This window comes from Hyalella azteca, unplaced genomic scaffold (assembly GCF_000764305.2).
Source record: "Hyalella azteca isolate HAZT.00-mixed unplaced genomic scaffold, Hazt_2.0.2 contig1382, whole genome shotgun sequence".
NCBI classification, from domain to species: domain Eukaryota; kingdom Metazoa; phylum Arthropoda; class Malacostraca; order Amphipoda; family Hyalellidae; genus Hyalella; species Hyalella azteca.
Window position 1 is genome coordinate 174,604 of NW_025931701.1, and position 130,856 is coordinate 305,459.

General features: G+C 38.7%; 3 protein-coding genes across 6 annotated transcripts; 2 read left to right on the forward strand and 1 right to left on the reverse strand.

The window, feature by feature from the left end:
- The first annotated feature begins 21,032 nt into the window (after positions 1 to 21,032).
- LOC108670911 (orphan steroid hormone receptor 2) lies at positions 21,033 to 101,003 on the forward strand. Of its 4 annotated transcripts, none has more exons than XM_018158407.2 (12): positions 21,033 to 21,359; positions 31,112 to 31,161; positions 81,809 to 82,517; positions 85,819 to 86,114; positions 87,047 to 87,256; positions 89,110 to 89,175; positions 91,573 to 91,881; positions 93,670 to 93,815; positions 94,324 to 94,826; positions 95,256 to 95,424; positions 95,863 to 96,150; positions 96,457 to 101,003. In XM_018158407.2, the coding sequence occupies exons 2-12, from the start codon at positions 31,152 to 31,154 to the stop codon at positions 96,547 to 96,549; spliced, it is 2,799 nt and encodes a 932-aa protein (XP_018013896.1). In that variant the 5' UTR covers positions 21,033 to 21,359; positions 31,112 to 31,151; the 3' UTR covers positions 96,550 to 101,003. The 4 variants fall into 4 exon arrangements, with proteins under 4 accessions (XP_018013896.1, XP_018013897.1, XP_018013898.1 ...); XM_018158408.2 differs by having other exon boundaries at positions 87,047 to 87,226; XM_018158409.2 differs by lacking the exon at positions 89,110 to 89,175 and having other exon boundaries at positions 87,047 to 87,226.
- A 1,417-nt stretch (positions 101,004 to 102,420) lies between these two features.
- Positions 102,421 to 113,221, forward strand: LOC108670913 (translocation protein SEC62). Its single transcript, XM_018158410.2, has 8 exons — positions 102,421 to 102,753; positions 105,191 to 105,317; positions 105,594 to 105,690; positions 107,466 to 107,727; positions 108,721 to 108,854; positions 110,024 to 110,210; positions 110,844 to 111,010; positions 111,884 to 113,221. Exons 1-8 carry the CDS (start codon positions 102,721 to 102,723, stop codon positions 112,071 to 112,073), a joined length of 1,197 nt encoding a protein of 398 aa, XP_018013899.1. The 5' UTR covers positions 102,421 to 102,720; the 3' UTR covers positions 112,074 to 113,221.
- Positions 113,222 to 114,334: 1,113 nt separating this feature from the next.
- Positions 114,335 to 120,408, reverse strand: LOC108670914 (ras-related protein Rab-9A-like). Its single transcript, XM_018158411.2, has 5 exons — positions 120,107 to 120,408; positions 119,321 to 119,470; positions 117,364 to 117,555; positions 116,669 to 116,827; positions 114,335 to 115,654 (listed from the first exon to the last, which is right to left on the reverse strand). The coding sequence occupies exons 1-5, from the start codon at positions 120,155 to 120,157 to the stop codon at positions 115,571 to 115,573; spliced, it is 636 nt and encodes a 211-aa protein (XP_018013900.1). The 5' UTR covers positions 120,158 to 120,408; the 3' UTR covers positions 114,335 to 115,570.
- Between the last annotated feature and the right edge of the window lie 10,448 nt (positions 120,409 to 130,856).

Consider the following 130,856-nt stretch of genomic DNA (forward strand, 5'->3'; position numbering starts at 1 on the left):
CAGCTAGAAAAATGCTTGTTAGTTTCCTTACAAGCATTTAGTAGGAAGAGGTTTGAGGCTTGACAAATTGACAAAGCTTGACAAATATCAGCGTAGAGGCTTGACAAATGAACAACTGATATTCGAAACCTTTTACTTTATAGTTTCAATGAGAAAGAAGTGAATCATGTCCTTGGCATACATCTTCTCAAATAATTTGAATGCAAGGACAATAAATAATCTAGCAAAAAGAAGTCTATCAGAAATTAAGGACTGCTTTCAAACATCTAACAAGGGCGCCGCAGAAAATCATTTAATTAGTTTTTCATTAACCAACTATTCAATTAAACTCAGCTCAAAACAACCAGTACTTGATCCCCGGAAACCGACTTGTTGTTACGTGCTTTATAAGCAAACTCAAGAACGAGGCACCGCCGCCGAGCAAGCAGCGCATATGAGTCACTCAAGCACATATAAGGCAGCTCTGTTTGGATCAGAGGGCACCAACGTACGAGTTGGTTCACCCAAGGGGAGACTCAAAAATGTTGACAAACATAACAAGGTACCTGCTGGCAGGTTTCAAGGGAGAACAAGCTTAAAAGGCTAAGTTTACACGAAGCTTGCCTGACAGTCTGATTGATGAATGAAATTGTAGCTGCATTGAAAAACAACTGCTCCCGTGACATGATGCAGTCACATGAGCGTTCTCTAGAAACCAGACGAAGGCCTTTCATGCTTCTCCTTAAAGCAAAACCTCCAGCAAATTGGATGCAATGGATAATGATATACAGTATTTGACCTGGACTCGTACAATTTCTCTTCGAAAAATTCAACTAAGATTGGTACCTATGTTTGTACATTATTCTTTTATTCTCCCCACGACACATGCAACTGATTGAATGAAGAATCGATTTTACTAGATTGATTGAAAAATTTTTACTCGGTTAAACGTGAGAACATAGGGCTGTTATAACAAAGCCAGTTGACTGGCTTTTTGACTCATAGCAATTTAGTATATGAGCTCTTATTAACAAAGGACATTATTAAAGCAATATCCTTACTTTCAACGAGTATGCTTTTAAATTTTGTGTTGATTTTTTTTTTTTTGTAATGATTTTAAATTGTTTCAAAAATATTCCCGAAATTTAAGATCTTCTTTAGAGATGAAGTTCACGAAGTCAAAAGTCTTATTAAAATCATACACAAAATGGGATCTGTTCGGCTTAATCATCCACGCTTAATGTTCAGAAGTGCCTTCAATATTTAGATTTTACCTGTTGCGGAGTTTTCTGGGAACTAAATCCCCTAAATAGGCGAGCTGAAATAAAATTTTTGTGCTGGAAATTTTCGTTTATAATTATTTCGAAACATTGGTCTATTGATTCGTTTATAATTTTTTCGAAACAAATAAATATATTATGTGATAATCTACGTACTCATGCTAATTACGGTCACTTAGCAGCCTGGAAAATGAACGAATACGTGTTAATTAATGTGTGCAAATTAATGGCTAAGTAAAATTTTACCGGGCCCAAATTGCATGTCGGTGGAAATGTTGTAAAGGATCATTTTCTAATTACGTTTATACATTACGCCAACATTACACATTTCTGCTTCAAAATTGTTCAGAATATGTCTGCACTAGTGAATTTAGAATTCTCTGCTCTGATTAAGTAACGAAAAGCAATTGTTGGAGCAAAAATGGAAATTCCTGTGCTATACACACAATGTCGTCCATAGACTAATATGACTCCCTATACCACCGCCCACCACATGTTCGATGGATTTTGCATGGGTTTTAATTTATTGCTTTATTGACATGCAAGTTTCATGCTCAATTGAAGTCCATTGTTAGAGGCGTGATGTATGAACTGGAATGGTAATAATTTATTGCTCCAAGCCGCAAGTCTCGTCTTGTCAACACAAGGTCACGCAGCTCGTCAGCCATCAAAATACCATGCAAAAACTGTGTCCAAGTCGATATTTCCTGCGGCTGTAGAGACAATCTTCACGGAGACAATCGGATGTAAGAGATCGAGAAAATAAATCGTTGTTCAGAATATATTTTATGTCGGACATATTTTTCCAATTTTGATGGCATCAGATACTCGGTTGATTGTTTTGTGCTTGATCAGTCAGCAGACGAAGCAAGCTTGTGGTAGCCACGAGCCCGAATTTGCACTCTGGTTATTTGTAAAATGCACAGAGTCGAGCTTAATTCATTTCAAACTCACTTCAATGAAACTCTGAAGTTGCATCTCCATTTTCTTCTCTACATCATTCGGAATTTAAAGTTAGTCAAAACATGAATATTTTTCAATGAAATAAGATGTGCTTGATTCTACTATTGATTCTTCTACTCGCATACTAATCCAAGTCTCCAGGAAAAGTTTAAATTGCTAATGCGTAAGAAGCAGTTCTAATAGACCTAGAAGATTATAATGCCGTTCTTTTCCTTTTATGAACATTAGTGCAACCTAGTCTTCCACAGTCTTCCCGTTAAGAGTTGAAGTGATGATGTGCATGTATGAGTCCACCTTGACAATCAGAACGCATATATTTCCTTGGTATTTTCCCTCTGTACTGTCCACCATGCTTTCTAGAACGCCTATAACTGAAGGCCCGTCCTTCCCACGTGGCTCACGTTGCTCTCATCACCGAGCGCTCTTCTCATTCGAAATTACGAGCACGTAGTCGGCGGCCACCCAATGAAGAACTGACGATTATTTTCAATAATTCAGGACACATCGTCCATGGCTTGCAAGTAAACCTCGGAAGAACCTTAGTGAAACTTAAGGTTATATAAAAATGGTTTACCTCTTTCTATAAACTCTAAATTTCCTAAGAGATTTGATTTTCAGGATCTTATACTTTCTTCAATTATCCAATTTAAATTGCTTCTGAACGCCGCAAGAAATAAGGGATCTTCGCTTAGATTACTTGCACGAAGTATTATTTGGCCTATAGCAATAAACCTTATAGTCCCATAGCTGCGTTCCTATATATCAAAACCTACTATTCATTTTAATACCCCCAAAAAGTACTCTATCTTTACTTAAAACGGGTTTGAATTAAATAGAATTCAATAATCATCTGTGATTTTTTCAAATGTTATTAAAAGTAATTTTAAACGCATTTGCATGACTAGCGCTGCCTCCAGTGCAAGGCCCGAATGCGGCGGTACCGTCAGTCCGTCACTGCTCAACATATAACGAGTACATATCATGTCAAGTACATGAGCGTTGGGCTCACAGGACGTAAGTTACAAACAAGAAACTCCTTACAATGAGTCGGTAATCATACGCATCTTCCTTTACAATAACAAAGAGATTGGGTGGCCTCCAGCCATTGAAGGTTCCTGCGTTTTGAAGAGCAAGTGATAGCTGTCGCAGCACAATACGCGAGTTGGCTTCAGTTCGCGACACTAGAGTCTGTCCGCTTCCGCTAGCCTGCTCACCATATTGCTTTCATTATTAGACTCTCTTTTTCCGTGCATTAATTTTGAGTAGAACTTCAACTCGATCAAAATGATTTGATTCTTCTGAATAAATAAACTTTTATTATCAAGCAAGTCAATTTGGACCATCGTTCATTTACTCAAAAAAAAAACATACAAAAACATACTCAGATTGGTGTTAAACAACTATGAAATGCCCAGCACTTAAACTCGTAGTTTGAAGTATGCAGTCTTAATAATTACTAGAATTCAAGAAATGCATTGGCACACTTAAGAATGAAAAGTATTCCAAATATGCAGTCATAATTTCAGACAAGTCGGAGATTCGGTGACCTTTGCTCACAAATGTTGGAGCCATGATCCGGAAGTAATCTTTATGGTTGGAGAGTCGGACTCTTGTTGGGTCTGGTTTCTAAACAATCCTACAAACAACCAGAGTGTTGTTTCCTTTCCTTCCCAGTGCAACGTGAGAAATGCCGTAGAATTAGTCTGCCTGAATTGACAAGCCCACGTATCGTGGATGATTTATTTGCAATTAGTTCAGCCGTAATTTCAAATTTTTATTTGAAACGAGTTCTATCAGTGGCAAGAGTTGCTATTTAAGACCTTAGTGCGGGTGTGCACCACCAACCGTCGTGTCGGCGGCATAAAAGACTTCGTTGTTGACGGCCGAACATTGAAAAAAGAAGCCCGGACGAAACGAAGACTCGAGAGCACAAAAACTAGAGAAGCTCGAACTCACGACCGATAACATGCCACGTCACGGTCATCCTCAGCCGCCGGGGTCACAAGACATTGCTGCACTTAAAGCTCTTTCTTCAGGAACAAGAATCAGCGATCAGATTTAAAATGAATTCATCGAGATTTTGGACACTGAACTACCTCTATTGTAATGGAATCTACGTTTCAGGAACGATCACATTTAAAATGAATTCATGGAGATTTTGGACACTGAACTACCTCTATTGTAATGGAATCTACTTTTGAATGTAAGAATATATACATTTTTAAAATAGATGGTTAACTATGATATTGAAAAAATACAGACGTAAACCTTACTTTCTGTACAATCAAGTAGAACACATTTTTCGATTATTTGAATTTATTTTATTGTCTCAACCACATTATATTTTATTATGTTTCAACCACATTACTTTGACAAAATACTAGCTTACCGAGACCGGCAGAACTGGCGCGTGAGGCGAACGAGGATCAGGAAGGACAGGCACGCCTGTGGACCGGCAACCTTGGCCAGTGCTCCTTCAGGGGGTTATTGTAGGGACAGAAAAACTCTTAACGTCGTGCTGTTTTCTGTTAACAAGCATTACTAATATTAAAAAAATGTATTTTATTTGTTAATCCACAACAGAGATTTGTTAACTAGGCGATGACAATAATCTAACAAAGTGGACCCACATATACTGTATACTTACACGTCTTGTTCCGAGTTGAAGACCGAATTATCGGAACACTTATACGTTATACTTGTTCAACAAATGCCTCTGGGGTTGCTAGATCAAAACTTAATTTTGGGTGCGAAGATCAAATGTGTGCAAAGAAAAAATCTTCACTCAAACGTTGAATGTATCCTGAAACATTTCAATTTCTTAAAGTTTGCTCTCTTTATTAGATGGTATCAGTCATGGTTTGCAGTGAACTAAATTGAGCGCTGGAAATTTGAGGTATTAGATCGATTTCCATTGCCTGAAATGTAACCTTAGTTTTTAATGATAGCAGTGGACTCGAATCCGCGTAATTTAAGCAAAGAAGTAACTATTAGTAGCCGAGTTAGTGAAAGTCAATTGTTTTGTAGAGACGACATCAAATTGTTAAGGAGAATTTGGTGACAACATCTGCACGTAGAATAGGCCCATGATATGCGTTCGAATTGCTGTGTAGTACTAACTGCATGCAGCGGTCAGAGGGCCGGTGAGTGAAGGGTAAGAATTTTATGTACTTGATGTTTGCAATTCAGTTGCTTGCCATGCATATAGCAGTATTAATAATAAATATTTGTATTAACATGTACGTCCCATATCAACTAACTCAAATCTAGTGTCAACAGGATTCTAATGTAGTACGTTTAGTGATAATGTTAAGTGTCTCAGGAACATGAATTATAATTTACAACAATGTCAACGTAACTATATTAACAATGAAACCGCTTATTTGTACAAAGAGCACTTGAATCTTGCATTTTAACTTAGAATTATGCGTTTCATATATGATGTTATTTAAGATTTCGTGCCCTTTAAGTGTTAAACATCAGTCTAGCACTAATGAATTGCACTGCAATTGTGCATTTTCAGTGCTAATAATCCGTTTATCGTGCATAATATTCAATTTCTAGAATTAACTAACTCAAATTCATTCAAAACCATTAAATAAAACTTTCAAGACCAACTTTCCTTGATTTCGAGCCAAAATTTTCATACTAAAAACAGTCTTTTAGATATTTGTTTTTACATTATATTACATCTATTCTTTTTTCTTACCCTTCGCCTGGTTTCTTTCACAATTTAAACAAATGTACTACTCTGTCTCCATCTAAAATGAAATTCTTCACCTCCCGTATCCAAGCTTTCACTACTGTGAAAACCTACCACACAAGTGCATCACAATCTGTCTTAACTCATCATCCTTCTCTAAACTGCTCTTTTTCCCTATATGCTATAATCCTCTCCCTCACCCACCCTGCCTCACCGTGCTACCCTCGCTCACTGGGCTACCCTCACTGCGGCGTGTTTTAGAAGCGCCGCCGCGCTGAGGTCGTCTTCCCTCTATTTTTAGCTATACTCGTGACCCCAACGAAGCCATACCCTCTCATGAGCGTGCTCAAGGTTCGCTGTAAAAAAATATTATATTTCAAGAATAAATGAAATAGTTTCTGCGCCGCATTCGCTATTCAATTATTATAAGATACGAGGTTTCATAATTGCATCGACGCGAGTGATGAATAAATGCATTGAGAAATTGTCGATTGTATTAATAACTCGATAAGACTATTCACTATTCAGCTCTTAATTTCGTCTAATACGCGATCTGATTTCTATTTATCTCCGAGATCGTTAAGCTCCTATGTTATAACGATAAATTGTTACTTTAAATTATATTGAAGAAAGTATATTGTCTCTTGTTGGAAACAGAACAAATTTTCATTTTTGGAAATTGATAGTTTTGTCGAATACGTTACATCTACTTTGAATTCGATCCCCAATTTAATTGGTGGTATAGAAATTAAATACTGGCGACAGATCTTTACCCATGATTCAAAGCTAAATTCGCACGCCGTTAAATTAGTCCAAAATTTGTCATATTACTTTTGAATGCATATACTCTTTTCAATGTTCTTAGTGTCAAGGCTTTTTCTATCTGAACATGCTTGTGGTAACGCCTACATAGCAATTTAACAAAAAACGATGTCAATTTTTTCCTTAAAGTTTGTCATTGAGAAGTTTAGGAGGGTTGGTTCACTTCACTATATATACAATACATGGAGCGCATACAGGAACTTTTATTATTAGTTTGCTTTGATAACAAATAAATGAGGCTAAGAGAGTTTTTCGAAAAATTTTTGAAAAACACTCGTATTTTTTTAACCAAAAGCTCTTTTATCAGATGAAGAATTTCAGTACTGCCAGTTTGAATAGTACGGACAAATTTACACGGAAGAAATTAAAACTAAATGCAAAAAAAAACCGGCGGAGGAAGGTGAAAAGCTATCGATTACTAATCTCAAGGGAATGAAAAATAAGAAAAAAATTAGACAATACTTCACTGGGTAGGCTACTAGTAAATTTCATCGTTCTACTACTAATTACACTTATATTCATGAAGTTTCTGAAATGATGATGGAGGCTATTTTCCGAAAGATTAATTATCAATGACAATTGGATGAATTTGTTGGTGCACTCCTTACTTTTAAATTCTAGATTAATCTTGTCATTATTTTTAAATACTGGTATTCAAGATCCAGAAAGCGAACAAGAGTTTTCGGTTGGGTGAGGTGCGGGCGGTAGAGGAGAACATTGAAGGTTATTTCCGGCACCTCAAATGGCGTCTGCAACCCTAGCCTTTATCTGACCTTTCCTCGAACAACATCGCGCAATCGTTTAAGTTTTTGCTCTCTCCGCTCAACTTTAAAGTGGCAACCTCTGTTTAGTATCTCGTATGGATTTCCCTCTTCAACCAACTTTTTGAATCAATTACTTCTTTTTGATTGCGTTACTTCGTTCATCATTACTTCATACACCATAACTTCACACACCATTACTTCATCCACCGTTACTTCATACACCATTGCTTCATACACCATTACTTCATACACCATTACTTCATACACCATTACTTCATACACCATTACTTCATACACCATTACTTCATCCACCATTAACTCATCAACCATTACTTCATCCATCATTACTTCATACACCATTAACTCATCAACCATTGCATCCTCTATACACATTCTGGCTCTGAATCGCATAAACGAATCTCTTCCATAATATTCTATTACATGTATACAGTTGAGTATGGAAAATGAGCTCGAGAACACTTGCTTACTTTCTTCGATGGATGGATGCTCCATGAGTTAATTCAGATTATTGATTTCTTTTGATTTTATAACGCAGGATAGCCTTCAATGACCGAGGAGCTATATAATGAACCGGCTTCGAACAGACGGGTTTGCAAGTGTTTCAAGTTTATCCGAACCGATGTAAAAATATATTCACATGGTTATTGTAAATGATGGACTCAATTTAATAAACTCGTATCTATTTATGTATAAATTCAAAAGAGATAATTTACACACCAACGGAAAGAGATAAATTCATCGTTTTTTGTATTTATTAATGTTTATTATGTCCCCATTGTGCTGCACGGCAAACATCTAAACGGTAGCAAAACTTATCCCACACACGAGAAAGCATATCTTCTGTTACTGAGTGCACCGTAGCAGTGATACGGTTCTTCAGATCAACCTGAGTGGAAGTGACTGATTTCTGCCACCGCCGCCGCCACCACCAATTCCGTTTTTGAATAGGTTAAAAAATTGAACATTATTGTATAAATTACATTATCATTACTCTTTACATTATTGTATAATTATATAAATAATTCATTTTGAATTTATACATAAATAAATAAGAATTTATTAAATTGGGTTCATCATTTAGAATAACCCTCTATTTTCCAGCTTAACCAGCTTAACCCATTTTTCAGAGCTCGCGTTCAATTTAGTTTAATCTGTTCAAATTTATCCTATAGCTTTCGAAGATAAAATCTTTAGTACTCATTCTAACTATAAATGGCGCTATCCTAATATGGGGGAATTTGGCTAAGAATATAATGTTATATGTGGCAGTAGAAGGCCAAACATTTACCCGCTTCTCTGCTGAGAATACAAGTAGCAAGGTTTTGCCCTCTGCCCTCGATTTTTTTATGAATGTGCGTGAGTGCGCACAGCGACAACTCTAAAATAGAACGCGCCGTGTCTCGCCCAGTTCAACTGGTGCCGTATTATACCTATGCAGACTACTCGTTCGTACGGGCAAGGACCCTATGTTTCTTACTATTATTCGATATTATTAAACACTGATCAAATATAGTCGGGAATCGTTGAGAGTAATATTAATCAAGGCCAAGATATACTACCATAGAATAGTCTGTAACATTATGTTGCTGCGAAGAAAATGCAACGAACTTTAATATTCTTTACTCGTACAAGTGTGTGAACACGTGAAATCGGGTGAATATATTTCATTCAACATAAACATTTAAAATCTATAGATATGTATTATAATTATTGAAAATTAATTAAACGTAATTGTATTTACCCTAATTAAGTTCCTCTGAAAAACTCTAGCAATTGTAATAGTAGATTTTTTAACGTAAGATTTTAATAAGGATTTATCTCTAAGGGTTGATTTTCCATCTAAAACGCGGTAATGAATATAAATAATATGGAGTGATAAACTTTTTAGGGAGTGCAATATTCTCAATTGAAATGCCGTTAAGAATCATCAGAATTGTACATAGTTGATGATGATTAATCATTTAAAATTCTGATTTGGAATGATGGATCACCAGGATTTATTCATCATTTGAATTGGTTTGCTATTTAGAAAAATGTATCATTAGGTATGTTGGGCACTTTACATGGGATTTCGTTGGATTTAACCGATAGGTCTTTTAATAATTGAGCCTATATAAACCGAGCTGTCATCTCAGAATTGTCGGGCGGCTGCGCAGCAGCTATAGGCAGCGTCACGAGTTAGAAGGTCAGCTGCTGCTGCTGCTGTAGCAGCCTTTATGCAGCTGTTAATTCTGCCACTTCATAGAGCTGCAAATTGCTGACCTCTGCACTTGTATGAAGCCGGCTCAAATTGCTGCATATTATTGCAATACGAAGTTGTTTATTGCTGCTCTATGCGGATTTATAGGCTAAGATATAGCTATGTACCGCAGGGCATCGCTGTACGTGCGTGGCAATTGATTTTTCAACGAATAGTACGACTAATAAATCCAAGTATAGTGGAGCAAATTTACTGAGAACAAAAATTCATTTATAGAGCTGCAATGAAGTGCATCATAACTATAGTAAGATCGAGAACGGAAACTCTAATACCAAAACTTATTAGCAAATATGATCATCTAATTGATCACAGAGATGGTTTGTTACCAAATGTTCTTAAACTTATTATTTATTTTCTAGTGCATTTCTCAAAATATTTCAAATCGTAAAATTTATTTATAAATGATGAAATTATGCAAGAAATTTTGAAATGGGAGAGTAGTTTATTTCATATTTATAGATGTATTTCTTCAACAAGCCCACAATAATGTTCAATTTTTGCTGCTTGAAAGAACTTTTTTTCAGGAGGATGTTTGACCATCAGTCCAGCGTGACGGAGAGCTGTGAAGTGTGTTTAATCAGTAAAAGTTTACTATTATGAAAAAGTTACTTATAAGGCGATAATTCCTGGATAATCATAATTATTGTTCCTCGAGCAATTTTCGATCAAAGTTGAGTGTTCAATGAAAATTTACTATATATTGTGCAAAATAATAATTAAATTTTCTTGCTAGCATTTCCTTATATATATCTCGTTCTCTATGACCTCTTCAAGTAAGTTCTCATTCCTTTTACGAATGTTTTCTTTTCTCGTGAACTCCGAAGTCACTCCAAGCAGCAGCGCACGAAGCCTTCCTCCATAGGAGGTCCACAGAGCTAAGTTTAGCCGCCGGTACGTACGTGTGCGTAGGAAGCGTCAACTCGCCACTCTTACGCCACTAAAAAATCCCTGTAGCTCTGTCAACGCTCACGGTCAATTCGCAAGCGGCGAATATTATTCTGAACTTTAGGCCATTTGCAATTGATATTTTTCGCTTATTTAGTTCGTCAGGTCGTTATATTATAAAATCTCAACCCTTTTTTTAAATTTTTATGTAATGATGATGGCAGCCTGAATGAAGCAGCATATTTTTGCGAATTTTTGCGCTGTGAAATACCTGATAATTTATTGACACCGATTGCATTTCACTTTGTTTTCGGAATCGTTTGCATTTATTTTAGATAATGAGGGCACAACATTTTCGGATCACGCCTTACATAGCTTCTCAATTCCTCCCTCCATTTATGTTAATTTGCAAGAGTACATAGTAATCGACTAATTACAGTGCATCTTCCTTCATCAAACAATAAAAACCTTATATGAGTTTTGAAAGTGGAAGGTATATTTTTTTCTTATATACACACGTCTATCATACAAAGTCACTCTTTTAAAGGAGTCGGTGAGTACAATGGTACCTATATCTAATTGCCTGTTATTATTTTCGCCAGGTTTATTTTCAATTACAGTCATCTGAATCTATCTTACCCTACTCGATAAAATATCTATGATCTCACACGCTCATAATAATATTATTTAGGAAATAAAACTGGCTTCTAGTCGAGAAAATTCTTGGTTCCTAACGTTCTTAACCCTTTACCGCCTGAGATGAGTAACCGGAGCAATATTGTCACAAGCCTACCCAAAAAGGATACGTTCTAGTGAGCGAAAAATGACTTGCACTGATGGTTGACGCCACGTACGACAACTTTAAAGTGTTCTCTGTTGCGTACAAACTTCCTCAGGTTGCTAAACTCAATAGTTTACGTTTAATTTAAGTTGAAAGTTATTTTCCCGGAGAGTGACATACGGCGGTAGAGGGTTAACTGATTCATCATTCATGACGCTTGAACATTTAATGTAACGTCTGCATATTCATTCAACAGTATTCACTAATCATCAAATGACGTATACGCACCCACCGCGTGAGTGGAAAGCAAGGCAGGTCACAGCACAGCGCCAGTAGAGCGCAGCTCGAGCATCTCTCTAAGGAGTCCTGAAGCCATGTTCGAGCTGATGTTTTCTGCGTGTTTTTCTTCGGGGGATCGCTTCTTGTTTCAACGTTAATGTGTTTCCCTCGTCGAGAGCAAGACTTCCCCTCACACTGTGCCGCTGCTCTACCTTAGTCCCCGGCCAGTTTTTACCGACATTCTCCAACCTTATCTGGCTTACGTCCCCTCACTCGCTGCCTCCTCTCAACCGGGCATCCATACACCTTACGATACTCGTGTATCAAACTTCAAATCTGTAGTTCAAATACTTTTTACTGAAGATTTTTAATCCAATAGTTGAATAAATTGGTTGTTTACAAGATATCAATGCACAAGGCTATTATTTTTCTCCCAAAATTAGCGAATAAATATAAATTTAATTTCTCTCACTGTCTTAGAGAGCACTTTGTCGTTTACTTGTTAAGTAGACTGAATTGATGGAGACTAATAGTATAACGAAAATTTTAAATTACAGTGTATTCCAGAGATTTTGAAGAGAATGCGTTCATTCCACCATTAGGTCTAATTATCAAAACTCTTAGCTGTTTGTGGGAAATTAGTTTCCTAGAAAAAATGTTATTTAAGAAGGTTGAGAGAGATAAATCCTGAGAGAATAGTTTAAGAACTACACGTTGAAGTGCTTCATTTGTAATTGACTCACAAGGCGTGACTCGGAGGAGGTCACACTGCGTACCCTCAATGCCCTCCCGAGCGTCTACAGTTACCCTCTTGACGGCACATGACACAGAGGGCTCTACGCCACACAGCCTGCTCTACGCCACACAGCCTGCTCTACGCCACACAGCCTGCTCTACGCCACACAGCCTGCTCTACGCCACACAGCCTGCTCTACACTACGCCACACAGCCCTCTCTACGCCCCTCAGCCTGCTCTACGCCACACAGCCTGCTCTACGCCACACAGCCCGCTCGACGCCACACAGCCTGCTCTACGCCACACAGCCTGCTCTACGCCACACAGCCTGCTCTACGCCCCTCAGCCTGCTCTACGCCACACAGCCTGCTCTGCGCCATACAGCCTGCACTACGCCACACAGCCTGCACTACGCCACACAGCCTGCTCTACGCCACACAGCCTGCTCTACGCCATACAGCCTGCACTACGCCACACAGCCTGCACTACGCCACACAGCCTGCTCTATGCCACACAGCCTGCTCTACGCCACACAGCCTGCTCTACGCCATACAGCCTGCACTACGCCACACAGCCTGCACTACGCCACACAGCCTGCTCTACGCCACACAGCCCGCTCGACGCCACACAGCCTGCTCTATGCCACACAGCCTGCTCTACGCCACACAGCCTGCTATACGCCATACAGCCTGCACTACGCCACACAGCCTGCACTACGCCACACAGCCCTCTCTATGCCCCTCAGTCTGCTCTACGCCACACAGCCTGCTCTACGCCACACAGCCTGCTCTAACACACAGCCCTCTCTACACCACTCAGCCTGCTCTACGCCACACAGCCTGCTCTACGCCACTCAGCCTGCTCTACGCCACACGTACAGCCTGCTCTACGCCACACGTACAGCCTGCTCTACGCCACACAGCCTGCTCTATGCCACTCAGCCTGCACTACGCCACACAGCCTACACTACGCCACACAGCCTGCTCTACGCCACACAGCCTGCTCTACGCCACACAGCCTGCTCTACGCCACACAGCCTACACTACGCCACAAACGCCGAGTTGTTGCCTGAGCTTCCCTCATCCTGTGTGCCGTTGATGCTCAGTCGCAGCTCAAGTCGGGATTACATCTCTACAATCTGATCAGCTGATCTCCGCAAAAAAGGTGGAACATTTCTTGACTTTAAAGCAAATGATTTGTCTGCACCTCTTGCCTACCTTCTTGTACCTGATTGCGGTCGTTGATAGTTCGCTTGCTAGCCAAAAGTTGCTCTAGGTTTATATAGACTCTAGCTCGGTTTATATAGACTCAATAAAATTTACAGGCGGAGTTCGTTATTTTGTATTCACTTCGAGCTTCACTCAAAAAATATTTTTTCGCCTATTTTTTTAGAATCTGAAATCAGGTTTGATTACTGATCTTACATGAATGATAGGATTAACTCGCTATAGCAATCAGTAAAACGTTGGAAATTAGTTCATTAATTTGCACAATGATAAATAACAATGATAAAAAGTTTATTCCTATTAATGCGCTGGCATTAATTCACATCACAACTGATATAATTAACAGAAATTAGGCATTTTGAAGCATAAAAATTCCTGTCCTCGCCTGGAACTTCTTACGTCACGGGAAGAGCAGCGGCATCATCGTTGCCTATTAATTCGAACGGCCTCAACTAAGCTTCCTCCATAAGCAATGAGGTTTAATTTATAAATAATATAAATGATCGTGAATGCTGCCATAGGAACGCTGCGTGACTGACAGAAATGCTAACTCTCACTTTCTATAAAGTGAACAAAGTAAAGGTAAAAATGTTGAAGCTTTTCATTTACGGTTATTTTTGACACTTACGATGTATTTTACAATTTTATAAAAATCTTTCATTTAAATAAAAATCTCTTAAATTTACAATCATTAAATGGTCGTGTGGGAAAAATTTCTACTTTCAATCGCCAAATTGGTTCGGAAAATGACTAAGGTGGCAACTGGATTAAAATATTTAGCCCACTTGAAAACTTTTTGATGTCCTTAGGCCCGGTCAACTGAGTTTCTGAACCCTTTTACGTTTTAATTTTGAATTCCAAAGAGAATTACGTTGACTGTGTGTCAATATCAACAATCCCTTACTTACTTATTCATTTATGCGACATTCCACCCATTCCTGAATTCCCAAACACTCACAACTCAAAGTAACTCCATCATTCGAGTGGAAGCATCTGTCCGTGTATTGCATAGAATCCGCCCAGCCTGCATGCCTCTGCCAATGCACTATTCCAGGTCAACACAAATGCCCATCCCATCCCTAGAATTCCCGCATATTTTTCAACAAACTTTGCTATTTACTGCATAATTTGCAGCACCTCGCTTGGGTAGCGCTACAAAGAACACAGAGCCTCTGGGTTACATCCCAACCCAACGACCTGCAAAGAAATTCCTGTCTTCATTATGAATAACAGAGAAGTTTGTAGCAGCTATAGTACATAAATCCAAATGTCTTTTCAACGATGATATCCTATTTTAAATTGTTTACACTTTGATTTTATTTTTCTAGGTGAATTTTTTGAAAATGAACACTTCGGATTAACGATGATATCCTATTTTTTTTAAATGAACACTTCGGATTAACGATAATATCCTATTTTAAATTGTTTACACATTGACTTGATCCTCCTATGTGATTTTTTTTTCTAAATAAACACTGTGGCTTGGTCCATGCCTGGCTGATATTTCTGAAGGCACTCCTCTCGTGTTGGTGCAGTCGCCAGCGGTGACCATTGAGTAACAGAGGCTGCAAGGGACATCTATTGCAAAAGATCGATGCGCATCTGCATGCATAATAAATGCTCGTGTGCAAATTACGCTAAACTCCTTTCTGTTTCACGAGAAAAGGCTACGGCAGTAAACATGCTAATTTCTGACCCTCTCCTTCATCGGCTCTCCGACTGCAGAATCGGCATTAAAGGTCGATAACACGAGGACGCTTTTCGAAGAATTTGTAGTTCAATTATTGATTGCATATGTATTAGCCTCTTTTAAAACTGCAGCCTACATGTGCGAAACATATGTGTTTTTTGAATTGTGAGGAAAATCCAAACCATTCATTATTCAACAGCATAAAATTTACTCACATTAAAATGAAATGCTTAGTTTGCTTTAAAATATTCTCAATTGCGAATAAAATATGTGTCTTAATTCCATCATCGCTTATTGGCCTTTTAGTTGAATACTATATATTCAATACGCCCAATACTTTCAATATGACCAACACAATTAAACATGCTTCACTAACACCGCTGTGGGAAAGCGAGTTGACGAAAAATAAGGATATTTATATTCTGTTATATGTATATATGCCTCAAGCAGGTATCTATAAAAGTGAATAATGGTAAAATTAAAATTCCTTCTTAACAATTCCCGGTTCTAAACTTTATTTTGTGACAGGCACAAGAAACTTGACCAGGTTCTTGCCCCGTAAAAATCATGCCAGAATTTTATTTCCCCAGTTGGTAACCATTTATGGGTGGAATTTTTCCGTCCACAAACTGAGGCAGGTTCAATTGCTGTAAAATCATGCAAGAATTTCCACTTTTGAATGCATGCCATCATTGTCCAGCACCCGAGCAATATGGCCAGATGAAAATTTCCCGAAGAGGGCAGCTCGTTTCCATACAAAAGGTTTTCCAGCGTCCGATGGTTCACCCATGACCGCAACTATTATAGAAGCTATTTAATCTGATCTATAAGCCTAGACAAACGTGATATTGGTGCTTCTTCACCTCATATATAAGACAGGCGAGCAATATTTAAAATGAAGGGAGGTTTGAAGCTGATTTTGAATCAACAACATTTGTAGGTCCTCGCAGTTCCTTCAAAAAACGTCCGGTGCATCACAGTTCCTTGCATAATTGCCGTTTGATGCAATTCAATGCGCCTGACACCATAGACATACAGAATCCTCTTCCTTCGCTCGGCGAGGGTATTACCGAATGGCAATTTTCATTCTAATATAACGGACTAAAATGACACATAACGAACTAAAATGTTGTTGTTAGTGTGTCGAATTAAATGATCATCGTTAAAGCAATTTTTACGATATTTTGCAAGAGATAACATTTGAGAGCGAATTATAATTTGGAAAAAAGACTGGTCAGATCACTGCTTAGAATATTATATGTATGCTGCCATATTCGTATGCTCAACAGCCATAATTTATCGGCAAATCATCTTTTCCTAAGAGATCTGTCAAGTATATCGCTGCAAACAGCATAAACTATGTAGACCAGATTCAGATTTGTTTGTCTGAAAACGCACCATTCATTCATTTTAGGATATAAAATTATACAGAAAAACGAATGTGCTTGAAACCGGTTCAAGATTTACGACTGACCAGAATATGTCCAGCAATAAGCGTTCAAGACCCTTTGAAATAAGTCCATTTCATCCCGTCAAATAAATTTCTTTAAAAAATTGTCAGTTAGAAGATCATTTTACAGATATTGTGACTACTTTTTTATATCGCATTAGCTTCGACTACCTTTACACCCGATCTGACCGTTAACAACGACATATCTAAGCCAAAACCAGGTTTTCATAATTTTTTCTGTGGTTAAATCTCACATCAACTCACATGGCCGGTGAACTTCAAAGCTCTAGCAATGCAATTGGGAAGAGGATCAAGCACGCTAGCGTCTTTGGTGTTTGACCAGTTCACCCATCCACCCCACAGCTGTCCTAGATGGCTGCATCCTACCTTCACACCGGTCACTTAACAATATTTTCGTTAACCTAGTTTGAAAAAATCTACATGCACGCACACTACGCGGCCGTTTCAATAAAAAGGTTTGAAAAACTCCCAAGCGCCCTGTTTTCTCCTGTGCATTGAGCAGCTTGCCTTTGAAAGAGAACGCTGCATATAGGCTCTTCGGCTCCTTTGATGCTAAGCTATGCAGTCTGGTCAGTTGGGCTATTGTGCAGTGGACGGTAGGCTCAACAATAAAGCATCTATGCTGGACCAACTACATAGCACCTATGCAAATTACATCTCCTCGTCGTCACTACAATATTTGCCCTAACGACTACGTTCGCCCCTCATTCTCGCTTCCACTATTTTTGGTCGCGAATTCCCATAGTACGTATAGCGCGTATGTGTACAATGTGATATCCCGTCGCGATGAGTGATGGCAAGGATTTCTGATTCCGCTCTCGCTCATAACCTACATCTATAAATAATTGACAGTTTCATTATCGTATAGCGGAATTGTATCAATTATCCTGCTATATCTAAGTTTCTGTTCAGAGAAAAAAATGCTTACAAACCATTCGTTTTTTCATTGCTGATCTTAGTGCGAAGTAATATTAATTTCCATTATTGCACACACACAAATTAATAAAATAATTTACCATCCTAGCATCGTTCGCTGATTTTACAAATTTATAATTATTTTTGCTCCAACATAGTACGAATATTTTTTATCAAATCATTCCAGACGTGACTTGATATTTCCTTAATTTCATCTAGTGCAGTGGGAAAGTTGATAAAAACGTTCGAAATTTTATAAAGGATCGACCAACTTTATCTTTATCGTAGATGTAGAATTACAGTGTATCAGGTTTATGTCTATTATTATATATTTGAAATATTTTTTTCTTATTTTCAACGTACAGAATCTATGTTCACAAGGTTGCAAAATAATTAAGGTTGCAAACGAAACGTAGGAATTTCTGAGAACAATACCCAACCCCTAACCGCAAATTATACTTCCCTAAATTTCTTCCTTCCGATTTGACGACTTAAATATTATGAAATAGAAATTACACAGAAACCATTCCAATTTCTTATCGATATCTGTAATTATTTACCTAATCAATCAAAAAATATAGTAAAAAAGTTTTTTAGGAAACCGGAAAACCGATTCGATTACATGTATATTTTTTCAAGTTTGAACTTTTATTTCTCAATCGGGTGATCCCCTCGCTGATCCTCCATAAAAGATATTGAAAACAAATATTTCTACCAGAACGATTCTTAAGTTGATGAATAAGACGCCGAGACCTACTTATTGAATGCCCACCAGCCGGCCAGCCTGCATTGCTGCACTTGGGCCAACCGAACCTAACCTAGCCAGCCGCCGAGGCTCACCTCCAGTTTTTTTGGCGGTCAGTTTTCCATTTTATGTCGAGACCCTCGTATTTATTTTTACAATTGGCCTTTTGGTTTCTCTCTCGAACGTACTTTATGCGAAAATTTTGAGCCAGTTTTAATGCAGCTGCGAGTTGCTCTGCTGGACAGCGCACAAAACAGGCAATATGTAGTTGAATGCATTTCGAGTTTTTTCGTTTTCAGTCGAGTTATAGCCAAGCATTAGCAAACGGTTCATATTATCTCATTGACATTACTGAGCACATATCTGTCAATGAATTCCATAAGCTCAATTTCACGATTCGCAAAGATTGAAACCTAATTGGAAATAATATCCTTCCAACGGTTGACACAACTTGCCATAAAACAAGAAACTTTGAAAGGCCTTCAGTGTATGTTGATAGGGACTGCAGTCATGACATGATTTACGACTGGAGAACCTTTTACAAGTAACACAAAATTTCACTAATCAGCATCACCAACGAATAACCGTTGTGTTTTCAATCACATGCAAGCGCTTTAATTTCAATCGTAGAAATTGTACCAGCAAAAAGGATTCAATGATTAGAGGCTTACGAGACACATGAATTTCCCCAATTACTTTGGACTGCATACTGCACACGATCTCGTGGAGTCATATATAAGAATGTATGACGAATAGTTTCATTGGTTCAATGTCAGAGGCTTAAAATATTCACGTTCATCAGTATTATAGCAGCTGCTGCTGGTGAATATTGGCGGGATGTGGGCAAGCATGTCTAGTCGCAGATATTGTGTTTACTTAGCTTTTATTAAAAACGGGAAATAATGACAAATTCACATAATTTCTGATTACATATTTATCACTTTTTTCAGTTACTTTAAACAAAATTACAATCATTGCTACTAAAATTAACAGGTTTCATGTAACTGTAAGAAACAATTTTTCATAACCTAGTTTCCCAGAATGTAAGAAAAATTCGAAGCGAATTTCTCCCAAGCTCAGCCATCTTGTACTGACCCGAACGGTCGGAGGCCCGGCTCCTCCTTGGTCAGGGCATGAAATTCTTTCGCCATCACAGGCCAGAATCCAGGAAATTCTTGTGTGCTCGACATTCCTACGCGCGCCAGTTGTGACAACGAATTGCCAAACTATATTTCCCTCCCAAAACTTATTCCTAACTTGTAAATTTACTTTTCTAGAGTAGTCATAGTTAGTGAATGAAGTCTTGCTGTAATTTTCTTTTGAGATGCGTTAGTATTTTTTTGACGCGTTTCATGTTTGCTCGCAATAACCACACAACGCGTGAACTCTGGACCAGCTCACGTGGGCTGGAGGGAGGGGCCGGTGATGAAAGCGGGAGGTGCATTTCTCTTGATAACATTCGATGAATCGCAACTGAATTAGGATTGAAATAAATAATTACATAATAGTTATAGATGGAAAAATGGACATCAGGAATAAAATGAAATTCGTACTAAAATCTTATTTATATCTTTACTCGAAAGTCGAAACAGAATCGTTATGATTGAAATACACGGAAGCAACGTATCTTGAACTTGATGCTGGACAATTCAATTTTACTTTTAAAAATTTATTCGGAACACTGAAGGAATAATACAATATATTTTAACTAAAGAAAATTTGACCCATATAATTTTTTGCGAAAAATAAAAAGATCTTATTTCATATGAGAGATATTATTTCATATGAGATTTCTACTTTATGCGTGCTTGTGAACCTCATTCATCAGCATAGATATGCTATGCGCAAAAATAATTGAGAAATTATTTTCCCGGGCACTGAGCAAAAGATAAGAAGGCAAGGAAAAGAGATATTACTAACATTACATGCATGATACTTCTCATCTGCTGAGTTTTGATACTAGTTGTGATGCAGTGTAGCAGCTGCGTCTAACTACAATTAGAAAAGCAGCTGCTTTTTTTTAGTTTTCCATCTCTGGTCAATCGGTGATCGGTTATTTTTTTCGGTTTTCCAGTGCGTCGCATGCAGCAGCAAACGCGATACGCGAAACATAAGTTATTGGCAAAAAAGTTATTTCGATTCCAAAGACATTTCATTTATCTATAATCTATATGGATCCGATGATCTCATTACATGCATTGAAAAATCTGAATATTTTTCATTGGAATTAGGAACTAATTAATTAGTCATTAATTTTTCATTGTTATAGGATATACGTGAGTGACCACTTATAATACTTGAAATGGATGACCTATTGCACATTTCCTTGCGTGAACTTGTTTGCGTCAGCGATAACGGTCGACAAACGTTGGTGCTGTGAACTGTAGCGTCTCTCTATTCGTGAGTGATGGGGAGGAGTAAAGTTAAGAGGCGGGGAGGGAGGAGTGCATGGGGAGGGTCAGGGTAAAGGTTGGCTCACTTGAACTGTGTAGGTTCAGTAATGCAACAGAGAGCGTAGTGATAGCGCACGTCTTACCTCTCTCCTGTGTTGTCAGTGCTCCAAATCCATTATTTTGTTACTTTCTTCGACTGAGTTATTCTTCGCCGTTGTGAAACTCTTTTACTTTTCTTCTACTTTGTGGAGCTTATTGAATCGGATTCCTTCGTGAGAAATGCAACTTAGAGAAGAATTCGTGTTTATTACTTTAAACTAAGCTCGGATTTGTCATCCTGAATAAGTTGTATTAGGTTAGAAGGAAAAGTGTAATTCGGGATTTACCTATCGGCAATTAGAATTCCGCTCGTGGTCAAGAGATCTACTCGCTAGGCCTTTGCTCAGGTAAGCCTTGTTGAGTTCAGTTGTGATATTTTAAGCGTGGTGAGTTGACTAACAAGTTGGGGCTTCTATCTCCATGGTCAGTAGAACCTAGAGGTGACTTACGTTGTACGTGCAGTGCTACCTACCTAAGTTTCAACTTCCACCTCCTAATTAATTTCTTGATTCCTTATTGTTATTCTATTCCGCTCAAATTATTGCGTTGTTTAGTGTTTAAAATATTGACTATTAGATTAAACTTATGATTGGCAGCATTGAAATAGTTGCTTTCGCTTCTTTTATAATTATATTATTTGTAATTTGTTGTACATTCATGATTGCCCATTCATGCTGCATTAATTGATGCATTCAGCATTATTCATTCATGCAGCATTACTCGTTCATAACATTGTGCCTGTGGTTAGGGGCTGAAAATACTGTTACGACTTCGATGGTAGACCTACCTATCTTTGCTGTGGTACCCGTACCACGACGTATAGGCTACCTAAATTGTTTTGCTGTGTGAGACAGTCAAGTGTGATTTTTAAATCTTTCACGTGGACGCGTATAGATTTGGAGATTTTTCTGACCGAGCGTTTATCCTAATTTCGATTTATTACATACAATAACTCAAGATATGTTGTAAAAGTCCGGTGTAAACTTCACTTTTTCGGAGGTTGCTTTTAATTGGTTAGAACGCAGCTATGTAAAACTTTATGATGCCTCTCCATTGTGCTTATTATTTGACAATGAAATTCTCTTCTAATGACCTTAAACTCGATAATGTCTGCACTATGCAGTCAATTCAGGCGTTTTTCTCCTGACCATTACATGATAACCTAAGTTGAACCTAACCTCTGCACGGTATGAAGTTACGTGAATGGCATTGGTCAGACGAATGCTGACATGTCGATTTCCTGAACACACACTGTTTACTCAAAGGTTCGCTAAGAAGCAGTAGGAAGTGCATGTACACGATGTTCAGTATACAAAGTTATGTACATTTATGGCATGGTTGTAGAAGATTCCTCTGATTAGAGTTATGTTAGAATTTCCCGTATTTAATTATCCTATTATTGGCATTTAGCATACATTTTCAAGGTAGAAGAGGCTATTCAGTTTTCGCTTTTCGCTTCAGAGAATCCAGTGACTAGCTATCTACGACACAAATTTTTCGAGGCATTTGTCAGGCAAACAAGAATTCGGTGCATGGTCTGGAACTTCAGAAGTGTTGATAATTAGACCATTGCAGTACGATGTCAATCAAGGTATTTTCCTCTCTTATATGTTTTTATTAACTATTCAGGGTAAGATGTAGAAAGTGGTTTACTTTTGGCTACATAACCACGGCACTCGCAAGTATAAATCTAATTTTTCTTTCTGTTTCTTTCAAGTAGTTTTGTCTGCTGCGAAATGAAACGAAGCTGTACAGAATTTTTAGGGTGTCTCTTTGCGATTAAATTCCAACGGAACCACTTGGGAATAACATGGACGGCGATGTTGTATTTAACTCATCGATTCCGGTAATTTTGTCTGGCTGCTTTCCCCGCATCTTTGAACCCAAACCACATTAGTCTCAACTTGAGATACCGCGAGAAAACTCCGATTTTCACGATATACACAACACGAGGTTCAAGTTTTACTTTATCCTCTCACAGGATGTTCTCTTGCAATTGATTGGAAGAACAAGTTATTTTATCATTTATAAAAGGTATTAATTCAATGTGTATTTCATGACAGCACCTGTGATTAGTATAAGTTCTCTACTAGAGTCAGTGTGGGAAAATTTCTAATTCCGACTTGTGATGAGAAAAGGCAAGGCGGCTGTGGCTGTGGTGTGTGGGTGCAGATGTGCGTGTGATGTGCCCTTCACGCTTACGTAGGACGCGTGTCCTTGAGGTCAGGTCACTGGGAAGGTCAGAACAGGTTGTGGTGTGAGCAGGGGAAGCGTAGGTGCAGGTCACGAACCTCACTCAATGCGAGGATTTTTTCCTGTATAAGGCGAGCTTCAATTGATTTTGCTCTGGTCATCCCCCCTCCACGCTTCTTTGCTTATCTCCGCTGCTTTTCGCGCAGCCTTTTCCTTTTTAGTGCATATGATGATAAGGATCTCGCCCCGTATTTTTTGTATAAATTATGTTAATTTCTTTAGTACCTCTTCAGTTTGGAAGTCAGGACGCTTAGCATCTGCTGCGTACTAATTAATGACTGCAAACTACTAGAAAATTAAAAGTGGCTACATACAAAGTAATGAAAATAGCTAGGACGTCTTTTCAGCCCACCTGTTGTTAACCGAGTTCTAAACATATAAACTTGATATGAAGGTATATTTTATTTGTTCTTGTAATTCGTGACCCCAGCTAGAGCATCACTGTATATCAAAGCAAACGTTTGGTCCAAATGGTGTCCAAAGGCGACGTTTCAAATACCCGTGTCAAACGGCGATTATCTATAACGACGCACCTCCTGGGTTTGAAAAGATGTACAGGATCTTCTGAGCATTTGGTTGTTCCAAGTACACAGGGTGATGAGACTGGTGCTCTCCGAGTCATTTAATGCTGAACCATTTCTCTGAAGAAACGTAATTTAATTTGTTACGTTAGTCAAATTTATCATAATAAAATTCCTTTTTGTGTCCGTAATTAATTAATTATCCACGGCTTTCGGTAAGTTGCACTCCGGTTCCACGCTAAATGGTTGAAATATTATCCTTTAGGTCGAACACGCGCGAAGGAAGATATGACTGGTTTTAACCGAGTTGAAAAGTGCGCCAACATCTCCGAAACCGTAGTCATCATCCTTCCGTTACTTGCTGCTTCGGTCCACTCAATGCTAACAGAAAATTTCTCTCAAGTTGTGCTGCGAAATGTATTTGGTTGTAGTCAATGACCTTATAAAAGTCAGTTACTTTGATTGCTACATTTTGCTCTATTTACTGTTTTATTGTGGCCTCTTTGAAGGCTGCGAATGGAAATAATCGTACCATAAACGTACTTGCTTTTTATGTGTGGCGTGCTGGCGCTGTAGACGGCAGCTGCAGCTGTTGCTGGCGGACGCTCTTGCAGCTGTTGCCCGCAGCCTTCGCTCGCTCGCCCCACAGATTCCTTCGCCGCGTGTCCTAACTTAGACGCCTTGAAAATTCTCATCCTGTGACCTTGTATCAAAAATTTGGCAAATCTGACCTCCTTGTCATTAAACTGACATCAAGATCTTGTTGATTTAGGTTTAACACATTTGTGTTTACTTAGATTTGACTTTTTCTCCCTACTCCGAGAAAGACACCTCGACTAGCCAAATAGATGGGCATTTGGTCAGGCATTTACGCTTTTCGAACCCGTGTCTCGTGACCCTGTCAACGCATTAAACAAGTTGCTTCTTTTTAGATCATCTTACCAACGCCTGCGTTAAATTTTTCGACGACCTCTCGCATCCACGACTCGTTCTGATAAATAGTGTAAATGAATAATTTCAAATATTCTCGGCATGAAAGTGTTTTTCCAGAGTGAATTAGCTTATGATTTTCAACTTCGTTACCGGTACTTAAATTTTCAAGCAGAAGTTTTATGGAAATATTTTATTTTTTATTTACATCGTTTTTATAAGATTTATAGCATTAATAAATCATGTACGAGCTTTTTAATTACCTCACGCTCGATACCTTGCACCAGTCCGCCCAGAGCTGGAGGTCTGGAGCGCTCCTCTGCAGCGTTGCTGGTACGAACTGCGCTGAGCAGCTGTGGTCCACCGCCGCCCCTGCACCGCCACCGCGCTGCTCCATATAGGGGCACATACGGGCTCCTTATTTCAGTTGTGCTCACAAAAACTGCCATACATAATAGGTTATTCTAAAGTATAAGGTGACGGATATATTTTAAATCCTGATAAATGAGTTTTGCAATTATCATTAACTATTTGCCTGTTCCGACAAGATGTATAGTTTGTGAAATTTATATCTTTTAATTATACTTAAATATTGTTACTTGAAAAAAATTGAGTGTTGTCTCGAGCGAAGTGATATGTGAAGTGTTTTTTACTTGATTAATAAACAGTTTACAATCAAATTTCCTCAAAGAACGTTCAATAAGGTAATGAATTTCAAAGTAGTAAGCATTTCCCATCTATCCATATTGTTCATTGTGTCCAGTCAAGCGCCCTGTCGCTGTTCCCAAGCTGCCATTGCAGTGCGGTAAATGTTATGCACGCAATACAATATGCGTCCCGCAGCTAGCCATTAAATTCGTTTCTCATGAGCTTTGAAATTATGTTCGCGATTCACAATTGACAAGTTTTGTCGTGGTCGATTCCCGGAGTTAGAAACCAAGGGGGTTCCAGTGACCAGTGTTGCTTAGAACTACTAACCTGCCTGCATTTCTAGAAGGTCCAGCGAAATAGGGATAGCCAACTATGGGGTATTATGAGTAGCCAGCAATTATCTGCATTTGCTGCCGGCGCCAAATTTAGTTGTGCTCACCGAAGGTTACCAAACATCAGCCTGCTGCTATCTCAACGGAACTCTTCATTGAGATGCTCGGTAAACGCTGCAATCCGTCAACCACGTAGCGAATCTACTGAACTGAGTTGCTCAACTTTCATGCTAAATAAAACAACTACCTATCATAATTTTTTTAAAAGCCGTGCAGTTAATTTTCACAATTAAAATTGAATCATTCTTTTAATCACATCCCGTGATCAAACTTAGGTCAGGCTATCCTTGTTTTCTTGATCAGGTGATTCAACACAAAATAAGTTAATTCTGTTTATTACTGTTTTAATGTTTGACGTTTTGCTACCCGCTGTCTTCGATATATCTACGTACGAATTCTATTTATAGGTACCTAGATGGTAAAAGCCTATGGTTCCAAAGACATCGCCGGATAAATGGTGTCCGCCAAGTCTTTGGATGTCCGGAGGCAATAAATTGCGTCGTGCTGTTCAGAGTCGGTGGGTTTTGTTTCCATTTTAGTTTCCATTTAGCTTTATACTAATTTCGTTTGTATAAAAATGTGATCACTTATTTGCCACTTTTAAGTCGAGGTGTTCTCGACTGGATTGTGCGATACTGTCGGTACTGTTCGGTATAGGTCAGTTGTGCCATTTGACATGTCCTGGACACCTCTCGAAGATTGACGTTACGTACATCAGTAATAGGATGACCAAGCGTGAAATACGAGCTGCATGTCTTGAACAATTGAACATCTCCTTCTTATTTAATCGGTATTGTTTTTTCTCTGGCCTATTTCGGGAGATTAATCCGAATAAGAATGTCAGTGGTATCCTTGACACGTCTGATAAAAACACCGGCATACTTTGTTTCCCTTTTGTTACCTGTAAATTGTAATTATTTCATAGTCAATTTTTTTTGTTGTATCTCTCGAATAATGCGTAAAGTAAACCTGTTCTTAAATGCAGTATAAAAAAACACTACACTAAAGTAAATTTAAAATTATAAAGAAATATTACCTCATGGAAAATCGAATAATTTCCCGACTTGACTACTGCTTGACACTCGATAGCGCCGCGATGTAAACCCGAGTCCAAATTTGTCTCATGTTTACCAATGCAATATGTGAAAACATATTTCTTACCAACGTTTTGGGCCAAGTAATTAGCATTTCTGCCGTACTAGATAAATTCTTAATTATTTACGGGTCATAAATTTGTAAGGTGATTGCGGCTGGCGCCGCTGTGGAAAGCCAGGTAGCAAGCAAGTTTTTTTCGTTGACCCGTCATGTCTCCTTAGATGCCCGCATCTCATCAGTCACAACTGATAAATCGTGTGACTGAACATGGGCTCAAATTCTGATTCCTCCCAGGTCACTGGAAATTGTCTTATGTCGATGAAGAAGTTCAGTTTTGGTATGTGAGAAGGACGCGATGACCGACCATTGTAATACGAAAAACTGATAGACGCGTTTTTTCGTTTACATATTAAACGAGTTGACGAGGCATTTATTTTACACTCAATGCTAATTCAAAAGTAACCCTTTGCCCTTTATTAACTAACTATTAAAATGCTTAAGTTAGTCTGTTGTTACAAATATTCTTTCTGTATATATTTATAGTTCTTTTTTTTAGTGAAGGTTCAGGCAATTGTTTTCAATAAAGTTAATCGTGTTTAGATTTACATTGAGAAATGTTAATTCTTTAGCGTTTGTTTGGGTTGAGAGCGTCGTGGATCACTCTCTAATCTAGCACTCATGCTTGCATTAACGAATAAGACTAAGGCTAGATACATTTAGTCATGTTGATATTATAGCTTCTTCATTTTTGATTAGTTTTAAACCACGATTTAATTAAACATGCAAGCAAAATCCCTATCCTTGTGTTCTGATAGGCACGTGATACTGTCTTGCACCATATACCCACGCTAACGGACAGTACGGGAACCGGTTCGAGAGACATGTGCTGTCTAGAAAGCATGTGTGCTCTGGTTCGCCGATATCTCATTTTTAATAAGGCACACAGTTGTTCCGTACAATTGTATCCTGTAGCTAATAGCTTCCTGATCAATATTCTTCGTATGAGTTGTATCCCATTCGTTTTAGTTATAGGGTCGATCGACTATGATGTTCACCGATACAATCTTTTTTTTTTTTAATTTACTTTATTATACACATTTAAATCTTGGTGTCAGACTGAACTCAATATTCACGTTGCCTATTATCGGTAGGGTTCTTGAAGCCGTGAGCCGTGCGATGAATGAGGACGCATCATTTGACTTATCTGTGGTGCTTGTGTAGCGGCACGGGTGACTCAAGCTTTTATATAGTCGCCAGGTCAGACTTCTGTGCCTGATCCATGCAAAAAACTGTGGGCTCATAATGGCGCGCAGAGTTTGCGATCGCTTGCATACATTACCAAACGAAGCTCCGTGATGTGGTTCATTGTGCCTCTCAAGACAGCCTCTTGTTCCGGCACGCGACCAGGCCATACAATTCATATCTGTGAAGCCTAATGCGGTTTAACCTTTATACATGATTAGGAAATGTTATGTTATCTGTCGAAATTGCGTGAAACTTTACCACTAATGTTGTGGTTCTGTCCAAGGTAAATGTATTCTCTACATTCATAACAAATACGTAAAAAGCTCTTTGTGATATTGTTCTCTAAATTTTACTCTTCTTTTCTGAAGCTTAAATTTCGGTAATAGTGCTGCGTGTATGAAAAAATTATATCGTGAAAGCTTCATTACGGCTCCTCAGAATTCTATTTTAATACATTTATTTTAAGTAGGGGCATTAAACAGCCCTATCCCAGTTTATTTTATTTTGTTTTAACTTGTTTTGCTGAATTGAAAATTGAAAAACTATTCTCATGTATTCATATCAGCGTTTTGTACCAGCCGTCTTGCATTGTTACGATGTGTCTCGACATCGCTGTTCAGCGTGCGATGCTAAGCATTTCAGAACTCAGCTTTTTGTTATTTTGCTGACCTATTATCTTTCTTGTGTGCTGTATATATGTATACCTGTTGTCATCAGTTTAAATTGTCTAGTAACTCGTCTGCTGTCATTTTCGCATGCGTAATTGCAACATGTTCTGCAAATTGATAGAGCGCATTAAGCCCGCAAATATTGTGCAATTACTCAATTTAAGCGAGAATTTGCCCAACTATAGCAAAAAAAATTGTGAACGTAAAAGAGTGTATTTACTGCTGAACTTTGAACCCAGCACGACATGGGCTGGCTACCATACGGCTCCCTACTCGCTGCAACTCCTGCCATCGATCCAGTTCATCTGACCTTTGATTGCTTGAGCATCCAGAGGCGAATCTGAGGGCGACCCGGGCAGCCTGGTCTTTTATTGTAAACATCTCGCACAAAGAGATAAGCTCGGCTTTAATTATTGATTTGCGTGGTTTTTGTGAGTTGCTCTCGAGGGGATCTCAAACGAGCGCCGGAGCTTACCGTGTGACCCGTTTAGGTTTGTACTTTAGCTACGTGCTTGCGGAACTGGCTCGAGCTTCTAATGTTTATATAGATAATTTTACAATTATTATATATATCATAATAATTTTGAAATTCTTTCGAAGAATTTTAATTTCATTTAGCCTCAAAAAATTTGTTAAATTCATTTCTTTCATAGTTATACACATTTTCTGTCAGTATTGTTGAAATTGTCAATTTATTTGCAACATGAACAGTGCAATGTGTTAGCGAACATTAGTGCCATGTAGGCCTGCACGAAATGATGTGTCACTGCGGTAAACGTGGTAAAATTCATTCTTCATGGGATGTCCGTGGCCATATGGCGAGAATTTTTTTGGCTAGAATTTGCTCCGAGATTTTTAATCGTTTTTGAAGGGTCATGTTGTACGCATTATGTGTGACCCTCCGTTGGGCACGGACGCTACCAAGGGAAAGTTACCCTCGTTGGTCATGCGATCACATGTCTTTGTGCCCTAGGGCGTCACTATGAGAGGGGCGGGTCCGACACACCTCCCCTCTCTTGCCCTCATGTGGCGGGTAATCCCGTGGCGTGTATCTGACCATCAATGCAACGTGTCTTGGTAACATCACGCTTGCGTTCATTATCAATTAGGGACCAGAGTCCTAAATGATCAAATAATCGGACTGAAATTCATCAGTTGAAGCTTTCCTTGTTTGCGTATATGATATTTCTCTGTTTGCGTCTATTCCCGACAGGGGGCCAAGTTCAATGCGCGTGCTAGGGCTTTATCTTAATTTTTAGCAAATAATCCGAATCTACACTGTTTGTCCTACGCAAATTTCACATTTTTATAAAGGAATCGCACGTTTATGAGATTTAATGCGATGTTCAACCCAATCATTCGATTTTTTAAATTTCAAAATTTCTCGATAAGTTATGGATTTTTCTCTTGACGAATTTATATCCTGCGAGACGAATGATATTTCTTGAATTTTTAGTCTTAAGTCTCCATCATCCAGCAGATACAAGTGTCTAAACGGAAGCTTTTCTTGTCTTTACTTTAATTTTTGCAATTTATGTCATGTGTTGCTTGAAATCAGGCACATGAACTTTATCTTGATTGAAAGCTTTCTTCCATAAATGCTTCAAGGAGATTACTATAGAAATACGTGAATCGTTTATAATCACGCAGCACTAGGAATAAATTGGTAAGTTAATGAAGAAGAATGAAAAACATGTTATTATCATGAATTTTTTTTGTTCTGCCTAAACCCAATTCGAAAAAGCGACTTTAAATCCTGGGCCAAACTGCCTGGGATTACTGCGTTTTGTCAGGTTTTTTAATTTTTGTGAAACTGACTGATATGATCAGTGTATTTTTTAAGTGCCAATAAAACCGGGTTCTTTTTGACCTTACCTTTATATCACTAACCCTAAGTTTAAACCGTGAAAATTGTTGTGGTTTGTTCGAACTTTGCATTGGCTCCGCTCCGTGACCAGAGCTGAGCTTGCGGCTCTGACATGACCGCTGACAGCTCATGTGTGGTGAACACTCGGCGTTGGGTGTTTGTACTCATTTGGTAGAGCAATTTCAAACGTAATTTTTTCACTCTTTACTGCTGTACTCAATCGGAAAAGCATTTTCGAACATAATTTGTTTCATTCTTTACTGCTAAGTTTACGTTAACTTGAGTTAACTCGCTGAGTTAACATATCTCTTACTACTTAACTTGATATGTTTTCGCTAAAAGTCACAGATTTGCGTACAAAAACGAGTTGTTTCTTCCTTTTCGAACTGACTCTTCAAGTGTAATTTCTACTTTTCTAACTAACTTATGGATATCAGGTTTCTTCTCTACTAACTGCATGATTCTTCTCTTCTACAGGGAAGAAAATATTCTCCTGGATTCTCTATCATCATCTGGAATGAAATTAGGTAAGCTTCCTTCTTTAAAATTTGAATGATTTTGTTTATATTATAGAGTTCGGAATATTAAAATTTAAAATTGTGTGCTGTATATTGTTGACTCGGAATAATTTTGCAATTGTATAGAATATTTTTTACTTCCTTTTGGTTGATTGGTGTTTTTTGGTTCTTAAAATGTCCTCTATTTTGAATGATAATTTAGAGCAACGAGTCCGCTCTTTCTTTATTACGCTCATTTTGCTTAATAAAAAGTCTTGAATTGAAAGACAAATCTTTCGCTGAATATAATTTAACTGTTTAAAAAATTACATTAAACGTTACGTTCAGAATTTTTTCGCAGCTTGTCATTGTTTTCAATCATTGACGGGTGCAATGCGATGGTGCGTTTGACTGACCTATACGCGTACTAGAGAAACGAGTGACAGAACTGATATAAACTATTTTTGAAGTGGAAGAGATAGCATCTCAAAATTTTGGGAAATTTATGGTAATTTCTTTTCCTTGTCACTTTGGCCCTCGTAATGTCCGATCAATATACTTTCGTATTCGGCCACTTCAAGAGGGTGTTTACGTAGGTATTGTGAATAATCAATGTTGATGAAATTCATGCAGAACTTGTCAAGTTAAATTGTGTTGTACAGTGGTCAGTGTGCAATTCAAGAATTACTAGAAGTTTTTCGGAAGAAGTATTTCAACACATGTAGGTACGCCTGTATAATACCGTCAGTTGCCACAAATGTTGAGGATTCCAGACTCATTGAATTGGATGATCGCATATTCAAATTTGATTCTATCAAATTCAATGCAATTTCAGATGATTTTCACGAATGGTGTTCTGGTTGTATACCCAGAATGAGTTCACATATTTCTGTGGATCGAAGGGTAAGTTCGGTGGTCTGGGCAGAACACAGGCCTGTCTTTGTATGGCGTTCTCAGACCCCTTATGGATCACTAGAGCCACAGAAAGGCCACCCCGTGTCTCACTTTAAAAACACACGAGATAATGCCTGATAGCAAAATCGAACCTGGTTCCTTTTGTACCGGAGTTCTGCTTCAGTCCTGTGAGAACTTGGAACTTGGTCCTGTCCTAATGCACGCGCGGCTCCGCTAATTCACAGTGAACTGCTTCCTGAAAATATTACCGCTCATGTTGCTCCAATTAAAAGGCATGGAATGATCTGAAAAATTATTGGCCAAAATTTCGTGAAACATTCTCTTACATTATAAGATATTATCTGATGGAAATAATAAGTCTGGTTTTATTGGTCGGATGGATATTTTGATTCGCTGTCTTCCCACACAAACGCGACTGGAAACTGGGCCTGCCATAATTTTAGTATTTCGTTGCATTTTTTGTTTTATGAATGCAATAGACAATGATAAATATAATGCTAATTGAGATCCTGAGTTCTTGAACTGAGCACTACCACTTATGTGCACTTTTTATTACTTCTTATGTGCACTTCTTCGATTACTAAACTAGTAGAGATACATTCTCTACTAGTCAACACAACATTCTAGTTTGACGATGTAGTCAATTGTTTCTATACAAATTTCGTGCGATGTACACGGGAATTCCCGATTGTAAGTCGGTAAAGATTGACGTTCTTAAACAAGTATACAATTAATTAGTAATGTACACATTGTTCGATATATTGAAAAAACTAATAAGAAAATTGCGAATAAAACAAATTCTCTGGTCTTCAATGAAACCTGCTTGAAAAAATTAATTAGTAATGCACAATTTTTATTTGACATTTAGATTTTTCAAACTCTGCAATAAAGGTTAATTTCTTGCAGTTGAATAGGATTAATTCCTATCCTATCTATCAGAAGGGTTACCCGAGTTGGGCGCTTTATTTTCCCCACCGCGGTACATCTGGTCTCTTTTCTCTTCTCTTTCTATTTATTCGCACAAGTTTCCGAAAACCGTTGAAATTCCTGAGCCTTCACCTTTGTACGCGCTGCCTTTATGATTGACCCGGCCTCAATCGGAGGGAAATCGAAAAAAGATCTACGAACTCAAAGGTTGGCATCATTTTGATCGTTTATTACTTATATCGCCAGCGCTTGACGTAACATTCGCTATTTATTCGCGGTATTCGCGTTCAGGACATGCACGCTTCTGCAATGCTATCAAGCTATTGGTTTCCATGTGTGTTTCATCTTCGTTTGGTGTAGAGGAAGATATCCATGATGGTTGAAAAAAGTTAAGCCTCGAAGTCCCATCTTGACTTCATATTTTCCCTTTCATTGTTTAAGTGTGGTTTCAAATAGATTAGGCACCAGAAATTTTCTTTGCGCTTACAATTTTTGATTTTCATTTATTTTAGCTTGAATCTGTTCATTCCTTGTATAAAGATGAGAAGATAATAAACGCCGAGATAACTTTAAAATTGAACGTGTTTCAATATTTCATTTTCATGCAGACATTTATCATCTGAAATATGATTTTGTTTAAATCGATCGGACGCATCTTTGCTAACGTACAACATGCAAGCTTGTAGATAGGATAATTGTTTAGATCTGTCGAGTCTATTGTGGTATTGATGAATGCGAGCGACCGAGCGCGGCATTTGCCTTCACCGCGTGCGGTCATGTTCTTGATGAAGCTGGATGATTGCGGTGCTCGAATAGCCGGAATTAAAGCAGATGTAAAGCGAGTCACAGCCGTAGCCACTTAATGATTTGATCAACTAGAAACAAACAAAAACATTCGTTAGCGTATCATGATTCTGTAGACCATTGATATAACCAAACTTTGTCAGACAGATACTAAAGTAGGAACAATTAAGTGTGCAATGTGCTAACTAACGTCTTTTGATCAATCACTCGACGATTTTATTCAACTTTGAAAGATATCAGTTGTCCAGTTGTCCAGAAATGATCACTTTCAAGGGCATTCAATGCAATCTCCTTGAATAGGACGAAACTTAATACACAATGAATGCATTTCCTAATTAAAAAGTCGTTTTCGTGGTTACCGCCTGCAGCACTGAGCAAGATCATTTGCCAGTGTTTAATGTATCGAGTGCACGTGCATGTTAGGTCAGTTAGCTGTGTGCCCTGTAGTGAGGTCACCTAGTGTATAATTTCCTCTTCCTGGTTTGCTGTGCTCATGTAATATGCTGCAGCATGCGCCCTCCTTACGCCGCATGAGGCGCATCTTGCGAGCTCTTAACTATCATGTATCTCTTGTCAACTTTTTTTTTCTTCTTTCTTATGAACAATCGAGTTTATGAAGCAGATTTGACTGGATCGGCCTCCTTGCTTCCTCTTTTGCAATACACGGCGTGGAGTAACCATTTACAGAACATACGTGCTGAGTCCGCTTGTTAATCTCCGCAGCATGTTTGTAAATTTCATTAATTCTCTAGTGGCCTTACTAAAACTCTAACTATGCCTATATATCTATTTTGAACTTTTTTCCTTTACATAAAACGACATTACCATTTTTTACATCACAGAAGAGGTTATTCTTGAGTAACCTTGCAGCAAGTGACGAAAAATAACCTTTCCTTAATGGGTCGTTGAGCCCGATTGGCTTCGAGCGACCTGCCAGTAATTGGTTTCATTTATTGCATATCAGTATCATCTGTCCAACTGGACCTCGAAACATGATTGTCTTCTCTTGTCAAAATAATTTTCGTGTCCTGCAAGTCAAGTCTTGTATCCGTACACATCGTTTAGTTTAATGACGTTGGGTATTGTTAGTTTTCGTCATTCAGACGCGCTACTTTCCATCCTTTTTAGAAAGATTTTTCTCACGAGCATTCTTACAAATTTACTATCCACTTTCAAAAATTGTAATAAGTTACGAAAGAATCGTCGTTAGGTTACCGATTCTTTTCAAAGTCATCCATATTTTCCATTGACACTTTTACTAGACAAACGGTGTCCTACACAACGACCTGATATATATAACATCAAGCTTTCATATCAAAGGACTACAAAATATTCTCATTTTTATATCACTTTTAATCCATTCGTGTGGGTTTGCCAAGTTTGAAGTAGCATAACTTTAGTTGTTACAAAATAATTGGTATGAAACCCGAAAATTAAATTTGCGTGCACATTCAATAAAAGCAGACCTTAATAAAATATTTTGAGCCATATAGTTTTAGCTGATTGAAGCATAATATATCATCTGGCTGCTAGTGAACGCGAAAATTAATCTTGAAATTAGCGTCGTCCGACAAAAGAACAGGAGCTCCGCTTGAGCTTTCAAGGCTGCCGCTATCGCCACGCTTCCGATATTTAGGCGTCCCGCTCTGTCTTGTACATTAGCTCCTGCCTCGCATTGCATCTGTGCTCATAAATATGAGCCAAATAAGTAAACGTTTGTTTTCATGGTATCTCAGCCAATTTAATGGTACGGCTCTTTAAAATAATCATTTTAAATAATGAATGTCTTTGATTTCATTAATTTTTCTGCTGCTGAATATTCCACAAGCAAAACTTTAACATCTCCTGACCTCGTTCTTATTTATCATAATGCTTAGGTCTTACGTTTTAGGTCTATTGTCAAACATTTATGGTGTATAATTTGGTGACTTTGTTCACTATTTAGGAGGTTACTGTTAGGTAGGTGCAGTTCGAGGTCATTTTGAATATTTTTATTCAGCTTCCAATACTCGGCTGATCATTCTATTCAATGACGACTTCTGGTTCATTATTCGTTTTAAAAATGTGTGTATTCGTTTCATTTAATGTCTATTCCTATATCCCAACCTATATACAATAAAGCAAATTCAATCAACAGGCATTACCTTTCCATATTTGTGTTGCAATTGTACTCTTGTGACCATGTGTCTGTAAGAAGTGTTTTTACATCCATTTTTATCATAGGAATCTATTTAGTGCTGTCTTCTCATCTTTCGTCTGACTTGAAATAATTGCATCGGTTGCGCTTTAGATATAAAACTGAATGTCAGTTTGTGTCGTGGAAAGAATTGGAGCAAATTCCATGTACGTGGACAATGGTCAGTTGAAGAGATAGGAAGCTTCAAAAAATAGATATGGACAATGCGGCATCTGTCCGGAGTGAGATGTTCAAGGGGAACTTGGAAAGGGCCACTGGCGATGAAGAACACAATAGGTTGTGCTGTTCTCCCCATAATGCCGCTTATAATGGTCACAATAGGCATATTTGATCACTAACAATCATAAAAATGGCTGGTTGATGTTGTTAACGAAGCTGATCGTTGTTAGTCGAGGTGGTGAAGCAAAAAACACATAGGCCAGCGATTTTAGGTATGCTGTAAAGAGGCTCATAGCGGTCAGTCGGTTCGAACACGTTTGAAGAGCCTTTCCTATACCGAGTTTGTCCCGTTTGTTTGTTTGATGCTGAGCTACCAATTTTTTAGTTCATCTTTTTGTCGAGTCGAATTATGACAAAGGGGTTATTATTATTTTTTTGTACTTTGGACAGAACAGTTTTGGGTGCTGTAAATAGTATTTTCTTCATTCATTCCCAATATGCCTTTTTCGAAAAATGATACATGAGACACGGTTACATTTTCTTCAAATTTCAAAAAGCGATTAAGGCTTTGACCCATTCCTCTGTTATGAGCGATCAATTTAAGAGCATTACCAGATATTACAGTGATTTTGAGTTATTAGATTTATTTCTAATGCGTTTCGCAATCTACAATATGTATTCATGTCGTGCATCCTCGTGGGCTTGCCTGCTTAATGATAACATCTACCAACACTTCCTGGTGTACATCATTTCCTTGAATTGGGAGCGATTCTTTTACGTACTTGGTGATGCTCTCGATGTCAGCATCTTTTTGCTACTATGGGTGGACGGACAAGATCTGGTATTCACGACTCATTAACGGTGGTGCATTTCTACCTTGGCGATTATTTGATTAATTACAGTTTTCACTGATGAAAATATTTACTTTTTAAATTCGGTGATTCCAAGTGCTAGATTTTTAGATCATGTGTAGAAATATGAATAAGCGAAGAAACAAAAACGAAGAAAAAAAATAAGTTTTTAGCTTCACTCCTTAAAATTTTCCCGTAATCAAACTAATTTTTAGCGCTCGAGGTAAACTTTCTCAACGCTCTCATCTTTTTTATCCCCATCGACCTCGCTTACCCGTGCATGTTCTCTGAAAGCTCACTCTGTTCCCCCTGCTCTGCTTCGTCGAACCCTAAGCTCGGTTCTGTTGAAACTTGCGCCAGTCTTCCGTTTTGTTGCCCGCTCTCCCACTTGGCTCCCACCAGGACATTTTTAGCAGTGCCATGTGGCGCGACCGACGCACACATGCCGCATGCTATGGCTGCCCTGGCCGCAGGAAGTTCACTCTTAATCTCCATTTGCTTGCTCTCCATCATCGAACAACCTTCTTCTTGATTGATGCTGTTCAATGTTACTGAAACCTAAAACAACTTGTTGCAATAGTACCTGGATTCACTGACCGACGTGCAACGGCTTTGTATGCAACTATTCGCTATCTCTTAACATAGCATTTAGCAAAATAGAGCTTGTAGATAATAGTTGTAATTTTGCGCTCTGGCAGTGCCATTTTTACGGATGTAAATTGTCAATACGTACCAACGATCTAAGATATGCAGTTATGCTTCAAGTCCTGTACCTGGTGTTGAGAATAGGAAATCCTTCAAGCGCGGCGGTCATGATATAGGAACGCGTATTACTGCGTGATAGCGAACCGCATATCCGGTTTCGCGGTTCCAACCGTCCTTGAATGCAGAGTTGCTACTTGGTCCACGTCACAGACGATAGCATCAACCTGCCTGTACCTTTGCCCTTGCTTACTGCGACGTCAGCAGTCTGGGTCTGCAGTCTGTCCGTCAAAGCAAATATGCACGCAGTATTCCAGTCATAAATACTGCGCTGTGATCTTATTTCAAACTTATTTCTTGGCATTTATTCCTGAATAATTACTTCTCAATCAAGTGTAAAACGTTTGGTATGGTGAATTTATTGCGTAATTTGTAAATGACAATGGCAACGAATGTAATACAGAGTGATTCGCGGAAACTAACCTATTTGAAAGCTTCACAAAAAAGAATTTCATCACAATTTTAATTTTATTGAATAAGACATTGCCTGAATTTTTGTATCACTTTGTTTTGAAGATGACATCCGACAAATGAAGTCCTCCATGGTCAATGCAATCAGTTGGTCGATTTTTGAAGTTCCGTTCAAGTCGCTGAAGCATGTTGACGGGCTTGGTGATGTTTTAGCATATGTTGTTCATTAAATGAGGTAGGGTCTTTGAACAGTCATTGTAAACAATGATTTAAGATAAAAACATAACTCAAGCCAACTCGGGGATTGGGCCGGCTATTGAAAGTCATTTCTCAAGGAGTATAGGCGCTCTGCAAAATGTTATCTCAGACGGAGAAAACTGCAAAACGGCTATTAGGAAAGTACGCTTCGACAGCAAATGCACGCTGCTCACTTGTCCAATGCATAGTGGCAACTGATTAGGCGGGACACAAAACTTCATGACCTTGCTTTTCATTTGAAAAAATTCCCGCCCTTTTCTTACAACATTTGGCTGTTTGACGCTAAATACAGAACAGGAAGTTTACCTGAATCACACTGAATTACTGGTTGGCGACTGTTCTCTCGTCAATAACAGACTACTATTTCAAATTTTGATGAAACTATTAACCTGTATTGGGCACCGCAAGGTCTATCTTGTAGGTGGCGATTTGGTACAAAATCCTCTGAGATTTCGTACGGTTTACACGCGGCCTTTTAGGTGCGGTCGACTTCGCACAAGTCGTTCTCTTTGTGGCGCCTCTGCTTCTGCTGAGATCTCGTTGGGTGTGTCAGCAAATTATTTCTTGTGTGGTGACACCCGTCGACTCGGCGCTGGTCAAGATCGAAATACGCTGGTCAAGATCGCAGGCAAATTTATCAAATTAAAAGAGAATATTATAATTACAAGAGAATATTATAATATTTTTCTGAGGCTATCTGTCCTGAAAGGTACCTGCTCGACCATTCATACTCAGACGGATGTTTGAAACGGCCATAGCTTGTAAACAGAGGTAGCGTTGTACATCAGGGAACGCCGTGTCACAGTCCTCTTATTGTGTGTAGACTTGCCAAGCGCCCGCAGATTACACGAGTTCCTCTCTCATCCCCTCTCCACACTCTGTCCTCGGAGGTACTGTAACCCCTGCCAGATAGACTTATGTTGAGGTCACTTGGATAGGAAATGAGAAGCGCGTAGCTCCACTTGCTCTTCTGATAAGTGCGTTCGCCCGCTCCCAGTCTTCTCTCTACAAAATTTATTCCCATGTAACTTCATTTCTACGATACGTTTGATAGCTTCTTAGGACTTAATATAGAATTGAGTTCCGCATTGAGCCAAACTTCGTTTTATTAGAAAACAGGTTCGGAACCATATATCACCGTGACGAATACAATAACATTGACAGTCTCCTATCATGCATAAATCAATTTTCAATATGGAACTGCATATGAAAATTTACCTTCATTTTGTACTTAGACAACCCAATTCTCCAGGACACAAATTCGACTTTGTTTCTGGTGATGGATGATTAAATTATCATCATACTTATTACGTATTTGCTTCCTGATTTTTAAAATGAATTTTAGTAAGTAACTCGTGCTACGTGTGGCGAGGCCTAAACCTTGGGGTCGACTTCATCGGATGGTTGTCGGTTGCGATAAGGAGTGAAGTTTGCTGGTCGTCAGGTCGCGTTATCTGCGATAGCGACTAACAGCCCAGGTCACCAAGAGGTGGCTTTTCCAATGCTCGCACGACCCTGAGGACATGACTTCAAAGGTCAAATCCTCACAAATGAAAATTTGATGGTAAATATTTCTGATGAATAACACTCATTTCTGAAATGAATCAGGAAATGTGAGGCGTGAAATGCAACATCCGTGGTTCGGATAAATTTTTTAAATCAGGCCTATGTTCGCATGGTTGAACTATATAAGGTTGACCCACGAAAAGTTCCGTCTTTCAGTTCAGCTTTCTTGTTACGTCACGTAGATCGAGAAACGTAGACAAACCCGTCATTCCCAGTTGACTGGTTTGATCGCATTTTGGTGATTGGTTACTACCTGTGACGTCACTGAGATCAGTGACGTCACAGGCTAACAACGAACTTCTTTCGCAAAAATGGGCTTCTGATGGGTCAACCTTATACTAGTTCAACCATGTAAGTTCGTTTCCTCCCAGTTTGAAAGCATCAGCTGATGAGTGGATAGCTTTTATCAATCTTAATTTCAACTCAGTGTCGACTAATTTACATGTTAGCTGCAAATTATGTAGGGGTTATAATTTATATGAATGCTCTATTATATTATAAGATAGCTTATTGAATGCTCTATTATATAATAATGTATTTAGTAGGTGTACTGATTGCATTCAACTGAGGGCCAATGGCACCAAGAAGGCGGCATGTGACAAAAGTAGCAAATCTTAGAATGATTAGCTTCTGGTAGGCTACTAACATTTTGCTTTAGTAAAAATTAAATCTTAAAAATCGTCTATGATTGAAAAAAAGTGTTCACATGCCTATCGAAAGGACCGCGAATACAGTTTGAGAACTTATTTGTGAGTTCTTATAGCTTGTCTATTAGCTTTACCACTAATATTATATTTTCATCATTATTTAATGCAAAATTAGCTAGAAATTAAGCCTTTATAGCTTTAACAGTAATTGAAATAGCTGTTCTCGCATCTGAATTAGCAAAAAAGTATATATTTTATTATTCTCGTCAAGTTTGCAAACACTACTTTTAATTTTTTGTCACTCAACTAGCGGTTTCAGAACTGATTCTGCCTTGTAGTAAGTCCATAGTTCAATTCGATTCTTTGGTTGTTAACATTCTGGTCGTTATCGCTGTCATAAGCTGGTGTTTTAAGTACTTAAGAAATTTGATCTTCTGTTCAGCAAAGCGTCACTCATAAAATTTGGCGTAAACGTGAAACGTTCGATTATAGATGGATCGGTCCGCGTGCAATGATGCTTCCATGAAATAGACATCGTGCAGCTCTGTGTCGAGTTCCGTCACTCGTCAGGGTAATTGTAGGTCAGCTCTTGGTACAATCTTATCACTTCGTTGCTTTAGCGCGATAAGTTGGTGTACGAGCAGCAGGTACGTACTAGTCTGCGTTCTTAAATGGGTCAGGAAGACGAGCGAGTGATGCCCAATGGCCTTTCTTATAGCACTGGTCTGTAATTCAAAAGCTTCTACAGTCTACACGGCCTCGTTTGCCTAGTGACATTCGGTTGCATTTCACTTTCGCGATTACATGATAAAAATTGAATACGTTTTGTCCTTGACCACCTCTAGTACCTTCTATATTAGAAGCAATATTCCAGCAACTTGAAGATTCCTCGAAAAATTTCGTAGTGTTAGCCTCACGATCAAAATTGTCATTGAGTTAGTAACATAATAATTTAAATTTTCATCGCCTTGCGAAAGATTAAGAAATGTATCGCTCGCTAAGCCTGCAGTAATGTCCTACAAACGAAATGTTTTCGGTTTGAAATTCTATTTTAACATTAATTATTATAACATTTTACTATGATTTCGACTCTCATCGCATGATAGTGCTTTCAGATTTCTTGTTCGAATTATGTTTCGCATTAAGTTCTACTGACTATCGCATCTCATCGATATTTTATAACAGGCCGTATTGTTAGTTTTATCGCACTATATGCGCAATTGCGTATTTTGTGTGTGGTGTAGCAATTACTGTGCATTTCACTGTCGTGCCATCTACTAGCGTCGTGGTGTTTACTCTAACTAGTGCTGTGCATGGCGCTGCTGTGCATCCTACGTGCGTCGTGCTGTGTACGTAACTAGTGCTGTGCATCTCGCTGTCGAGCCACCTACATACGTCGTGCTGTGTACGTAACTAGTGCTATGCATCTCGCTGTCGAGCCACCTACATACGTCGTGCTGTGCATGGCGCTGCTGTGCGACCTACATACGTCGTGCTGTGTACGTAACTAGTGCTGTGCATCTCGCTGTCGAGCCACCTACATACGTCGTGCTGTGTACGTAACTAGGGCAGTGCATCTCGCTGTCGAGCCACCTACATACGTCGTGCTGTGCATGGCGCTGCTGTGCGACCTACGTACGTCGTGCTGTGTACCTAACTAGCGCTGTGCATGGCGCTGCTGTGCGACCTACGTACGCAGTGCTAATCGAGAGCCCAGGACAAAGGGCAGTGTTTGCGTCATCGTCAGGCTCCTCTGTGGTGGTTATTCTCAGTCGCTTGGCTTGCATCACCTCTCTTCTCCCCATCGCTCCCTCTTCCTCACTCCATCATTCTTCACTTCGCCCCAAAAGTTATATTACTCTCATATTATTGGAAAAATTTTGCCATTTATGTGTTAAACGTGGTAGTATACAATGGCAATAATTTTTCGAGCAGTTCAGTGTCGCATATTAGAAAATTTTCTCATCGTTAATAATAAACCGCTAATTATATTATTTATCTCTCAACATCATGGTCATCTACGGGTTTCTTACCAGAAACATGAAAAGGGTACTTTCCAAAAAAATCGCACCTTCTCTCCATATACTTGTGATAGCATTCCCAGCTGTTCTTCCGATGATCAACTTTCTGTTGCTTGAGTATAATTAGTGTAGTTTTTGCGTGGACCGCTTCTCCGTGGGTTGGGCGAGACAAGGCAACCTAATTACGCAGCTCAGACTGCTGTGGCTTCATTCATTCCAACTCTTGCCCGGCCGGGTAGTTCGTTAGCGTAGAGCTAAGGCCGTGCCAGGTCCCAACTAGCGGTTGACCGGCCAGCTTATTGGTTCCGTTTTATTTTACTTCGCTGATCCGTCTATGTGACCGTTTCGCTTGTGGTCAGCACGGAACTTGTGGTCACTGGTGCTAGCACTAACTTATGGTTATTTCTTACGAAGCTATTACTCAGAAAGCTTACTGAGTGTGGGCGGTGCCATAAATCGATTAGCGAAAAAACGATTGTGTGTTATTTGGAATACATGAAATTCAAAATTCATGTGGAAAGCTCGACACTAACTTCTAATCTGAGGTTCGTGCATGCTTATTTAGTCTACTCAATTCAAATTTGTTAATTTTTGGTGCCTTTTTTCCGGCATCACGCGTATGTCTAGACTCCAGATTCTAGAATGAGGAGTTACCAATACTTCCAAGGTAGACGCCCTGATCCGTCTTTCCCCACTTGAATGACAGGTTTTTATTGTCAATTTAGTTCTGGAATGGTGATGCTCATCCATGTGACTCCTACACTGCTGTTAGTTCTGCTTGGACATTCTTGCCAGCTTGGATCTGGGAAGGGTGGCAAGATGTGCAGCAGCTATGCTCTAAACGCGTACCTTTCGTTCTTTTCCGCTCTTGGGACCTTTCTTCTCCCCCTTCGTCGTCTTATGTTAGCTTGCTGTTCTTGGTTTACTTCTTCACATCGCTCCAGCTTGTGTCACATTGCATTTTTGCACTTCATTCTTAGACTTTTTATAGCTTACTTTATCCAAGCTTCCAACGCAGTTCTCACTGCCCTCTCTCCCTCGCCTCCTTTCCATTCATTGACCGATATGCTTTGGGCGAAAGTTACCGCTCGCTGCTGCTGCTGCCGCCGCTGCTTGCGTCTGTTGCTACAGTGCGCTGTTGAAAAGGGAAGAGGATCAAAGAAAGGCGGCCTAGGTAGGCCTATGCTGCCGTGGTCATGGGTGGGGCAGGGCTTGGGTACTGCGGGCAAAGTTACCAGCAACAGTCGTGCATTGTCATTGGAGACTCAGCCAGACGCTTCTTATAGAAATGCCTCCCTTGTTAGACTTCTTCTCCGACGTGCCTTCGCGACGTTGGTACTGTGGTGTGCGGTGCAAATCCTAGGATTAGTGAACCTCCTACCCATTTCGCTGCACACTATTTTCGGGAAATACTGACTTAATGGCTTGATTCTTGAGCGGAAATATTTTTGTAAAATATTTCTTGTGGGAAATTTCGATCCTCTGGCTTTGCCATTATCAGTTTATCTGAAGCAAATTGGTCTTTGTAATGACTTAGTAATTAGGTGAATACATGATGAACTTTGACATCCTCATTGCTGCACATAGTGCACACCTCTATTCTGTATTTTAGATGACGTATCAAAATTTCGTCTACGTGGTGTAAAAGGAACAAATATCTCACCAGAACAAAGTTCAATAATGAGGAGAAAAATAAAATTTACTTGTTTGTCTCATCGCACTAACTAACCCAATTCTGTTTGAAAAAACATTGTACAAAATTTATCGGCTACCTTTCGTTTGAATGATTAATTGCTCGATGTTTTTAAAGTTCCGGTTGTTCCTTGAACTATTATGCTTACATTGTTCAAGCGCAGTGTTCGCTTCGGTACGTGGGTGTTTTCATTCGTGTTTCGCTTCCTAAATGTGCGGAGCCTCCATTGCTAACACAAAGCTTGAGCCACCCATTGAAAGTTGCTCCACATCGGGGTGGAAGCTGACCTATTTTTAGCCGGCTTGCCTCAGGGCGTTGCCCAAAATTCGAAGTGCGCTGTCCGACCAAAAGTAAACTCTAGGTTCGCAAGTAGGATCTTTCTAATATTTTCGGTTCCAAACCTGGCGCACAGATTTTCCAGTCAATTTGCATGCCGTGTCAAAATATTATGTTGTTTTTTATTAATTTTTAGTCTACTGCGTGTTAGTCTATCAATAAATGCAATTCCCGGAAAATATTGTATTGATTTTTTAACTTCATTATTCTTGCTTGCTGCCTGTGTATGAGACAATTTTTGAATGAAATAGAACACAAAAAGAAAAAGTATATTTTGATGCATTTGTCGCATTGAAGTTGTTTATGACCTTAGATGGGATGCACAAAATAGTACACCGTCTGTAAGGAAGAAGATAATGAGGTTTCAACCTTTAAATTCAAAGGCGTGTGACTACCGGAATCTAGCGATATATATGAAAACAACTTTAGTTGTCTCGTACAAGATTTTTATTCTGTTGGAAACTTTATTAATGGCGTATTCAGCGGTGATTATTTATTAGAGTACGTTTGTAACTTTTTTGTCGCCTGAAATATTTCTTTCAGTTATCTGGACAATCTAAGTGAGTCTCTAGTCACTTTTTTTCTCTACTTCTGCCGTACACTGAATTATTATATAGTTGCCTCAGCCTCTTTCGTCCGTGGAACTTTCGTATCCAACTATCCGCATCCACCGATCATAAATCTCCACGTGAAGATCACTGCGTCTTTAAAAGAAAGTTGACGCATCGGCAAACTATTCCCAGAATTACTTTCAGAATTCTATTTTATAGTGATTTAATTCTCATATTTCGTGCTTTAGTAAACTGGTTATCAAGTTAGCGTAAAGAGAGCACCTATTTAATACCAATACCAAGCGACCACCTAGAGCAGCTAGGTATTTTTTAATGCAACTTGTTGGTGCCAAAGTGAACGAGCTTATCATTTACCTGCCTTGAAGCAAAATCTTTCAGCGTGATTCCCAGCCCATGCAATGATGCAGGGGAAGGGAAAGCCTGCTCTGTTGTCTTTTAATAATTCACACAAGACCTGCAAGCTTTACTGACATGACGCCATAATTTAAAAAAAAGTTAAGAGATCTTGAGTTCATCAGCCAATCATTGACAGCCTTTCAAGCGAAATCCACCAATCATAGACAAGAAAATAGAGCGTAAGTACTTACGTTCACTTAGCGAGTTTTGAAAGTATGGCCCCTTGCGCTGTTAGTGGAGTATTAATGTATATTGTATAACGTGCGAATAATATTTGTTGTAGCTCGGCGTCATCCGTCCCCTTGCATCCCCAGCTCCGCTGTATGTGGGTCGCTGAGGACTCCTCTGGAAGGAGGTGGAGGGAGCGTGGGACAACTTATTCCATTTCCAGCAAACATTTTTCACTTTTTAAACATACATACAAAAATATTATTAGAAATTGTGAGGGTCGAGTTCTAAAGAGGTAAAGTTCTGAGGTAATGAAAATTATCGGGGAGCGCATTTATTTTATATTATGTGTACACGTCTTACTTCATTAAATTATGTTTACCACTCGATCGCTCATTTTTTGAGGCCATGCGTTTTTTTTTGTTTTAATACGTGATTAAAAGCCTTGTATGCGTTGGAGTGTTCATTATATTTTGTTAAAATGAACGAGTACAGATTTCTACACGTAAATTAGGTATTGAATTTATTCATGACTTATTTTCCTCATAGTCTGCTGGGTCGTTAGTATTACGTGACACCAAGAGTTGTTATTTATTCATCAATATTTTTGCATCGCCTTGTAAGCCTCCCCTGCCCATCCCAACGCGCGTCGATCACCTTTACTGGGTTGCCATGACAACCTCTGCTGCTGCTGCTGCTCACGGCTACATGCAGCAGCAGTAGCTGCAGCTGAGCACTGCTTTACACTGCTGCTGCTCACGGCTACATGCAGCAGCAGCTGCAGCTAAGCACTGCTGCACACTGCTGCTGCTCACTGCTACTTACATCACTCACTCTGCCACTGCATATCTGCGTTGTTTTTATTGTGAGCATTCACAAAGTTTAGAATTTTCCTCGGTTTGCTATCTTTTCTGTGTGAATAAGAAAGTGTATCTCGTTTACATGTTGTATTCTGTTTCATGATTTGTTCTAAATTCTAATTTTATCTAAAGAATGGAATTGTATGGTTTTTGCTTTCATTTTGCATCGTCTTGCCTATAGTCGGTAAATGCGTAGTAGTTTAACAGTTGGTAGATATATGATCTTTAAGCGTTTGGTTGTAATTTTTCTGTAAGGATTTAAAATTGAGAAGTTAGTCAATATTATATCATAGCATATAGATAGTATATACTATATTATAGTATATATTTCGTTGAAAAAATTTCTAGCATAAAATAAGTTTCAGATTGATTGAAATGTGAATTTTACATGGCTAGGTTTGAATTTTTAAAATATACATTTCGTGCGCCAATCACGTTAGCTTTTTGAATTACAATCATTCATTTTCAATCTTGTATAAACATCTGCCAAGGCTTAATTTATATCTATACATCGTGTTGTTCTCATTTACCTCTGTGTTGAGATGACCTCTTACTTCACTGATGTTGTTCATTCGTATATGTTCACTGGTGTTGTTCATGCGTGTTGTTCATACGTATATGTTCACTGGTGCTGTTCATACGTATGTGTTCACTGGTATTATTCATATTTCATACGTATGGGTTCACTGGTGTTGTTCATACGTATGTGTTCACTAGAGTTGCTCACGCGTATTCCTCAGCGATTGCGTATCTGGGCCTCTCTCTCCCCGCTCGTGTCCCCGTCTCTACCCTCCCTCTCCTCCCCTGAGGTCATGTGAGGTCACTGGCCGGCTCAGCCGGCGCTTCTGCAAGTGCTAAGCTTCTTACATCTCCACTCATTCACGTTACTTTGGTCATCAATCTTGTACAATGCATCATTATTATTTTTTGTCGCCGTGGAGATGGTTCTCGAACGTTTTTCAAGTTAGATTGAATTTAATTATATTTATTTATTAATGTTACGTTTTACTTACGACCATCTGTGATTTTCAGCCTGATGCGCTTCGTTGTAACATGGAATAATTTTAATTTTATTTAAAACAATTTTATATTACTCATTAATCGATTCGAAGCGTATTGTGTTTTAAAACTGAAATAAGAATTCGATTAAACTTTATTGATCATGACAGGAGAGAATATATAATTTTATCGTAAATTATCCTCATCATCAGTATTTTCTCTCAATTCTCGGTAATTAACCTCGGCTTTGGAAATAAGCTAAGTAGCATTCACTTTCTTTTGAGCCTGCCGGCGCGAACTCAATATATTTTTGCGGCCTTGCTAACGTTGTGCTGAAATTGTTATTTACGTTGTTTTACCTTCTCAACTTTAGTTTTCTTCCACTGTCGGCATTAATTGCAGCCAAGAAGATGAAGCATGGATATATTTCTATCGTATAAAATTAGTTATGTCGTGTTTAATGTTGCAGTGACCAGGGATTTGCTATCATTCATCAAGATCGTTTCATCTCACAGGGATGTGCCAGAGGCAACATTTTGTTACTCATTACCATTTGATTTTTTTTCTGCATTGCTTTTGTGTCGAAAATGGACATTGAATTGTGAAACGATAGCATTAATCTGAAAAAGTGTTATTCTTCATTTGATTCAATGCTTTTTAGACGGTTACCTTCGAAATTTAGACGGTTACTATAGAGGTTACTGAAACGATTACTGAATGTGCTCTTCACTGCCTCTCCCGACATTTCGAGCGTTGCTGAAAGAGCGATTCACTGCCTCTCCTTCCATCGTGAGCGTGAGTGAAGGCGCAATTCACTGCCTCTCCTTCCATCGTGAGCGTGAGTGAAGGCGCAATTCACTGCCTCTCCTTCCATCTCGAGCGTGAGTGAAGGCGCAATTCACTGCCTCTTCTTCCATCGTGAGCGTGAGTGAAGGCGCAATTCACTGCCTTTTCTTCCATCGTGAGCGTGAGTGAAGGCGCAATTCACTGCCTCTCCTTCCATCTCGAGCGTTATACTGATCTCGACACTGAAGTGACTTTAGCTCGGTCTAACCTTTAGCGAGGCTGACCTTTCAACGTTGGCATTTGGCAAACTGGGCGTGTCTGATCTCAAGTTTTGAGCCATAGTGAACCACGCAGTTCTTTGGCCACAGTCTGTAAGCGAAGAATCGGTACAAGTCACGAAATCACAACTCTCGATTCTATGTTGTTATTTCTGATGACTTTTTAACTCTGGACTTGGACACAAAAATGAACACTCGTTCACCTTAACGCCAATGCACATCTTTTTATTGGTATCGTTCATCACATTTGTGGGGTAATAATTGTGGATACGTGAGAATGTTTTCATGAGGCAGCAAACACTTTTGATGTGTCACGTAGGTATGAGTTTTTTTTTTTTTTTGCACAGCTTGTCGATTATTATTTTTTAGAATGTAAATTCCCAGATCGGATTGTGTCTCCTTATTTTTGTTGTGGAGGTGAAGTCTCGAAGGAAGCGAGTCTCGTTTATTGATGGAAAAATTATTATTTAAAAAATAGGAAATTTATTTGGTTTGGTTTACTCCTTGCTCTTCTAAAATTACAAGTGCAGGTTGCTCGTGCTCTTAAAATTCTTATTACAATTATGCTCAGTGACTTCAGGGCCAGGCTGAACACTAATTACTTTAGGTGTGATTTTTTACACCTGGTAGGGAAAAATTAAACCACGTAACACACCATACGTAAAAAATTAACCTGATAATTTATATGAATATTCAACTTTCTAGCCCTTATTAAACCGTTCAGTAAAGAACGGTTTAATATTAAACCGTTCGGTAAATGATGTGTCAGTAAGTAAGTAAACCTATTAAACCTATTACTTTCAGTAAACCTATTAAACCGTTCAGTAAAGATTGCAAAATTGGCCGAATGAATATAAGCGCGCAAAGTCTGTTACATCACCATCGACGACCAACGCTTTAGATCTGTTGATCAATTGTATTTGTTGATCATTCAATGAAGCTTATTTTAAAGTTGTGCTCATTTTATTTGCATCCTGATTTTTTGACGAACAATGCTGAGGATCTTAACTAAAAAAATATCTTAGTATTATATCTTATATATTGCGCTTTTTTAAATCTTTGTGTGGCATGACCAAAAGGCGTGTTGTAAGCTCCCCCTGCCCGTGCATCGTTCATGGATGCAGCTGCTTCCCCCCAGCGAGGCATGCATTCCAGAGGCGCCTTTAAAGGGAGCAGTGCAGTGCCTTGGACGCCTAAGGGCTGCTGGAGTCTCAGCTCCACTTAACGCATGCCTACGTGCCTAATATTTATTATAGGTAACAGGAGTCAGGTCGCTTTTGTTTATCCAAGGAGCCTCCGACGTGGTGCTATTGTGTACTATATACCTATGTACTGTGCATTGTGTATGTGACGTAAGGTTGCAATTGAAATTAAACTCACCACCGAAACCTGGAAATTTCTACAGTATAGAGAGAGTTTTTCTTTAAGATCCGCCTTTTTTTCTATGCAATCAGCTGTAATTTTTTTACTGTGTATTTTTGTTTAGTTAATTATTCGTATAGTGTTTGAGCATGTACGCACATCATTAAATTACTGTTTGATATCCATTTCGTTACGGATTATATCTATTCGAGTATATAAAACTGTTCATGAAGTGAAGAATATTTTTCTGAGATCACATCGTGATAGAGACGTGGAGATCCAGAGCGCGCTGCGAGGCCTCTTGATGCACTCAATAAACCTTGTAAACGTTCAGCTTTATTCGCTCGTCGCTCTACTTACGTCGGGTGCTTTTATTGCGATAGTGCGACTGTGCACTGCAGTCTCATGGTGAGCTGGTGCGTTTTGTGACGCTGTTTTGTTGACATCTTCACTTACACTTGCGCCACCCATTGTCTTATTGAACCCAAGCTTGACCATCCAACCTCGTCTATCTGGCTCTCACTTCCAAAAACAGCTGCAATTCACAAGTCACCGAACCAAAAGTTGAAGTTTCACCCTGGTTGAGATGAGTTTGAACTAAAAATTGATGCTTGCTCATCTTCCTATAGCCTAAATTTCTTCATCAATCGCTTGTTTGTCGCTTATAACTGCAAAAGTAATATTTAGCAATAATTTGTACCAATCTCTTTATGGAAATATGCGATTTGAAATTTGCTTGCTTATATAGCGTAATTTTTTTCAAACTCAGTTGCATAACTTTGACGAGGGACCTGAAGGCACAATGCCCGCTGAAATATTCTTTAAAAACTTGGTGCTCACAAGCATTCAATAAGCATTTCTCACGCTCCTCCGATATTGCTTGGTTCTTATCCTCTGAGTATGTTTCAAGCTGGCACTACTCGAATGTTGTTTTTATTACGCAGACTATCGATCAGGATTTCTTTACTCACTATGTTCTTCGTGTCAATTGAAGTTCATTGACTGTATGCAGGACGTGCCTAATTCTGTTGGTCTTTCTCTAGCATATGGGCGTCTGAGAGCGTTGCTTTGGAACAAGGCATAGCTTAACACTACGTGAACCGTAATTCAACAAGGATGCCTACCTAAAGTTCTTTACTTCTTCTGAATAAGCTAAATAAACTCATCTTGAAGCATCGGGTTTCCTGCAATATTTAGAAGGCTTGGTTTTCGCGATGGTTTCTTCGAAAGGACGGTGATGGGAGGATCCACACGTTGTTGAAACTTTATATAGTATGCGCTGGCGTCATCTTTCGTGATTAGGCCTTTAGGTACGAACATCATTGAAAACGACTAATATATCCATATACAAAGAAACGTCGAAAACCGTTGGGAGGAATTTAGGAAATCAGTTGTTTGGAAGCCTAGAGGTGTTTTTGGAATTGAAAAATGTCGCCGTTCTGTATTTTGGATTTTTCACTGCCGGTCTTCACAAAAGTGTCTCTGCGAATCAGTTCCAATTACTGGGCACTCTTTACAGTACAAAACGTAAATTTCTCTTATCTGACTGATAATTAATTTCTGGAGTGCTAAAGCTCTTTAACTAGAAGCAAAGTTGGCATTTTGTACGTAGAAAAAGTGTTTCAGTATTACTGACAAAAGATTTTTTTAACCTAAACCTTTATTTAGATAGTAATTGCGAGGCCATCAAGTGTTTCGTTCCGTGATGTTTTTTGTGCACATCTTATTAAAGTTTTCGTAAATTTAATTTTAATCGAATTACGTGACTTAGCGTGAATTAAATTTTGAATCGACCTAATAACTAAAGTGTGTTGTTGAGAAAAGAACTTCCTTCCAAAGTTTTATCTGATTTTTCACTTTCGACAAACCGGAGCGACTGTCGAAGAACAGTCGCTGTTTACGCTGCAGCGCGTCTGTCTCAAGTTGCGGTGAAACCGCAGCGCGCGCTCTGAACTTTCCACTGTAGACGCCGCATGTCACGGGCACTGACCGCCCTGCCAGCCCCTCCAGTGATGCTTCGTCGCCTTCTCTCTAGTGCAGCTGCTGCAGCTACTGTTGCGTCTGTCGTGCTGGTAGTTGCTAAAGCGGTCACCGCCACTGCTGCAGACACTGTAACGTACACTGCCACAACTCTGGCAGCTGCTAAAGCGACCACCGCAACTGCTGCAGACACTGTAACGTACACTGCCACAACTCTGGCAGCTGCTAAAGCGGCCACCGCCACTGCTGCAGACACTGTAACGTACACTGCCACAACTCTGGCAGCTGCTAAAGCGACCACCGCAACTGCTGCAGACACTGTAACGTACACTGCCATAACTCTGGCAGCTGCTAGAGCGATCACCGCCAATGCTGCAGACACTAACGTACACTGCCACAACTCTGGCAGCTGCTAAAGCGACCACCGCCACTGCAGCAGCCACTGTATTGCCTACTGCCACAACTCCTTCATTTGCTGAAACGGCTACTACAGGCTCTGATGCAACTTGTGCGAAGACAGAAGGGCTCATTGAACAGCACTGTTAACAAATTTTAAATTAAATTTATTGCGTGCTACACAAATTGTTTGACCTATGTTTGACTGCAAGATTTGATGATAAGAAACAGATCACCAATGGACTCTGATAAACTGAAGGACTGTATTCTGATGAACCGATTGAGGACTCAACACACAGCGCCGTGACCCCTTAATCAGCTTTATCACTCATTTCTATGGATATTCATCAACATTAATATCAATATTCGAGAGCTCTGTGTTATTGTGCATTGTCAAGACCATAAGGTCACTTTCTCAAGCATACAAGTGCAGAAGAGAGAACATATGACTCCTTTAACAAGCCGCTATTCTCGATCAACGTTTGTACCGATCACTGGAAACGCGTCATCAATACCTGCTCTTGCTTTTGCTTCTTAGCATCACTGCTCTGGGTCATCTAGTGTTTGATATTTTTTCACGATTCGTATTGTTTTATGAAAATCTGGTTTAATAAAATAATTACCTCTCGCGATATGTTGTGACATTTTTGAGCTGGTAAGTGAAACTATGATGTATCTACATACTGCTATTCCGATTGAGTAGCTTATTGAACATAAGCGTTACTCTGCAAGGGCATGAATGGTCGTAGCCACGTATTTTGGCACGGTTGTAATTTTGGGACGGTTGTATTTTGGGACGGTTGTAAATGTAAGGAACGGATTGCGTGTTGCAGTTCACGGTGTAGCCACTCGCTGCCGCCTCACCTGTTGCTCGCTGATCGATGACCGTGTGAGCATCTCGGCCGGGGTTGAAACTAGCATAAGCAGCACGGTCATCTTCCGCCCCCGCAAAGATTATTCATCAGTTGCTTCTTGTATTTTACTATTTAACAATGTGTTCACTTCTAGGGTGGAACAGGTCAGATGTTTCTCTATTTAGAATTCATTTATAAGTTTTTACTTAAATCCTTATTACGCACACATTAATTAAAAAAGTGTCAATGATATGAGTTGAGTGTTATATCGCTCTCGTATTTAAAAGAAAATTGCCAATAATTATTTGTTTTGTAGTCCTGTCAATTTAATCGCACTGATTAATAATACTTATTTCTTACCTTTTATCGGAATATTACAACATTTATTACCGGACTGTTATGAAAAAGAAACTTGTAAGATCTAGTTATAATTTTCCATCGCGATATCCTCAGCTATACAAGCACTACTGCAAGGGATGTTTTCATGTTTAATTCAATTAATATCGAAAAGCTAATACGACGGTCCACTTTATTCGCTCGGTCTGGAACTCCCAGCGAGTAGCACGTCCCGATTACTCCTAGACATTTTTCCAGCGTCGGATCGAAGAGAAAGAAAGAGATGTGCGGACGTGAACTGTGCTGCTTTGTTGGCCGGTCTTGGTTGTTGATTTGGTCATGCATGTGCTTCCTGATGCCAGCGAACCTTGTCCTCCGCGCAAGGCCTCAACTGTTCATCTCATGATGAACTCTAGTATGGCACCGCTCGTCATCGTAGGCTAGACCGTTATCACTCACGTTTGTTTTCCATACATGTTTTCATATGTCGTGTAAACACGAACATGGAAGTTTATCATGTGTTCAATCGTCGTTGCGCGCGGCAACTCATGATGAACTTTCTGCACGCAGGTTGCTGGATTTATTACTTTTTTCCCACGTAACGGCGTTCCATTATTATTCAAAATAAAGCTTCTTTGATGGGCAACAGATTATAGAACTGACATAATTTAATGCAAGGCTACAGCTTTCAACGAAGAAAGAATGCGGTAGAAGAAGCAGCTTTTCGTATTGAATCGTGACCCCGCTGCATTAATGTGCAGTTGGGTTCGTTCTCTCAAATGCGATGAAACTTTTAAAAGCGCACATCCCTGTACCGCTGCTCTGCCATCTGTCACTTGCAGTTCCTGACTCCATGTGTCGGCGTTGATCCGACAGGTGGTCCTGTCGGTCGTCCGGTCACCTCATTGCCAGCTTCTTGTTTTCTTCCGTGCGTCCGCTACATGCAAGTCAACGGTCGCGGGCTCCAGTCATCCAAAAAGTTGAGATTTGCGCTATCAGTCACGAGCTCGTCTCGAGTTAATACGTCTTATTTCTTTATTCATTGTCTTAACCTTGTATACATGGAACACAAAAATGTATTTCTAAAATTTTGTTTTTCATTTCAATCGTTGTCTGCATAACAGGAGCATTTCATCGGAAATTTGTATTCCCGGACGGCACTAGACAATTAAAAGTACAATTAATTAAACATCACTTAATGCAATTCATGCTGCTTTCTAATGCAATTCATGCTGCTTTCACAATTTCTTTTACTTGCGTTTAATGGGATTATTACTTTGTAGTTCCTAATTTCGATTGAATTGCGCTTCAGAGGCTAATTCTTTCAATTACGAAGGTTAAAGTAATTCTAATCAGAATTGAAATCGTGAGCACATTTTCTATATAATCTAACTTAACTAGTACGCAATGAGCATATATGTATGCAAGGCTGCACTGGGGTCAATGGTGTGCTGTTTCAACTTCATGAATAAGTGAATCTGTATAACGCATCGAAATTCTGATTCGATCCGCGTTCGTGTTAAAAAGGCAGCTAATCTCAATATTTTTGCAGACAACGCAAATATATCATGAAATATTAAATCTTGCAATGTGGAGGCTGTCATGGGAGCTTCGTTAAGTATCTATTGGATTGCCATTTGTGTGCATTTAGATGAAGAATGATGAACTAGTAATGTCATGTGAATGCTGACAAAGCAAGTTAGGTTCGAAAGAGAGTGGAAGATCAGGTCAACTCTCAACGAAGAAAAGATAAAAGAGACAACTTTAAGTCCGGGCCGAGTTTAGCTCGAGCTTGGGCCTGGCGATATTTACCTCTTATTAGAGTTTTCTCATCATCAAATTAACAATTTTTGTCCGTTCCGCAGCCTCCTGATTGACGCGGTTATTGATTTTTTTTATTTTATTGTGGGAATTTTTCCCTTTGTCTACGAAGAAAACCATTGTTACCAGGCATATATACACGAAAAGCATTGACGACTGGTAATGAATTAGTCAACAAAGGGTCAAGACGAGCATTCACGGCCCCGTTGCGAAGTATTTCCATGTAAAAGGCACCTTTCTGCTCTTCAAGAGTGATACGTTAGTTCAATTTTGGGCTTCATTAAAAACACATATTTTATGGACAATGTCGTGCATAAATCTTCCAAAATTAAATTTTACATGTTTTTCGAACATAATCAAGGGATGGAGAAGAATTTAGTTGAAGGGCTGGGGGTTCGGGGTTGAGTGAATAGACGTAGGGAGGGGGTGAGCTCTAAGGAAGAGGAGGGCTTTTAGAGGTCACCACGAGGCCTCAACCGTGAACAGAAGCTGAACAAGCGGCGAGCAGCGCCTGCTGACACTCGCTGGACTGCTGCTCGACACTCGCTGGACTGCTGCTCGACACTCGCTGGACTGCTGCTCGACACTCGCTGGACTGCTGTGCTCGATAGATTTCTAGGACTGCAATTGTGTCGAGGCAATCGTGCGTTCTTGCTAATAGAGCGACGCTGATTTACTTAGAAACATTCAACAACATTTGTTTGTCATGTTCCTCCAATTAATTAATCTGCTCTAATAATGAATTATTTCCGATTCATTAAATTGTTATAATAATTGAATTATTTTCATTTCATGAAATTATGAATCGTGGGCAATTTGGTGAGCCGTTTGCTTCCGAATGTTTCATTTTGAATTCGTCTCTTCTTTTTGAAATACGCCGACAATTCAGTAGTTTTCACCAGTCCAAAACAGTCGAAGTATTTGTCAGATATATTCGTTGCAAACTGTATAATTTTGCATATACTTGGCTCGCTTTGCCTGATAATAGTCATCTAGTGATCAATTTACATCATTTAAGAAATTTTCCCCTCATGAAGATTGTTGCTGAAGCTACTCGTAAATTAACCGGTACTACTTAAATTTAATAATGAATAATATACATTCGAACTATTTTATAGAGGATTATCAAAGAAATGTTTCGCTGGTCGTTTTAAGCACACTTTTACATAGGTCATTGAGTTAGCTACATTGGGCCGTTATGAGTTGGTACGAAAGATGCGTTTCCGAAATCGTTGTTCCCGCAGTTATTTAACTTCGTAGTGTGAACTAGACGTTTACAAGCATAACCTCGCTTTATTAGACCATCAGGCTTTATGAATTGATGATCGTAATATTCTTCTAGTGTCAAATGTGTTAGAAAAACTGGTCTTGAAAACTTTATTCTGTGTAATTATATTTTTCTGAATGCATTTTATGGTTCAACATTAGATTATTCCCTGCAACATTAGATTTTTTCAAACCGTCATGCACAACGAGCGGAATATTCTGTTTGTGTAGTGTGTGAAAGCTACATTAATTGTATGGATGCTCAGTAAAACAAAAAGTAAGCGTAGTGTTTGTGCTCAAACCTGAGGTCAGCTAAGGAAGTTTTGTTGGGGAGGTGAGATACTATGTTTGCCGACCTACTTGTACTGGTCACTCGTCATCGTGGTTTACGGTTGACTGTTTACCCTTCTCGGGTTAACGACCTTGTGGCCTTACACCGTCAAATTTTCGTGCCAGGCATTTTTATAAGGTTGCAGTTACGTGCAGGAGTTGAGGGTTTCTCCGAGTAGTTACGTAATTATTTTTGATTAGTGTTCACGCTCACATTAATATCCATACTGATTGATGTTGCGAACTACTAATTTCTTCTGTTTCCGCCGATACGTGTTAGAATGACCGTGCTGTGGAGTGTACAGTCAATCGGTTGATTTCCGAGCTGATAAATTTCTTTCGTTTCTATTAGAAGAGAACTATTGAGGTATCAATTAAGCTCAACATGCTCCTTTCTGCATATATTTTGAAAATTATACTAAATTTGCAGTTCGATAATCACAGCATGGTAGAATTTATGTTCATGCTCTTGTATATCATTTAGCATATTGGCCCATCTAGCGAAGTGAATTAATTACCGGTTCCATCCACTACTCTCTCAAGTAGGCCCTTAACTCTTACCTATTTTTCCTATTTCATTTTTCTTAATGTTACTAATTCATTCTGAAAAGAGATAATTATTCTGTACCTTGCTCCCTACCGTGTTTAGCGATCGAATATCTAATCTCATTCTCGCAATTATGAAGTCGGTTGATTTCTGAAATCAAGTGTGTTGAGGTTCAAGGTCAGAGCTTAATGAATGACTTTATGCAGCAAGAAGTTGAAGCAAATGTAAAGCGCGTGCTGGTGTTGGTGTTACCGAAGTCACAGCTGTAATACCTGGTGTCCCAAGGTAATGTGATTTCGTCTGATGTGTCTGTGAATGTTGCACTGCTGTTTCCATCGCGAAACTACAGAGAACCTTAATTGCGCTGGATTAAGAAGAAATTGTTGCCTAACTTTTAGGTAGAAAGTAAATTTTGACTCTTCATGCGCGTATGAATATTCATCATCCTTATTCGTACCTGTGTTTTATTCAAATAAACTCGCGTGAGTTCCCTCAATTTGCATGCGCATTTGCATTAAGAGCAGAAGAATGTCTGTCCCGTAGACCAGAGGTTGCGTTACGCTCATGTCCGATGACATGCCGGCGTTGTGTATGGCGTCGCTGTAGCATTCATCGCATGAGAAAAATAGAGATGCGTAGCTTGATAGTTTCTCTCCCCGACACCATGCAGGTCGTCAGACACGTCCTGCTAATCGTTAATCGCCCTCACCTGTTGTCTTGAATGAGCATCGAGCCGCGTCACCGCTGACCCTCTTTAGACTCACCGCTAGTTGGCTACTTTCTTCTCGCCTGTCCGCAGTTCGTCTCTCGAGAGCTAAGGGGAAAATTTCTTTCATCTTATGATGCGTACTGTGAATGCACATCGTATGAAAAGTAACACTTTGAAGCTTGGCTTTACATCATCGAAAGAATAGTTTCCTTTCATCTGGCGCTACAATTAATTGTGTATTCATCGTCTTCACACACAGCACACTGAGTGCCGTCAATTCAAGAGCGCGCTTTAAATAAGTTCCAGAGTAGGATTTCGTTAGATTGAGAGTAGGATTTCACACGAAATGCTGTCAGTTGATCACTCTATGACTTTTTTCAAGAGTAGGCTGGCACATAATCACAAATTCAGTTTCTAAGACCCGTCATGTGTGACCCGGAAGCATGTGGACAATGGCTATGCTTGTGGTGGTCAGGTGTGACGCGCTGCTGACCTCTAACTAACGCCGGCTGAAGGCCAAACCTTTTGGTATTTTCTGACAGTGTCTGCACTTGCTGCTGGCTGAAATATGGTTGCCTGTGTTTGGTTCATGCATTAATATTTATATAAAAGGGTTTCATACGGGAATATGCTGCTTAGTTCAAGCCTTGTACAAAAAATTTTAGCCAAGTTGTTGTTGCTCATATTAATTTCATAAATTTCCTTGTGTCAATTGCTTCACATAATGGGATTTTATGGTAGATATTTTTATTTTCTCGTGAACAGCTGGATGTGTCATTTCTGTCTACTATCCAACTGCTTAATTATGAATTACACCAGCAACAAAGACTATTTTGCTACTCGATCGTTAAGGATAGAAGCTGAAAACTTCAATTAATCTCTGGACTCTAAATTTCGTAAATTTCCGAGTGACTCTTCACAACCGAGTGATTCCTCGATGTCGGAGATCCACGAGTTTCCTATCCTTTGCGAGTCACTTTACAAATATTAATCTTTCGACATCGTTTGCAATAAATTAGCACTTGCTTTCAGCTGATGCTAGCTTAGATAGCGAAAGAGTGATCGACACATAAAATTTTTGGCCGTGTTGAAACTGTGTTCAGACTTCTAAATATCAGCGTAAATAATAAACAACTAGTCTTTGTAACCCGTTGACATCGCATGCGGAGCATTTTGTGATAACAAAATGGAATTATATTGTTCTATTTTATATTCACTGGTTGACCGTTTGTAACGAACGCGAGTCTAGGAATGAACTCGAGGTTGATGAATCCAGTAAACTATTGTTGAAGGTAGGAAATTGAAGGTGGTATTGAGGGGTGGAAGATCTTGCCTAACTCATTGACAGGGACTACGTGCATCATGAGCTCCTTGTGAGGCAGCGTTCTTCCATGCTCTACTTCCTTGTGGTCTTGAATCAGCGTCGATTACGCGTGGGTCAATCACGAATTTTTCTGCTCTGCATAGGATGATTTCGAATCCCTTGTGGCTACGTTGACAAATTTTAGCACCATGTCCAACTTCCTTGGTAAATTGTGGAAATATTACTGAACAATAATTATTACTGGACAAATGAGAGGCAGCTAATCTTTATGGTTTATTCTGATTTATTCAACTAGTCAGTCTCATTCAATCAATTTACTCAAGTCATTTTTTCGAATTACGAGTAGATCTTTTTCGTATAAGGTACATTCATGTTTTAAACATGTATCTAAGCTTTTTCGTTCGGAAAAGTTGACGGAAAAATATATACTAGAAATAATTTGATGTTACTGACAAGTTTTCGATTAGATTAAGTAAGACAATTTTCAGTTAAATTGCACGTTCGTTTGCATTCCGAGCCTCCCAGCCCAGGCGAACTGTAATCAGTTTTAGCGCCTATTCGTTTTAGTGTCGACGACCTCCACTATATTATGTCGTCCTGCAATGGTATGGGTCAAATGGAACTTAGTGCTCCGTGGTCCCTGGGCGAAGAGCAGTTTCCTTGGCTGGTATGTAGGTTACCATCGTCGGCGGCTGTGCGACCGACTTGCTCCGGAGCTGCTGCTCGACTTGCCGCGAGGTAAAATTCTAAATTTCTACCGTTGCCGGACTGTTCAAGTTCTCGCGGTCTGACCTGTGTGTGGTCATGAAGACCTGTTCGCAACTATTCGCAAGAATTGGTTGTTATTTATTGTGGAACAAATTGAGTTAGTTTAAGAAGAAACATGGGCTAATTTTTTAAAATTCAGATGAGTAACTAAAGTAAAACTTCCTCAGTAAAAGCTAATAACGCTGATTTTCTGACAATACAACTGCATTACATTATTTGTTTGAACATTTGCATGAAATAAATTTTGGACAATCCCATAATGATAGTGCAAACGCCGAAACTCAAATTGATGTGTCCTTATCCTCCTTTTGTCTCCAACTTGCCAATGTTTTCGTTTCTCAGTATTCGTTCAGTAGCAGACTTACAAGTGTGGCCATGAATGAGGAGAGGCCCGCTTGTCCAAGGTGATGCTACTCCAGCTTCCGCGACACCGGGAGTCTTATTACGATGCGCTGCAAGAACTCCTTCTCCGGCTCAGCATTGTTTTCATCCAAGTACAATCCCAACTCCTCATCTGATAATACAAGGCTTTAACAATTAAACTTCTTATCGCACCGTGGCCTTTGGGAAGCATAATAGAACCCCGCTAGGTTCGTGCCGTGAGCTTCCGGTGTCGTCGAGGTGACTTCGGCTTGACGCCAATTCAATGTCTAAAGCCGAAGTGTCTAGAGGTTGTCTAAAATTCAATTTTCTACAACCAACTGCGCTCATATTGTCCTGTGCTATGTTGAGCTGACTGATTTGAGATTCAAAATAAACGCTTCGTATTGGATGGTTAGCTCGGTAGTATATTAATTGCTTTCCATCTGTTCATTGAGTGTTCTGTCTGTATTACTCGAGGTTAAAATTTGTGCATTTAGTGTGAGAGCTTTTCTGTCGTGTAGGACTGTAGCTAGTCGTTCCAGGCGAGCATGCGGCGTTCGGGTCAGCTGACTGCTAGAAATAATGACCGTTCTTATTATTACCTCTCCTTATTGCCGTGACCTTAATGCGCCTATGGCTGTGGCCGTATACTGACGATACTGCAACACAACTTTCAATTCATAGTTTGACTGCTGAAAATGTTCAAGCTATAGCAGTTTTTATCTGTGAAGTATATTCACTGTTGCGCTTATCCTATCATTATTTATTCTTGTACACGAATAATCATTGATTATACTGTTGACTTATCCTTCAATCTTTACTATGATAGTACGCGTGCTTATTCAAATGTTTGTTAATCAATTGAAAGGAATATAAAACAACTTTCATTTTGACTTCGGAGTTTGTAATATTTGTTGTTTTAAATAAAAATACACTATAGAGAAGAAGGCGAAAGTCCGACACTGGGGTCTTACAACCTCCTAATTTATTTTACATTGTTAGGTGGCATTATGAAGCCTTCTAGGTACAACACAGGTGTTTGAGTTGTGTTCATGTTTTCTCTCTGTGCAGTTGAGGCACATTAACGTTATTGCCGCTAGTTGCGTGTCTCATGACAGGAAATGAGTTGACCGTGAAGCCTTGAACGCGTATTTTTGAACGCCTCGCTAGTCTGCGGAGGGCGGACCCGTTCGTGGTCAGAGCGCCAAACTTCCCCTCAAGTTGAGACGCTTCTGGTGTGCGTTCAGATTTGGACGACATTGTGCGCTACGTATACCATTTGCAGGCCCCCATTTCCTGGTTGTGTTCGTACCTATTTTCCTTACTTTTTCGCTGTATTTTCGTAATTTATTTACTTCATTGTTACATGGTAATGTTCATGCAAATTTCATGCAACTTTACGCGAATAATCCTGCCTCCAGGGGTTATAGAATTCTTGAAACGGCTGACCTTCATAATAATAAGAATTTTTTTGTCATGCCTGTTTCAAACAGTAGTTGTATATCGTCGAAAACCTTGTTTTCTGTGTTCTTCGGTTTTTAAAGCCATAATTTCTGGTGTCGCACGAGCTGTGAGGATATCGTAACCTTGGTCGTCAAGGTTCTTAGAAGGGCTGGGTCGGAGGTTACCCCTGATTACCCACCTTTCTGGCTGCACATGCTGGCAGTGAGTCACAGTTCTGTGCGGCGAGTCATCACACGAGCGGGGCTGAATATGTACACACATGGCTAAAGATACGTGCGTCATACTCATTACTCATGGTCTTAGTTTCTTAAGTGAGCTTTACTTGGATAATGTATTTCAATCGCGTTTTTTTACGTTTCCTATTCTCATGGCGTATAAGTGTTGCAGAGGAACTGCTCTGCACTTAACTCGTCTTCGACATTTTTCAAGCCGTCGTTTCATTAAAGATAGGCTATATCCGCCGCTGCTCAAGTTATTCTGAACTATTAGTGTTCACCGCTATGTTTCATGTGCAATATCCTTAAAAATATATGTTTCAATGCATTATTGTAGCTGTATATAATCATAGAAGCGCTCAAGATTCGCTCGCTTGTCCGTGTCGCATGAAAATGACCTATGTAAGCCAAAAATCCCAAGTTGTGTGGTTGTTGCAGTGGAAGCGAAGTATATTTCAGGGACAGGATGTGGGGGTAGGGGAGGCCGCGACTCCTGCACAGTTGACCTCTGTTCTTCAGCGGGCAGGTGACCGCCGGAACTCAACCGACGGATGTTCCTCGAATTATCCGCCGGGTCGGGATCAAGGGATCACTTTTATGTTTATCGTATGTAACTTCAGAAAATAAATCAACTGAAAACACGTTTAATGTTCTACGAAACGTTCTATATGCCGCACTAGATTATTATTGTACTCGCTTTTACTCGTGCTTTTACTGAATTTAACACAGTTTTCATGCCTGTGCTGTACGGAAGTCACAATTGTTCATTTCATATGATTAATTCCTAATAATTTATTCTGATAAGCCGATTTAAAAATGGCATGAAACGAGCGGAATCCTCGAGAAGAATGGAAGTGATTTCAGCGCAGGTAAATTTGAATTTCAGCTTTGTATCCAGGTATATTATATTCATTATAATTACGACAAATTTCTATCGTGATTTCTTGAACGATAACGCATCTTATGTTTTCACGATTCTCATTACCAGTCAGTCTTATTGATGATGAGATATTACCTATACTCTTAGTCTGGAGAAAAACAGCAGCAGGGTAGGAAACGACGTGACGTGTTGCACGACACCGTGGGTAACAGGAAATGAGAGCTCGACCGCTACCGTCTCCGCCTCTTTCCTTGCCCGACACTCTGTCTCGCCGCAGCCCAAGTGCCCGTCCGCTGGCTCAAGAAAACGCTCTGGAGGAACCCTGTCCTGCATCGCTTGCACACTCGTCTAAGAATAGAACTCTCTGTGCATTTCTAAGACTTCGACTGGTTTCCTGATTTGATTTATCGCTAAATTAAACTTACTCCCCAGCTATATATGTAAATTGCACAAGTGGGACTTCAAATTGCTATACTGCTAACTAAGCGAAACTCGATAACTAGTAAGTATGAAAAATCTGACCCCAATAACATAAAATCAGGCTTCAATAGTTAGCATCTCTGATACAACAAATTCATGGCGCGTTAACTTAAGTAGGTAGTACGATGGTTTGAATATTAATAGACCCGTAAATATTTCTGAATTGAAATTGACTTTGAGCGACTTCACTTCTTCCGCGCCAGCAATAAAACAAGAATGTATTTCATACTATGCAACAATCTAAGGTACCCGTAATATCGTTGCCCTGTAAGGGATTGATGAGCACCTGCTATCACCTCCCGTCTTGTGTCTCTGTGGGAACCGGACGACTACGAGGCTTGCTCATGTAGCCCTGCAGGTGGCTGTAGAGAACCCTTTCCGTCTCACCTTCATGACCGGAGTTGAATTACAGTGGTTTCCAGCCTTGCCCCACCCCCTTCCAGCTGCAGATCTATATAACCTCTAGTGTAATTTACGCTCAAAGAGGAATATTGGTCGACTATTTAAGGACCATTAGACTCACGGTAGATTTAATTCTAAATTCCGATGAGTTGGTTTCTCGTTATTGTAGATCGAATGAAGCTTCCTTCAAAACATTCACATCTATGAATATAATTGGAATTACATGAAGTTCTATTTGATTTGTACCTTTTTAAAATACGAGTTGAAACTTGTGTTGATCATTGTAGAATAAAATAGAGAACGCGGGCAGATTTTATTCACCAATTAAATATACGTTAAATTAATATTTATTAAAATAATTAATTAAACGAGTTCTGTGAATTTTATTTGAAAATAATTTCTTTTCTTGAAGTATAATTAGAAAGAAACTTCTGGAGGTTCTTAGATGTGTCTGCTTGTGCCACTCTTTGAATAGCGTTTCCTGTACACGAAAGACCCTGGATGACAGCCATGCTTACTGGCAGTCAATCACTTCGTGGTGCGGTTATGGTAGTGCGCGGTCGTGTTTTGAATGGTTGAGAAATCACAATTTCAGACTTGAGGTTTGCACATTTTTGGCGAATATTTTTTTAATCCTTGCCTATCGCATCATTTTACGAATTGGAGAAATTACTAATTCTGTGTCCGATATTATTAATTTAATTTAAAATTGCCAACATTTACCTGTCAAACTAGGGAGAAACCTGAACTGAAAAATCGATGGAAGACTTTGGTTAAACATTATACTCAAGTAATTTTCAAAAATATACCTTTTTGCGATGTTGCTCATATTGCAATCCAATGAAGAGCATTTTGTAGCTACACCATCGGTACATCATAACTGTTCTTATGGCCGAGCTTTCGTTCTCCATCTTACATGTTCCGTTTTTTGACCCTCTTCTCATGAAGCTTCGTGGTGCAGTTTTTCGAGAGCAAAAACCTGCCGGTGCACCACAAGTTGAAAGGTCGAGAGCATCTTGAGGTGGGGCCGTGCATGCTTACGAGATTGCACTGCATCCAGGGCCGTTGGTGAAGGCGATGTACATGTAGTTGGCGCTGCTCCATTCATGTACATTATACAATTACATATTTACTCTGATTTCCACCTGATGTCTGAAATAAATCAAATTCGAGTGAAAATGCAAGGTTTCATCATTAAATACTGAGACGTTGTCGTCACCCCTTCAATCATTGGCAACAACATGTAATTTACTTCAGACGAAAAACAACGCTTCTTGATTTTGTCATTAAAATAAAAGTATGCTGGCAGAACTTACATTGATAACTTACGCGAGGCATCAAGCTCTACAAATTTTGATTGAGCAGCGCAGAAACTCGGAGCACTTCTTGAAATACTGTAAATATACTCTACCGGTTTAGGAGTTTAATCAATGTCTAATTAAGTTATTCGATGTTTTAACTTGAGGCGACTAATATTTAGATAGATTTCAGCACTTGTTGCGCTTTTAAATAACGACAATGTTCAGAGTGTGTGACACTGTGTGTGATATGAAGCACACACAGGTTCTGGCTCTATGGCTCATTGTTACAGAGGTCACGCTGCGACATGTTCTAGAGGTCACATCACTGATTCATTCAACCACCATCAGCTCGTGATCCTCTGGCGCCCTAGCCGGCGTATTGGTAATGACTTTATTTAGTTTTCTTGTTTGTAAAGACATCGTTTTAAGATTCATTTGATGGCATTTTAGTGATTCGTGTATGTTCATCACGTGAAATCAAATTTCTCTTGCCCTCCAAACTATTGATAAGGATAAGGATGACTTACTAATTTTATTTCGTTTTGTGATTCCGTATTCATTAGGCATTGTTGGATATAATGGTTCGTTACACACTGTAATTTTTTAGCTAAAACTTAGCCCAGGTCCATTGGTCTTGGTGACCTGTTATATCGCTTCGTGCTTAATGGGAATGAAGTACCGTACGCCTCCATCCTGCGCTTGCGTAACCATCTTTGATCGGTTGTGTTCGATCATCTGCATCACGCTGCGAACATTGAGACATGTCACTGGTGGCGTTTGCCAAGCGCTTATGAGGTGGCTGAACAAGACTGAACAACTCACAGATGACATGCGGAGTGTGAGGGCTCGCCTGTCTTGAGAGCTCGCCTGTCTTCAGGGCTCGCCTGTCTTCCACGTGACTTGACTGAAAACTATGCGAAAATATCTCAAGTACCCGTACACAGATGTCCTCGACGTTCGCTGAATGTTTGGAACTTTCTTGTTGTTGTTGTATTCGGTGCAGTTATTTTTATGTAAGTAACGGCAAGAACAGTATAGCACTCAAGTCCCATTTAAATCTGCACACAGATTTTACGTGAGCAATTATGTTGTTTATACTCAATTTTAAATAATTCGAATATGTCTTTGTTATTTCCCAGTAAATGGTGTAGCGTCAATTGTATGTCTGCGGGTGACGTTCCCTTGGATTCATTGACTAGATAAATATCCGATTCTGTAATCATATGTAATAACTTTACCTTGATCTTGATCATTTATGTGTATTATGATATCACTGAAATGGGACATTTTAGATTACGTTGGTAAATTTCTACATTAGGCATAACCGGAGGAAGTAAAATATTCAAGATTTACGTCATGCAATATTCACAACGCATTTATAATATACTCGTACCATTCTTTATGGTTCAATGTCATTCTTGTTTTCCAACAAATCACCTTCCTCTATAGGGCTATAGCGCGATGATATGGAGCTTGTTGACTTTCTCACCATCTTATCAACAATTAATTATTTAGTTCCGTGTTTCAGTTCACATGACAATGTTTCCAGATTTTCTCTACTGATAAACACGTTATTTGACTAAACTATAATGAAATTATGCTGCTACTACTTACTACTGATCGACTGATGCTAGTTGAAAGTTCGATGTAAACTTTCGTTTTTTTCTTGTTGCACTGAATGCTGCTTCAGTGAAAATTTAAATAGGTACAGCTTAGGATTAATCGAAATTGAGGTAAGATCAACTCTGAGTTTCTGTCCATGCGCTTGTTTAAGATTACTAGGGTTTCTGATGGTGCTCTAAAAACAGGTTACAATACCTTTGTTGAAGTGATGGTAGTAATGTATATATGAATGTGAAATTTGTGTTTTAACCTTCTTACTTTAGTTTGAATCAAATCTGTTTGTGCTGTTTTTCAAACTATTGTTGTTCATGCTGCCGAGCCGATGTTATATTGAAATAGTGTTACGTGGTTACCTTCTCCCGCTGTTGAACTGGTGTTGAACATTCCCGCTGTTGAACTGGTGTTTAACACCCCCGCTGTTGAACTGGTGTTGAACACCCCCGCTGTTGAACTGGTGTTACTGATACTGCTGCTCTAAGTTGGCTGGGGGCAGTTGGAGGGGGGGTGGGGCAAGTCAGACATTGAGGGGGGGAGGTTAGGGGAGGGGTTGCAGGGATGACCTCGAACTGACATGGCGTAGTTTCCTAGCAAGGAAGCCACGCCAGCCAGGCGTCGCGGCCAAGAGGGGACGCAAAAACCACTACGGCGGTTACAAGGACACAGCTAATTAACTAGCCTTCCTATATATTGTTCAGGTAGAGTGCGAATATTGTTCAGCTACAGTGCGAATATTGTTCAGCTAGAGTGCGAATATTGTTCAGCTAGAGTGCGAATATTGTTCAGGTAGAGTGCGAATATTGTTCAGCTAGAGTGCGAATATTCAGCTAGAGTGCGAATATTGTTCAGCTAGAGTGCGAAAAATGTTGTCTATTGTTTACAAGATGAATATTTCTTGTATTGTCGACAATGAAGTAAAGCGCGTTGCCCTTGTAATGATGGCGCAAGGTTGCTTTAACGTAATTTATTTATTTACGGTGAATCTTCGACTCTGTAATGCATTCTAATAATCTTTAAACATTTACAAAATTTGCAATATTTCTAATTTTACTTACGGCAATGTTAAAACATTTTAATCTATTTATTTTTATTAAATAATTACTTCACTTAATTAATTACTATGTGAACTGATTTATTGTATTTATTTTGCACCATATCCGAAATAATGTGCAAGTTAAATACCTGTGATATATATTTTTTTGCCATTTGATGTCCCTATAATAAATATTGATATGCAGGTTATGTTGACATTGTACATTATGAGTGGGTGTTAGAGTTTACATTGTATATTATGAGTTGGTGTTAGAGTTTACATTGTATATTATGAGTTTTTGTTAGAGTTGACATTGTATGTTATGAGTGGGTGTTAGAGTTGACATTGTATATTAATGAGATGGGTGTTAGACTAGACATTGTATGATGTGAGTCGGTGGGTGTTGACATTGTATATTATGAGTGTGTTGTAGGAGCGTGTGTGTGATGTGTGTATGTGTGGAGGAGTGTGTCCCGAGGGCGGTTGTGTACGCCGGTGACCCTGGCTTGAGAGGCCGGTAGCTGCCAGCGGGTCACCTTCAAATGGTCCAGTTTTTATTGGAGTGGTCACTCCTTTGCTTACATGACCAGCCAACTGACCACATTTACTTTACTCTCCGCAATTTATCGTAATTTAATTTGCTTCCTTATCAATAGTCTTCCGTATGCACGAAGCTTGTTCTTTACATCATTTTGTGATCTTGCTTTAGCTGGTTACGAATTGTTCATTTGGACCGGTGCTTGCTATTTCTCTTAAGGACATTGGCGGTGCCTGTGAGATTATTCTCAAATTCTAGAAGTGATGAAATATTATGAACCTAATAATTCTTAGGAAAAAAGTTCTTCGCATAATCCCTAATGTTCTTGCTATCGAAAACATTACGCTTCCTAAGTATGCCGGATTGAAATAAATTTGTGTTGTGCCAATTTCTACAACTTATGAGATTCCTAAGGATATTCAAGGTGTGGCTACTGCATTGGGCGTTCAAACTCGTTCGACTCGACGGATTTAGAGTTTCGTGGACCCCGAGCAGAGAATTGTAACATCTCATTTGTGTTTCCTATTTTAAGCTACTTTTTATTGATTAAGGGGTCTAGTTAATATGCATTTTTTGACATTGTAACAGATAAATGAACCAAAACTGAATACCAGCTTTATTGTTTCCTTGCATTTGAACTGCATTGCAATGAACCAATCTGACTAATCGAATGATTTTGATAATTCTTTTTTTTAGGTGCAGCTTCGACACATAAATATCTCGCTAAAGATTTCTGGATTTTTATATACTAATTGGCAATGAATGAAAGTAAATCTTTCAATCGTATTATTTCGTTCACATTTCATTTATTTCAATTTTCGTTCATACATACACGTATTACATGAAACTTGATAATATATTAGCTTCAGCTGACGTAAATAGTGTTAAGTTTTTTTTGTCAGAAATGCGTTGTCTAACTTGAGTTCGGCTTTAGAGCTCACTTCAAACACTTCCATACTGCTTGCCTGGGGCCATACTTTCAAAATTCGCTAAGTAAACGTTAGTACTTACACTCTATTTTCTTGTCTATGATGGTGGATTTTGCTTGAAAGGCCGTCAGTGATTGGCTGATGAACTTACGATCTTTTAATATTTTTTGAAAGTATGGGCCCTGCTCACGGCACGCGGCTAGATCAGCGCTCTTGCAAGGACCACTTGACTAATAAAAAATTCATGCGCGCGCGGTTGCGAGCTGCTGAACAGCGCTGCTCCTCCCTTAACGTCGTCCGGCCTTGCTTGGCCACGCACGGGCTATGCACGTGTTGGTCTTGCCACCTCTGTACACCTGCGCTCGACTGCCTTCTGTTCTGGTTGGGGACACGTATCTATTTTGTCAACTTCCTGTAAGATTTTTAATTACGTGCCACAAATTTGGGAAATGCCCAAAATCTTTCTGAAATAGTTTTAAAATTTAATTTAATTTTGAAACATCCATTTTAAAATAGAATACAAATATACAGTAGCTGTGTCGGACCATTAAACGATCATTTATTAGAAGTAACTATCTCATAAGTTTTCAAGTATTCAATGAAATGAACTTCACTTCTAAATTTACGTTTCAATTCCCCCATTTGAGGGCAAATGATCCTCAATAAACTTCCACATCTATCTTTTAATCATCTGTCATTTGTGTTGTAATTCTAGATCATATATGGCAGGACGCCGCCCTCGTCCCTTACAAGTGCTGCGGTGAGCAGCGAGTGAGCCTCCTATATTATTAATACATCGTTCTCAGTCTCCTTTATTTTCATGCCAAGTTTCCGCGCTCTCAAAAGTTGGTGCAACCTGAGAAATGACATTGTAGCTGGTGGCCATAGCCGCGTGCTGGGCAGTCTGATGTCGGGATATATGCTACGTCCGGGGCAGTCTAGTGTAAGATGAATTTGTCTCGTAGGCAATCTCTTGTGAGGTGCGTTCAACATGAATAAAAGGTCTAGTGGAGAGGTAATATAGACAGCACGATGAAAGCACTTCGTTTTGGAGTTAATTTGCACTAGACAATTTCGTGTTTTAGCCTTGGATATTCAGGTGAAATATTCGCCTTGGATATTCACCTGTATATTCGCCTTGGATATACAGGTGAAATTGTGCTCTTTTATGTTTTGCTTATGCATCATCTATGGCACGAATCATTCATTTAAGCGAATTCAGAAGTGACGAAAATAATTTTAATTCATCTTATCTTTTAACTCGATGCTCACGGATGCAATCACATAGTGGGTGTGCTACTGTTCTCGAGTGTCCATGTGACCAAAAGCCGGCCGCGTAAATTGCGCCGGACAATTTAGCATCATTTGCGTGCGCTGGCCCCAGGTCAGAGCGTGGCATGTGACGACCTAGTTTCCTCCTTCAATCCGCCTAATGCACCTATACCGAGTGAACCTATCCCTAAGTAGCTCTCCTACCACGATCGTTTACTATTCAACTGTACTTGAAGAAAATTACTTTTGAATAACGGAATTTATATAGCAAACTGTTCTGTTCCATGCATTGAACACATTTATACTCTATATGGGGCTTTCTCGAGTTGCGTAACTAACATTCATTTGTAAATATTATTTTCAATATTTATCGAGAAAACTAATTTTGTTCGTTATATTTCACTTCAGCCTGAGGGTTCAATCCTCCATTCCAACGCTTAGGTTAACCGTGCAATCGAACGATTAAATTCATTTTCCGTTGCCACCTATAACAATTTCAAATGAAATTCATTCATTTACAATCATGCTTTTTTGCTCCGTTAATATCATCACAAGAATTAAACCATAGCTGGCTTCATAGTGTGGTCACTGCGTTTCATGTTAACTCACGGAACGGCTGTCCTGTTAACATATTTTTCCCTGTAGGAGTTTTATCTGCCAGTTGACCACTTCACACCGTGATAACCTCTCTATGGTTCACCTGAACAGACGAGCCAGGGACTCACATGCACTATGCTATTACTGCGATCGTGATGTGAGGTAGCGTGCATCGTGCTCAGAGTCGTGTTGCTTTAAACGTGACGAGTGATTACGATTGTCATGTACCGAACTTGTTAATCATGAAAGTAAATTTCCTACTTCAATGTCGCTTTGAAAGTTTCTTGTTATTCTTCCTATTCAATAATTTGTATCTAGTTGTAATGTTCATTAGTTTTTATTTTTTCCTATCATACCTACTGAAATTTATCGAGAACCATTGATTTTTGTTTTCAGAATTAATGCAATTTTTTATCACTCTTTTGCTGTTTGGGCACGTTATTGCAATGGTTTCATTACTTAGTGTTTAATTGGTTTCAAATTTGTCGGCTTGTTTGATACGAAATGCTGTTACCGCTTCGCGATACATTAGAACATTTCTGGGCTGAAAATATTTTAATGGAGCTGTAATAAATATCATTGTCTCTCACGCGTGCAGTTATATGAAGCAGTTTGTTGTTCGAGTAATGCAGCGTCGAAGCTTAATGCGTGGTTCAATTTCTAAAGCAACTTTTTTTTTAGATGAGATTATCCATCATTGTCCAGGTTTTTCGTTTTAGTTGTGCTAACGTACCAAATTCGTAAAAACCACCATGCGTTCATTTGTTCTTCTATAGTTTTTGAATGCATAAATGATTCTTAGATTGAAATTTAAATGAACTGCAGAACTTTGTTCACTTACTAGTTAGTATTCCCTGTTCATCCGGCACTGTAGGTCGCTTCCAAGCATGAACCAAGAATGCATATGGTTCGGTCTGTAAATATAAGCTTGTGTGCTGTTACAACACTTATTAATCTCACGCACGTAACTCTCATACGAGGTATAACATAACGGATCTCACTATTCTTAGGTTCGTGCTGAGGTTATTCATCTTTAACGCAAGTTTGTACGTGCATTCGATCTTTATAATGACGTGCGTGCTCGAGAGCGGGAGAGCTGCGAGAGCAGTGTTGATCAGAGAGGCTGGTGACCTGAGCTGACCTTAGTTGACCTGTTTGAGTGTGACCCAGTCGATCAATACCTTCGCTCAAACCTCTTCCCGCACGCTATCATGTCATGATGCTCACACTCCTTAATGTCTTCCCTTGAACTTCTTTCAGTGTTTCTGGGCACGTTTGCCCAGAAGCACGGTAAATACTTCTGGGCGTGGCTTATGTAGTACACTCGGTAAATACTTCTGGGCGCAGCTTATGGAGTACACTCTGTAAATACTTCTGGGCGCAGCTAATGGAGTGCACTTGGTAAATACTTCTGGGCGCAGCTAATGGAGTGCACTAGGTAAATACTTCTGGGCGCAGCTAATGGAGTGCACTAGGTAAATACTTCTGGGCGCAGCTAATGGAGTGCACTAGGTAAATACTTCTGGGCGCAGCTAATGGAGTGCACTAGGTAAATACTTCTGGGCGCAGCTAATGGAGTGCACTAGGTAAATACTTCTGGGCGCAGGTAATGGAGTGCACTTGGTAAATACTTCTGGGCGCAGGTAATGGAGTGCACTAGGTAAATACTTCTGGGCGCAGCTAATGGAGTGCACTTGGTAAATACTTCTGGGCGCAGGTAATGGAGTACAGTAGGTTAATACTTCTGCGCTTTGCGTTCAGATTTCACTCTTTTGATTGTCTATGCGTGCGTAGTGCAATGAAATGTTTGTATTCCTTATTTAATTTCAAGGTGGACGGAAATCTTATTCTTAGTAGAAGTATTTACACTGATTTTGTAGTCTCACATTACACATATTAAACACATTTGCTTGTTAAAGTTGTTACAATTTTTGCTCATAGTTGCAACGATCTCCCTTATTGTATATTGCGGCATAGTTTTGTTATTCTTGCGCACATACCGTAACAACTACCAAGGCCCTCGTATATATTAAGTCCAACGCAACCAAAAAGACGCTTCCGTTTACGTATTTGCATCGTTTACTTTTCCATATTTATCCTATTTCAGTATAATTGTTATAATTTTCTTACCTATTATTGACTCGTATCTCAATCATCCGAATTTTTCCCCACTATCATGTTACTTATTTGTTTCTTCGAGTCTTGCCAATGTTCCGACAAGTAGTGTTTCCTCATCGATTTCTCCTCGCCTCCGAAAGTACGATTCCCATGTAGGCGTTTGAGGAACACGAAATGTTTTGATGCCGCTCAATAGGAGCCATGTAAAGACTCGATGTTACACAAGACTTAGTGTGTCAGTTCGCTACCGAGCAGCTTCCTCCCTCACAGCAACCCGGAAGCTGACAGACTTGGCGCTACTGGGGTCAGCGGTACCGCTTAAAGCTCTCTGCTATTGTGCTACCTTTTTACCCTATTTGGCAGCTCCCGGAAATCCTTACCTCGTACAAGTAAAATGTTCAATGGCTAGCTTGCAGCTCATTTAAATTTCGTGTATGATGCATTTAAAATACTGGATTTAAGTCGTGTTCATTGATATGAGCTGAAAGGTTTAGTGGCCGTGGCCAGATCTGCTTGTAATTAGGCCTACGTCATTCGTTTGCGACGTTCAACCTGCTTGTTGAAACAAGTACATACCTGAGAACCTACCGACGTTGTTTGATAGTTAACTATGTACAGTGTTCACTTTTCTCACTATCAAATCTTTCCTTAGCCAATAGCAATAGAGTATCCAATACTCTAATAGAGTATGAAATATTGATGATAATAATTGACAGGAATATTTTAGTTTATTAAATTTTATAGCCACCTAACTCGGACTTTCGGTCTTCTAGTGATGTAATATATTAAATAAGTACTACCTAATCAAAGCGTTACACTATTCCATGCCTATTTTTCCATCTAGGCAGTGCAAAGAGTGTTCTTTTAAAACTGACAATCTCAGCAAATTATCAATAAATGATTTTTTTAATTATAACTCACTTTGCCGGGCGTTAATGATTCTGCAATTTCATTACCTCGTGGTCTTCAGGATGAAGAAACCGTTACAAGTATGACTCGAGTGAAGTTGCTGTATGACTCGAGTGAAGTTACTGTATGACTCGAGTGAAGTTACTGTATGACTCGAGTGAAGTTACTGTATGACTCGAGTGAAGTTACTGTATGACTCGAGTGTAGTTACTGTATGACTCGAGTGTAGTTACTGTATGACTCGAGTGTAGTTACTGTATGACTCGAGTTAAGTTACAGTGTTGGCGGGGCAGCGGTTTTGGTGGCAGCGCAGAGCAGAAGTTGGGGTGTGCGCACTAAAGAGCAGCTCTGTATTAGTGGCTCCTCCGCCCCTGTGCCCTTGCTCCGGTATTTGGCATTCAGACCCCCTTATATGACCTTTCAACTGGTCTCGTGGTGGGGACGGCCAAACCCCTGAACCCCTCCCGCAGTAACCCCCTCCACTTCAGGGGCAAGTTGTTGTCCCCCGCTCTACACCGACGAACTCGTTCGTTCATGCCAAACCCGCCTCTGCGCGGAGATGGTGAAGGCTCTTACATGTTAGCTGAATGACGAGGATCTGAACGATTGGCATCATTTTGTTGAGGGTGTGAGGAATACAATTTTTCAACGTTCAAAATAATTTAGGATGGATCACTATGAATTTGCTTAAAATTACCCGTAGGTAGCTCACGCTTCATTATTTGCCTGTTTTACGATGGATATGGCAAATGATAGGAACAACATCTCGTGAAAAAGTGGCTCATGTAAAATTATAAAGCAAATAGACGGTTATATGATTCAAAGATGACATGCTTATTCTAGTGCATTAACATCCAATTTTCTTATATTAGTAGCTATTGTTGTGGTCAGAATACACGGAGCTTATACGTAGATGCCGTCACCTGATCACCGCGTCTGTTGCAATAACTTTGAGCGCTTGACGTTGCCATCTTGCAGTAGTGGAGCTCACTTTCTGCTTAACTTGTTGAGTAGTTGACCCCTTGTGGTCACTTGGTGTGCGTGGCAAGGCTTGTCGAGCCTCCTAAATGATTAGCCTCGAGCATCCTCAATGTTGCGACGCCTCGCCGTTGGGGCGTGCGATGTTTAACCGCCCGTGCGGAAATAGGCGTTCGCAGCAAGCAGGTGTGCTTGCGTCTTCTGCGCTGGCCGCATGCGAGCAGGTACGTATTTATGATCCCGATGTGTAATTAGCCCTCACCCTGTGCTAAAATTACTCACTTATTTTCGTTTACAAGATCGGGATTTTTTAAATTATTGACATTATTGTTCAAGCCTTGCTCCTTTCATTTAATATAAATATAGTTCATGCAGGATATTTTTAAGGTCATTTTCAATTACCTTGGGTAGAAGGATGTTTGCAAGTATCTGCTGTATATGTATACATTAAGTATTAGGAAATTATTTCTGAGAAACTGTATTTTACTGTGGCTGTTGTAAGTTTTTCTTCCTGTTGGAATACTTCAGTTCGTTTAATTAGTCATTTTTTCAATCATTCGGTATTTGTGATATCAACTTGAACGATGGAGTGAAGGCGCTAACATTACTATGCTTCTGAAACAATATTAATTTTTTGTGCATTCAAAATTTATCTGTTATATTTGACCAGCATAGTCATTCGAGAACAACTATTCATTTGAGTTCGAAGATATTGATTCAATTTAAACTGAAGTTTTTTCATTGAGCTTGTAGCTTACATATAGATATATATTTTTTACTTTTTAATAGAATTTAGTTCAATCTTCGTTCGGCACATATATATATGTATATTCGCGATTTATATTTATGACTTTCGTAATCTTAAAATATTCGTTGCGATTTGAAATAGTGTTATGTTCCAATTTCTCATTACATCCGTGAGCAGCGTATTGCGGTTTCATTAATTCAGCTTCATTAATCGAAGGCGTTGATTTTAACTTGGAATTTTTAGATTGAGGCCAATTTCTAGCATGTCACATTCGGATGACTTGCATTTCCTTGTTGACGCATGAGCCGAACAGCGTCATTGCTGGCCGAGACATGCTCGCTTCTGACGTATGCTATAGTGACTTATATGTGACTTATTCACAATGAAGTAGTTCTTCTCGATCTCCCAAAGCTCAAAGCAACACTCAGACCGTTTTTATAGCTTTGTCAGAGAAAATAAGTTGCATTGTTCGAATATTTGTGGAACATTTTCCAAGTTTTACTTACAGGCATGAGTAAAATTTATGTTGACTATTTCAATTGCAGAACGCCTGCCGCTGGAAAAATAATATTTGCGTGAATAAGATAATATTTGCGTCTATATATTGTTAAATGATTGATTTTTTTAAGCTAAGTGGCAGCTTCAGATTTTAAATTTATAATCTACTATTGGATTTTGTGCACAGACTCGGCACTATAATGTCAAACGCGATTAGTTGAGCACGTTTATGGACGTCAAGCGGACATATATGGCGCTATATAGGAGCCCTCGTCTGGCTCATGTGTTCTCCATCCTTGAAAATTTTTAAGTGGTCCCAGCCTCTTCTCCGTGTACTCCTTAAGGCCATGCGCCAATTATCGCTGATTATTAGCCCATTATGTGAAGTTTGCTAATATATATTAGTGAAAATAGTTTCATTTGTGGACGGTGAGTCAAATATTTCCATGCTCAATTGGCAAATGGACCCCAAAGCTCATTTACATCTGGAAAATAATTTACTTGATAATTAAGGGGCTTGAAGTTTAACGGTGTGCGCCTAGTTTTTTTATGTAATTTAGAAATTTATTATTTACTATGAACGCATTAGATTTCATGCGAACTCCTTTATTAAATTCTTCATTCAACCATTTTCTACGATAAAGGCATTTGTGTATAGCACCCTTTTAAGTTTCTGCCAATTTTAAATTTGTGTTCAACGAGCTTGGCAGAGTAATGTACAATGCTGACATCTATGGAGGGCCATTGTCAGGTATAGAGGTCTTGTATGTACACTCGCTGCTGCTGACCTGAAACATAGGCAGGAAATGTTCGAGGTGAGCATACAAATAGCTACGAAGATACAGAAATATCTACAAGTTGGTTGTCCGTGTTTTAGGAAATCAATGATGTTGGCATTAATGATGAGAAGATGAAAATTTCACGTTCCCTTTCTCGTCCTGATTACATGTTACATTTCTACAACTTACAATGCAATATCATTCCGATTAGTCTGTTTTCATAGTAACCGATCTAGAAAACATAATGCCCACTCTCGAACGAAATTGATTATTCTTTGTAAAAATGTAACAGATTCGATTGAGTCGGTCCCGTTTTGTCACTTGAGCGAAAAGGCGTCGCCTATAGCACTTCTACTCAACTAATATTGATAACTCCAGGAAGTAATATTAAGTAGTGCTTGCTGCCTATCTGGCTCATTCTGGGATGCTGGCGATGTACAGTTGGAGACAACTTTTTACTTGCTCGAGTTTTTCAGCGATGCTCCATAGCGATGTTGTGCGAGCTTCGTCGTACCTGAGACCCTCGCAGCTGCACGTAACGAGGTTATAGCGTCCCTCGTTCATCAGAATAGCCAAGTTCGCGGACTGCGTTTTTTTTTCGTAACAAACTTGGCAAATAGCATTTATGTGATCTACCTTCCGAATCAATGTGATAATATATGATTGGTTGAGCTACTTTGAACTAAAGTTTTGCACGTGTATGTATTTGTTGATTTCTGAATTAGCCAACTAAAATGTAAGTTAATATTAAGAAAATTCTATTTATTGGTGACAGTCGAATGACTTTTGAAACATTGAACCATCTTGTAAGTTTTCAGCGATCGCGGTCAAATTTTTTAAGTATGCTGAAGCTCAGGGTTACACGAAATTAACAAAATATTACAACATAATTTTTGTTGAACTTATTAGCCTATTAGTCAGGTTATTTCTCTGCCAATGTTTTTTGATGACGTTTGATTGTAGTAGTCATGATGTGCAATTCTTTTCTGACTCGTTGTTGTTAAGCCGAAACTCGATTTTGTACTTGTGTTACTGAATGAAAGGCTTGACTAGCTTTGATCAATGGCCTGCCTTGCAGGCGGTAGGTTGAGGGCAACCACGTATGTGTGAGCGAAGGATGTGTGTGTGTATGTGTGTGCGTCTATGCGCAGTCTGAATGTGTGGCTGCGGCCAGTCTCGCGTGACCTTCAGCCGCGGTAGCATTGGTCAGTGGAGCGCCCTACTAACTGCTACCGCCTCCCATCCAGGGCCACTTGCCTGCCTCAGCTTCTCTCACCGCCTACGTCAAATCCTTGCTCTCCGTTCGTACTCATGTCCTGATTGTTTTATTTTATCTATTTTTTTGCGATCCTTAAGCCTCGTCTGTGATGGTTTGCATCTTCATTTATATCAGTTAATTCTTATTTTATGTTCTTCTGTATATTACGCAAACTGTGTGACTAAATTGAAGGTCTGGATTGATCTTGTGCCGTTCTTGGAAAAAATATATGCTTATGGCTCGTGCCTAGAAATTTTTATATTAATAAGCAAAGACACCTGATGCAGAGCTAAGAACTGAACAGATGTACGGTTGTTATTGGTAAAACGGTTTTCCCAACTGCTTCTGAAAGAAATGGAAGTTCTATGTTTAAATTGTTGATGGTTTCGAAATGCTAAACAGTGGCTTCTACTACGTTAGGTGAAGTTTCGATTTTTCGTGCCGGTGAGTTCGAAGTTTAAAATTAATCACGTTTTCTCCATTCAGTGTTTCAAAGCAGACGAGTTTTGAAAAAAGTACGAGTCTTCGAGGCAGAATGGTTTGTTATTCAAATTTGTGTCAACTTTTTAGAACAATCGCTTAGTCCATCTGACCGTTGCGCAACGCGTAAGATTTGGCACGTCCTGGAAGCAAGATGTGTTACTCAACGGTGATTGTGAAGAGTTTGCCTTGTGTAGTGTATTCATTAAGCTGAGAACTCGACACTGTAGGGGTGATCATGACACAACGTGTGTCTCTAGTTCATCAGACATGGGTGTGGTCCAGTGCCTTACATGCTATCCAGCCACGAACTTCACTTATGTCTTTAGCGTGCAATGGCCTGCTAACAGTGTTTGCTTTTACCATGAATTTTTAGGATGTTACATTATTTGTACATGTATCATAATTAGAAAGATAATTTTGTAGATGTGTATATTTGGTATTAAGGCAATAATTAAGTGAAGAGTTTGAACTACCGTTCTGTTTTGAAGCCATAAATCACGGATATTTTTATTATTCTCCAGATTTTGAATATGAATGTATACTTCTCAGCACTGACATTTTTCTTTTAAATATTTTGCGTGTCAATATTATCCCCAAAGTTATATTTTACAGTAGATTTCAGTGCTGACTTTTCTGAGGATTCGAATCAAGTTTTAGTTATAACAACACTTGCAACAATAAACACTTGATAAGTTTCTAAAATGCCGTGAGTGTCGGATAACCGGGAACACGAGGGTAGCTTTTGCTCGGTGCTAGTGCTGAGCAGTTCCAGAGCAATAATGCTACCCACAGTCTGTCGGCTACCGCTGCCAGCAACAAGTTTTTGCCTTCTATCTTGACCTTCGTTGCCTGCGGGTCTACCCCTCCTTATCTTCTCAGCTAAAGGCTTCCTATGCTACTAAAAAGCGTACAGAATAAGGGCAAACTATCGCCCACCCATTACTAGCTCAGCCATCAGCCGATCCGTACAGCTCTAAAGGCAACTACCTTCGCCTTGCCATTGTTACTACGCAGTCTCGATGATTTACACAGTTTTAACTGCTCCCATATATTGCTTTATTGAGTGCTAGGCCTTGCCGATTCTTTATTCGATATGTTACACTTCGAGTCGGAAGTAATTATGTTTTACCAATTAGCTTGCAATCGTTATTGGATATTTGGATATTAATAAGTTGATTTATTACACTTAAGTGGGAGTAGTTGTAATTTGGAACGTAAATTTTGTATATTCTTATAGGAAAAATTGCACAACTTTCTGAATTACTTAGCGTTGTCGCTGTTTGCAGGGAAGCTGAGCTATGCAAACACTTCACTGTTGTTCCTTCTGTATAAAAGGCAGGTTAGAAGTATACCTCACTTCAATTACCTAAGATGGTTTTTGTGTTGAAATCAAACAAGTCCATTTTAATTTCATGACCTATTAAAGTTGTATTTGTTAGTAAAATCACTAAGCACTCCGTAACCTCAGTCCATTCAATCACTTGAATGGCTGCATTCTTCATTCATGTGTGCTTTAGATACTTGTGTGGATTCTAACCACTTCATTCATGTGTGCTTTAGATATTTGAGGTATTTCTTTCCACTTTTTTGACCAAACAACTCGCATCTTTGGCAATTGATGAAATCAAACACGTAATATTGCTTATTTCAAACAATATTACGTGTTTAAACAACAATAGTTTACTCCATTGCCAGCGAAGTGGTTTTATTTAACGCTGCATGACCTCTTACATGACACGGTCTGCGCCTGCTGTTCTCACCTTCCTTTATGGCACATGGCTGAATGCACACTGGTGGCCACACTCTATTCGATCGTCACAACCTCACCTAGTGTTGTTCAATGGCGCCTCGTGACGAAATATTTCCTTAAAAAGAATGCCATCGTTGTTCTGAAGCTTCTTTTGAAGCGATCTTTATGGTTCAGGAGCCGCAATTTAGCCGCAGCATCGTTGCTAAATTTGCAATGTTGTTTCTGATTCTTTATTTCAAGTTTTCGTCAAATTATTAGTTTGGTTTGAACATCGTTACAAATGAAGTAAAACTTCTCGTCGTATGACCATTATAGTTTTCTTACTTATATCAACTAAACACTTTTATTTTGTTTTTTGTGCTTCAGTTAATTTATTTTAGAAAGAAGAGTCTACATTGGAAATTATCGTAAATTAAAACTCATTTAACTGTTTCTTGTCGAATCGTCTATTCAAGAAATTCTAAAAGTCACTTAGCCCTGTTATTGATATTTATTCAGAATAAAATATCGACAACTCAATTACCAATAAATTTATTTCATCAATATTTAGAGAGGAGAAATTCAATTGAAAAAAGAAAATTCCTGCAAAAATTCCAATACATTCATATTCAAATCATTCAAGCTTATGCCTCGATGAACAGAATGTAGATAAATGTCTGTATTTCTACTACACCCTGCACTTTTTTGTGCCCCTGCAAACTTAAATTCCTAATGTAAAATATGAAGTTTGTTATTTTAACGTTTTGTACTTCTTCCTGTGCAGAAATAGCCTCAAGCCGTACGGACCGTAGTGTACCAGCCACCACAACCATCCTCACAGTGCCTACCGTACAGCCTCGACTGCTCACCCATAGCCTTAACTTGCCACCCACTAGTTCTGGACCCCCAATTAATTGCAATAAAACGACCTACGAGTCGTCGCATAGTACTAAATCTTTAGTTTCCAACTCGATTTTGGATGTTCCCAACGACGCATCTTCCGTCTCTACTACCCGCGACTCAAATACGGAGTTTGGTCCAACGGACTCGCCCTCGGAACGATTTCTGATCGATTGTGACGAGTCGAATGAAGCCGCGACGTCCACTTCACCAACTACGGTGACAGACAAAAACTCTTCCTTCTCTCCGGCTCTCATTGTCCCTTCCGCCTTATTGGACAGTCGACAAGCTGCATCAGACAGCAAGTTGATTCCCACTTCTCTACCACCAAACACTTTGAAGAGCAACCCCCATAGCTCTTCTGAGGCCTCGCCGCGTTCCCCTAGCACTTCGCTAGTAGAAACTCCCGCATTAATACCTCCAATGCCCGCGTCGTCCCTCCTTGACAATTCTGCATTGATCAACTGTTCGACTTCTTCGTCCCCCGCCAGCCTCATGGTGACCAATCCTGCCCTCTTCAGCCACAGCATGCTGGGGGCCAGCCATCATACCCTCCTGCTTGCCAACGCTGCAGTTTCGAACGCTGGCTCCCCGTAAGTCATCATTGCTGCTAGACTCACTGGTTTTCTTTTTACTTGGTAATCTTATACGTGTATACTGATAATGCAAAGTATCTTAATCTTTACTTCTCTGAGTGTTTCGTCCGTGAAATTACCAAAATAGCGGACAATTTTACTGTTCATCTCGAGTTCTTCTTCTATATCTCTTCATCTTACAACTTTATAAGTGTTCTCATATAATATATTCTGCTGTATTTTTCTTGAAATCCCTTTACCCTTATTTTTAACCTTTCGCTTAGTCATCAAAGAGTATGTTCTCCTCATTTTTCTTTTCAGCTACACTTACCTCACCAACGCTGTCGTAACCAAAGCCATTCAACATGGATTCTTTGGCTCAGCCTTAGCGTTGTTACGTACGGCAAAGCAATTATTTTCTGTATTTGAGAGCAGATTGTGCGTGAAATTTTTGAAGTAACACGTTGATTTCGTATAATGGTTCTAGTAGCGATTTATTTTTCTCTTGGACTTCCTCGTCTAAAAATTCTTCATTGTTATCTGTGTCATCACGGAATCATCTTCCCCACATGAGTCTATTTTCCTCTTTCTATGTCACTATGTCACATAGTTGTTTGTCATTGTGTTTCTGCAGTTGATTACTTCCGTTCAATTAAACGGCCAGATAGAATGGCTCCTCGATTCAGTTGAGGCTGTTGACTAACAGTTGTTAAGTCACGTTGCCTCCATGTTCAAATTAACGTATAATGTGTTTAAAATAATAGTCCATTTAGATGAAAACGACTACATTAATTCAAGTTAAATAATGAAATTAAGTTGATTTCAAACTCTTGGTAATCTCTGTTTTCTGGAAATCACCTTTATTCTCTTGCGAAAAACCTTGAAGAGATTCAGGTATGATTAAGACCCTAAAGATCCTGCACGACAATCTTGCTAGTTTTTCTTGAATAAGAAGCTACGTATAAGGAATGCAGTATATTTACGTTGCGGATGTGGACTCCTTAAAATGTCAGCTATTCACGACCGCCCGAGTTGCACTGGTTTCCAGACTGGCACTCCTCGGTCCGTCTCCGGCCGTCCTGACCGCGGCACCGGGTCACTTTTTGTGACCTCGCTCGAGAGCATCGAGCTTTCTTCCCCTTGTGACATTTGCAGCACAGTTAGCGGATTTTTTTACTGCTCTACGGTTAACGTCACAAAGTTAAAGATTAAAGATTTTTAGAGATTTAAAGATTAAATTTTAATTTATAATTTAAAGATTTATAAATTAAAGCGGAAATTACCATTACGAATTATAGCAACGGCATTATTTCTTCTTTAAATTTTTGCTGTCTAATCCGTTTCTGTTGATATTCTATTGATATGTTATCACCTCTTCTGTTCATATATCCGTTTCTCGACCGGTTGAAATTTGGTTGATAATGTTATAGTTCAAAATAAAGTTTTCAATATCATAGCGTGTGAAGGAATTGGAATTGGCTATTGACTTCAAAAATTAAATTTACATCGCAGTGCCTTCCGCTGCATTGAGTTCATTCTCAACCGAGCAAAGCAGTCTTTGGGATTTAACTCTATTTTATTAATTAGGTACACTAATGATTTATCGTTAGCCTTATTCTCTAAGAAAATTACATGCTGATCATGGCCAATTATAATCAGAATATTTAATCTACATTAAAACTACACCAGAATGCATTATATGTACTCACTTTCAAGCGTTACTTAATTATACATTTCTATCGGTACATTGGTCGCAACAATTAGCTTGAACTAGCCGTCCGCTAGAAGTTCGTTTGCTCGTAGAGAGCTTGATGCTGAGCGCAGGTATTGTCTTGAGTCATTGTGTAGTGTCACTGTGTTCGGTGCCGTTTGTCTTGAGTCATTGTGTAGTGTCACTGTGTCGGTGCCGTTTGTCTTGAGTCATTGTGTGGTGTCGCTGTGTCGGTGCCGTTTGTCTTGAGTCGTTGTGTAGTGTCACTGTGCTGGTGCCGACAAGCTGGCCTGGAATGCTCTTGCTGGGGGCGGTCGGCCGGTCACGCCCTATGCCTTCTTCTGCCTAGAGGCCTCCTTGCTCTGACCTACCGGGCGTTCATTATCAGAATCTTCACACTTCCGTTTACTAAGCTTTTGATCTAGTTCGGTTAGCTAATTTTTCTAAGATCTTTGCCACTATTTAGCTGCAAATAGCAATCTGAGATAATTTTTTCGGTATAAACACTTGGCATTTGTTCATACATGGTTTTATCGATCCAACATGACCTTGTTAAATTAAAAACTGCTGTAGCCTATGAGTCAAATTTCACAACAATTTTTATTCGTGAGGAAAAGCAAGTATGTGTTTATGACACACTTATTCCATCTCACACGATCACGTGTGTTACGTCGCTTGCTATCAATTCTTGAAAATCCAAGAGTGCCTCGCATAGTTTCATCTTAGCTCTAGTACAAATGAAGTGGCGGGATGAACTTGTACTCAGAATCTAGTTCTTTTTTTTTCTCACATGTAAGAGCTGACCTGTTGCCTGGCAGACTATAACAATGCAGCGGACCGCATTGCTGCAGGAGATGCCGTCAGCGCAGCTCTGACCCTTGCTGTGTGCCGTCTCTGCTTCCTTCCTATCTATGCCGGGCTGCTACTGGCCGCTGTTTAGCTTTCGCAATTCCCTCTATTTATCATTATTTTTATGTTAGATTTGAACTATTCACTTATTTTTTCTACTGCTTCTATCTCATTAAAGTCCTACCATTCTATTTTTTTATCCGTTTGTTCTTTCATGTTGAGTTGTTCGACGAATGTTGAACTAACTGTACATTCCTTTGGGGTGATCAACTACTTCTCTTTGAACCGAAAGATTGATTATTTAGATAGCTCATTGGCGACGACATTAGTTTTTTTGTAACTCACTGCGCAAATATAATTAGAACATTCATTAGACCAATAATCTCGATTTAAGCAGAATTTGGTTGCAATTTTTTGAGCAGAAATATCTTCATCCTTTCGGTTTCTTTTTTCAAAAATCGAAAACACGTTATTCGTTTTTTATTTTTGTTCTATGGATGAAATATATCCATCCTATAGCTCTCATTATACCCTCATATCAAAATGAATGCTGTTTTTGAGTCGAAAGAAATTCAGCTAGTTCCTAATCCGCGTTTAGCTAAGATGCTGCTTAGCTCTTCCATCATGCAATTTATTTAATCAAGTTTAGTTCGTTTTCTCATCATCAGCAAGAGGACATAACCCGTCCGATAATAACTCAATTTATTCACTTTTACTGTCTTCCACGGGACGCTATCTAAAATAGAGTTTCATTTACAGATCTGCTGCAGCATGGATAGATCGCTTCAAAGAATTCCAAAGTTATAAAGACCTACACGAGGCTTCCAGAGGCTCTTTGGTTGCAGCATTCGCTGCTTCTCAACAACAACAGCAGCAACAACATCAGCAACACCTGAACGCCATCAACGCTAACGGCGATGACACGAGCAACGACAGCGGCGGTACGGCTGTAGGCAGCGTTACGGATGGTGGTTCGAGATCTGGCTACGCATCACGGACGTCGGGACAGAACGTGTCGCTCGACCTATGCGTCGTCTGTGGTGATCGCGCCTCAGGTGCGTATATCTTTATCTACGCCATGATCTGGTTTCATGTTTCGCTGTGCCCATTTTACGGCTAATTGTCTTCTATTATGAACTCTACGACATTGATTTCTTATTATGACGTGGTAACTCAATGATTAGTGAATTTCTGTGTTTGAATGGTATTAACTTCATTAAATGTTGGCAATTCTATTGAAAATATCTAAGTTTAATGTATTATTTTGTTGACAATCCCTCTAGCCTTAAGAAAAAATATATTAATTAATTATACTAAAATTTAATATATGTTGCTTCACATGTTCGAGTTTATAATTAGCTGCATTGCACCAGGACGTCCTAATTCAGATTCATAAGCGTCCTCATTCTGAAATTATGATTTTTTTGAAAATCAAATTTTATTGTGGGCTTGCAGTTGTATACCTAAAAATTTACTCTAATAGACAGAAATTTTTCTCGTTAACTAAATATCATAGGGCCGACGCTTATTACATGTCTTGCATCCATTATCAATTACGAACCAATTACGTTCATTTTGGAGAACAGTTGTTAAGCCTACTCAAGTTTTCTATCCTAATATTTTTATTCTTTCTGATTTCAAGCTGTAGCTATTATCTCTGTTAATATATTTTTTTTAGTACCTCTTCTGACAACACTTACCTTACTATATAATTTTAAATCAATTGCATCATGACTACTGTAGACTATAAACAAAGCTGTGATTGTCCAATCTTGATTTAGCTCCATTAACATCCTGTACGTTCAAAATATCTGAGCCACATTAATCTCTACTTAATTAATTAATAATCTTCAGAGAGCTACGGCATTTCTCTAGTTAGCGCATGTCACCGCCTCCTAATTTTTATTCAACTTTCCTCTAATCCTCTCAGTTCTTACCTGGGCTATTTACGTTGATTAATTGATTAATAATGTGATGTATTCTTTAGGTCGTCACTACGGAGCCATCAGTTGTGAAGGCTGTAAAGGTTTTTTCAAGCGCAGCATCCGCAAGCAGTTGGGCTACACTTGTCGGAACGCAAAAGCGTGCGAGGTGACCAAGCATCACCGTAATCGCTGCCAGTACTGCAGGCTACAGAAGTGCCTCAAGATGGGCATGCGCAGCGATTGTAAGACCGATACTAAGGACTTGTACAAAAGTTTGTGGTGTTCTTCGTTGTTTTTGTTCCCTTGTTTGTTGCTCCTTCTGTCCCAGTTGCTGCCACTGCTTCTTGCTAAACATAACTGATCATCAGGCGTTAAATGATCGCTGCTTCGTGTGTTGCTTTTCCTACATGCCTATTTGGATCCCGTTTGTTTTGTTTTGATTACTGTCTGAACTAACGAGTTTTATTCAATGTGAACAAACTAATAAACCTGCCAGAACGCAGGAATAAGATCAAATATAAATTATAAAATTTATTTGAACATCGTTTGAGTTAAGAGCGCTCACTGGTCATTCCGCACTCTGATGGACCATATCGTCTTAACTTCATTTTGCTGCGTACTTGCTCATTTCTATGAGATTAACGCGATGTAATAAAGCGTTTTACGTGCGTCATTCACGAACAATAAACAGTATAATTTAGTTCAGTAAAATTTTATTTTTGTTCCGTGATAAAATATATAATCGGAATTTATTTAACGTCCAAGCAAATTCTTTTTTCGACAAATCCCATTTTGAACTAATTTTTTGTCATCTTCCTGGTGATCTCTCATACTGTACTGTAAATGTTCCCGGAGATGACCTCCCTGATGGACTAGAAAGCTTTCCTATTAATACGCCACACTAACAGGGGGAAAATATTAAGAGTTTGTACACTTCAACAGTTTCATTTCTATTTATCGTTCACTCTAAATTGCTGGTAATGAAAGGTTTATGGGTAAATTGGATTTTTTAAAGTACAGTTTTTTTATAATAGCTATTCTACCTAAGTCATGAATTCATAAATTTCAACATTCAACTTTTAACTTATTTTTGCTCTGTACATTTCAATTTTCCCTTATAACAGTAAAGTCAGCAAATTTTAACCATTAAAATACTGTTAAAACTTATCAGTTCATTTGCTTCACACATTAATTATGTTAATATTTAATCAGTTTTTACATTTTTTTAACTTTATAATCTCACCTCCTTGGTAATAAGTTTTATATTTGTTATTTAAACGTGCCATATTTATCAAGTGTGTCTGAAAATCATTACGTACAAGCGTACCTATTAGGGAACTTGTCACTCAGCATAATCTTATCATTTACCTAATATACTAATAATCCTCGTTATGCATTGAGGTATAACTCAAGTATCAGAGGAGCAAGAATCCTTTATTGTCAGCATCATTGACAATTAGGTTATGGTAGGCTTCTCTTAAGCTGCTTGGAACTATTATTCTATCAGCACAGCACTCATTCTCCTCCGCCACTAACCGTGTGCGGTTAACCGTCTGATCTGTCACGAGTCTTACTTTGTTTTGAGGTCCTAATCATTGATGCGTCGTAGCTCGAGGTGCGACTCCTTCTCACTGTTGTTACCGCAATTATTCACTGATATTCCAGTAGAAATAATTTTTTTTGTGTGTGTACTATGCTACTTAGGCCGGTGACTTTTATCGGTGTTAAAGAATGGATTAAACGAGAATGTAAACTGCAGCCTCGTCTATTCTGGGGTTACTGGTTGGTGACCTTGCTTGGTGTTCAATTCTTTAAATGTCGTATTGCACTGGTTTCTTGGAAGGAGTTGCACCTTGTTAAGTGATTGCCCTAAACGACACACGAACTTAAATGAACGGCACTGTTGCACCGCATTCATAAACTAGTTTCTGTTTTTGTCGATTTTGCTTTTGCAAGATGTCTCTGGCCATATTGTTCATAATAATAATCATAATAATTAATAATAATATTAATGATATTTTGCAAGAGTGATGTGACCCTTGCTGTACCGTGTATCATATTCTTTCTCTCTCTCTCCTCACTCACATCCCCCTGTCCTGTGGCATTGTGACGATCGCGACAATAGCTAGCGATGGCATGTTGTTCACCGGCCACGCCAAGCCAAGAAAAGCGCTTCACTCAGCCAAGCCTAGTACGTCTCACTCATGAATACCCTGCTGGCTCTCCTATACTCACGTCCGCAGTCTTGCTAAATTATGACCTATAATTGTTCTCCCAAAAATATCTTTTACTCATGCAAAAAGCTGATTCATAACCTATGACTTCTCTGAATTTCTCATATTTTCAATGGCCTAATATTTTATGATTGAAGTGGCTCACAATAACATCATATTGATCAGTTTATCTGTGGCCCTAAACCAAAGCTAAAAGCTTTATTTGTTATAAATGAATGCAATATTACTTGCGCGTGGCGTGTTCATCAAGCTCTTGTATAGTCTAGAGCTCGGCGCTCAGCTGCCCTCAGTTGCTTTCAAAATTGTTTGTTTTGTATTCCACGTAGATTCGTTTTCTGCATTCCCAAAATTTGAAATTAATTACGTCTTACTAATATATTATGATGATTTAGAATGATTTAGCTAAGGAAAATTTGTCGTTATCTATTAGTTGTCCTGAAACCATCATCAGACTTCCAAATAAAATTCTCCTGTTTAATTCTAAATGTGAGCACTTATTCGTAATTTAGCAAGACTGGCTGTTGAGTTGAGCTGGCAGTGCAATATACTCCTAGTGACAAACTTAAGTGTGGGACGAGCCATGTAAACACCCCAGTGGCCCAATGACTTGCAGCCCACTTCGGGCTTTAGATCACGCGGTAACCTGGCGGTATTGTAACAGAGAGAGAAATATGAAGTGCGATCTAACGTTCTTTGTTGCTTTATATTTAGTGCTCTCGTGCACATCAGTTCAATCGTTTGCACACTCCCGTCAGCACCTTTCGCACCCTCTTGTTTGTGTTTTGTTTGCCTGAAGCCGTCGCATGTGTAGATAGTTGTACCTATCTTTGTACGAATCTATTTTGAACTTGAAAATTCAATTAATGGAGATACTCTGAAGGAAACCTTTACTATGTTGAATTATCGCTTAGTAAGAATGCGTTTCTATCCAGGGGCTTTTTTGTGTGGCTTTCTTTGTTGTAAATCCAATCCACCAAAGCCTAAATTAAACTTAATATTCACATCTCTTCATCCGCTGAGTTGCTTCTCAGCGGGAAGAAATTAGATCACTTCTTCAGTTTCTATTTGGAAACGAGTTTTTGAGAAGAAATTTTGTAAAGTATTTTTATTTTTCCCTGTCATATCTTGAAAATATAAGAAACAACCATTTGGCAAACCGGTATTTTGTACGCCTCCCCCATCTTTTTGTCAACTCACGAAAGTGATATGGTTAAAAAAATTTGATCAGTAAAAATTATCTGTCTTTACTTACTGATCATTGAAATGAAAGATAATCTTCTCGTCCTATTTAGAGACAATAAAGTAGGAATAAAATTTTGATCGTAACTTGTACATAATGAAATAACGGTCTTGGTGTGTATATAAAGGTACAGTGTACAAAGCTCGAGTTCTCTTGTTACTCTGTCACGTCCGCTTGATGAGCTCTTAACATCTTAAGCACGAGACAGATTGGTGCGGCGTTCAATCCTTCAAGTTTTACCTCAACAATAACTCATTAATATTAATTCCAACATAAATAAGTTACTATTATGCTTTCCGTGGGTGCGCTGTGATTGTGCTGATGTGAATGATAGCGAAAAGCCTTTAAATTCCTGCTGTAAAAAGTCCCGCCGCCTTCAAATTTCTACTCGTGTGTACCTTGTAAGAAAACTTGGCCATAATTGTTTTGTTATTTATTTGCTCTCTGTATTTAATGTTATGCATGTTACAATCATGATATGTTGCTGTTATTTTGAATTCTAACAACAAACACTTAATAGCGTTATGATACTCAAATTTTCGTCTTATATCTGTTAATAAACCTTGAATCGGACATTTTATTGTAACTTTGCTATATTCTTTGAAAAATTCAATTGGGTTTTCTTGCTTGTTGATTATTAATTAGTAATGAACGTGATTTGTAGTTGAAACATTTTTTCGTTATTTCATCATCAGAATATATGGCCTTTGCCGTGAGGGAGACATTCTTTTGCTGTTTACTTTGATAATGATACGGAATAGCATAAGTCAAACGAATCATTACTAAGAAAAATATAGTTCTGCGAAACGCGCCTTCGTCGGAATGGTCAGAAATTTGAATCACAAAAGAAAAAAATCATTCGAGAACCACATATTGTACTAAAAACTGTACTGTAAATGTACTGTACTAAAAACTGTAAATATAACTGTTTGAATAATCTTCGTTGAGATATTAGTTTTCTTGAAGTGTGAAATTCGTTATCGAGAACATTAAAGAAATTTAAGCTAAGAGTATCCAAATTAAAGCTACCAAATGTTTTGTTTAATCATTATATCTTTCGTGACCTATACGCTCGGGTTCATTGTCGATCACTGACGATGTTCTTCATTCACAGCGGTGCAGTCTGAGCGCAAGCCTTACATGGGCGGTCTAGGATCTTTAGACCGAGACAAAGATGGATCTCCTCCAGGGCCCATGATGTCGATGGGGTCTTCTTTGGATGTGACATCCGGAGGATCTCACTCCCCTTCACCCGTTACAGTTTCCTCGTTGTCTTCCATGTCCATGAACTCCCCCCTCGTGTCAACGCTCGCCGCATCCAAGCTTAACAACCCTCAGCGGGACAGCCTTCACGAGCTCAGAATCCAAATGGCCAGGGCTTTCGAGGGTGCCTTCCATCCAGTTGACCGGCCCAGAGATAATGGTGAGATTTTTACTTTTGTGTTCATTTTTTAGAAACTTAGTGGGAAGTCGGTTACTCTTACCTTTTTTGAGAGTATTGAAATTTTTTGCGTATATTGCGACAGTTTTATTCAAGGTAATTTCATTTCATATTCACAGACTTTCCCATAACTTTTATTATATTGATATTTTATTGCAATTACCGGGGTATTCTCTAAGGCCGTCGCGGAACGGAAGGACAAAAGCTAATAAGATTTTTACCACGTTTTTCTTAGCTCGCTTTCGTGTCCGTCTGCGATGATCAAATCTTGCAATCGATATTTCACCAACTTTCCCGCTAGCTAGCGCTCTGAAATTTTTAGGGAAGCTCAGCTCCCGATGACAATACAATAATCAATGATTTGTTGCACGTTTCCAGGCGTATTTATTCAATGAAATGCGTGGAATTTATTCAATTGGTGCATGAAATGAAATGAAATTACATGCACCAATGTATCCCCTCGAATACAATTTTATACAGAACTTCGAAAAGAATTTTCTTTCGTGCATTTGCGTGGCCAACAGAAATAAAATGAATATTATGTAGGACTAAAAAGGAGAAAATAAAATACTTAAAAAAAAATTTTTAAAAAACCACGTTTTTCTTGTGGACTAAAAAGTAGAAAATAAATTATGGCTCGCCCCAAAAAACGTGTGTCGGGCAGATTTATGATTAAAGCGAAAAGCACACAACACACGAATTTTGGAAATTTGATGGTGAACGTACAGCCCGACCCACGTTTTTTGGGGCGAGCCATAATTTATTTTCTACTTTTTAGTCCACAAGAAAAACGTGGTTTTTTAAAAAGTTTTTTTTTTAAGTATTTTATTAACACTTTAATTTCCAATGGACTAACCTAAATTGAGGAACAATTACAACGCTGAACCACGCTTCTAAGCTTCTAACGATGGCAATTGCATGACACAAAGAGGTGCCTACGCAAAAGGTAGCTTGAAAAAAAATAATTGGTGCACAGTTGGCTTAGCCGTAACCTTACTTCAAGCTGTCCTAGTCGGCTTCTCTCAAGCTCGCCCCACGCATACATTGAGACACGCATACGTGCACCACTCATCATAAGCAAGGACCAGCTTGAGATCGAAGTGGCTTTTAAGCATGTCGTCGGGGCGAAGTAGTCGCAGTTATCACAAGTAGGCACGTCGTGCTACTTCACGCTAATTAAAGCAACCAGCGAAACAAAGGTGGCTCCTGTGGTGAGGTGGTCAGTGACACCAAGTAGACCCACTGGCGTACCTTCAACAAAAGGGACTTTATCAACATCAGGCTGCAGGTGCTGCCATTCTAGGGTGCAGACTGTTAGGGCGCTTATGGAAATAAACAGGGGCAAAATTAGCTAAGTAGCATCGTGCACTCACAAGTTAATCTGAACCCAGATCAGAAATATTCCAGATCTTTATTGCAAACTAAGGCAAGCGAAGCAACTTAAATCTAAGTACCATCGGCATAGTATGACAAGTATTAAAAAAATCACGACGCGGCTTACTTGTACGAACAGCGGTACGGCAAAGCAACGCCGATAGGAAAGAGCGAACAGTGTGTAGATTGTAGATGAGAGTGTTTTCAGAACACAGCAAGTAATGAAGCAAGGTTGCCGGCATGCGTAACGTGAGTACGTGACATGCCAATTCAGCGGGAAATCGTAATAGTTAGTTAGCTAGCTTCTTTCCTTCACAGATACGATGCTGAAACTGTATCTTTTGCTCGCAACATTTTTCAGTTGAATCACACTAGTTCATGTGCAATACGCTGCAGGTTCCCCGCACTCGCCCACGGACTACAGCACAATCAAGGAAGAGTTTCCTTCGCTGAACTTCTGCAGTAGCGACAAGTCTCCGTCGGACGGCTCCCCGTCGCCCAGGCCTGAAGCGCGGCTCAACGGAGCGGCATCTGATAATAAGGTCGGCCACTGGCATTGAGCCATGTGCTCGGATGTTGGAATTGAGTCTATTTGTTCAACAGTTCATGATCCAAATTGATTTTTTTGCATTTAGTCATATGCATGACTTCAATTAAGCCTTTATTTAATTGAGAGTTAAGAAGGATTTAATCCGTTTACGGCAAAATTTACTTTCTTTCTTTGAATATTAAAAATAAATGTGATTTTGTGTACTCATTGGACAATAAAGCAATACTTTGGGCTTAATTTATTTACCGGCTTCTTTATGATCTGAAATTTCAATTCGGAAAAGCCTCTCTTGATCATGTGAAATTTAGTTCCTTACGTTACTTCGACATCATTTCAGAAGAAATTCATGATTATTCAGGGTTAGTGCCTGCTCAATGCACTCGGCACTTTTTTCATCGATCGATTAGGGTTACTCTAGTCAGAATCCATGGCTCAATCTTGGGGCTTGCAAGATTGAACTTTAACGTGAACCTGCTCATATTTATTTCCCTGCTTCTCAGGTGAATGGCACGAATTCCGACAACGACTCTACAGACACGGACACTCCAACACCGCAGTCTACTGCCAACACTCCTCATGACTCTCAGCAACAGTCAACACCATCGTCAGAATATTCGCAGCAAACTCAAGTGAAGTCAGAGTCAGGCAGACATGGCACTCCTGCTCAGTTAGATGGACCTTGTGATCGTACAAGTCCCGAGCCACATCGTCTACCTGAGCAGTCGGAACCCATGCAGCTCACCACTACATCACCATCGATAGACCTCAAGCCTTGCGTAACATCGCCCGGCTACAGCAACTCCAGGCTCAACAGCCTCCACGACAGTGCAGAACTTGATCCCAATGCTCCACTGCTCACAGAGTCACTCGTACCCTTTAATTTAACTGCCCCTTCACCCATGCCGCCCTTCCTCAACGTGCATTACATATGCGAGAGCGCCTCCAGACTTCTATTCCTGTCAGTCCACTGGTCCAGGAACATTCCTGCCTTCCAATCTCTCAGGTAATTTTTGCATTGGTGTGCATTTCTATCTATTCTAAATTGTTTGTTTTAATCGACGCGATAAGCTCTTCTTTTCCTATTTACTGTCAAGATCTCAAAGTTTTAGATACTCTTTTACTTTTAATTATTAATAAACAACAGAGCACATCACTAAGTATGTTATGTTCATTTAGACTGATTGCTGAATAGCATGGCCAAGATTATCCATCCAGTCTTGATGATTTTGATCACAATGTAATTAGACTTGAGAGAGAATTTAGCTACGTTTTGAAACTAAATAGAACGCATCCAATTCTCACATTTCTAAGTCAGCTCGACAATGTTCCAGTATCTCTTCATATATAGAACCCAGATAATGGTGGACCCGATTCTCTGCTTTCCTAAATATTGCTCGGTGATTTCTCCTAAATATTGCTCTGTTTTTTGCAGTCAATCGCTGCAGATCCAGCTGGTGCGCGGCTCCTGGAGTGAGATCTTGTCTCTGGGTCTGGCGCAGTGCAGCGCCACGTTGTCCCTGGACGTTATTCTCAACGCTATTTCTCAGCACCTAGCCGCGGCCCTCGACTCTAATAAAATATCTCAGGAGAGGTTTAAGGAGGTGGGCGCCTGCGTCTCGTCACTTGCTCCTAAATTTGACTTGCCAAGATTTTTTAAGCTAAGGATTTGTAAAGCATGGAATTCGATGTCGCACGGATCTTTTCAGCTGCCAGTTTTAATTTGATTATAATTTGCCCTGAAGGAGTTTGAGAAATCGATATTTTATTTGAGGGTCATTAATACCTACTGTGCCTGTGTGTGATACTTTTAATTTGGCAGCATCTACATTGGATATCTTAGTTTTGAAATCATCCATTGAATTTAATCGAAGTCTTTCTAATCGATTGTACGATATTCTACACCTAAATGATTGTAACCCATGTTTGATTTCAAGCGATGCCTACAGTCGTTTTTCACTGTAATCAGTCATGAAGATGGCAGTAAACACTTGTAACAATTACAAACACTTGTAACTTTTTTACGACACGTTTTACCGCAGGTCTACGAGCACATCGCGAGGCTGCAGGAGCTCGTGACGACTCTGAATAAAATGTCCCTCGACGAGCACGAGTACGCGTACCTGAAGGCGCTCGTCCTGTTCTCCCTGGACCACGTCTCGCCAGGCTCGCTGACGCCCAGTGAACGCGCCGCTGTCGTCCGTGGTCAGCACAAAGCTACGTCAGAGCTTCGTCAGCACGTGGTCTCTGACAGCAGCCAAGCTCAGGCCATCGAGAGATTAGCTCAGCTTCTTCTTTGCCTCCTGACCGTCAGGAAACTTCAGCCTCAGGTGGGCAACCACGTGTTTCTCTTGCATCTTGGCTGACGTTGAAGAATTTAGCTGCGCTAGTTGCAAGTATTTGCCTTGATAAATGTCGTACTTTATAAAATCTTCCTAACTTGCAGCTAAATAATTATCAATTGAGAGAAATTATTCAACGAAAAAATGAAAAAAAGTAATTAAGCCATGTGTTTTTATCCTGATCCTAAATTGTTTGTTTTCCAGAATAGTCTCGTACTTGCGTGAATATTTAGAGAACACGTTCTTTTTTTGTGCATTCGTTAAATAACATATCTTTATTCTTGTTTCTTTCAGATAATGGAAGAGCTTTTCTTCGCCGGTCTTATCGGTAATGTTCAAATCGACTCAGTAATTCCTTACATAATGAAGATGGAAATGTCTGATTAGGCTATATTTTATCTATGTAAACGTAATTTTACAATTAACGAATGTTTTTTTAGAAACTATGAATAATTTTGAATGTTAACAGTGCTTGTACATTACGAATGTAATATATTTGTTGATAGCTGCTAAGCGCACGTTAATCCAAGGCATTGCCATTCCGTGCAAATTAAAGTTTAACGTAGAAAATATTATCGAGGTAGGAATTATGTACCGGTAGAGAAAGGCCTAATAAACCAAATGTGATATTTACACTTATATGCAGTACCTACGTAGAATATCGGTGAAAGACAAGCAATTATCGGGACCTTTACTCTCATTGATACTCTGGCGGTAGTATAGCCTCTTCAAGGCGGCTTCCAATGAGCCACCTTTCACTTGCTCACTTCAGGATAAATATTAGTTCCACTTAATCCGACCATTTCTGCACATTCTGAGAAACTGTCGTTTTCAGTATACTCTCAATTAACACTTGTATGCTGATCTGAGCAGTAGAAACAGTACATTTACTGAAATATAGGTAAATTTCATATGCTGAGACAATTACGGACCTTCGCAGCGCGTCATCAATTGGATTGCCCTTAAAATCCCTATTAATGAATGCTTGCATAGCTGTCAACCGTTGTAATCGTGCAGAGATTTTCTACAAAACGCATTGAACAATAGACCATAATTTGTTGTTAAACTTCAAGCTCAATGATCGTTAGGTGAATTGATGATGGAAACGATACACTTCGATTGTTTAGCTTTTATCTCAATAATGATTGAATACGTAATTAGGTCTTAGATGGAAACGATTAATGTGTAGGTTACGCGCACTGACCAAATTTAAATAAAGTGCAACGGATCATAGTATAAACAAGGTGTACTTCCAACTTTAAACATTCTTGTTGTTTTCTTGTTGTATCTCGGAAGGCTTGGGTACGAAATACTGCGGTTAACTCATCTTAAGAGGGTATGGTTCATCCACAACAATCGTGCTCAACTTGCCTGTCTAGAGGTAACCTATTAAATGGCAATCCTGATGAATGTAAAGTAATCTACCTTTTAACAAGAGTGCCGTGTTTATACATAATAATTTTAGCTCTGGACAAAACTTGATCAGTAGTGCGGAGCATATTTTTCCTGAATATCGTTACTATACGGGCATTGGGCAGCCGTAAAGGCAGAGGTTTACCTCGGTTCGGAAGCCTCGTTGTTTTCTCAACGAAAGTAGTCTGCAAATTTATCTATTTCATCCTCCTATAGAAATGGGCGGCGCAGAAAGGGTCGGAAGACAAACGCAGTGACCCGATACTTCAGCACTGCCCTCAAATGTACAAATATTCTCGTAAAGGTCTCTACCACGTACTTTATCCTTGTCACGAACTTTGCACGTGAGGTCTTGAATATATGACAATAATGAGCACTATATCAACGTGTGACCAATTACTGCGAGTTTGAAGGTCTACATTATCGCGCTACTAGCACACTCCATTTTATATACGCAGGAAAGTTTAGTCCAATAAATTGACGGTATTCTGGAAATAACTTTTTGTCGTCAATAGCGGTTCAATAGATTCTATGTGAAAATCTATAGTTTCAGCTTTGACTTTCTCGCTTCAATTAGTTGTTAATTCCAAACATCGTCAGCTTTTTGTTTTCATGGCAGTGAAGTGTGAAACGCCGCGAATGAACAGGGACCATATTTGAGCTAATGCCTTTCCCCGAGAAATATCAAAAAATATTTTGATAATAATTTGTTATCGCTTCAGAGATGCTTTCGTGTAAGACTTGTAGACGCTGTTACGTTTAGAACAATCGTATTTTAAATTATGTACAGGATGACTTAATTGAAACTTTTTTTACATTTAAGTAGTGATTTAAACAGTTTCTTCATTGAAACACACCGCATTAACGAGCTTCAGTGATGGATGCTTCGGTAAAATGACAACGGATATTATTCTTCTATTGTACGATATTTAGGGACGCGTGCACGAATTTTATTTTGATTATACCATGTGCTGCATTCCTCGCTGGACGATTTTATCCGTCACTGCAGTATGGCATTGCGATGGTACGTGCGAGCTGAAGTTTTCGTAGTTACGGCACACGTGAAAACTTTCGACGATAAACAATTGTATATTGTAAATAATACCTGTAATTAAAAATGATGTATTTTTTCTACACACGTTGTAGTGTTGTAAGTTTATACGGTGGCCTCTGGTTTACGCCGAGAAATTGGATTAGCATTTCATGCAATTTTTATTCTGGAAGTTGGTGTGCAACGGTGGATTGCTATTTAGTAGTTGTTTCTATGATGATTGCTGTCTTAGTGTTCACGTTGCCCTATCCTGCATCTTGTGTTCCCCTGAACTCTTCTCCAGTAATAAGAATATTGGCGTTTTTTTTAGTTATGTGTGATTGCATTGAGCTTCTTTATCCCAATTTTGATGCGTTGTTTCTCTCAACTTAATCTCCTTCCGCACCTTCCTTACAAAACACTCCTTGCAGCAAAGTTACGCGGAGCCTAATTCCCGGAAAGTCTTGAAAAGTAAGACACTTGTATCAATTTCTCCAATAAAGTTGATCACAATATTTGTGATAAGTTTCACCAAAATTTATCTGCCTCGCGCTTGGGCATATGAGCAAATGTTACTTCGATTAGTGTAATTTTTATGTCGTATTGAATGAACGTTGTACGCTTCGCACCTCAACTCCTATTAATAGTCCCGATGAAGACATCTCTCTTAAGTTTTGGGCATTAGCTGGCGAGCTGTCTTGAACTTTAGGGCATCTGATTACGAGAGAATTGTTTGCTTCGTAACTCATGTATAACTTGACCACTGAAATGACACGTATTTTTAACTCGTTGTAATCAAGCCCCTGTTAAGAGAGTAAGCACTGGTATGCGGTTAGTTGACAGTCAGTTTGTTCCCTTTTTTGTTTTATCATGTGTATAGATTTTCCGACAAATTTAAAGGTTTAATATTTTTCTCTCATTATTTGTATTTGTAAGCATTGGCGTTGATGCTGATTAATAGATGTCTACTTACAAGTATGATTGAAATATCTTCAGCGTAAACTAAGTTGTATCAAATGTTTGAGCTAACCTGCGCTACAAAATTATCACCATTTCTTCTCCTATCTTAATTTTTTTTTGTAAATCCATTCCGCCATTACACAATAAGAAGTCCGACAACCGGTAGAAATTTTCTTTCATGAATTGTTTTGGCAATATTGAAATCTGAATGGTCAATTATTTTTCGGCGATTTTATGTTTAAAAAGGCCTGTGAACTTCTTTCACATGACCAATTGAAATGAAATTGTTTGCAAGGCCTCAGGATTTGTGTTGTTCACATCGCGCCCAAATGGAAACGACAGGCCTGTTTGTGTTTGATTGCTTTGTTCAAGCTTCGTAAATAATTTACAGACGTTTTGCAAATCAGGCTGAATTAATAAAATGTGGCATTTATAAGTGTTAGCACGTTTTGACAGAAGTCCTAATCTCATATGAAGCAGATGTACTTCATGTGTGAGAACTAGAAAGGAGGCATACTTCTCATCTCATTTGCTATTGGGCATTGACATTTTTTTTGCGAAAAGGAAGTCATTTATTACTATTATTTCACTAGCTTCCACACTTTATGCTTTTGATTAGCAGGTGCCCAGCCCTCATTTCTTTGTTCGTGGATTTTTCCCGTAGTTAATCTTGATCGCCCATAAAAATTGAGACAAGGCAGCAAAGAGCAATTGTAATTTCACGAGCTTATACAAATTAACGATATAATTATATTATTTCGAGATAAAAAGCCACCAGCCATCCCACCCGTCTCACTAAATCTCACGCTCGACTAAATTTGCAATTTTCTTGAACCACGTACATCGAAGATGGTAGGCTTTTATTATTTAGGGAAAAAGCTTAGGTTTGATTCTTAAACGTTATTTTATGCTTCTTTTCTTGCATTAGAGTTGAGTTGAAGGCATTATAACTGCCAGAGAACTTTGTTCCGTATTACTACGTGTTGCCTCTTGCGCTTTTGTGTTCAATTATACAGTCTGACCACGGGGTGAAGATATTCCATACACGTGCTGGTCCCGATGATGAGTGAACCGTGAGTCTCGGTACTCGGTATCATCGTTAGTGGTTCATTGTCTCACTCTTCTCGTTCGAACGCTCAAAGTGATGTACGCCTACGTAAAGCGCATTAATTGTTACGTTTTTAGGTTTTGTCGAGTGATGTATCTGCAGACGTGAGTGATAAGTATTACTTCATCTCTTATGCACCTGGTCCCATATATACGTGATGCTGTATAATTCACCTCTTCCCCCCTATGTGTTTGTATCATAATTTCTTGAACAAATTGAAGTAATATCGCCTAGTTGTATTTAATTTCATAAGACCACCTAAGAAGACATTAGCTTTACCTCTCCATTTTGTTCATCTCAAGTCCAACGCCAATAAATTTTGTAATCGTTCTTCCAGTTGTTTCATTCAAATTCTCCAAGAATCCCTGCACTGGTCTAGCACCATGGGGACCAACTGACGCTAATTCTTCTGTTGTCTCTATTAATGATCGTGATAGAAGTCTACGGCTGTCTGAATTTTTATTTGACCCCTTCTTATCAAACACACTCCTGCCGTTTGTCAAACCAAGAATTTTGCAAATTTTTTAACAAATATTCAGTACGACACATGAATTTTATTCACTTAATCTGGACCTAAAATGTAAAGTAATGAAATTGCCATGAATATTTCCCATATTATACTGGTAACGTTTTAATGAAGATCCGGGCCAATCTGTGATAAACCCTGCTTTCAAGTATCTTCAGGAGCCGTACTATTAACAATCTCAAGTACATGTAACGGCCGCTTTCTCGTCAGTGATTTGTACGGTAAGCTTGAAACAGCGTAAGTGATTAGCTGACAGAATTAAGGACTTGTAACTATTTTCGATAATGCAGCCGCTGCCTAGAATTTGTCCTATAGATTACGGCAACAATAGCTCTAATCAAGTGAAAACGTAATAGTTTTCGAGCGCATTTGAGGATAAATTAGTCCAATTCTAATTCGCAGACAGGAGTGAGTTCATTCCAGACGGGACGGGAAAAGGATCATTCCATCCATGATGGCAGCCTCCGACATGCACGTATCGAGCATCTCCAAGATATTACGCCAGAAAGAAAGAATGATTTCACCGCTGCCTTGAAGTCAGCACAGCCTTGTGTTCAGTTCAACACAGCTTTGAGCTCAGCTCAGCACAGCCTTGTGTTCAGCTCAGCACAGCTTTGAGTTCAGCTCAGCACAGCTTTGAGTTCAGCTCTGCACAGCCTTGAGCTCAGCTCGCTACAGCTTTGAGTTCAGCTCAGCACAGCCTTGAGCTCATCACACAATTCAACCATGGACACTTACTACCGTTGTGTCGTTTCCGTTTGGGAAAAAGAGACAATGTTCGAATATACATTATTAAACTTTAACGACAGGTAAGCTGCTTCGATTGTAACAATAACGTGGGATTCCTTTGCTATTATCGAATAGCTCGCCATGTAGCGCAAATCGAATATAACTTCATGCCTTCGTTGGTAACGCCAAGTCACTAGTGAATGATTTTATATCTTAATAGCGCAAGTTCCTCCAACCGTGAAAACGGGATAAAGTTGTTTGCATATTTTAATCGGTTTGCTTAATTAAAAAATTGCTATATTACTATTATATTATTTATCCTTTGATTGAAGAGGTCTCTGGTTATCATTTTTACAATTCAAGCTAAGGTCATTGTTGAACGGCTATCATGTCGCCAACAAAACCATGTCAAGACCAATTTCTCGAACTGCCGAAACATTTTCCGCAGATCTTCCACGTAGAAATGTTAACGGTACATTTCTTACGTTTGGCACAAGCACGATTGTCGTACAGTGCTGAACGGTATAAAAAACATCAAGTTTCCACTATTGATTAAATGAACACGAATTTAATAAAAACCCAATGTTACTGCAATATACTAAAAATTGTTACAACCGTTTATCCAGTCCGTATTATATATTGCTTACGTAGTACGCACAACCACTTTCATAACAGGAACGACGATTAAGTGCCTCAAGATTTGCGTTGCATCAGTACCTCTGGACGCGGCAGTGTGAACTTGTTTCCTTGAAGCATCAGCTGGTGGCTGGCTGCCGTTAGATCATTTTTAATATGTCGCAGAGGAAGCTGAAGAAGAAGGAGCAGGTCAGACTTTGCTGGATTAAAAATTTTCTGTATTATGTGTAAAATTTCAGTTGTGGCTCTGAATAAAAAGGCAGATTAAGTTCCACTGTTCCAGATATTTCTCTTGAGTCTGTTGCACAACTTACTAACTTAACCTCTGGAGTTGGGCCTGTTTGGGTTACATTATAGCCTACTTGATTTTAAACATCTCCAAAGATGATTATATTTTGATTTATTGTGAATTTAAGAATGATTTTATGTTGAACAGGTTTGAAGTTTATTTGTTTATATATTCCCTTATCCTCTCTCTATCCTTGATATTTTATCTTTGGTATATATGTCAATGTCATTATGTAATTTAATTATTTATGTGTTGTTTTGGTCTTTGGATTGGACAGAGAAATTCCAGCCCAGGCTCAATTACTAAAATGTTGGCTGGAGTTTCCCAAAATTCTGGGTAGAAATGATTGTTTTACAGGTAAATTTTGAGAACTGCAAGTGAAAATGCAGTAACTAATTGTGGGGTAACTGCCGACTGCCGTACATTACCCGGCATACGCATACCCGCACTGTCAGTGCGGGTATGCGCTTGCTGAAGATGCCATATAATTTTTCTGAAGATGCCATATAATAGCGCTTGCAAAGAGCTATAAAATGAGCCCAAACTTTTTATGAAATGTTTCATGGTAAAAAGTTATTAAAGAAAAACTCCAATAACTGTCCCATATTACCCCGTTTGACAGTATACGCGGCAGGGTTGGCGATTTTTTTTTATTTAAAAAAAAATCAAAAATCAATGATTTTTTTTATTTTTTTCATGCTTTTTTTGATTTATTTGATTTTTTTTTCAACTTTTTTTTCCTTTTTGATGTGTTATTTTTATGTTGCAATTAGCCTACTAACAATAACAGTATATGGATCATAATGGATGGCTAAAAAAGGACACTTATTGCCTTCAATAATGGCCAACAGTCCAAAGTGGTGTTTACCCCTTCGGGATTTTTGGGTAAACAATTATTGGTACGATGTCTATTCATTAGCTTTGTAAAGTTTGTATGGAGCAAGGTAATAAGCTAAATATTGACCATTCAACTGGCTTCAATATACAAAAAGTCAAAAAAACACTTCAGGAATGCAGATCTTCTAAACATTGAAGAGTCACATAACAGATAGGTAGCTGATAGCACAGTGCACAGCACTATCAATAGATCCACTAGTTTTATGTCCTAAAAATCTACCAGACTCTACCCTCAATACACACCAACTATTAGTGACCTGTGACTGTAGCTGATACCACAGTGCACAGCACTATCAATAGATCTACTAGTTTTATGTCCTATAAATCTACATAGCTAAGCTGCTAGCTACGTACAATGTATATTGCACACATGATGCCTCTGTACCAAAAACATTCAATTTATTGGAACCTAATACACACTAAAGGCAACAAGTTTATATACCAATTTGTCATTTATAGTACATTTATACTAGACCATGAATAACAATACCTCAATATAAATTAAAGACTGCCACTCAAGACTCAATATATTTAAATATATTAAAAAATAAAAAAAAATTGAAAAAATAAAAAAAATCATGATTTTTTATAAAAAAATCAAGTGATTTAATCACATGATTTAATCATTTTGATTTAATCATTGCCAACCCTGATACGCGGGGGTGTTAATTGCCCATACAGTTGGTGATGGTGGTTGATGATCATTAACAAAACCTTTTGGGTGCAAGATATTTTTGGAAGGAGCAAAATACTGAAAAATGGAAGTTCAAAGAACCATAGTCAACTAAAAAATTCTCGTTTGCTTCTATGCTGGAGATAACGATTACTGTTGAATGATTTACTTCTTATCTAATTGTTGATAAAAGTGCATAATTGGGCTGCAAAATTTTAAATGTATTAAACATTTATAACTTTGAGGCTACAATATTTCTGTAATAAGTAGAAAAATTCTAATCATGTTGTGCAATGCAAAATTTCCATCTTCAGGACATGGCTGTTGCTTATCTAGGCTGGCCAATGAAGTAAGAATAATGGGCTCTGTAAAAAAAATGAGCCCAACCCAGTTGGCTTTTCCAAAGAAAATAGTTTCAGTACTTTATTCTTAAATGAAAAGTAAAAAAATTACAAGTAAAAAATGTCAAATGTACATATATCAAAATACTAAATAAAATATTTTATATTTAAAAATACCTGACAGTTTAGTGACCTGAATATAAATAGAATCTATTTAATACTCCTTTATGCTGACAGTAATACCTATGTTCTATTAGCCACATATATAGGTCACACTAAGCTCTCTAAATAATAATGGTTTGTATATTTTTCTTTTGGTAGAAATAAAAAATACAGTTTTTTTTAAACCTGATGACTATTATGTCTGCTCCTGAGCAGCCCTTTTTCATTTGCTTAAGAGTTTATTAATTAATTTTTGTTGCACAGGATGTGGCTCCAATACCTTTGGAAGACAAGCCTACTAAGCTGGATTATACTATTGCAAGCTACATGAAGAAGAACACACCAACTAAACGCACCAAATTTCTTCATCATCAGGTCAACTATTTTTATGGTATGTGACTCAAGTTCTGTCCTGCTCTTAATGTTTAGATAAAATGATATTTGCTGAGTTCAGATCTTGGAGCAGCTAAGACAAATTGAGGTTGTAAAAAAAAACATTTGGTGTCAAAACATTAACACAGTGTTAAAATTCTATGGAAAGTGTAACAAAAAACATTTTTGATATGGTCTATATAATATGGTTGTTTGATATGGTCTAGATAAAACACAACTATATTGGTCTATGAAAAGGGATCAGAATGAAGGAAATTGTTCATTTCTTGCCCAGCTTCTAAAGCCGTGGACGTTCTCCTGGACTCACAGTGGGCTACTGGGAAAGATGCCATCTTCAGGGACCGCCAAAGTGTTGTTGATTACTGCAACAAGTGAGGTTTTGTAATATTGAGGATACTTTTTGTAAATTTGATTTCCAATTTTTAGCAAAATATTCTTATGAGATCAAGTTATCTGAGATCCGAGATGCTCTCACCACTTTAAAGTTTGAGTACCCTGTGAAGAACCCTTAATTCAATATAGGTTACATCCCTGTAACATACATACTCAAACCATATCCATTCATACCATATTCATCACCTTCCATGACAAATAAGATGAGAGATTCTTTTAATCATTATCATCTGCTATTTCAGATGTGGGATAATGAATATCTTTTGAAGTTGCTGAGCTTCTTTGCATATTATGTCTGTTAAATTTATTGATTCAATCAGCCAGTTAAATTGGGATTTGAAGAGTTGGAATGTCCATGTTGAATTTTTCATTTAATCAACTCTTTAGGGGCTTCTCTTCTGTACACACTTAAATGCAAAATTTTTTCTTTAGTGTATAGTGCAGATTTTGCAGAGCAATTGAATTTGACTGAGAAATCACAGTGTTTTCCTAACTAAGCGCTATTGTACATTCATACTGGTTTATTAGTGTGTTGTGGAAGAACCATCTAGGGGTTTGATATTCAGATGATAAGTTCTTATGCTCAGATTTCACAGACGTGAACATTTTCAAATGTTATGCAAATGTATTGATGTACCAGTCTGCCATATTATTTTGTATTAACATTGCATACTAGTTGATTGATGTAATTTCATTCATGAATTAATGATGGCCTTTTTGCATCTGTTTATTGTGGTTCAATTTCTACACATTCCTTCTTTAAAAAGTGATTGGTTGTCAATTGCTTTAAATGCACCTCGTTGTTACCTATGCTTGCTTATTAGTGGAGATATTTGGTGAAGGATTTTATTTCAATATTTTGTCCTATTCTGCTTGTTTACATTGATTACAAATAGCGGTTAGCTCTGCGCTGTTTTTGGTTTTCAGCAACTTTCATTTGGTATGCATTTTCAATTATAAATTATTGTGGCTGTGTTCTTCATGAATGTTTAAATTGACTTTAATTTAATCAGAACAGTTTAGAAATCTTTCCAAGCCCCAAGAAGGTATTGCTTTTGCTCACTAGGATATTAATTTTAAGTGAAACTATTTTTTAATATTGTTTTCCACATGTGTTTGGGATTGTACAGTAGTACCGTACCATACTTCAGTTTTTGGCCACAAACCATTCCATATTTATAGTCAATAACCAATTTGATTTATTAAAGGAAAATAATGATATGAATTAATTAGTGTCGAAGACTCAGAACCGTATACTGTGATATACATACATTAAAACTATTTCCTTTCTGAGTTGAATTTCTTTTGTCTCCAATTATCTTATCATTACGTATGCTACTGCTGCTGACTTCCTTCTGATGCATGTCAAAGTGTTGAAAGCAGTATTATGAACAAATTAAAATTTAAAAATACTATCTAAATCACTGAGTTTAATCTTCCTACTGTAGATTGACTTGTGTCAGAGCAACTAACAAGCCTGGACTGAATGAAAATGTTCAATCCTGTTTTAATAATATTAAAAATCAAAGCAATATTATTTCAAAATTCCATGTCAGACTTTTACAGTGCTCAACATCCGAGGTATAACACTGTTCTTTGAATTTCAACTATAGCTGCTTTTTTCATTTCTGATGATATGCGTTCTTATTTGGAGAACGTATTATTTTATTTAATGTTTTCCTGTTAATCTTTCAATTTTTCGTTTCTTCACTGTTTATCTTAACTCATCCCTAACGATTTCTCATATGAATAGACTGCTGACTCAGAAGTTCTTCCACCGCGCCCGTAAGATTCCCGTCACTGAGAGAGATCTTAAGCCGAAGGAGCTGAAGAAAAAGCGGGAGAAGGAGGAAAAAGAGAAGGAAAAGGAGAAGAACAAGAAAGAAAAGATCAAAAAGAGAAAAGAGTTGAGCGAGAGCGAGGACACCAAGAAAGAAGATGATGACCAAAATGATGATCGAAACTCATCCACGAAGAAGAAAAGGAAAATTAAACTTGATATGCACCTGGAACAGGTCAGTTCTGTCCTGCAGTTGTCTCAATTTCTCCGACCACTTCCACTTCAAGGGATAAATTTAATTTCAAAGTATAGTGTGTAATGATGAGGAGCATTATACTTTCTGGTGTTCCCAGTAATTTCTTTTCGATCTTCTTCTGTGGCGTACTTTGAAAAAAAAAAATATGCAAGCAAAAGGAAAGCATCACTGAGGAGCTGTTCAAGACCCCTTTTTCTCAAATGCCTGCAATTAGTTTAAACTCTGCGTGCGATACAATAGATCTTTGTTACGTTACACACGATGCGCATCACACATTCAGTGGGTTGCATGTTTCACCACCTGACGAGTCTATCCACCTTTTAAGTGACAAATTGCTAATTCAGTTAGATTTTCCTTGTTAGTATTAGGTATTTTATTTAAGAACAATCAATTTAGATGACAGGAGTGTTTTTACAAGAATTTTCCTTTTTACTTTAGTAACACAATATTGTCATGATTTGTTGCAAACGAATAGCTAGCATCACTAGCAAAAATTTTCACCCTGAAGTAAACATGTTATCACCCGCTGATATATTTAAACAGATAGCTGCGGCATTAATTAAACCTATACCAAATTTTCATGCAAAAATTTCGACGTAAATTTCACTGAATTTAATGGTTCCTCAAAAAACATCCAAATTACTTCCTCTTGAGACGTACGAAGCCACTTTTTGATAGCTCTTGATAAATGCTGAGAAACTAAAATGCGAAGAAACTAAAGATAAGAAACTTCACCTTTATTTCCCCAACAATTCTGTGGTTTTGTTTTTGCGACGAGTGCTTCCTTCCTTTACGTTGCTTCATGGTGCATCACAATGAAAATGTTAGCTTATTCTACCTAACGATTCTGAGATCAAAGTTGTTTTTCTGTTAGATATTGCTTGTTTTCGCATGTTTTGAGTGTTACCGATACCTACAGAACATAATTTTGTGTTTTCTTATTTGTAAGCACCTGTGTCCTATTTGGTGCAGTTGTTCGTGGACGGTTCTGACGCGTACGTGTGGATGTACGATCCCGTGCCTTTCTGGTACTACATCGCCGGGGCGCTGTGCCTGCTCGCTGCCGTCGCTATTTGCCTCTTCCCGCTGTGGCCTCCCATGGTGCGGTCAGTATTCTAGACGCGATCACAGTATTTGCCTCTTCCCGCTGTGGCCTCCCATGGTGCGGTCAGTATTCTAGACGCGATCACAGTATTTGCCTCTTCCCGCTGTGGCCTCCCATGGTGCGGTCAGTATTCTAGACGCGATCACAGTATTTGCCTCTTCCCGCTGCGGCCTCCCATGGTGCGGTCAGTATTCTAGACGCGATCACGGTATTATGGACTTCATCTATCGCAATGTGGATTAGAGCTTGACGATCCCAGGGTGACCAATGCTAAATTTTAGGTGGTGGCTATGTTGAAATATTACTTCATTTGCGGGTAAGTTCTGTTCAAAGAGGACTGTGGGTGCAGTAAAACACTACAACCGTGAAAATAGTATTAACTAAAGCAAAGATCGTGCAACATACCTAGTAAAAAATTTAATTGGAAGCATGTATTAAAATTTTAAATAACTTATCAGTAGGATCACATAATTCGCAGTCTCAAATTTGAAAACGTTATGGAGGTCCTTGAAAAACGTATAAAAAATCCTATTATACAAAATAATCCCACAAATCCACTATAAACAAATGACAAAAGCAAAATTTGCAGAGTGGATCTCAAAACATAAGTTGACGAATAGGTAACAAACCGAAGAAAAATAAGCTAAATTAGTCAAACCTATTCATTTATAAATCAAAGCGGATAAGAAATTGACGCGTTATTCAAACTAGGCATTAAAATATTCAAATATTATAAAACAATTTTAAAATATTGATCGTTGTGGTGTTGCTGTAATTTGCAATTACATTTGTACTCTCAGATCTTTAAAATGAAAATGAAGCAGCGCTCCGAAAGATATCGTAAATTTTCTCGGCAGTTATGTTCTTCAAGATGCATGTAAATGCGCCTCAAGTAGTTTTTGTTGAAGAAAATTAATTAAGTTTAGGGCATAGAGAGCAGGAGATAACGGTGCTTATTTCTTGCTTCTAAATTCTCATGATTCTTCCTATTTTAAGCACGGTTTTTATAATATTAGAAAATTCTATTTCTATCTGGCAAGGGTAATGCAAGTCATTTACGCTCTAAAGCAAATGTGCAAGCTATGTCGGTATAATTTGAATTCGTTTCCTTATTGTTGGTATGTTGGTATAATTTGCATTCGTTTCCTTATAGTTCAAATTTAATTACAGAAAAGGCGTGTACTACCTGAGCGTGGCTGCAGCGTCTTTCCTGGGCGTGATCCTTGGTCTTGCGGTTGTCCGCTTCATCGTCTTCCTGATAATCTGGGTGCTGTCAATGGGGCGTCACCACCTGTGGCTCCTCCCGAACCTCACCGAGGACGTGGGCTTCCTTGCTTCCTTCTGGCCCCTTTATCACGTGAGTTCAGTGCCGCCTGAATAACTTTATTTATTCATTTTGAAGTTCGGATAGATCAAAAGCCGTGAAATGAGCCTCACACATCTGCCTCAGCTGAATGAGGCAGATGTACATGGTTTCCAGTCCGAAGCCTCATATGCCGAATGCTATTGCTATCGAAAATCCTGGTAACTAAACTTGCCTGTCAGCAGGCAAAAGATTTATACAAATATATTCAACCCTATGACGCCTAATGTATTCCTTGCACGAGTAGAAGTGCAAGTGAGTATGAAAGAGCTGTATGTGACATAATAGTTATATCTGTAAAAAGGTTGTTAGATTTTATTGAAACATTTATGTTGTCGTATAAACGGTTAGTAGTGAAGCACACGGCATCTCAAATTTTCACTCTTCGGTTGTGATCCCTGGAGCTAACTTGGCATTTCATTTCTTTACATGTCGTGTCTGGGCACCAACACTCCACACCTCAAACGATGCCATCCTGCACTCATCTTGTTCCTACGCCGTAATGTGCTGTTTGCACCTGAATTGTGTTCTAGCTTACTTATATTTTCTATGTCATAATGCGAATTTTAACTATGTAAATCGTTGTCACACGTCGCGAATTGATACGGATGTTATCGCGCGGGACAGTATGAGTACAGAGGTGCTGATTTCGATCGTAAAAAGTCAAAGAAGAGTAAAAAGAAGGTGACTTTAAATACGGCGGAAACAGAAGACGACAATAAGAGGTCGGACAGAGAGGGACCTGAAAATACGTCAGCTGGAGAAACAGATAGACCGGAGACCGATGGGGAAAGGTAAGTTGTTTTATCAGTAAGGTAAGTTTTGGTCAGATGCATTTTTCTGTCCGAGGGAAGTCGCTGATTTTTCCATAAATGAGACAATGCGCTGAAAACCTGTGTAGTAACTGTTTGCTCAAATTTCTTCATTCTATTTTAACTTTTCATATATTAGCATTCAGTTAAATCGCGCTCATATGTTCGTTGAATTTAACCTCGATATTTTTCATGTTTAATGTTCCATTTTTAGCGCATTTTCTCATTTATGGAAAAATTGCACTATTGTGCACGCCATGTCCGTCCGTCCGTGACTTCACGTTTTCGTCGACGAGAAAATGCGCTCTCTGTCACTAACTGCAGTGAGAACTGAGTTTTATTTTTTTAATAGCGCTCCTTGCCTGACCTTTTATGAGATTGATTGCGGCAAATGGTTTGATAACGAGTCATTACATCTCTGATCAGCTGGAATCATTCTCTCGGTTGATCACGACGTTACTGCGTTACGGTTATCATTTTTTTTTTGGTTGATGTTTACTGTGTAAAATTGTGGGAACCGGCTTGCTAAAAGGAAATTGTAATTCACTAATTTAAATATCAAACCTCTCTACTGATTAATTTGATTCTAAAAAATAGAACAGGTGTCATTGTAAACAACAGCAACACATAATTTGTTTCGTTGTTTTTTGATATCATATCCTGAGGCTAGTTCTTTATTAGTTCAATATACACGTAATTGTTGAATGCGAGTTTGGTTTACCGTTCGAGTAACGTGCCCCCAGCTGTGCTGTAGACACGTACGTTTTGAATGTGAATCTGGTTGACGTGTTCTACTGTGTTGCACGTTGACGTGTTCTACTCTGTTCTAAATTGACGTGTTCTACTCTGTCACAGACATGACCGCGATTCTGGCAGTAACGGCGAATCGGACGCGTCGCAACACTCGCAGTCATTTGAGCTGCTGCATAGGGAGGATCTGGACACCGGCGACGAGCAGGACGATCACGAGGAGCCTCCTGATCAAACCCAAGAGGAGGATAAAGACAGTAGTGGTCATGAGGCTCAAGAGAGTGCAGCCACATAAAACTGCTCCTTGCCTTCTTGTTTCTGCTGTTGTTCAGGTGTAATATCTTAACTTTGCAATGTTAGTGAACCGCCCTCTGGAAAAAAATGACCTGTCTCATTACCTGTTTCACTAGAATTTCCCAGATAAAATATGGTTACTTCCATCTGCATTCGTATCTTTGTAAAGCTCGTGTCTGACTAATGCTACTTGAGAGCAGGTTTATGAAAGGCACGTACATATTTTCGATTACGAGCTCCTATGTTAATAACAATAACTACTTGTTTCTACTCAGCGGCCAGATAATAATTTCAACTTCTAAAACTGTCATCCTACCATTTGTGTTTTGTTGCTGCAAATTATGTTTTTATAAAACTCGTCTGTTATTTTTTGAAGGAAAACTGCATTTCGATTCCTTTCAAACCTTTTGAATTGCTCACCCTAATGCAATGTAGTTTTAGAAATTTGTTTTCAATCTTGCATGAATATGCAGTCGGTTTGCGCCCATCTGATGCGAAAACGTCGTGCACTGTTATTGGATGCGGTAACGTTGCGTGCTGTTATTGGATGCGGTAACGTTGCGTGCTGTTATTGGATGCGGTACCGTTGCGTGCTGTTATTGGATGCGGTACAGTTGCGTGCTGTTATTGGATGCGGTACCGTTGCGTGCTGTCATTGGATGCGGTAACGTTGCGTGCTGTCATTGGATGCGGTAACGTTGCGTGCTGTCATTGGATGCGATAACGTTGCGTGCTGTTATTGGATGCGATATCGTTGCGTGCTGTTCTTTATCACAAATTGTTCGAGATTTTTCTGTGACTACAGACTATTAACTTCTGAATCTCAAAAATGCTACTTTGCCATTGTGCAAATAGTTAGGAGTTGGCCTAAAATTGCAGAAAATCTTTTAGTCTAATTTATTAGTCCCCAGGTTAGGTTAGTATGGTTGTAATTCCGTTTTGAGGGACTAGCGTATTGAGCAGAGTTCATTTTCAACGGAAGCATGTATAGGTTTTGCATAAAGCTACATTTGGATAATGTTGGCAAATGAGTGGATTAAATATAGAACTTATAGAATAAAACATATTTATTTTCTCATTTACATTGTTCATGGTATCAGAAAATAACGCTGTCATGCAGTTCATCGGCGAATAAAGTAATTTATTTACTCCACATCGTTTTTTGCCTTGAATCTACCCGGTGCATATGGAACATGAGGGAAAAGAAAAGTGCGTACTTTTTATCTGCAGTAGAATTTTTCCAAACATTAACTGAAATATCTTTGTGAAACCCCTGCACAGTCGAAACCTAGATACTAGATTGATGCGAACATAATCCATAGTTAATTTAGGAAAGTAAGAGTGAAACGAGCAATAACAAGCAGATTACCCTTGATGATCGTCACATAGTTAATCGCGAGCACATCTGTTCACTAAAAAATGTGAACAAGCATCAGTTCAAAGAGTGGTAAATGTGTCGTGCGTTAGAAGATGCTAAGTACGTAATTTGTGAACGAAGTATGCGATTTTCAAACTGAGCCCCACAAGCGAACAACGTATCGACTTCAATCCTGACAATCCTCAAAGTTGACTCAAACATGGCATTTGCTTGAGAAATTGTCATGGCACTCAAGAAATTGTCGCAAGGCTAATTCGATATGCGTCCAAAATGAAGTACATAATTTCAATTTTTCAAACATTTTCACGGCGGGCGAGATAAACAAATGGATTACTGTTAATACAAACTCCAGACGCATGAGTGAACTTAAGGGCAATTTCCTCACTGCTAAACTAGATAATATATTGCATTCAGAATGTAAGATCACATATTTTCTTAAAATAAATAAGAGTACCAAATGTGAATAAACCAAGTACAACCTATTTATTCAAGTGGAATACTGACGTCGAGACATTTAACGTGTGTTGTGTGGTATAAGTTGTTCATTCCACTGACAACGACGTACACGTTATATAAAGACTTCTAAGAGTTGCTAAAGTAGTGCTAATAAAATGAAGCTATATAGAATAATATCTATGAAGCTTTAAATCACGAAATCAAAGCTGAGGTAGTCCCTCCCATGTTAGTAACGGTCAGTTAAGAACGAGAGATTCTGCTCTTAACACTGTGCAGCAAAAGAATAGTGGAACTGCTATCTCGAGAACCTTTTTAACTGGCATCAGCGTGACGCGAGATGGCTACGATAATGTCAAGACCGATTAGAATTTTTACACATGAGCCACTTTCCTTTTATAATTTATTTTGTTGCTCGCGAAAAGTAAACGTATAAAACAATATACATATGTCATCACGTTTTCGTTCGCTTTGAAATTCAGCGTACTCATCATTATACAAACATTCATTCCAAAATTTAAATACAAATATAATAGACATGATCTGTTGTCAACGAGGTCTTTACAATCGGTAAAAAATGTTGAAGTACTAACGACAATAACACCGCTGGCTCTCATTTCAGCAAGCAGCAATGGGAACACGTGTATGGTTTGCAAAAATGATCTATCGTTCTCAAGAAGATATGAATGGCCGAATGTATAATTAGTCTACTGACCTCTGGCACGGAACTTGTGCTGAGCATATATAACTAATCTGTCATCTGCCTGGTCAAGCCTGCCAATAACACAAATATCTACTCCAGCACAAGGACAAGTACTTTGCACATAAAGCCTCGGGAGATCTGAAACGAATGCACGTGCCACATGAAGGGCACGACAGTAAATGCACATGAGTAAGTGGAGAGAAGTGCTACAGCATGAAGAGAAAATGTATGCAAACTTATTTGGAATAATAGTCTGTTGTGACTTAGTACAGGAACTGGTTTACTTGAGGCGATGAGGTAACAATCTTCATCCTCTGGTGGTCATATGGAGATGAAAGATGAGTCACAAATAAATACTAAGTAGCAAAATATAGATATGAACGCAAGTACATCGGCGGACTAGATCAAGAGGATGATGAACCAGTACGTTCAACCAAGTGAAGATTAAAACCCAGATTAAATAACAACGTAGAATAAATGATTTCAACTGTCCATTCCAATTTTTAGCAGTGAAAAAAATGCTTATATTCCAAATATACGATATGTTTTAAAATTAGATGGCATCCAATGATGATTTGAAGCTCACCAAAGAAAATTAGATAGCTTTACTCGGCATGACCAAGTAATCCCGCTCAGTCATGGTGCATTGGCCTACGATCATGGCCTACACATAATATTATACGAGACTTCAAAATAATACTGTTAAGCAATAAATATTGATAATGTATTTACAACTGGACCCGATCACGAGTAATCTATTGACTGAGACTCCACAAAACTAAAATTACCGATGCCTCGTAGTTCCATATGAAATTACAATAATGAGTATAATTTTTCGCTCCCTTCACAGTAGGGAGGCGTAAACTATAAACCTAGAATAAAAATAAATCAAGTATTGCGCACATAAAATTTCTAGTGATTAGCGAAGCAAAACTCGCAAAAAATACACATTGTACATTAGTCTTCAGGAACATCCGGACAAGCAGAATCCCTTGGACGGTTCACCCGCTGTGCCCAGTTGCACCGTGTCTGGTAGAGGCACCGCCTCCTGGGTGACGAAACGTCGGTCAGTGACATGAGTTGAGAAAGGCGATGCAAGTAGAGGGAATACAAATGTAGGGAAATCGTGTAAGTTGAGGAAATGAAAGTTACGGTAATTATAGCTGAGATGCAAGTTACGCAATGAAATTGAGTCAAGCACATATCAATGGCGCAACCCTTCCATGCATGATGAAACAATCAAGAACAGAAACATGTCCACTGAAATCGATTACATAAATGCACCTATCAATTTTTTTTAATGCTGTTACGAGAATATTTGCTAAATGACTCAAGTAACAAAAATAATAAGTCCAAGATCAATCAATAGTTTTTTTGTTTTCATTTTACAAGTATCCAAAACCGAGAAAGGACTTTAGATAGATTAAATGAAGTCTTTGAGGAAATCATTTACTCTCATTCAGAAGATAGACCAGTATGTAGACACATAATAAACTTAGCACACTCGTATCGGAGAATCTGAACTATGTATTGTGAATATGCATTATGAATAGGCAAATATTTCTAATGCTCAACTAAATTTGAAATGTTCTCGGAGTAAAACGTGTGGTAAAAGTAAAGGAAATTTTTTCAACTATAAAGCACCAATAATGTCCTCCAGAAGAATTCTCTTGAATATAAACTTGAACGTCGTTTACAGTTCCTTGCTATTGCCCTGCAGACCTACCGTACCATCCCTTTTTCCCACTCATCGTTACCCTCACGAGAAATGACCCAGCAAGTTCATTAGTTATTCCAGTCAATTTCTTTATCTCTTAGCCAATCCTCCTGGGGGATAACATCGTCGTGCCTCTTGGCTCTCGTGATGAGGCGAAGCAGTCCCATCACACAGAAATTTCCTCCTACACCACGTAGACAGAAGAGAACAACTGAGTTCTGTCTGTCGCTCCAAGTCCGATGCTTCCTTGCATCCAATGCAGTTATCATGCACTCTACACGTTTAGGACAGGTGTTTAGTCTCCGTATGTGCCTTGTCTCAGGCGCATATGGGAGGTGCTCTCACCTGGGGCGCGTCCGTGCAGACGTAGCGCCTGAGGCAGGCCAGGAAGGCGCTCTCTACGCCTGTTGCGTCTTTGGCCGAAGTCTCGCAGTAGCCGAGGTCTCCGTTGGCAGTGCAGTAAGATTCCGCTTCTTCTTTTGTAACCGCTCGTGGCAAATCCAACTGAACGCAACACTTCAGAGTTATTAAGGTGAAAGAAGAGGCAATCAAGATTTGAAGAAGTTATAAAAAACCATGGACTATATAAAACCATCAATAATGCATCATTTTAAAGACATTAGAGGTCAAGACATGACAAATATTATCACAGCACCGCCCTTTAATTAGATTTTGGGTCGAACTAATAAATCACACAGTTTAACAAACAATTTTAAAAAATACATGGATTTTAAAAAGCGCAAACTCAGTGCGAAAAGAGAAGGGGATGAATATGAAGTATCAATAACAAACTATCAATAATCTATTTCGTGCTAGCCCAGACGTAAAATTTTCTTTCTATGAATTTTGATTTTGTTCATAAATGGGGAAACAGCTTGAATATTGTTAGCATATTTTAGATATGGAATGGACTGGTTGAGGTTAGTTAGTGATGCACTTAACAAAAAATACTGTAGCAATTCAAGCAATTTCTTGCCTCTTTACTTCTTAACACCAAAGAAACAAAAGTTTAAAAAGTCTAAGTTAAAGTATGTGCGCACCTTATTTCCCACAACCATGAAGGGAAAGTCGGCCTTTACATCAGCGTAATGAATGAATTCTCTGCGCCAGGTGTCGAGGTTCTGGAAGCTCTGCCTGTCGTCCAAGGCGAACGTGAGAAGACACATGTCAGAGCCGCGGTAGAACGGCGTACGTAAACTTTTGAATCGCTCCTGCCCCGCCGTATCCCATATCTGCAACGATAAAATTATCAAAACTAAAGTTTAACTTAGGAATGAGAAAGGAAAGTAGCAGCAATTGATGGACAGTGTTGGCGGTCTTGATGCAGAACTTCCATTCAAGGTTCAGACGATAATCAACACCTGAGGTTTGAGCAATAACTGATGATGCTTTGTTGCACTGTAAATGCAACAAATGCAATGTTGTAAATTTTCTAATTGGTTCTTGACAAACTTTAATTTGCAGTTACAAGAATGCTTGAAAATCGAGGAATATATCTTGGTAAACAAAAATTTAAGAGCGAATAAGTGAACCGATCAAATCAATTCATCATTACCGAGTTCAATGCAGTAATAACAAAAATTTCCAGCAGCAGTACGTTTATAATACTAGTTCACAATTGATATTTCGGCCAAAAAGTTTCCAGTAATTGCTGGCTACGCTGCACTCATGAAAATTGAATCAATTCACATATAGATTCGTTCTGGCATTGAAGTAACGGTAAACGAGTACCGGTACTACCTACAATAAATACTAGGAATCAAGTTATTCCAAATATTAAAAAATATAACTCAGAACTCACTGCAGTGAGTGACAGAGAGCGCATTTTCTCGTCGACGAAAACTTGAGGTCACGGACAGACGGACGGACAGACAGACGGACATGGCGAGCACAATAGTGCATTTTTTCCATAAATGAGAAAATGTGCTAAAAAGCAAATACAAAATTTTATGTAAAGTTTGAGTAAAATAATTAATTTCTTTCATGCGGTAAATGTCTACCAAGACAATTAATACCAAAATTCCAAAAATCAGAACTGAAGGGTAAAATTACATCACATTCTAAATAAAGTACCTACTAGGTACGTATAGTATATGAATTTAGCCACGACATGGCCCACATTTGATAAGAATTCAACAAAAGGCTTGACAGGCACTACCTGCATCTCACAAAGATAATTGTTTCGGACACTAATCTTTTTTATAAAGGCTTCATCTTCTCAATCTAATGAAGTGCGCAACTCAAGATCACTGTTGTGTAGTTGTAATTGCCCATCCTTTCAGTGGCGACTAGGGAGTGGAATGATAGGTCAGATTTTCAGGGTACAATTATTAACCTAATTTTTCAGGGAAATCTCACAGGTTACTCTAGTTACAGGTACTAGTTCCTTACAGGTTAAAATGCTACTCTAAAACTGTACCTGCACCAAAGTCCATCACTAGTTAACCTACTACCAATTTATGTATGAGGTGGGAATTTCTAATGGGGAGGTCTCAACAAAATGGCCTTTGTTCAAGGTCCATTAGAAGTATGCTAGGCCCCACCTGACCTTTTCTATTTTTTAACATAAATTTGTTTGAATTTTAAGGTAGCTTCAACACTTTTTGCTTGTTTCCTATGATATAAGTTTTGACAACTTCAGCACATGGACCACATGGAACACAATCAGGATGCCCACAAGTTGCTATGAAAATATTGTTATTCCAGAATTTGGATGATTTTAATGGGAAGGCTGCACACTAGCCTACTAGGTACCATACTTAACAAAATTTACATTCAAGAGCAAAATTTCATCATATATACGCACCTACCTAATAGAAAATGTGTAATTTATACTACAACATAGGGTGAAATAATTACCAATATTTGACAAAAAACCAATACCGTAATAAAAAAAATTCAAATACCTTAATCCTATCTAATCATGAAGTTACAAAAGCCATTATAAAATGCATTAAAAATTTGACATCTATGAATAACCCATAGCATGATACTGACCTGGAGGGAATAAGTTTCTCCATTGAGTTCTATTTCTTTACTGAGGAACTCAACACCAATTGTGTGGAAGGAGTTCTCGTCAAATCTGTCTGACACGAATCTGTTCATCAAGCAGGATTTGCCAACACCGCCATCACCAAGTATCACCACCTGCACAATGAAACCATAGCTTACAACATGTAAGATACATTGATGGTGATCAGCTTTAAATAAACTTATGATAATCAAATGCAGAGCCTATGTGTATATATTAAATTGAAATTTCATTAGTAGGATCTAAATGTTTAGTGATTTATCCATTCATAACCATCATTATCATCAACTTGCAGAATTATTGAATTGTTCATTGCTCGAAGCTTTTCATTGTTGAATGCACTTTAATAAAAACATAGGTTTAAAAATAATGTGACTTGTAATGGTAATAGTTTACACTAGTAGGACCAGACAAAAATGGTTATGCATAAGTTTTATTTACTTCAGACATCTTTCCTACTTTTAAAAATTGAAGCTACAAATAACAATTGATTGATTTACCGGTCCCATTAATAGTTAGTAGAGTAAAAAGTTTGAAATTCTGCAAGATTGATACCTATGTAAATACCGGTAGATGCAAAATTTCTGCAAAATTTTAATCATTTTAATCTATATACATAAGCCATCATCAAACTACTGTTCTCATATCAAGAAGTCTCCTTCAATGATCTAAAATTAAAATAGCCACTATTTTGGATTTTGAATTGTATACCTACATAAAATATTTTTTAAGCCATGTTCTCAAGGTCTCACCTTAAGAACAGTACATCTTCCTCTGCTCTTGGTCCGTCTGTGATTGGACATGTTATGATTTCAACCTTATCTAAGTTAAAAAAATGATTAACAAACATTTAAAATATAATTCATTACAAAAAGTTGTATACATACTTTTCAACAAGGCTGTGGCTTAGACAGTTGTTATGAAGGAATTTTTGATACAATTTTAAAGAACATTTCCCAACTTTTCATCAATATATTTGTACTTCTATGTAGATTCAACTCCACATTGACAGCCTATGATCAATATATAAAAAATCTGTATATACCATCAAACGGGGTAAAAAGGGATGGTTTTGAGAGTTTTTTGTTAATAACTTCTTACCATGAAACATTTCAGAAACAAGTTTAGGCTCATTTTATAGCTCTTTGCGAGGGCTATCCAATGGCATCTTCAAAAAAATTCCATATGCTATTCATAAGGTGCCAGATGCAAAATAAAACCGTCCCGATTTACCCCTCAAAGCGGGGTATTCCAGGACACTTGCAATAAAAGTTAATTTTAAAACGTTTGAAGCATGCAGAGTGTACTCATCCATTACTAACAGTACTTTGAAGTCCTCCTCTTTCATTGTAGATGATGTAGATGTAAAATAAATGACATTTTCTGTGATTTTTACTTGTTTTTCCTTTATTGATATTATATTACCATATTCATATTGCTGTATTATTAATGTGATATTACTGTATCCATGGACATGCCATTGAGCATTGACAGCGACCTTGTCCACTGCAAGCAGCCATGTAGCATTTCTTCTGTATCTGTAAGCTTACAGGATGGTTTGTAATTTTGCACAATTTTAATTGAGTCAACTTAGTCAAGTGATTTCACTATAACAAAAAAGATAGTGAAAAACATACCTGAAACAGAAAATAATGTTTTATTAACAACCATCATATGTTTTGGATAAATAAATCATAGTTTAGGTCAATTACTTTGCATTCTATGATGCCCGGTGCACAATTCTATATATAGCATTCTATGTACAATTTTGTGACGAATGTTGATGCACTAATTTTTCGATAAGTAAATTTTTTTTTGCTGAGCGAGGTAAATGTACTCAAAATTCTTTGTTGTTAATCAACTTTTTTGTTAACTGGAACCTTTGCTAACTGAGGTTCTACTGTAAATGCATTTTTAAGGGTGTCCCTAATTACCCTGGGGGGGTGTCACGAGTAGCCCTGCTGTGCGGAAATGGCTGCCATTTTTTTTAATAAGATAGGCAAATTCCGTAAATTATGTTTTCAAGCCGACACCTGGGTGCAACTTTTATGTAAGTAAAATTTTTTAATACAGCGAATGTTTTTTTTTTTGCTCCAGACCTTAGCAGAAGTACTTTTCCAAAATCGCACTTTTCACACCTTTTTTCAGCGATTTTTTAAAGATAGTAAATGTTTGATTTCTTGACTAGCTTTATACATAATAGATAGTAAAAATGTTGAAGTTTACGCCACTATTTTTAGTTTTGCAATATTTTGATTAGTTTAGCTTCTACAACATTTCTACGAAATGTCGGAGGCACGCCCCGATATACCCGGCCCGTCCCTTCTTACCCCGTTTGACGGTATATGGGGGGGTTGGGAAGGGAAAAACATGCAAAAATGGAAGAATGTGCATAAAAGGAAAATGATGATGAAAAGAAAAAATGGGGCTCTTGAGCTGCTAGATAATTTTGTAACAAATCGAATGAAATGTCTCTTGATATTGAAGCATGTGATTTGCAAAAGTTATACACTTTTCAAAGTAGCCCATTTTTTGCCATTTTCTATTAATTTCAAGTTTTTTTCATTTTTATGGAAAAATCATACAAGCAAAATATTCTTATTTTTATGGTTTATGTATGTGTGTGAAATTTCAGAAAGATCCGTTGATAAATTTAGAAGTTTTTCTGGACCCGAGCCGGTCCCCTTCAAGTCAGGGTTGCACTGGGCACGTGCTCAGGGAGCTGCCCACCTACCCACCTGAGCTGAGCTTTTCAACATAAAAAATCCAAGATCTTTTATAAAAAAAGGTAAAGGTGGGTTTTAAAGAAAACTAAAGATTGCATCAAATCAATTTTATAATTTTGAACTTATTGATTTTTTTGTTAACTGAGATTCTACTGTAAACGCATTTTTAGTGGTGTTCCTTATTATCCCAGGGGCAGGGAGGTGTCCCTTATTGCCCTGTCATGCAGAAATAGCCACCATTTTTTTTTTGAAAGAGCTATGCAAAGTCTGTCACTTACATTTTCAAGCCAACACTTGTCTCCAACTTTTATGTAAGTAAAACTTTTTAATGACAAATTTTTTTTTTTGTTACTGACCTTATCAGAGCAGAGGTACTTTTCCACACACTTTTCTTCAGGGAGGTAGTAAAGGTAGTAAATGTACTTTTATTTTTTTGAAGGTATTAAATGCATGATATCTTAACTTGCTTTTTGCTAAATAGATAGGAAAAATGTTGAAATTTACAACACTATTTTTAGTTTTGCAATATTTCAATTAGTTCAGCTGCCACAACATTTTTATAAAATGTTGGTGGACTGTCCCTTATTACCCTGCCTGTTCATTACTACCCATTTGAGGGTATCTATTAGGCTTTCTTGAACAAATAACAGTCATCTCATATGTATACTGCAAGCCTCTATAAAAGCCTGGGGTAAACACACCATATTCCGACACCAGCAATGATGAAATGTCAACAACTGTTGCCATATTTATTTAAAAGCCTTTAGAATTCAAATCTACAAAATCACTGAATTCCAACACTGTATGTGACTAAATGCGGCATATTGTGAGACTAATTCCAACAGCGCTTCAAAATTGTAATTCCGACACCCTGTATAAGCTGTGTCGGAATACGACACCCTGTGTCACGGCTGTGTGTTGTAATTCTGACACCATGTCAGAATTAGTTTTTATCTGAATAAAACCGTCTCTTAAATCAATCATCTATTAATTTATTTACCACTTAAAATCAGCAAATACAACTATACTTAAAGGATTCCTAATATATTCACAGACTTATTTAAAAGTCTCAAACCATAATATTCTTTCCACACAAACAGTTTATCACTATTTAGTAAAGCAAGGTGAACTATCAACTTTGATACTTGTTTCGATGTTCTCACTAGTTGACTTGGACTTTCTCTCTGCAGATGTTAACATTTTCCCGCAAGACCTAGTGTTTTGCAGAAATGTGGCACGCAATAGTATGATGTCACTATTTCAACCAAGTTTCAACGCATGCGTGGAACTAAGACCAAGCTTAATATAAAGGAAAAAGTTGAGGGGTGTTGGAATTATTCGCAGTGTTGGTCTGTCGGAATATGGTGTGCTTACCCTAGTGTTTTATGGAAATCTGGTATGCAATAGTACATCCACATCACTATTTCAACCATCTGTGCATGCGTGGAACTAAGACCAAGCTTAATAGGGTAAACGCGGTATATTCCGACACTTTAAGGACGCATCGAGAAATGAAAAACTATAAAAAAAACGTATGCATTACGTAAGTTCTGTTGCCTATTTCGACACGCAAATGTATGACGTCACCATTTCAACCATCAATGACGCATGGAACTAAAACAAAGCTTAATATAAAGGATAAACTAGAGAAGTGATGGAATTACCTACGATGTCGGAATATACCGCGTTTACCCTATAAAGGAAAAGGTTGAGGGGTGTGGTGCCCGTGTGGATTACTCATAGTGTCGACGTGTCGTAATATGGTGTGTTTACCCTACATTAATCTGAGTCCTAGAAAATTCCAATTTCTATGCATTATAAGTTTAATAAATGATACTAGCTTCCATAACTTGCTCCAAACTCCAAAGTCATTTAGAACCTATCACAAATTCACAATAATATTTTGAATTTGAAATGTGGCATGACTGGCATCCATGATCCTTCATATGTTGTATCAAAGCCATTTTGCAAATATGTCTGAATTCTTTGGTTTGAATTCTTAGTAAATTTTTGTCACATAATAGCTAAAAAAATAGTTTTATAGAACTACCTACGGTAACCTACCGTACCTACCTATTACTTAACTTAGTTGTAACTATTTCAGGTATTATTGCAGATTAACTACATCCAAAAAAAAAGGGTGTTTTTTTTTAATTATATGTTTTTTGGGTGTAGATTACGAATCTGAAATCCATTTTTGGCGGTCGGCATCGGAAAACCGATTTTTTTCAGTCGGAAAAAAATCGGTTTTCCGATGTCGACCGCCAAAAATGGATTTCAGATTCGTAATCTACACCCCAAAAAACATATAATTCAAAAAAAAAACACCCTTTTTTTTGGATGTAGTTAATCTGCAATAATACCCTATTTCATATCAAACCTACCTAAAATAAAGATTTAATATAAACTTAAACATTTGTGTTAATTTAGGTACCTAATTTAAATAGTGTAGCTTCTCAATAGCATAGCTATGTTGGCACCATAGAGATTTTCAGCAAATCCACTTGTCTCCCATTGACCCATTCCCTGCACTTCCGTCTTCCAGCTAGTGACACTCACAAAAGGTATTAAAGGACCAAGGGCAAGGGGTAGCATCAGCCCATCAGGATGCTCTCTGTGAGTCAACTCCTTAACAATAAATGCACCTAAGTACTAAGTTAGCATCATCCACAGTCCACACCCAACATTCAACAACACAGCCTCCTTACTCCTTAGTCTGGACTCCAGACTGACCAGTCTGGCAGTCTCCACTCCAGTCCACTGAGAGTCCACTCTCCATTCAGTACATTGCTGAGCTCCAGAGGCCGAAGGACAAGGAGGGCCAAACCCTGAACCAGCAAGGCAGCTGAAGTCTTCCAAGTTCCATACCTAAGTTATCCTAAGGCTGCAAGGCAACCAAAAGAATCAACAGTCAGCACTCAGCCCCAGCCTCTCTTCAGTGAAAAATCAAAATTAGCTAGGTACTAGTAACTACAACAAAATGAACCAACGAACTGAAAAAATTACTGAGCCATGACAGACTGGCATACCCAAACTTCAGAGGGAGAAAGCCAGTCGTGTTGGTAAAACTGTTTTTAATTAACAAATAGTGAGATTTTATTTCATAAATTAAAATTTCGATTGCAAATGACAATATGAAAACGGATTTTGACTGTTAGAGAGCGCAAGATCGTACACATGCTTCCGCAATGAACACAACTGACTTTCGCAATGGTGATTGCGTCGTAGTATGATGAAAACAGTACAAGCGCAACAAGCCGTGAGAAACAGTTGTGGCACGGAGAACCGAGAAAAATCAAACAAGCTTTGCAACATAAAACGTATATCTTGCGATAATAGTTAATAGAATAATTGCTAGGCAGCATGTTTTTTCACGTTAAAAATGAATTCTCATCTGAAAATAGGAACCCATATTTCGAAAAAGTCCCATGAAAATGAAAACTGAACAATATGTTCTTATTACTTTTGTGGCCTAGTTTTCACTAGAATTCACATAATTTTTAGCGCGCATTTTTTATCCAAAGAAAGAAAATGACTACTGAGGATACTAATTGATTCGTTTTATTGCGTTGACAGTCATTTCATCGTGTTAGCAGACAGACAATCAATCATTCTTCTCATATCGTTTCAATTATGGCTGTTAGACTACAAGAAATATGTTTATTTCGATGTCAAAAAATTTCTAATTTGATTACTTTAAAAATTGCAATAATATACCGTCGCACACAGCGGTTAACATTTTGTCTTGGAATTACCAAGAAGAAATAATTATTCAGAATTACTAACATAGAAAGTGATTTACTCCGTTGTAATAAAAGCAATACAAAACGGAAAGAAATTCATTGTCTTGTAATGGTTTTTCAATTTTAATCTTTCAGTGCTTCTGTATGAGCCTTCTATGTTCTCTTCTTATTGTGTAATCCTGAAAGCCAACTTTCACCAACAAAATTAAGTACTCCAAGCCAATCGGTGCTTTATGCATTGCAGAAATCAGCATTTAGAATTAGTCTCTGATCAAAAGCGTTCCCACACGGTGAACTGTGGGGTCGCCTGCCGAATACCACCACTGCCCTAGATGTAATGGACCATCATGATTCCTGCCTTCCGGAACGTAGCCTTCAACATTTCAAGCCGTCCGTTTCTAGGCCGTGGGTCGAACCCGCCCTCGGTCGAACGGCCACTTGTCGAAGGACGATAAATTATGGAACAGAACTATGCTATCTGAAACCTTACCTCAGATGCGGTGAACGTAAAATTACGTAATTTAACGATGCCTGGAAGTCATATTCGATCCGCGGCCTGGTGGTACTCGGCAAAGGTGGTCAGGGCCGGAAGAGGACAAGGCCGAGTGGTGCACGGCTGATTGGTGTAGGTCCGGAGAGATCCAAGGCGTTCAATTCAGGGCTTATTGGTGCACTAAATTGGTGGTGCACTGCTGCGCTCCCGAATTGTGCAGTGCGCGTGAATTAACAACCGTCACAGTGGGACAGAGGTTCAATTGACCACCGATACGCTGAGACCGGAGTTCAACTGACCACCGACATATGCGTTCTCCTGCTACAATCTTGCCAGTGATCTACAGACATAGCATTCTACTTTCCCGTTTGTTTCTAGTCCTCGTGGGAAAAACATAAGAAGATTTTTGACGTTTTCTGGAACGGATCCTGCGTAAAGATATCTCGCACACTCTTAGGTTACCGTGAACAACTAGCTGCCCCACCACCACCAATCGTCCTCGACACAATCCACGCTCCCTTGTCCCTACCGTTCATCGCAGGCACAGTTACTGTCGGGTTTATGAACCAGTGTTGAATCATTCTCTTTTGAAGTGGAGCATTCCCCGCCACCAGTCCTGAGTACGAAAATATCGTACATCATCTCTTCTTCGGCCCACCCTGCCATTAGGTCATCATACTCGCCTTGGTTTGGAATAGCCCGGCCTAGGCTATGGTCTCTCTGGCCAGCAGACCCGTCAGCTCTTTTCGTGGCATGCGTGAATGTCGGCATCTCGAATAAGAAAAACAAAAATGTCTAACATGTGCGAGTGAGAACAGAAACGATACTCCATAGGATGGACGACAGACACACATCAAGATCACCGATTAAATTTACCCAGAAAAACTGAAGGGTATTTAAATATTGACGAATCTCTCCGCAATATTCAATGAACGGCAAACTTCACTCGGTGGAATGAGCCATGCCATTCATGCGGCGACATGGCCATTCATTCGATGCAACCAAGTTAGGCCAAGCGAGGTAAGCATTGACCTCTGATCGAGATCCAAGCGAGCTACAGAACATTCGACAGATCGCGACAGTGACCCATAGTCCAATTTTCTCAACTCATAAGCCCGTCGCTCTTCACCTCTTTTTGCTAGTAAACCAGAAGTTACAAGTACCGAGTACTCGCTTTTGAAAGCTGAGAAACTCTTTTACGCGCAAGCAAAATGTTCCAGAATTATAGTTTATAAAGACAATGTTAATAATTTTGTTAGTTTTTACGTTGGCATGAATTTCCTCAACTCCATCATAAAACCCATCTTTTATTCCGTTCAAGCTCAATATACATATATGTTTATCGAGATGCGGAAAATGTATCTAGACAAATTTCGATAATTTCGTCTGTTGTGTTGAAAATGGAAGGGCTACTCCCAGAAATATAACATAACGTAGCACTATTGACGTTGAAGAATAGGCCGTGTTGACCTGTCCAATGCCTGAGGTAAGATTTCGTGAAAAATTGAATTGGGCCTGTATGTGAAGTTGAAAAATGTTGGAAGACCAAGGTCTTTTCTTTTCGAAACTCACTTGTGCTTTGATAATAATGAAGTTGCTGCGATATGACCTTAAATGATTATTTATCCGGTGATGACACGTTCACCAAATGTTTATCGCTCTCCTTCAGGCATACAAGGGTACATGAGCTGAAAACACATTGGACGCAGAAAAAAATGAACCTCGGTATTAAGGCACAACCTAGATAAATATGCTGACACAAGCGTATTCAAATTCAGAGGTTTTCTAGAGCGATGATACTTCAGACTCCATACGATCGATCACACACACTCGACGTCACAGAAAAGGTGAAGCACTAACGGCTAAATTGCTAATGAAAAAACAACCGTTTGATGGGATTTGTGCCGACGCTAGCGAAATGTGAGATGAGGAGAGTCAAAGTGGAATCTCAAATTTTTTTTAGCGGACAACACTCAAGAGTGTTTTAATTTTTGACTAGGTGCCGCACCGCAAAAGCAGTTCAACGTGAAAATTATGACAGCCTTTCATTAGCTCAGTCAAAATTTCCACTAAAAACAAGGTTAAGTGCAGTAAAAGTGTAATAAAAAAATAGACAGAAAGAAATTCAAGTTCGAAATGAGATCCACTAAATGCAGTATCCTTCAAATTTTTCAAGATTGCCGTTCCCAGAGGTTTTTTGAACGAAAAATTTCGAAATCCAATGTGCTGTTTTGGATAGCGCTTACGGTTGATTTAGAAATTTCTGAATATATGATAAGAAAATAAATTTTTGAAGCTGATATTAGGGACAAATGAAACAATTTCACGTAGGTGCTCGCTATATCGGCTATGATCAAAGTAAAGAACCAGTATAACATAGCATTAAAATTGGCAAAAATAGAGGGCAGATAAAGCTCAATCAACATGCGAGAATGTTCCTGCCGAATTCAATCATGATCGCACAAAACCTACCCTTTACACAATGAAGTGAAATCAACGATAGAAGAATGTATACACAGAAGCGAGTTGTATACAAGCGATTTTTATTTACAAATTTTCGTCCACGTAACTTTTATGATATAACCTACATAATATATACATTGGTGATTTTTCTTTATGATACAGACACAGAAGTTTGAATCATAAGTCCACGAATTGTATGTTTACCAGTTTAATGGAGGGACTGCGATTTTCATCCATTATGGATTGCTCAGAGGACAGCTCGGATCAGAATCACCGCACCCAAGAGATGTTAAATTAACTCTGATTCCAAGAAACGTCAACTTAGGACATCGGAACATAAGTACGAACAGCTCTCACCAACAAACGAAAACATCGACTGTAAAAACGAACAGCGGTAACTATAGAATAACTCTGTGGAATGGAACCTTGCAGGAGCCAGATATAATTGAAGATCATTTAATGTTAAAAAATCTCAATGTTCATCAGCGGCTAAGAAAATGGCTATTAAGAACGCACATCATTCGTTCTTCCCTGATAAGATTTCATTGCCCAAACATAAGCATTATTATAATAATCTTTCAGAGTTTGAGTAAGCCAATTACGTTCTTCGTCATGCGCCCGTCGTTTGCTTATTTCCAAATTAATAGAAAATTCCACCGTTAGTTCTACAGCACGAGCTTGAGTAATTAAACGCAAAATGAGGATTTTAAATAGGTAAGAGTACTTGAGAGTAGTTGATCTGTTTGCAAATTTAGGAATAAGCCCGTTAGATTTTCGAAAGTCTTTGTACCCACAATTTACTACTAATTGTGATCAAATTTGTAGTAAATGTTAACGTTCAAAGTTTGAAGTATATAAAACGTTCGAAATGTTTGAGCTAAACATCCATAGTGCGGATGTGCACAGCATGGGAGCAATCAAGTCTAATTTATTTTGCTATCATCGACAAATTAATTGTAGCAGTCGGTTTGACGACCACGATGCCGAGCAGTGAACAATTAAATTGGAATTTATGACGATTTTAGAAGGGAATACGAACATAAATAACATTGCTAACAATGCGCAAGTAAATTTAACAAGAAATTCAATAAATAAGAACCCAAAATGCTAAAAAATATTTCTATAAGAAAGAGTCGTTACATTAGATCAGTATTGATAATATTGCAAGTGAAGGAACTTAACACGCGACAAATTTTCCGGTCGTCCGATAAACTTTCTTAGACGGCATCGTAAAACTAACCCTAGCCTCGGAGGGCCTGTCGTGATACATAGACAACAAAATATTATTCCAGATTATAATAATGAACAAGACAAGAATTTAGATGCATCATACAGATTCATAACAAGCGACCTAAAACGCTTATCAGTTCAAGTGATCACACAAAGGCACCACAGCAATGCCTTGTAAAGACCATTGTCAATGATTTCTCGAAACACTAAAACTTTTCACACAATCCAGTTTCAGTAAGAAGGCGTGGAAAATAATATTCATATTTTTTACAAGTGGACACTGATAAATATTAATAATGTGAGGGCACATGAATCTTACAGGCTACTCAGTTTGTTCAGTTGGTTTACACGCTAGACTCAGGTACAGACACGTGGACTCAGCAGCACGGACTGCTGCTGACGCTATCACTGCAGAGGAAAAGACGTTCGAGAAGACGACGAGCCTCGTAAAAAGCACGCCAGTTATCATATGTGTGAAGATATTTTCATATAAGTGATGACAGAGACACACTGGATGGAGGGCCTCTGTAACGAACCACATCTCCTGATTTTCCCGATAAAAATCGGTCCACCCTCGACATCAACCAGCCCAGGTGCAACATCGAACGTCGACTCATACATGGAAAATAAGTAGATAAAATAGGAAATACGTCAGCTGAGGAAAGAATGTGGCATAGAATATTAGTTTTTATTAATGCCCACATTACTAGTTCAAAATTGACGGATCCCTTCTGGTTAGCAAGGTAAGAAGTAAGATGACAAGGAGGAACGCGTTATAGCAGAAATTGGGTTCTAGGTGGATAAAAATAATTTGAATTTCCATTGAATTGTCTAAAATGCACAATTA

Excerpts from the sequence above, each read along its gene's own strand:
- LOC108670914 (XM_018158411.2), bottom strand. The coding sequence starts at position 120,157 with ATGTCCAATCACAGACGGACCAAGAGCAGAGGAAGATGTACTGTTCTT. Across the intron at positions 119,471-120,106 it reads GAAGATGTACTGTTCTTAAG|GTGGTGATACTTGGTGATGG; the intron begins GTGAGACCTTGA and ends TTCATTGTGCAG. Across the intron at positions 115,655-116,668 it reads TCTGCACGGACGCGCCCCAG|GAGGCGGTGCCTCTACCAGA; the intron begins GTGAGAGCACCT and ends TTCGTCACCCAG.
- LOC108670913 (XM_018158410.2), top strand. The coding sequence starts at position 102,721 with ATGTCGCAGAGGAAGCTGAAGAAGAAGGAGCAG. Across the intron at positions 105,318-105,593 it reads TCAGGTCAACTATTTTTATG|CTTCTAAAGCCGTGGACGTT; the intron begins GTATGTGACTCA and ends TTTCTTGCCCAG. Across the intron at positions 105,691-107,465 it reads GTTGTTGATTACTGCAACAA|ACTGCTGACTCAGAAGTTCT; the intron begins GTGAGGTTTTGT and ends TCATATGAATAG.
- LOC108670911 (XM_018158407.2), top strand. Across the intron at positions 87,257-89,109 it reads TACTAAGGACTTGTACAAAA|CTAGCGATGGCATGTTGTTC; the intron begins GTTTGTGGTGTT and ends TCGCGACAATAG. Across the intron at positions 95,425-95,862 it reads CTCAGGAGAGGTTTAAGGAG|GTCTACGAGCACATCGCGAG; the intron begins GTGGGCGCCTGC and ends GTTTTACCGCAG.